General features: G+C 38.6%; 2 protein-coding genes across 2 annotated transcripts; both read right to left on the bottom strand.

Annotated features, from left to right (window-relative positions):
- Positions 1–23,242: 23,242 nt before the first annotated feature.
- On the bottom strand, positions 23,243–35,948 carry ADAMDEC1 (ADAM like decysin 1; the record flags this gene model as incomplete). Its single annotated transcript, XM_081269443.1, has 13 exons — positions 23,243–23,332; positions 24,915–25,092; positions 25,896–26,026; positions 26,755–26,836; positions 27,169–27,338; positions 27,631–27,702; positions 28,405–28,467; positions 28,653–28,839; positions 30,300–30,376; positions 31,773–31,851; positions 32,578–32,654; positions 33,550–33,668; positions 35,900–35,948. 13 exons carry the CDS (start codon positions 35,946–35,948, stop codon positions 23,243–23,245), a joined length of 1,374 nt encoding a protein of 457 aa, XP_081125569.1.
- Positions 35,949–57,053: 21,105 nt separating this feature from the next.
- ADAM28 (ADAM metallopeptidase domain 28) lies at positions 57,054–109,281 on the bottom strand (the record flags this gene model as incomplete). Its single annotated transcript, XM_081269673.1, has 24 exons — positions 57,054–57,083; positions 62,903–62,965; positions 63,514–63,577; positions 63,799–63,863; positions 64,429–64,507; positions 65,368–65,476; positions 68,040–68,118; positions 68,440–68,520; positions 71,373–71,532; positions 73,468–73,570; positions 78,056–78,251; positions 80,715–80,804; positions 82,292–82,469; positions 83,474–83,604; positions 86,630–86,714; positions 89,143–89,312; positions 92,286–92,357; positions 93,158–93,229; positions 95,939–96,131; positions 97,688–97,764; positions 98,989–99,067; positions 100,956–101,032; positions 103,890–103,993; positions 109,230–109,281. The coding sequence occupies 24 exons, from the start codon at positions 109,279–109,281 to the stop codon at positions 57,054–57,056; spliced, it is 2,409 nt and encodes an 802-aa protein (XP_081125799.1).
- Between the last annotated feature and the right edge of the window lie 34,898 nt (positions 109,282–144,179).

Here is a 144,179-nt window from a genome sequence, read left to right as displayed (position 1 = left end):
TGGGGACTGTAACACACAATAAGGAGGATGGGGTGGGGAAGAATAGAAGTTCATTGGATTAGACAAGGAGGAACGAAGGGAAGGAGGGTTGGGAATAGAAAAGACAGTAGAGTGAATTGGACATCACTTTCCTATGTTCATATAGGAATACATGACCAGAGTAACTCCACATCATGTACAGCCCCAAGAACGGGAAGTTACACTCCATGTATGTATAATATGTGAAAATACATTCTACTGTCATGTATAACTAAAAAGAACAAATAAAAGAGATTTCAAACTTATGTTGAAAAAATTAATGCTAGGCAGGTTAAACTCCAAGGAAATAAGCATCAGACTGAAACGGACAGCCGTGAAGTGCTTTGCTTCAGGATCTTCTTCTAGAGCAGACCTTCTATAATTACACACCCGCATCTGGAACTGGCTATTTTATTACATGGAAGCCATGGCAGAGAAAAGCAGGAATCATTTTCCCAAGAGTATATTTCTGTCTTGAATTATTTTTTTTTTTGTCCCTTGAAGGTTACATTTTAGTTAAGAAGAACTGAAAGGAGAATTTGGAGAGCAGAAAGGAGTAGAGACCTCTCAAAGAGCTATGTAATAGCACTGCACACACACCCATGGGGAGGGGTGTGCGAGCGCGCACGCACACACACACACACACACACACACAGGCCAATGAAAAGAGCAAGGAAAAGAAAAATGGCGCTTTGGAAAAATCAAGAAAATCTAGACATTACCTCTGAGATCCGACAAAATGAACACAACCTCTATTAGTGACCTTTACTAACATCGTCTTTCACTGATTGAGCGCTTACTGTAGCCCGCACACACAGCTAAATGTTAAATCCTCCAAAGCTTCCAAAACATGACTGTGCTTCCTCCCATGCTCATGAACCTGGGTCCTCCTCTGTGCAGTGGGTTTGGTGTTGCTGGGGGTTTCACAGACCAGCAAACCAATGTAGCTTTGCAGTCCCACCCAGGTCCTAAGTGAGCATAAGGTTCCATCTCAATCTCTCCTGCAAGGTCCAGGTTTGGTCAGAAGACCACATTGACCTCTTTCAAAGGTACATAATCTTTTTGTTAAACCCAAACATATTTCTCCTGCAGAAACTTCTGATTCAGACCAATTAGAAATGTCATTTGAGTAACTGGAAAAACAGAAAGGTGACTGGAGCATATATATCTAAAGAAACACACACCTCATCAGCACCAGGATCGATGTGTGTCCATTTTTCTAAAATTAGCTCCAAATCCATTAAGGTTGTTAGGTAGTGAAAGTTTTTTCCTAGCTCTAAAATGTTCTGTTCCTAATAATAATAAGTCTGACTTCAACCACGCGCTCTGTAAAAAGCACTCTCAAAGAGTAAAATTACTGAAAGAGCGTTTTTCAGTAAACTCAATGAGGCTCTCTCTAATCTACAGACAGAATATTTGGGTCCTCTGTTTCTATGAAGCTTATTTTAACTTCCCAAGTGGACGCAAAACAAAAACAAAACCAACAAAAAATGTAAAAAGTCACTTTTTTTCTTTGGAGTAAGAATGGTGGATTTGCTTTACACCTTTTTTTCCTGTGTGTACATCCTCAGGTCTATGTGCACATACATTTGATCCTAGAGAGTCAGTTAACTCGGAAACTAGTGGATTTCTGGGATGTACTCCAAAAGAGAATTTCAAGGACTTCAACAGCAGTATTAAGATCTACTTTTCTCGTTAGTATTAATTTCATGGGTTTGCTGTTAGATTTCTGTGGGATGCATAAAAATTATTTTCAAATTTCTGAAGATTTAGAACTTTCTGAATAAAATTTAAACATATTACATACCCTGGACTGAGAGCAAGGCTTGGAGGTGATTTACAATAAGGTGGTGGTTGGGGGAATCCAGAGGAGTGTGCCTAACTGTAGGTAGGAGTCCCAGGACCTTGGAGACTTACCCAGCCTAGCAAAGCTGGAGACTTCGGTGAGTGTATTTTTACATCCCAAAAGATTAGAGTGAAAATCCAGGGTCTTTTTCATTCTGTCTGAGAGGATCAAAGGCTGTTCCTCCTTCTTCTGTTAAAAGTAAAAGAAGCACTGGGCCTTCTCCTAGATGCAAGCAAAGAAAACCCAGATCCCCCATCCTTGCCTAGGGAGTGTCTGGCCCTCACAAAGGGGATCTTCCCATCTGGCTGTCATTGTGTCATCCCAGGGTAAGAGCTGCCACAAGGGGGCAGTGTTGTCATTATGAAAATACTGGTAACTAACCTCACATCCAGGACATCTCTTATGCATATTAGGAGTAAAAGTAATAATATTGAATATTAAAAACCCAAGGTTCACTTTTCTTCTTTACTTCTTTCATATTTATGTTCCATTCTTGCACATCACGTGCCATTGTGAGTTATCTTTTTTTTTAATGTTTATTCTTAAGTTTTAGGTGGACACAATATCTTTATTTTACATTTATGTGGTGCTGAGGATCGAACCAGTGCCTCGTGCATGCTAGGGGAGCGCTCTACCACTAAGCCACGGCCCCAGCCCCTGTGAGTTATCTTAAACTTAAAAAAAACTATGTACAAATAACTAGGTTGGTGTAGATAAGATATTAAGTTGGAAGAAGAGATGAAATAGACATAAAAAGACAAAGACAGAAAGAGATCCATAAGTTAAGCAGCGAGCTCTGATATTTATTTGTACTAGTTCTACACTGAGGGATTTTGTTGAAGGTTATATATAGGATAAATGAAGCTAATTTAAATTTGCAAGTGATAAGTTAAATATTTGACTATACTAACTGCAGATCTCATTAATCTTTTCAAATTAAATGCATGAAAATTTTCCAAATATTCATAGAATTAAAATGTTTCCAAGAAGAATCATTGAGGCCATACATTAACAAACTTTTTAGTATAACCAAATATTCTCACATAAATGAGAATTATAATTTTAATTCATTACTCCAGTTTTTATTCATTTATGGGATTTAAAATAAAAAGCATAAAACAATTATTAGTCTCCGATAATGGGTTTATTCTGTATAATTATCTAATTACTTGTGTTATCAATTATATACCATGAGAGGAAGGAAGAAATATAAAGTTATAGCTTTAGAATATTATACATGTAATCTCCAGGGGAAAACAAAAGAAAATTACTGTGGATTATATACACAAGGAATCAAAACATTTTACTCAAAAGAAAAATCAATTTAACCCAAACACAGGCAGTAAGGGAGGCAATTAAGAATAAAATCTATTAGACAAAACAGATTCCAAAATGACAACAGTGAGTCCGTCATTATTTCGGTATAAATGGGATAAATTCCTCAATCATAGATAGATAAATAACAAAACAAAACCCAAAACAGGGTCCAACTGTATGCCTTCCACAAGAAACTTCCTTCACCTAAGAAACAGGTTGAGGAAGGATAGAAAAGATACACAAATAGAAAGAGAGTAAGTGGGGCCATACTAAGACCAAGGAAAAGAGATTCAGGTCAAAAACTTATAAAGACAAACACAAGCAACAACAATGGAAGGGTCCACCCAGCAGGATAATATCACGCCTGTAAACATCATGCGCCAGAGCCCATAAATACAGGAAGCATAATGGAAGTAGATAGCTTGACAGTAATAGCAGGAGACTTCTGTACCCCACTTTCCATGACGAGGGACCAACAGGAAACCAAGGGCCTGAACATCACCGCAGACCAACTGGATCTAACATGCATATACAGAAAACTCCACCCAATTACTCCATCCAACATTCTTTAAGGGTTTTTCTCAAGTGCGCACAGAACATTATTCAGGATAAACCACATGTTGGCCACCAAACAAATCTTACAAAAAAAAAAAAAAAAAAACCCAAACTGAAACCATACCAAGTATCTTCTCTTGTCACAATATAATGAAACTAGAAAAATGATAGCAAAAAGTAAACTGGAAACCCCACAATTGTATGGCTGTTAAGCCCCACCCTCTAAAACAACCAATGCAAAGGCAATCAGAAAATGTACTGAGACCAATGCAAAGGAAAACCCATACCCAAACTCATGGGAGACAGAGACAGACAAGAGGGAAATTTATCATCGTAAATACATAAAAAAAGGAAGAAAGATCCCAAACCTAACTAACCAGAAAGAGAAGAATAACTAATTTGCAAGCTAACAGACCCAAGAGTGTTGTGGGACCCTGGTGTCTTTGTCTTCTTTACGAGAAGTGGATAGTTTTCCTTTCCACGTGTTCCTGCCATAGTGTGCCACCACAGGTCCAAAGCCATCAGGCCAATCAGTCATGGACTGGAACCTCCAAAACCGTGAGCCAAAGCCAATGTTTTCTTCTTATAAGTATTCACCTCATTTATTTGTTATAGTAACAGAAACTGACTAATGCCACGAGTTTGAAGAAACTACTTATTCAGCAATAGCAACTGCAGCAGTGTATGAATCTCTTCAACATTTTGTGAGTGAAAGATGCTGGACACAAAGCACATATTGTATGGTTTCCTTTGTTTTTCTAGAAAAGATAAATTTAATTTATGGTAATGGAAAAAGGGTCAGTGATGCATGGGTCCTGGGTGAGACCGAGGCTGAATGGGTAGAGACACGGAGCAATGGGGAATGGAGATGTTCCGTGGGTTGGTTGGGAGAGTGGTTACGTTTTGTCAAAGTTTATTGAACTACACTTTCAAGTAATAGCATAAATTATAACTCAGTCAAGTTGCTTAAAACTATGCGTGTGTGTGTGTGTGTGTGTGTATGTGTGTGTGTGTGCCTGTTACAGAGGGAGCCAGAAACTAGGGGAGAATGCTATGGTCCAGTCCAAAGGTTGGGTGGATGAATGCAAGTGTTTGTCCATCTAGTGGTCACAAAATGGCTTATTACTGTATCCTCGGTAAAATCAGGGACAGGAGGTAGAGAGAGGCCTTGGGCTGTTTACAGTGTTCTACCACAAAACACTACCTGCGTAAAACCGGACTTTTAATAACCAGGACAAATTTTACTGTGATCTTCTCATCTTTCCCTAGAAGTTTCCATGGTCTGGCAATACTTCTGCCTTTTCCTCAAGAACCTGCTTCCTGACAGGAGGGAAAGTTCTTTACTTCTGACAGCAGGTGTCACAATTGCCTAATAAATGAGAAGCATGCTGCATGCTAATACAAAAGAGAAAGGCACTGGTCACCTCCTAATAGGGCTGTAAAACACACTTTGTTGGTGCCACTAACATGTTAGTGTCCCCAGGGTCCTGAGGACGTTGCTGCAGCTCACAGGTAACATGCTGGTGACTTCAGCCTTGATTTAGCCATCGTTGAAGGAAAAAAGGGACACTACCTGCCTCATAAAGTGTGTGTGTGTGTGTGTGCGCACACATGTGTGTGAAATACACTACAAGCTGTATCCCAAATTAAAATGGGAAGGAGTGTTTCATGGAAGAAATAGGACAACGGACCCTCTGCTGTTTGAAAGATTCTCTGGGAGTCCCACAGCCCCTGCCTCTGCTTCCTGGCTGGCCAACAGTCCTGTGCCCACTTCTGCCTTCCTCCAACAGAGGCTCCCCTGCCCAGTGCCGATGCCCCGGTTGGTGGATGCTGGGGACAGGGTGGAGCATTGGGAGGCAGCAGGGCCTGCAGTGGTGGATGGTGCTGGGCACTGAGCGACTCGCTGATTGGACAGGTGGAACTGTTCCCTTCAACTTGCATTTCGGGGTGGTTAGGAAGAAAAGAAGGATTTCTCTCTGCTCTCTATTCTCAGTGCTGATTGGCTTGCTACCTGGCCCATAGTGGGAACTCAATTAATGCAGGGAAAACAAGCCAGCTACCCACCTCTGGATGATGATCAACATCCAACAGGTCAGGAGGATCTTCCCTGACAGTAGTCCACAGAAGGCTCCATCTTCCTGTGCCTTTACGTAAATCCTGTCTACATGGATTTTTTTTTTCTTTTACGACAGAAAATTAGCACTCCAGTTTGCATAGGGTAGCTCTCATACTCAATCCCAAGCCCTCCATTTAGTTAAGGTTAGGAAGTCTTTCTATTTGTGAGTGTTCTTTTGCAGGACAGCAGCTGCATATCTTAAAAGATGTTTTAAGATGCATATCTTAAAAGGGGGCCCTGGTATATTCCAGTCACAAGTGCATTTTCTTCAAACCTATTATTTCTTTTATTCTTCTGTTTATCTCCTAAGGGGAAGAAATATTATCCTAAACAAATAAATATGTAATAAAAAATAAATCAGAAAAATATTGATCCTGCAAATTGTCAATTACCAATGAATTTGGGATCCATTGTTTTCTGCATGAAGGTCGCCCCCTCCCGGATAACAGCTGGAAGATCTCTGAACTTAAACACTGGGCTAAAATTGATGCCTAAGAAAAATATAGATGATGTTTCTGATCTGGAGGAAGGAGAAGAGAGGACGATACGCTTGGGAGGTGGTGTCTGTGGTCCAGAGGGTCATCTCATGGTGACATTAGGAAAGAGTGGGTTGCCAGGGTGTGCAACAAGAGCCCCAGGCCTGGCCCAGGCCCAGCAAGGGCTGGTGGTAACTGCGCTGGCTGCACAAGCTGCTTTAGGAGTGGTCACTGGTGTGGAAATACTGGGGGAAAGTCAGTGGAGAACAATAAGCTAATTTAACAAGGTTGCAGGATGGATTCATAAATCAATGGCACAGCACAGAGAGGCCAGAAATGGGGTCTCACACATTTGCTCATTGATTTTTTGTTTTGTTTTGTTTTGACAAATGTTTCAAGGTAATTCAATGGGAACAAGATACTATTTTTCAAAGAACGCTGATAGAACAACTGACTACATTTGTTAAAAAATGAACACTGAGCTTTACCAAACACCACACTGTGAACATTCATCTGAAATGTATCATGTACCTATATGTAGAAGCTAAAAGAATATAAGTCCTGAAAGAAAACATGAGAAAATCTGAGCAACCAAGGGGGAAGGGAGATGTGTTGGTTCAGAGCAAATAAGAAATGTAAAGGGGGTGAATGATAAATCCGATTTCATCAAAATTGAAAAATTTAAGCCTTGCAGAGACAACATAAAGAAAACAAAAAAGTAGACCCTAGCCTGGGAGAAATATTGATATAAAAAGAAGGGATGGGCTGGGGATATAGCTCAGTTGGTAGAGTGCTTGCCTCACATGCATAAGGCCTGGGTTTGAATCCCGGGCACCAAATATGTGTGTGTGCATAAATATATATTGATGTGACATATTTGCAATACACATATGAAATAGGGACTTGGGTCTAGAGTGTAAGTCCTATAGACCATAATAGATAGTTGCCGCAGTCCGGCTGCAGCAAAATAAAGGGGGGGGGGGTGGTGGCGAACAACTTGTGTACATTGATACAGCAGGAGTGGGAGCTGTTTATTGTAGGACAGGAGAGGTATATATACATTACACACAACTTATCTTAATTAACATAAACTAGATACAGCAGCCAACCAATAAGGAATCTCCACACTAATGGTTCACTGGCGCCACCTCACTAACCACTCCCTCTGGCAAAATGCCAGGTGCCATCTTGACTTGTTTACAGACCCTAACAGATAGTATCATGAGATTCTCATAATAGATAATATTATGGATAGTATCCATGAGATTCGACCTGGGGGACAAATCAGGCAGACTCCAGCTCCCCACAAAACCACCAAGGAAAAGTCAACCAAGAAGCCATTCTACATTTTTGGCTTGAGACTGAGATTGAGGAGAACGCATAGGATGTGATCTGTTAGCTTTTCCTTTACTATAGGAGAAAGGAAAATTCAATGAACCTTAAAATAGGAAACACCATGATTGGACTGATTTTAAAAAAATCATTAGCACATTATACTTACACATTACATTGGGGCTCATTTTGACATGATTATGTAAGCATGGGATACAAATTGCTCCAATTTAGCCCCCAGTATTAATTTTAATTCTCAGGAAGAACAAGATAATGTGCCCCCTTGCCAGTTATGTCCTTAATAACTAGACTCAGGAGGGTTGAGAATGCAAGTCTACTGGACAGAACTGGGCAGACTTCCCTGGGAGTGACTGAGCGGAAGGAAGCTCCAGGACCAGGCAGACCCTGGAGGAAGTCTCCATCCACATGCCATGGCCCTGCAGCAAGAAACCTCCCCCAAGGTCTTTAACACAGGCTTCTGACTCCTCTAATCCATCTCCCTTCTTTACACACACACACACACACACACACACACACACACACACAGTTCAGGGGATTCAAACCCAAGGCCTTATGCATGCGAGGCAAACACTCTACCAACTGAGCTATATCCCCAGCCCATCCCTTCTTTTTATATGTCCGGGCAATACATCGTCTTCTCTTTCTGAACCCCTGTCCAGGGACAAAATTCCAGTTCTCTATACAGGGATTATTGATCAACCACACTGATTTAGGGCATAGGTAGTGCTTGCCTCTTAATAGCACACCCTACATAATGAAATATAAAAGATCTTTACTTTGGTTTCCGTTATCAAATCTAATTACAAGGCTATTTCAGGAGGAAAAAATCTTTATATCCAATTATAAGAACAGTTGTATCATCATGGAGGAATGAACAGAGGATGTAGATGAGGGCTCTGCTGCAGTAAGCATCGTGGCCACAGGAGGGCGCACAAAGCCCTAGATTTTGTGAACAAAGGCCCGAGTTGACTTGGAGTCCACAAACCTTGGCTCGGCCTGAGCCCCGGCTAAGCTTCCAGAACTAAGGGTCACCCACCCGCCTTCATTCTGGAGTCCTCTGCACTGCGTTGGTCACTGCGTTGCCCCCCTGATGCAAGAAAAGGTACGGTAGAGAGCCTGTGAAGGCGGGGAAAGATGAGGAGTCCCTGCAGCTCAGCAGAACAAGGGGAAGCCCTCCCTGCGCGCCGAGGGCACAGCGGCCCCTGGCGGCGAACCTGGGGCATTCCCCTGTCCCTGGCTCAGTGGCTCGCATCCCAGTGGAAAGGGTCCATGGAACAGAGCTGCCTACAGGAAACATAGTCCATAAATTCTCTGACGACTTATGGGGATGGCTCATAAATAAGATTTTTAGAAACAAAGGGATCAACAATCGAGGAAGAAAGATTAGTCGTCAGTAGTAAGATGAATACGTTAGAATTCCCCGCTTGGAAATCAAGAGGAGGGGAAAGCTGGCCAGGCGCCCTACAGAAAGAGTCACCTGTCCTCTGGGCTGAAGTCTGTCCTAAGAGCAGACTGCTGTACTTTGGAAAGATGACTCCAGGTTTGTGTTTTATTATATTGTTGATTGTGCACCTTTATTAAGTATACAGTGAATTTATTTCTGAGAAGGCCCTTTGTTTAATTTTGCTTTCATATTTCATCCTCTAAGATGTGTGTGTAAAAAAAAAAAAAAAAAAAAAAAAAAAAAAAAAAAAAAGCAAAACCCATCTGGAGTTCCAACCTGGTGGGTCTGCAGGAGAAGGCGAGCAAGCCCCAGCCAGGGACTGCGCTCTCTCGGGAGGCGGTCAAGCTGGCTGAAGGATGGCGGTGCGTCCTGAGAAACGCGCTGTTAGGCACTTGTGTCAATGCACCAACTTCACAGTGTACTTAGAACTTAGGGGCCCAGGTCACGTGTGCAGCTCATCTTTGATGGAAATGTCATCGTGCAGCACCTGGCCAGATCTGAAGCGTGAAGCATGTTTCTTTTGACTGCCTAGTTCCAATGTAATTGATTAGTACTGAGTTTTCATGCTCATGTCTCCCTCTCAGCTTCTCTCCACCTGTCCTTGAACCTTATTACCTACCGTTTGCTCTGATTTCTCATTGCTTTTTGTCCTTGGTCCTTACTATACTTGGGACAAAGGTCTCCACCCCACTCCCTATCTTCACCCCTCCCTCTAAGAGCAGGGGGGACTCTTTCTTCCTGTGTGCTTATCTTTTCTTGCGCTTTATCCTGTGCATCTGAACATAACAAAATCGAGATCAATATGATTTCAAATTGCAAAATTCTGCCCATTTAGGTGATGGTGGGATTAAGGTAAAGCTAAAAAGCTGTAACTCTTCAGTATTTTGATATCTTTATATTCAATGTTCAAAATGAAGAATCATTTTTGAGTCTCTGGAATAGAGCAGTATTGGCCTATAAAGAAGTCTTTTCTGTTTAATCAGTAGAAAGGAAAAAATTTCTTTTCCTCCTTCCCTTTTCTTTCCAGTTGCTTGAATTTGCTTCTTCTTCTGGACCCTGTCTCAGCTCTCAGCATCCATCTTACAGTTTGTTGACTAAGCATGTGGTCCCAAATAAGAGAGGGGGGAAAAAAGAATTTCAAGGTTTCCCCAAAACATGAAAATAAGGCTCTTTGGGGGAGAAAATCATCAGACCTCATCTCCCTTATGAATTACAGATATAAACCAGGCAGCCAGAGGAGATGTAGAGTAGGTCGCTAGGAGTGCTGGTGGCCACAGCTCAGGAAGCAGGTGCACAGGACACATGCTGTGCTCAGCTGGGCCTAGTCTGTTGAGAGCCACAGCCAAAGGGGCCCCAGCAAACTTCCAGCTGCCAGCAAACTTCCAGCTGCTGGCTGATGATTGGCTCACAGCGGCCCCAGTAACTTCTAGCTGCCAACTGATTGGCTCCTCTGCGGTGATGCTCATTGGGCTGTTTCCCTGCCCTTTCAGACCACGGAGCTGCTCATTGGGGGACTTTTTTGGCTCCGCCCATGCAACCCAGCCAATTGGCCTCAAGAGCAGGAAGAGTGGGGGAGGTGGCAAGGCTTGTGGGAAGCCGGTGGTGGCAGTTGGGCTCTGAGGGTTTTTCCTGAGGAGCTGTTTTGTTTGGCGTGTGTGGTTCTAAAAATAAAGTTCGTTTCTTTTGACAAGTGGCTCCTGAATTGTGCCCAGCCAGACTGTGGCATTTGGTGGGCCGCACGGGGAGCGACTGAGGGTAAGTGAAAAGGTAAACTGCTCGCCCCTGAGGGCAGGGCGAGAGGATGGATAGCCATTTTAAGATTCTTCTTTTGTTTTGCTTCACTTTGTTTTAAGTTGCCTGTCCCTGGAGATGAGTGAGACGGAAGAAAAACCGCTCACATCTGAGGAACAGATAGAGAGAAAGGACGGATGGACATTTCAGGAGGATAGAAAGGCTATAATTTTCTGTTGTTCCAATTTTGTTTCACTCTGTTTCAGTTTTGTTTGGCGACATCTTCTTGGGTTGTATTATAGTTATAGTAGAAATATTCAAGTAAAAGAGAAGGTCTCTCGAACTAGTCAGAGGAAAAAATTCAAGTAAAAGAGAAGGCCTCTCAAGCTAGTCAGAAAGAGAAAGAAAGTGTAAAGCAGAAAAAGCCATCAGGGGGAAAGTTACAACAGGAGACTGCTACTAACACCTTTCTATCACCAGAGGGTGTAAGTGTCCAACCAAAAGCACCACCTCTACAGGAGACTGCTACTAACACCTTTCTATCACCAAAGGACATAAGTGTCCAACTAACAAGGCCACCTCCATATGCTGGGAGGACCCCAACCCCCGCAGTTGATAGTTCGGATCCTGAGACAGGATCTCAAATATTAACATGCCCTGTATTTGAGGCAGGAGGGCAGCGAGTTCACCATGCTTTAAATTTCAAAACAGTGAAGCAGCTAAAAGAGGCTATAACAACCTATGGTCCTCAAGCACCCTTCACTGTAAGCATGGTCGAATCCATTAACAACTTGAACATGACGCCAGCAGATTGGGCTAATATGTGTAAAGCTGTGCTAAATGGAGGACAATACCTGTTATGGAAGGTTGCCAATGAGGAATTTTGCAAGGAGACGGCTAGGCGAAATGCAGAAGCTGGTTATCCTGGAGAAAGGCATCGGGCTCCGTTGCCAAAAAATGGACAGGGGGGCCCAATGCTCCGGGGCCCAAAACCACAAATATACGTAGCACTGGAGGAACCCAGCAACCCCATCAGGGTAGTGCCCAGGACACATTGTCCATTAGATCCCTCATCAGACAAACCAGAGGGAGCGCAGGGTTGGACATCTGCGCCTCCACCAGAGCAGTACTAACTCCAGAGATGGGAGTTCAAATCATTCCCACAGGGGTAAAAGGATCTCTTCCCAAAGGAACAGTAGGCTTATTATTAGGACGCAGCTCTTCTACTCTAAAAGGACTTATGATATGTCCTGGGGTAATTGATCCCAATTATGAAGGTGAAATAAAAATTATAGCCAGTTCTCCAAAGGGTATATCAGTAATTTCACCAGGAGATAGAATAGTACAGTTACTAATAATACCCAGCCTACATGATAAATTTTTAAGTCATACTGTAGAAAGAGGTTCCAAGGGATTAGGCTCCACAGGTGTAGATTGGGCTATGCTTTCTTTAAATGTAGATTCTTGCCCCATGCTAAAACTAAATATTCAAGGACATGAATGTAATGGGCTACTGGATACAGGTGCAGACCTTAGCATAATCTCTCGTCAAGAATGGCCAAAAAATTGGCCATTACAACAAGCCACTCAAACGCTTCGAGGCCTAGGAGTGGCGACTAATCCCCATAGAAGTGCAATGGTATTAGATTGGAAGGATCCTGAAGGATGTGAGGGAACTATACAACCATATGTATTGGATCATCTTCCCATAAATTTATGGGGACTAGATGTCCTAGATCAATTAGGTTTGACATTAACAAATAACATCAATCAAAATGCACCCACTATTATGGTTAGACAAGGTTTTAGGAAAGGAAAAAGATTAGAAAAACAAGAACAAGGTATAGCAGCACCAATACAAATAGATCAAGGAACAGACAGACATGGGTTGGATTTTCACAAAGGGCCACTGAGACAATAAAAATTACATGGAAATCAGAAAGACCAGTATGGGTTCCTCAGTGGCCCTTGACTAAAGAAAAGATACAAGTAGCCCATGATCTGGTCAAACAACAATTAGCGGAAGGACATATACAACCTTCTGTATCTCCCCATAATACTCCCATTTTTGTCATCAAAAAGAAATCTGGTAAATGGAGATTACTGCAAGATTTAAGAGCCATTAATAATGAAATAGTTATTATGGGACCTGCTCAATCGGGGATTCCTCAATTGTCTGCTTTGCCAAAAACCTGGTATGTTTTAGTTATAGATACTAAAGATTGTTTTTTTTTTTTCAATTCCAATTCATCCTGAGGATAGTCCACATTTTGCATTTACTATCCCTGCACTGAATCATGAAGGTCCTGATCAGAGATATGAATGGAAAGTACTCCCTCAAGGGATGGCTAACAGCCCAACTATGTGTCAAATTTATGTTAACAAAGTAATCCAGCCACTTAGAAATCAAACTCCTGAACTACAAATATTTCACTATATGGATGATGTATTATTAGCACACAAAGATAAAAACACATTGCTAGAATGTTATGCCACACTTACAAACTTATTAAAAAATTATAATCTAGAGATAGCAATAAAGTACAATTAAATTTTCCAATTAATTATTTAGGAGTTCTATTATCCTCAACCATGGTCCATCCACCAAAAATTCAAATACGAGTAGATCAACTCAAATCACTTAATGACTTTCAAAAGTTATTAGGAGACATAAATTGGATAAGGCCTCATCTAGGTATACCAACAGGAGAGTTGGGACCTTTATTTGATATCCTAAAAGGTCCATCAGATCCAAATTCACCCTGAATGTTAATGCCTGAAGCAAGAAAGGCATTAAAAATCATTGAAACATATATGGAAAATATGCATTTGGATAGAATTGATATAAGTTTGCCTTTATTATTTATTGTACTACCAACAAAAATTATTCCTACAGGAGTATTTTGGCAAGAAGGTCCATTATTATGAATACATTTATCTTATTCTCCTAACACTATTCTTACTAGGTATCCTGAGGCTGTAGGACAATCAATACTCAAAGGAATAAAAGCAGCAAAGGGAGTGTTTGGAATTTCTCCCAATAAAATTATTACTCCATATACTATGAATCAAATTGATGAGTTAGCTAATGAGTTAAATACTTGGGCAATAATCATGTGCAAATCTAATGTTTCATTTGATAACCACTTACCATCTAATCCTTTATTGTCTTTTTGGTCATTGCATCCTGTAATTTTTCCAAAAATGACAAGAAAAACACCTATTATGAATGTTCCAAATATATTCACTGACGGGTCAAATAATGATACAGCAGCAATAGTTACACCTGATCAAACTTTTACATTTTTAGTACCCAAACAATCAGCTCAAAAGGTAGAGCTTAATGCAGTTTTACAAGCTTTTGTGATGTTTAAATATTCTGTATTTAATTTATTTTCTGATAGTCAGTATATAGTTAATGCTATAGTATCCCTTGAAGATGCTGGTAGGATTTCCCCTTCCTCTACTGTTTTCTCCTTGCTTTCCACTATACAAAGTCTAATCTGGGACAGAAAAGATCCATTCTTTATAGGACATATCAGGGCACATACAGGATTGCCTGGAGCCCTTAGTTTGGGCAATGATTTAGCAGATAAAACTACACATGACATACATATTTTCTCTACACTAGAAGAAGCTACAAATTTTCATAAAAAGTTCCATGTCAATGCTAATACTTTACAAAAGCGTTTTAAAATAACTAAGGAAAAAGCTAGACAAATAATAAAACAATGTCAAAATTGTGTGACCTTTTTACCACAAGTTAATCTTAGAGTCAATCCTAGAGGATTGATACCTAACCATATTTGGCAGATGGACGTCACACACTTGCCAGAATTTGGAAAATTAAAATATTTGCATGTTACAGTTGATACTTCTTCTGGATTTTTGATGGGCTCCCTTCATGCCGGAGAAAAATCTAAAGATGTTATAGCTCATTGCTTACAAAATTTTGCCACTGTGGGCGTTCCAAAACAGTTAAAAACAGATAATGCCCCTGGTTATACTTCTACCTCTTTTAAACAATTTTGCTCAACATTTGGCATTACTCATATAACAGGAATCCCATACAATCCACAGGGACAAGGCATAGTTGAAAGAGCTCATCAAACTATTAAAATGTACTTATTAAAGCAAAAAGAAGGAATTGGGAGGGGGTATATATATTCCTCAAAGATAAACTTAAAATAACCCCTTTTACTCTAAACTTTTAAAATTTGGATTCATCAGGGCTTAGTGCTGCAGAAAGGCATATGTGTCCAAAAAAATGTACATAAGCCCAAGGTACTTTGGAAGGATATTCTAACAGGACAATGGAAAGGTCCTGACCCAGTAATTGTCTGGAGTCGGGGGTCTGTTTGTGTGTTTCCACAGGGAGAACAGCAGCTGATTTGGATTCCAGAGAGATTAACTAAGGTCCTGACCCAGTGATTGTCTGGAGTCGGGGGTCTGTTTATGTGTTTCCACAGGGAGAACAGCAGCCGATTTGGATTCCAGAGAGATTAACTAAATTGATTTCTACAGACCAAAAAGAAGATGATTTGGCTCAAATCCATAACAACTGATATCCAAAACTCCAATTTGGCTATCCTTACATCTGCGACAGAACCAGGATGCTTTTTTCAATATCTATTTTATTATTGCACTTTCTCATATCATGAAGTTCTATTTTGTTTTTTGAGCTCATACAGACCTAGGTTAATGTTTTGCTGATCAGTTCTATTTTTTTTTGACTATAGAGTTTTTAAACATTGCAATGGAGATTTCACCTGTAAAAAGTTATAAGGCCTTTACTATTATGTTATGTGTTATATGTATTATATTATGTGTGCACACTTGTGTTTTGTGTTATATGTTTGAATGTACATATGTCCATATATCATATATGATAAGCGCTCATGAAAAATGGATCCAAATATTTTTTTTTATTCACGTGATTTAAATGGTTTAATTTAAATTGGGTAAACAACTGTTGAGGATTGTTTTAGTATGTGAACAAAAAAGGAGGTTAACAGATCTGTTTGTTTACTTTTACCTTTCCTTTTCATTATATTTAATAATTCTCTTCAAGATAATGTAAATTGTTAAGAAAATTGTTTTCTTTTAGTGCCTTCTGGAATGTTACACAATTTTTTCTTTAGCCATTATTGCCAGAATTCCTATCTTCATCCCAGTGCCGGTGAAGACAAAGATAAAACTAATCTACAGCTTCTGCAATAGCCATCACTGAACTGCTTGCAGAACTTGCCTGGACTATGAATCACTTGTATGCATTGTGAACTCACCTGTATGCATTGTGAACTATCTGTTGGTGCAGCGACTTGTGGTAGTGTTGGGGTATTTTTACTGATGTCATCGATGGTACAATTTTTCCAAAAGGAGCCGTCAATTGGCTTCCTCCCTTCTGCTTGTCATGGTTGTTCAGCTAAAATTTGGGGGCCAACAGAGGTGAGGCAAAGAATCTCACCCCCCTGCTGATACAAAGACCTATCCACAGGTGTGGCTGTATACTGGACCGGTAGTCAGTGACGGGTAAGATCCAATTGCAATGGTACCAACATAAGACAGGAGGGTGACGCCTTGAGGTCAGCTCATCCGATAACGGGTAAGAACCATATGTACTATTGGATAACCTAAGGCAGGCAAGGTCCCTAAGCCACATGCTTGTTGTTTAAACAGCCGAAGGGGCCCCAGCAAACTTCCAGCTGCCAGCAAACTTCCAGCTGCCAGCTGATGATTGGCTCACAGCAGCCCCAGCAACTTCTAGCTGCCAACTGATTGGCTCCTCTGCGGTGATGCTCATTGGGCTGTTTCCCTGCCCTTTCAGACCACGGAGCTGCTCATTGGGGGACTTTTTGGCTCCGCCCACACGACCCAGCCAATCGGCCTCAAGAGCAGGAGGAGTGGGGGAGGTGGAGAGGCTTGTGGGAAGTTGGTGGTGGCAGTTGGGCTCTGAAGGTTTTCCTGAGGAGCTGTTTTGTTTGGCATGTGTGGTTCTGAAAATAAAGTTTGTTTCTTTTAACAAGTGGCTCCTGAATTGTGCCCAGCCAGACTGCAGAACTAGTCAAGTTGATCATTACGATAGTTTAGAAGGTTCAGAATTTATTTCCCAGAGTGAAAACAGGAAAAGGAGAAGGAAAGTCACACAGCATCCTGGAATTTAAGGAGAAGAGGTTTCAAGTGGGAGGAGGGGATTGAAAGAGTCCACAGCCACAAAAAGTAAGACAGAGGACAGAAAAAGCAAGCAACCTGGCAGAGAGAAGGCTGTGGAGGAGACTCAATACTGCGGCAAGGTCAGAGTCACTTTCTCAAGGAGCTAAGAAAGGAGATATGGTAGGGAATGTAGGGGAGTGAAAATAGCTGTCTCCTCCACCCTCCAGGAGTTCCTGACTAGGGCTCCTTGTAACAAGTGGCAGACTAACAGGAGAGAAACAAGCACAAGTTATATAACATGTGTGGCTCCTGTGCACACAGGCAGCAACTCAGAAACGAGCCGTCTTCAAAGGGGCCTGAACAGACATCCCTGCTGCCTGCCCAACTCCTCTCCTTCCCACTGGTTGTCTGTGCAGAGGGTTCTTCTCAGCAGGTTTCCAGGAGGGGAAGGGAGGAAGAGAGAGGCCAGGTGAACCAACCAGGGACAACTGAAAGCAGAAAAGCAGCTGAGGAAGATTTGTGGTGAGGGTTTTAGGAACAAGATGGGGAGGAGTGACTGAAGAGAATGCTGAGAATGGAGAGGGAAGATGCAGACAGGTGAAGTCAGTAAAGAGAGGGACCTCTCCAGCGGAGTCATCGTGAAGGCAGTCAGGCAGGAAATGAGCAGGAAAACACAGGTGAAGGAGTCTACACTAAAATAAAGAAAGACTCATCCTCTTAGAGGCAGCCCTAGGGAAAGAGCAGATGCTCAGCTGTCAGGGAGCCTTGGTCCTGGCAGAAATGAGGACTCAGAGATGGCCTGATGCCAGCAAAGGAAGACGGTGGACCTGGGAGACCTTTGGTGCATCTCTGTAAGAAGAGCAGTCAATATGTGAGAAGAGAGGCAGGGGATGAGTCAACCAGCCCAAGTGGGGATTATTTCAGAAGCCCAACAGGAAACTGGTTAAGGAAACTCTGAAGAGTACTGGCAACTCTTGCTGAATTCAGCTGATTGAGTGGCTGGGCAGCTAGACAGGGCTGTGTGCCCACCTGAGCAACAGAGGTGGTGCCGTTAAGGTCAGGGGAGGTTAATATGTCGGCAGGGATTCCAGGTGGGTGACACCACTAAGACAGGGCAAAGGTCCAGACAGTGAGACAAAGGTCAGTAAAAAGGAGCATGTCACATCTCAAGAATGGACAGAAGTGGGGGAGCATAGAAATTGAGGCAGAAGCCACCATAGAAAGAAAGCTCCAGTTTGATAATATTGGAACCCATTTCTAATTGACAGCACTCAGGCTTTCAAGGATTTCTGAAAAAGGATGAGGTCAAATCGATCTCACTGGTCTTCCAGAAGGTCTGAAATGTATGAGGCTTACAATGTCTTAGGGGTTGTTTGTGTTGATTTTCAGATATAACATCTTGGCGTGTAACAGAAGTAACATATTTGGTTTCTTCCCCCTTTGCTGGAAATATGGCTTCTAAAACCCTTGAAATCTCCAAAATGGTAAACACTGTTTTATATGCTAATGAGGTGACTGTGGTGGGAGCCTCAGGATAGCCACCAGAGGGCAGCTGGTTGCCATGGGAAACAACCCTGTGATTGGAGGGTGGCGCTTTCTGCACCACCCTCCAGGGTGTGAGAGGAGCTGAAGACTGATCACCAGTGGCCAAATGTGCAATCAGTCATGCCTACTGTCAAAGTCTCCATGAAAGCCAGAAAGGACAGTATTTGTAGGATTTCTGGTTCCTGAAAGACCCTGGGCCTGGAGAGGAAGTGGGAGTTCTGCACCCTTCCCCAAAGCTCATCCTAAGCATCGCTTCCATCTAGCTGCTCAGCTGTATCCCTTGTAATGACCTCTGAAATAAACCAGTAAATGTGTCTCCTTGTTTCCGTGAGCATCTCTAGCAATTAACTGAGCCCATGGAAGGGGTGGTGAGAACCTTGATATGTAGCTGATTGAGCCTAAGTCCGGTCACAGCCTGGGCCTCCCACCATATTCTTACCTCTGTAGATGAGGGCAACATGCTAATCTGAGCTCTCCCACAGTTCTCTCCTCTCACAGACAACTCTCTGTTTCTCCCAACCCCTTTCCTTATTATCTCCTATTATTTTTCTCTCATTTCTCAGGGATAACTGGGCATTCAACATGGAGTCTGTCCTGGGCCTGGCTTGGCTTATTCGTTAACTAAGCACGTGCCTTTCACAGTAGCCCTCTTATGGATTGCAAAGAATTCTTCCATAGGAGTGTCAATTATTTCATTTTCACGAATCTTAATATTTGTTTGCAAAATGTCAAAATTACAAGTGTTAACTTTGTTGGTGTGATCACGGTTGTTACTGTGCTTTATTCTCGCTGTTGGGTATCGACTCCAGATGATTTCCTTCCTAAAGCAAATATAGATTCCCCCCCCCCCCACAGGCAAATGCATCACACAATCTGTTCTCTCATCTTTATTTTTTTTATAATTTTCTGCACTCTAAGTAAACCTCAATAATCACGTTTCTGATTTATTTATTTTTTTGCATAGAGTACTTTAGAGTTTAAAAGAGTTATCAATGTGTACAGAAGTTAAAATTACCTGTCACCTTTGCTTCCTTCTATTATTATCCTGGAAATATTTCATGTGCAGATATTTCATGTTTTCTTCAAATAAAAATTCTGGTGGAGAAAAAAATACTCTTTGCCTTTTTTGTCTGTGATGTGCTCGGTATGCAGTATAGATCCAAAAGCTTCCATCAAGAACACATCTATTCTAGAGTGGAATGTCTAATTGAAAAATGTACTTTTCAGTTACCAAAGAAGGGTATATTGCTTTATCCTTGTGTGAATTCAGTTTTCTTCTAATAAATTATACTTTCAATGTCACGTGTATACTATGAGTACTGTTCATTTTAACAATAAACTTCTAGTGTCAGGCAATTTGAGCAAGGAGCAAGTTTAGGCAATTTCAACATTACCTTTAGAAATCAAATCACTGAGCACTATCCCTTGACACCCGTGCACTGAGCTCATGTGCACTTTCCAGCGTCACCCTGGGTTCCCTTGGGATTTAGTACACGTTGTAAGTCTGAAAAAATAAAGTTCTTTCTGGGTGTTTTAGTGTGTGGAGTCATCAATATCAAGGGATAATCCCATCTGAATGGAGGATAAAATGGTGGGCATCAAGCATTAGAACTTAGGACCTGAATTGGAGTTCTATGTTTGTCATAAGCTTTTTTATGGAACCTTAGGCAAATCACTTATTAACCTCTTTGGCCAAGATTCTCCCCCAATAAAATAAAATAATGCTTTGCCTTCACATCTTATCCATTTCCTTATCAAACTAGATGAAAGAAGTGAAATGCTTTGGAAATTTATGCAAGGAACAGTTGCAAGATGTGTTCTTTTTTTGCTGTGGTTGGAAAAAGAACTGTGCCCATGAAAAGTCATTGCTGGCTGTTCAAGTGCATGCAGTGTGAGAGTTGGGCTGGATGCACACTGCCGATCAGCAAAACAAACCATCCAGATGTTTGGTCTACCAACACGTCAGTCATATGGAAGTTTCCAAAAATAGTGTTTAATTCTTTATCTTAGTAATGAATCATTTTTTTCTGAAAATTTTTATGACCTCTGGTAAATTCAATGGAAAATTTTCATTTAAATTGGTTATTTGATGATGTATCAATCATGCACAAACTTTAAAAATTGTCCAAATCTCTAATTCAGCTTCCTGGAGAAAAAGGGAGAGGGGTGGATCTTTTCATGGAAAATATGGAATTATTTCAAAGTTGAAATTCATCTGAGAGGACATTTTAATAGGTAAGGCTTAGGACTTAAGACAATAAAAATCACTTCGAATTAAGACCTACTCTCCCTCCAAAATACCCACCAGCTTTCAGGGCAGGGATGCTAATAGGCAGAATTGTGAAGGCCTTCCCCACACCATGCCCTCTCCAGCCACCCAGATCTACGCCGTGTCAAGCAATTGAGGCAGAACATTTTTTAAGGAAGGCAATAACTAAGATCTTGACTCCTACAGAAATGCTCTTTTTTTTAAAAATGACCATACAGAAAAACCTCAAAAAGTTGCGTTTTTATTGATACTACCATTTATTAGATGAATAGATGAATGAAGCCTTCCTTCTACCCTCCATTGACATGTAAGCAAGGGTCTTCTCCAATTAAACTTTGAATTTGATGGTGAAAGAGATGCATGAAGTATTATACCTCACTAAAATAAGAAATGTTCATATTTAATTAATCTTCCCATGAAGTTTCAAAACATCACACTAATAAGAGTACAGCAGGGTGCACCCTGAGCAGTGACAAGACCCCTGAGCTCTCCTCCGTTCTCTGCTACGAGAGCCTGCACCCCCCCCCCCCCAGGTGGTGTGACTTTTTCATGAGTCAAGTACAAGTAAGGTTAAGGTCAAGTCACTTGTAATTTTACAATTTTGGATTGACTCTGAATAATTCAATAGTACATTTTGAAGTACTTTGGTCAAAGGATAATTTCTTTTTGTCCTCCAAAGAGCAAAACCAAGCCACAGCTTCATGGTCCTTGGAAATGCATTGAAGATTAGGTCTAAGCAGACAGGAAACTTCTCCAAGTACATCCGTTTATCTGATGACTGGATGGGTAAACATACAAAGTAGAATCACAAAAGAAGAACAAATCCCCTGGAGACTGATCCCAGGACCTCCAGGGACACCCAAATCCATGGGTGTTCAAAGTTCCTTATGTAAAATGGCACAGTATTTGCATATAGCCAGCACACATTCTCCCACAAACTTTCAATGACCTCTAGATGACTTTCATGCCTCATGCAATATAGATGCTATGTCAGTAGGTCTATTTGTTCTGTATAGCTTAGGGAATAACAACAAGAACAACAGTCTATATGCTCAGCATAGGTGCAACTATTTTTTCCAAATATTTTTCATCACTGGTTGATTGACTCTACAAATGCGGAACCCAGAATATGGAAGCTGCATGTACATCTAGGTACAAAGGTGAAAATATATAAGACTCCTGGTAAGAGTTCTTGATTCTTGTCTTGGCAAAGCAACCTCTCAATGAAGTAGACTCTTTGATTCAGGATCTGATTAAAAGAAAAAAAAGTTTTGAGGCCATAGTTATTGTAAATTATAAAATATTATGTAACAACTAAAATCAGAAAGTTGTAGTAAATAAAACTGAATACCCTACTGATATATAAATCCATTTGCTCTAATTGACAGGTGAGAAAACAAATTAAATAGCCTATAATCTCAAGTTAGTATTTGGTAGAATTAAAGCACGCCAACCTATCGTTCCAAACCACTGAAGAGTTGGGTGGATTTTCTTTTCTTTGTTTTTTCCTTCCTGTCCTCCTCTCCCTCCATCCTCTCCCTTCTCCTCCCCCTTCTTTCACTCCTCCTCCTCCTTCCTTTTTGATATGCTTTGCTACTGGTGCAGGCACAATTTTCAGAATTCCCTGTAGAGCAGACCCACTGGAGTTCACAGGGTGATATGCAAAGGTACTTGGTGAAGAAAGGAAGGACTGGTTCTTTCCTAAGGAAGTGGTAGTCAATGGCACTTGAGTCAATTGCTTCCTGTATGCAGTTGAAGTTTTAAAAGAAATTATGGAAAGGGGGTAAATAAATAATATAACTCTTGCCATGTGATATATTTTGAGTCTTTCCTCTTTAAGATTTTTATTATTCTTGCTTCCTTTTTTTTTGTATTCAGAGATATTTTGCACTGAAGCAAAAACCAAGTAACAAATTCCAAGCAATGGGATTCTATAAACACAAAAATGAATATCTGGATTTTGGCTCATTGAGACACTTTAAAAGGCATGAAATTGCCAAGTCTTGCATCATGTTCTCAAATGCTATTGCCTTTCTGCCTACCTTGCAAATTACAACTATGAACTCTGAACCAAGAATAAAATGTGCTCATCCATCAAGTCTTTAAAAAAAATACCCTTTTCTTCTCCTCATCTTAGCTTTTATCAAACTCATCATCATCTATCAGAAAATTCTAGTTTCAGCTGCAGACCTCAGCAGTCCTAATTTCACAGATGTTGAAGTGGTCCCTTTTGTGTTTTCGTTTGTGCCCACCCACTTTCATATTAATGTTTATAACACCTTTTCTTCTCTCCCAAACTGAGCCATTTAAAAACTATAAAATAAATTGTGTTTTAGTGTATTATAGCACTTAATGGAGCAAATTCCTCAAGCCCAAGATAAAAGTGAGAAAATATTTAGTAACAACCGAGGAGAAGGCCTCACGTGTTAGGGTTGGGAGCCTCTTCTCCACACTCAGGTCCAAGTTTCAGTTGGCACGTGCTGGCCTCGCAGCAGCGATCCTTGCATTCCTTCAAAGTACACATAAGACCAGGAGAGTCGGGTCAGTGTGTTGTTCCCACAGAACAAGTGCATAGGATTTAGGTACAAGATGGCAATGAAATCAAATTTCACCATTTAAACTAAACTGTTCTGTTACACCAACCCCAGTGGAAATGACCATGGGAAAATAACGATAGGGAAAAAAATATCATAAATAATGAAAACTATCTCTTCAATAACCAAAAAAAAATGATCTAAGCATTTCCTTAATGAGTTTGGTCCATGTGCTATTATAGGCACATTAATTAAAATATTCTACACTACTCAAATCATTTGAAATTAGAGAGAAAAACTGAAACCTGAATTCATTTTAACAAGCCCACAAAATTCTGGCAGTGAGACTGACTGATTGGGATCACAGATACTATTCTCATAGATGAATACAAATGCAAAACCTATAAAGTGATGTCAGTAAAATCCCAGCTTATTCAGGTAACAACTCTTCATTACAACTCTGAATTTTCTCCACCCAAAGTGCAAGGGCAGCTTGTCTGTACAGAAGGGGCAATGGAATCCATCCTGTTAAGAGACTGAGTGGAGGAAACCATATTGCTATAGTGGTCGACGGCAGTTAGTCGATGGCAGCCATTGCTGAATCTCCTAACAGTTACCTACAACATATGAAAACTACAGCTAGCACAATGCATGATCACCATAAGGAAAATCTAGGTGACAACTTGTAAAAGGTCAGCTGATAAAATGAAGAACAAGACAAGCGTGACTTACATTCTGTGTTTTTATGGAAATTCTAAAAAATAGCACAAGAAAGGTAAAAAAAATATGAAGGAATAAGAATTGACAAGATCAAATCATATTTCCATTGTTTATTTGGGTACAATTCTCTACCCAGAAGAAAACAAAGGATTGATTTAAAAATATTTGATGAGTCATTAAGATGGCATCAAAATTAGTAATGAAGGAGAACCTAAATAAAGAGAAAACATTGCATATCCAGCAAAAACGAAAAAATAGTTTAGAATAAACTTTCAAACTGTATAAGCACCACATGAAGAAGATGTTTCCCGAGAAACTTTGAAGGCAGCTCTTCTTTCAAAGACAATATTTAATATTATGGAAATATCAGTGACCTTGAGAGCAAAGCAAGGATTTTACATGAATATGTCTATAAAGGTCATAAACAACATATTAGAGTTAGCAATTTACTACCTAACACTTAACTTCACACAATAATGTCATTATGTTATCCTGGGATTTGAAATGCTTTTGGAAAGAAAACTAAAATTAATAGCAAAACAAAGCGCAAATCTACTTTTTACTCTGATATCAAGTTTATCTTTAGAATCTCTAAAAGAACATTAAAAAAGAAAAAATAAAATTGTGGATGTGTAACCGACGTGATTCTGCAATCTGCATTTGGGGAAAAATTGGGGGTTCATAACCCACTTCAATCTAATGTATGAAATATGATATGTCAAGAGCTTTGTAATGTTGTGAACAACCAATAAAAAAAAATAAAAAAATAAAAGCTGCGTAATTGAATTACCCTGCTAGGTCTCTAAAAGTTGTTTTGGATCTCGTAGAGTTTCGTACCTTAGGAGAGCCACAGTCACAGTCTTCTCCCACCTCCAGAAGTTGGTTCCCACACACAGGTTCTGTTATTATATTTGCAGGTAGAGGTGCTTGCATTATGCACTTTGGTTTTTGAGATGAAAGGTATTTTTGAAAATATGAGAGGCAGGTTGAACTGAAATCCTTTGGGAATTTTGAACTGCAACCAGAAAAATATTCAGAAGTAACACGATATAGAGTGCAGTGGCTTTTCATGTTAAGTGACTATGAAAATTTAACATATCTAACTCTATAATCTGGCTAGATGGAAATTGCAAGTTTAGTAACTGCTAAGAACTACATGATACTATATCTGGTGAGTAGTGGAGCTAACTGAATTTTTTTTCCTATAGACTCAGATGTAGAGATGAAACAATTTAATTTCTCATGTGGAATCAACACTTTTCTAAACGAAAACAGCAATGAAAATCTCCTTTGGTTACCATCCACTCATCTCACACTGAGGAATGTGTGTAAGAGACAATAACAATGGCCCAGTGAAGGGAAATGACTGCAGATTTTAAGATTCTGTGGACATATATCTCCTTATTTGTGAACATCTCAAGAACAAGGCATGATTTATTCATTTTTTTATCCCAAGTCCTTGCAAAGTGATTGACATTAATAAGTAATTCATAAATGTATAGAAGTGGATTGATTAATCAATGGGTCAGGCTATATGAAGATACAGTTATCATCTTAGGCTAATGTTTTCAGAAGTTATGCTGTCACTTTAAGTTAAAGTAATTTTAAGTTAAAACACAGTCACTTTAATTATAAACTCTTTGTGTATTTAAAAATCTTAAGGAATGGTATGTGATATTGTGCCTAAAGAGTCTGGGGTTTGAATTAACAGGATGTAGAGCCTTTGGGCAAAAAATACCCATCCAATAAATGCAGAATGCATCCTGAATAATTTAAGATTGAGGGGAAAAAATTAACTTTAAAGTGACACGGTCTTACCTCAGATATTGACCCATCACACAACTTCCCGAGGGGCACTTGACGGTGTATGAAAGATCAGGCATCCCAAGAACATGGCCCAACTCATGTGACATCACACCTACAAGAGCCACATTATTCTTTCTTTTAGCCTGAAAAAGAAAGAAAGAAAGAAAGAAAGAAAGAAAGAAAGAAAGAAAGAAAGAAAGAAAGATCTGTTACTTTCTATTTTAATTAGTTATTTCTCAGTTGTTGTCAATATTCATCACTTAAAAAGAATATCCTGAGAGCTGGAAAAGAATGAGTCATGAAGCTCCGCCCCCACCTTTGCTCAGTGCCCAAGGCTGAATGAACCTGGGAAATGGTTGGATCCTATGAATCTGGTCGGAGTCAGTACTCGATAAGTGCTTGTTGAACTAACAGACACTAAGTTCTTAGTAATCAATTATTAAAGTGATTACATTGTCCACAGAAAGTCCTAAGAGGTATCCTAATGAGGACTCAAAGTTCTGTAACAACTGTCACCTTGCTGATACCTTAGGAGCCCTGCATGCTCCTTTGCTCCCTGGATGAGCTCTTTTGGTCACAGATACCAAAAGACTAATTTAGAGTAGTCTCAGGCCACAGAGTGCACCTGGCTCCCATCTCCATCTCAACATTCCTGCTGTATTCCTTAATACCAACCCGAGTGTGACGCCCCCCAGCGGGGCTGATGTTTCACAGTGCAGAGAATCGGCAGCACAATGATCTGCCAGTGGTTTCCTTTCCACATTTATTGATTGGTTCAGCAAATGTTCACTATGTCCACACCGAGCAAAGCATTCTACACGTCTTCCCAGAGATGCAGAACCACAGGGAACCTTAGTGTAAGTTCACAAACCTCAATAACAGCGACCGAAGACGCGGAGCACAGGGAATTGGAGGCGGCCATTCCCACGCGGCGATTATTGAAGCCAATCCCACTGTGTGAAAGGCACAGAAACACTGTCACAGCCTGTCTTTGGAACCACTAGCTTTTCCCACTGCTGTTCTAGATTCCCTGGCTGCCTAGCCTTTTCATGGGCCTCAGCGCAGCCTGTACTATCCCACAGCAGTATCATGGCCCGTTGATTATCTCCCATCCTACAGCCCACCACATAGATTGCACCAGGGCCTCCGAAATCCCGCAGGTGAATTGCTAATGGCAGGACATCAGGGCTTCTCAGGACTGATCAGGGAAATCTGACTGAGCACACGTCTCTGCCAAGGCTCTCACTCTGCCCACGTGCACCTGCCCTGGCCAGAACGTGCCCACCTGAGGAGCTGCGCGTGGTCGTGGATCTTCTTCTTGCCCAGGTTAGAACGATGCCAACTCATGAAGTTCTTGAAGGTTTCGCCAATGTTGGGGACCACCTTTATCTTATCACTGTCTGACCAGATCTCCATATCCACCAAGGCCACACGAACATGTATAGTTTTATAAATCTGTGGACACAACGGTTCAGATTCCTTTAGGGTTTTAGAACTTTTGCTGACCACAAACGATGGGTAAATAGATGCACCATAATTGACGAGTTTCCATTTTAAAAAGAGAAACACCAGAGGTGGCCTTTGCTGTAGTGTGTGTGATTTTACCTTGAGGTTGGTGTTTGCCTTGCTAAAATGTCCCCAGAACTGCTGCCCGTAAAGCACTGTGACTCTCTTGACTGCTTATACGAAGTGGCAGGAGCCCCAGACCCACGTGTGGAAGCACAGGCTCACAGGCCAGATGTCTTACCACATTGAGGAGGTTCATCACATCAAACAAAAAGCTTCTCATCACAGTTAGATTCCCCTGGTACATCTTATACTGCAAAATGCAAAGCACAGAGTACAATTGAAAAGGAAATTAAAGTGAAGTGGCTGAATGGGTACAGGATCTCACATTTATAAGAAAAAATTACCTATTTTAACATAATTGACATTTATTCATATCATGGCTACTTATGACTGTTTTGTGAAAGGCTATTTCAACAAATTTTATCTTAAATGTAAGAGTGTGGGGGTCAAAAAATGTCATGGTTGTTCATTTCTAAGTAGATATGTCAAATTAATAATTTAGAATATTTTGAAACCAATTCACTATCAATTAAAATTTGAACATGAAGCCATATTTACTAGGTAAAAATGTAGATACCAGTATTTTTCTCTGTATATATAATTAAAACTTTAAGTTATGTATAGTTTTGCAACTAATTTATATTTGTAGGCTATATTAAACATATTTATATTTTACACTAAAAGGTTAAAGTCATTTAATCTTTAACCTATATTTTATGTTATTTTTATTTTTGTGGTTGATTGCCAATAGCTCCCTGGTATTAAGGATCCATGGTGTCTGGTGGGTATTAAAAGGGAAGGTGATTAAAACCTATTGCTTGCAAAGTAGGTAGAGAAGCCAAGAAAAACAGGCTCACAACAGGCACTGTTAGCAGAAATGCATGGCTTTTGCTTGATCGCTAAGCCTCCAGTGGAGCACGGTGTCCCAGAACCACAAGCATCTCTTACTTACAAAGGCGTTATCCAGCACCAAAAAGAGATTGATGACTTTCTGGGCCTGAAGAATGTCTTCTTGCTTTTCAGATAATAAAAGAACATTGTTAATCAGTATCTTTATCCTAAAGGATTCCAAAGCTTACATGACATTTTTTTTAATCATGAAAAGAAATGAAGGATAAGTAATCAATGACAACATGTCATACGTCACACATCACAGCTGAGATGATTGATATCGATGATGAAGCAGAAAACTACACTCACCTCTGGGTTTTTGAGGGATCTGAAAGTTCGAATATGGCCTTGTCTCCTGCCAACAGTTCTCGTGCCACAAGTGTGATTCGCTGTGTCTAGTTCTTCCTGGTCGTAGGTAAAAACAGCATGTTCTCCCCGGTCTGTGTTTTTCCCAGGTTTTATCAGGTATCGTTGGCCACGGTGTGTGAAGTGTCCTCTGTGAGGCACAGAGACTGTATTTCAGGATCTCCTCACACACAGCACACACACTGCTCAGAAAGGATGGATTCCTCTTCCCATCCAATTCCACACATACAGTTATCATCCACAGACCTTTTAACTAACATTTGTTAATTTACATTGTAAGCAGTATTTAAATAAAATGTTTAAATAAAGCCTATGTTAGTTCACCCAGAAAATTCTGAAGAATTATTAAAATGAAGCAATCCCCCCAAATTTGGATCTTACACCACGAGCTCAGTATGTATTTTTCCATAGTTTGTTTATTCACTTAACAATTATTTCTTGGTAGATCCTAGGGATATAATGGGGAATGGATTAAAGGAACATTTAGAAACCAAGAGCTCCAGAGGAGAGAAAGAAGGATTAGTAGACCAGCCAGAGTAACATATGGGATTAGCAGTAGCTTAAAGAATTTCTCTTTCTGGTAAGACCATTAGTTCAGAAACAGAAAGTGAGTCCGTATTATGGAATATTATAAATCCAACAAAAATGCCATTGAAACTGTTTATGAAGGTATTTTATGATATGTGAGAACATGTTATTAAAAATGAACCATATTGGAAAAGCAATTATGTGCCTTATTTCATTATTCAATCATGTGTGAAAAGAATACTTCTCTAAGTGCATAAAAGACTACAGACATGAAAAAATGTTAGTAATAGTGAGAGTTCAGAGGTAAAATTTTGTAGTGGCTACTGTTTTTTTTATTTGTGCTTTTTGTTACTCTAAAATTTCCTAGTTGGCAAGAATTACCAGTGTAAAAAAATATACACACAAATGTTTTAAAAAATTAAGTTCAGTGTTTGCTTCAGCAGCACATACACTAAAATTGGAACGATACAGAGAAGATTAGCATGACCCCTGCTCAAAGATGACATGCAAATTCATGAAGCATCCTATATTTTTAGGAAAGATGGTGGGATGAGATGGACATCATTACCCTAAGATCATGTATGAAGACACGAACAGTGTGAAACTACTTTGTGTACAACCACAATTGTGGTTGAACAATTGTGCTGTATATGTGTAATATGAATTAAAATGCATTCTGCCATCATATATAACAAATTAGAATAAATAAATAATTTTTAAAAACTAAGTTCAGCAGAGATAATTGCAGGTTAGAATCTTAAAGAGAAGAAGACATGATTGCTTCAGAATGAGGTAGATGAACTTGGAAGTGGACCCAGATGTCACCAAGGTCTAAGCATAGCTCTCTTGCTTAAACAGAGCTGGGCCTGACTTCTAGAACATCAGTTACAAAATGATTGTAAGGGTGATGCTTCATTCTCCACTTCAACCACATATATTCAGCAATTAGTGATGAAGGAAAAAAAAATCACCAAAATAGTAAGAAGACACAATGCCCAGTGAGACTCAATTCTGAATAACATAATGTTGCTGGATATTTAATATTTTTGGTGTGCTTCTCACCTCAACCCATCACAGGTACTAATGCTGGCAACAGAATCCTTTTCATTTAGGATGTGACCTTCATAGTAACAGTGTTTCTGGAGTGGAAAAAGACATATACATAAATATAGGCATACACTCTGAAAGTGCATGGTCTATAGTAGTGGGGAAAGCCACCATCTTGAATATGTGCAGCAGTTCAAATAGCAGTTCCTAGAAAAAAAAAAAACAGTGAAAACATCAGGGATTTTCTAAATTTCTCCAAAACTGACACTGGAAACTCTCTATATTTGATGTCTGAGATGTTTTCCTGACACTAATTTGCACTAAAGCAAATCTGAGGTGCTTGCTGTTACATGGGTTCATGGTGAAAGTGAATGTTGTCTCTAAGTGGCCAGTCCCCTCGGTGGGGGAATTATGTTACTGCTGGTAGAACCTCAGGTGTTGGACCCTTAGGAATTGGGTTCCCTGTGTTGAGTCCCCAAATACACTGTTCATCATATGTTAACAAAACCAGGCATCCAGCTTTCTAGACATTAGAATCTTCAAGAGGCTATGCTTGCATACCTGAGATCCTCAAACTGACTGGTTAAATTCAGCAACTTTAATTGATCTATTAGTGGAATCCCTTTCACAGACTTGAACTCCAGAATATTTGTCAACAATTACAAATTTACATGATTGATAGTTCACATCAGCAAAGTAGGGGGCCACTTACATACAACGATTTTAGAAAGCTAATTAACAATCTGTGGTTCAAAATAAATGGTCTTTTTGCACAATATGAAATTCCATATATATGTGTGTGTGTCCATCCTTTGGAAGAAACCCTTGTAATGTTTTCATGTAGAAGACTTAGACAACGTACTACATAAGGCATTAATATTTGAGCATGGGGGATTCTTTTTGCTTGTTTGGTTTTTTTTTTTTTGTTGTTTGTTTGTTTTTTAGAGAGAGAGAGAGACATATGTATTGTATTTAAGGTACCAAGGAGAACAGCTCTGAGAAACTCTCTCAGCTTATCAGTACCTCTGGAATGAACCTGTATGTTCTTCCTGCTCTTCTCTGATTCTCTGCACAGTTATTCTCTACGTCTGAAGGTTAGGCCCTAGAATTGGTATATAGGATGGTTCTCTAACCAGATGTAAACATATTAATTTTATAATTGATATACTCACCCTATGATAAATGAATATATCTTCAGGAAGTAGTTAAACAGTGACACAATTTTTCAGTTACCTAAAGCATAGACTATTTCTATCCTATAGTTAAAATGATCTAGGGACAAGTGGACTTATGGTGGCTCCTACAAATACAACACAGAAATCCCCTATTACTCCTACCTTCTAAAAACCGAAGGAGATTTTCCACCTGTTGTCTCACTAGTCACAGATTAGCATCTTGGTTTTAGGTCATTTGATTTTTTTTTAAGTTATCCATGGACCTATGCATTTTCCAAGCAAGGAGCAGATCCCAGGAAGCAGCAGACCTTACCACGCTCTGAGAGCGTCTGGTGATTTCCTCCCCGGCAGGTGAGTAATGTGTTTCGGTGTAGTCTGGCCCCAGGAGATGCCTGGAGGAAGCAGAAACCTGCATGACACACTCAACGTGGTAACCACGGTGATTCACCTGACATAACCGTCAACACTAAGGGAGTAACATGTCTATGATGAGGAATCATTGACGTTTGACCATTTGGTCCTTTCCCATCATTGGAACTCTGCCCCTGAAGCCAATCAGAGCATTAGTTATACGCATTCAATCTAAGGAGAAATGCCCTCAGCTGCTTTTCAGCAACAGATTCTTTACCGTAAATGGATTTTTATTTTTCACCAAGGACACAGTCGTTAGGAAGTTTCTATAGGGTTCTGGGTCACAAGTGTGGCTGAAGAACCATCGCCTCCCTGAAGAACTTCACTGACTGCTATAGAACTCAGGGGAGTTTCATCTCCTGGAATCTATCTCAAGATTGCGCACCCCGACTCAGCCTTGGACATACCGTTCTTACAAAAGCAATGGAAAGTCACATCCAAGCTCACCTGAGTAGCAAAGGTTTTCAGTACATTAAGGAAAATTCCAGGAAGAAAGTAGTTTATATGTGTAGCTCTTTTACATTGCGCATATAATTCCTAGAAAAGTATCGACCCTCCTCGAGAACATTAACCCAAATTAATATCATTGCAAGCTCAATGTGCTTCATGTCTTCTATTTCCAACCATGCTGAATAGAGTCCCAAGACTTGTTTCCCACATTCTCATAATATAACCCAGGGATTTGGCCTTCTGGAAGCACAACTTACCTGTTTTTTTGCAGGTGGAGGATGATTTCTTCACCGTTTAAGATAATCTGATACTGAACTTCAGGTGCATATATTTCCTGAAAATATTTAATGGTATAAAAGTATCATACAATCTGTATTTCTCAGTACACTTAAAAATAATAACATAAATGATGTATGCAGTCTATGTCAGGAGAACAATCATAAATTCATAGAGGTTAAATGCAGTTCTGTTATGCCTTTAAAATTCCTAAAATAAAGCTTAACTTGCACAATAAGGCAGACTTCCTAAAAGTTTAGTTAGGTGGCAATCAAACTTACCAATTAACCTAGCCCTAATATGTGAAATGGGGTCTTTTTGTTTGCACTAATAAGTTATCCATGGACCTATACACACAGTATCCTCTCCTGTGTGCCATAATAGAGCACCAATAAGATAATAAGAAGGCATGCATTTTTACCTTAAAATCAATCCAAACATACTAAAGGTAACCAATCAAAAAAAGCTAACCAAAATTAAATCAGATGAAAATTACAAACTGAGGGGAATATTTTCAACAATGTAATAGTCAAAGAGTCAATAACCTTAATCAACAAAACACTAACATTGCAAACTATAGACATAACATTGAATTCTTCAATCTAAACACAATGTCTGAGAAAAAGGTGACCACTGAGGAAAGGGGAGGTGGTGAGGGGCACACCCAGGTTGGAGAGACTGAGATGTGACATCTCTCTCTAGAAATGGCTGCCCTTCCAAGGATCTTTTCCTTTTCCCCCACAAATTTGAAGAACTGTCCAGGAATCTTTATCCTTTTAACTCCTGCTGCTTAACTGTAAAAGCATGCTTACAAGTCAGACACCCTGTCCTGGACAAGGGCAGCTAGCTGCATATGTGGACTTGAAGCCAGAAGTGTTAGAGTTAACTGGTAAAGGGGCTCTTTCTTGGTGTCCTTGGGTGGCTGGAATCTTCCAGTCCTTCCCAAGGCTTACCTCTTTGCCTTGCCTCTTAGTGTGGTTGTTTTCCATCCCTCCTTTGGGGGAAATTTGTAGTAGTTTAGGATAAACTACCTCAGAGAGCTTTATTCCAGGAGTTTGCTTTATGACCATGGCTGGAGAAAGAGAGAGAATATTGATATAAAAACTGAAAGCTTTTTATTTTGTTTCCTTTGGATTTGGTTGTTTGGTTTGTTGAAAGGACATGAAAGACCAGAGTGCCAACACGAGCAACAGGTTGATTCTCCTGCTTTATTTAGCTTTGATGATAAAGCCTCCTCTACTCCCCTCTAAGAAAACCTGAACAGGATGAGAATTTCTTGGATGATGTCTGTATGTGCGAGCTCTGGACCACACGACCAGGAACGTCAGGGCTGCTGTTCCTTTTATAATCCAGTCCCTTCTTCCTCTACACTCCCCTTCAAAACTGTGATATCTTTTCTCCCAAAGCTCTCAGGGACTACTGCTTTTCAGTTTCTATGTCCCTTTCTCTCACGGCAGTACAACATCCGAGTACTCACTGCAAAAATCACATGTTTCTTTGGCAGGTAAAACCTGATTCTTAGGAGGGACTCTAACAGCAGTGATTTCACTCCGTGTGTGACCAACTCTGATGCTCTTTGCCTCATTAGCGTTTCCTCTCAAGACTGCAGATTCTGCAGGAAATAAGGTTCTTGTAGACTCTACTAGAGGAATTTGAAAGCAGCAAATTCTATTTTTCAGAATGTTTCTTATGAAAATATCCATAAGTAGCAACATTGTTTATAAACAAAGTTTCCTTCTTGATGGACTTCAATTTACATCACATAGTTTCCCATTGTTTACAAATAGTAGGAAAAAAAATTCAAATGGAACCAAAAGAGACTGTCTTGTATTCCAATTAAATGACCTCATTTTGCCTTCTTACCACTTCTTATCTAAGAGATTTGTAGAAAACTTGAGATGAAATACATAAAATTGTTTAGTACCACGCTAGGGAAGTGGCAGTCTACCTTTTCTGCTCAATTATTCATATAAAATCAGTCTTATTTTCTAATGCTCTTAGTGTCTGGGTTCAAAGCCTGTTTTTCAACCCCTGTGACAACAGGTGTGACTTAGGGACACCAAGCAATTCTACACCTGGCTGATGTGGAGACCCTGTAGGAAACAGTAAAGGAAGAATTCCCTCCTAGACAGCTCCCAAATTTCTGCCGTGATGCTTTCCTGAGAATAATTCACTGTGTGCTAAAAGGAGAAAATAAAATAAGGGCTGAGTTAGAGCTCAGTGGTGGTAAAATGATGCTTTTAGGAGGCCCTGGGTTCAATCACCAGCAAAGCAATATTAAAAAAAAAAAAAAGGATGACAAAATAAGCAGAATTATTCAATGAGAGATACAATTTCAGAACATTCTTACTAAGCTATTATACAAACCATAAATTCAGAGTCAATGATGAACACTGAGTTTCTAGCACTTCAATGATCTGTATGCATGTATAGTATAATTATTAGTTTAATAATTATTCTACTTTATCTTTTCTTTGTGTTTAGGACTGAACAATGTGAGAAACACATCAGGAAGATTAGCTATGAGCCAGCCCTGAGCTGTCAACCTTGGCACAGAACTGTTAAGCAAGTGATAATTTTGTGGACAGCTTAGACAAGTCCTCAGTAGGTCCTTTACCTCTCCCAGGATGGGGTTTGTCTCAAATGTGTTTATATACGGAAACATGCAGGTTCACAGCACTTGACTTTTAACACGATGATTGCGTAACCTTTAGTGCGACCATGAGGACCATCAGGGAGTTCCATTTATATATGGCATAGTAAGGGTATCTATGGTGGCCATCAAGTTGACTTCTCAATAATTAACCTCAAAGAGAGAAGGAGTTTTATCTCTGAAACTGGTCCTTTTGACTCTGTTCATTCTATTTTTTCAGAATGTTTCTTATGAAAATCTCCCAAAATGCAGATTTTTTAAAAACAGTCTTGATTCATGAAGATATCAGTAAAATTTCTTTACTAGTAAAAACAATATAAACAGAGAAAGAAGTAAACTTGCTTCTTCCATTTTTAGGAAATATTGTGCAAACATGAATTTCATTTATCAAAATATATAATCATTTTTAAAAAGTTTGACAAGATTTAGAGTACATGTTTAACACAGTCATTTAAAATATCTCCACTCAAAAAGTTATTTTTAAATACATATATAGATGCACTTTTCCTTGTAAAGAAAGAGGTAGGCAATAAAATTACTAAAATGAATACAGAATTGATCTTTGGATCATAAGTCATTTTAACAAGGGTGCTTTAAATATTCATCAAATAATTCTGGTTTTATGTAAGATGCCAATATAATGTGCTTACCTTGTGTTTGAACCATGAGCCAGAGTACAGAAAGCAGGAGCCAAGACATGATGGCTACTACAGGTAGCTGAGGACAAGATGTGGTCTCCTCCGCTGTCTGTTTTATCTCCCTCTACTTCTCATCAGAATCTGTGAAAGAAAATAAGACCCAAAACTTTTCTTCTGAGAGTGGGGAATGTTTCCTCATGGTGTTGGGAAATTGCCAAGAAATTGCAGTAGTCAGATCTTGAGAATGTTCCTCATTTGTGAGAGGTATTTATGTCTGGGGACTGTTGCTCATGAAGCACACACATCTGAGTAGCAGCTAGCCTCGGGACCTCCTGGAGTGATGGAAACATGCCAACTGAGACAGGGGCACCCAAGAGAACACTTGCACAGTTATTTATACATCTACAAATATAGAATATGTATCAATATTCTGTACATATTTCAAGAGACTGGCACAAAGAACTGAGAAGCTAAAATATAATCACCTAGCAGTCTTGCAGCCAGGATAGTATAATCTCTCTGATTCTCATTCTTCTTAATACAAAAAAGAAAAACTGGTGGGGTTGGAGATGTGGCTCAAGCGGTAGCGCGCTCGCCTGGCATGAGTGCGGCCCGGGTTCGATCCTCAGCACCACATACAAACCAAGATGTTATGTCCGCCGAATACAAAAAAAATAAATATTAAAAAACTTCTCTCTCTCTCTCTCTCTCTCTCTCTCTCTCTCTCTCTCTCTCTCTCTTAAAAAAAAAAGAAAAAGAAAAACTGGTAATACCACTACTCTCAGTTTCTTACAAAAGTCCCCATGTGATTATATATACACACACACATGTGCAGCACATGGAACTATAAAGCAATGTGCAAAAATAAGTTATCTTGGAAAGGTCAGCATCAATCAAGCTCTATAGTGCATATGAAGTATGGCTCCAGTGTATTGTGAGTTCTCGCTCAGAAAAATGATATTTGCATAGTCATAAATATTCAAAATATATTGAGGGGGAAATGCTGATTGTCTGCTGTTCCAACAACAATAAATTACTTCTGTTGCCATTTTGACAATTTATTGTCATCTCTTTTTTTAATGCAATAATTAAAAGAAGAAATGAGGGAAAATTAATCTTGATTATACAAAGGGTTTTAGCAACCTGTTATTTTTGGCATAGTACTTTACCATAAGAATTTTCCTCATACTAAATATTGATATTTTAATACAATATTTATTGCATTGTATGCATCTGTTATGTGTGGTTGAGTGTATGTCTTTGATTTCTGGGATAAACTCCTATAGGTGATGTTATTTGACTTTGTTGGAACATATTGACCCAGTGTTTTTCAGAGAGTTAATCCCAAGTTAAATTTTCATTTAAAAGGTTGTCCCAGTCTGAAAACGTATACTCATTACCTGCTGAACTTACTCTTTACTGGTACATTTGGAAGTTTCTGAGAATCTGATTATAAGTTTTGATGTCACCTTTCTCTTTATTGTGCTTGAGTTCTACCTTCCTTTGAATTAATAGCTTTTTCCTGTCTATTTTTAAATATTTTCCTGATCTAAAAGATAAGCATTCTACTTTATTCATTACCAGTTATCATTGCAATTTTAATAAAGTATAATACTAATTAATATATTTAGCCTCAAATACTAAAAAAGAAAACCTACAATTGATCAGCACTTACAAGCAGCCCATCCTTTCCTTTTTATAGATTTACCATGACTTTAACCCCCAACACGAATCATCATTTTTTTTGTGTGTATGTATTTTATACAGATGATGGTTTTTGGAATTATTCACCTATTTACCAACTTCTTTGTTCAAAGGTCCTTGTAGGACCCCTTTTTAAAACAAATAATTTTCTTCTTTGTAAAACATATTCTTCAATATATCCCTTTTGTTAATGAATAAGTTTAGTAAATTAAAGTTTTCTTGCAATAGGTACTTTTATGGTTTTTAACAATTTTTCCGAGAGTGTATTCCTTCATCCTATTCTTTAATGATAGCATAGTTGGAAGTATAGTTTTAGGATAACAATTAATGTCTTTCTGAACTTTTGAGATATTATTTAACTCATGTTTGATAACTATCACTGTCGATAATACTGCTTTCAGTGTATTTAATTGGTATTAACTTTTGTTTATCAATGATACAACTAGGATTATTTGCTAGGTTAGTTACATATTTATTGGGATCATACTTTATTTAAGTTTACAATAAGTTACTACTACATTTCTGTGTATTACAAAATGTTAGAATCCCTGCAATTGAGATTTTCTTGCAATAAATTTAATAATGAAGACATCTACAAAGAGACATAGCCTACACAAATGGGAAGTCCTGTGTTTGAGGTCTGGGCATTGTGTTCAGGTAGACATCACTCGGTGGGTAGAAACGATATTAGTTAGAGAAGGAGAAGAAGAGTTGGGTATAAAAGACAAGACACGGGTGTGTAGAAAAGTATAAAGTCTATTAACTCCGTATGTTTCCCATGATTGGGACATAACAGAAAAGGTAATAGGTATATGGCATAACGCTTATGGTATATGCAGGGGCCAAGTTACAAGAGGAAAATGCCGTTGACCTTAAAAGAGAAGATGGATACTTGAGAAATACTCAGCTCATAAAACTGTCAGACTTGTTGGTTGATTGGATATAGTTAAATGAGAGAAACAGAGGAATTTGGAATGAGTTCTAGGATTCTGCTTGAATTTTACAGAAGACATCTTCCAATTTGGTGAGTCGATGGGAGTTGCAGTTTGTCAACTCTTTTAAAGACCAAAGAAAAACGTCCCTGTGTACTCTTGAGGAACACAGCAGTTTGAAGATAATAAATTTTTAAAATATTCAGTGAATATATACACCATGAGAGAAGTTTAAAGATACTCTCTGAGATTTAGATGTTGTTTATTAGATGTCTATATATCATTCAATAAATTAAAACAGTAGAAATAACAGTGAAGAAATTGTTTACTCAGTGTGTTTGAAGGAAATGAGAAATGGCACATATACAAACCCTTATTGATTACAATATTCAAGAATTGACTAAACAAAGGACTTAATTTGTGACCATAAAACTAAGAAATCATGACCAGCATCCTGATTACAGAGAATTTTGTCCCCATAAAGCTTAAAACTAAACATTTTGGAATGTTTTGTAATAAAGTATTTTTGAAATAAAGTATTTGTGGAAGATGTTTAAATATGGACTACATAGAAAGAAAATAAATAGAAGCATTCACAAAAGTTACAACTATCCCTTGTGCATTTAAAGACTCTTGCACACATTATTTGTAATTAAGCATCATAACAATAGGTATAAAAAGTTCTAATTATAATTCTTACATTGTAGATGACTCAGAGAAATTAAGTGATTGACTTTAAGTTACCTAGAAGGTCTTTAATGCACATTTCCTAAGTCCCTGGGTGGGAAAAGAGGTGCTTGGTATCAGAACAATGGAATTTCAAGTATTTTATTGTGAATGATCTTCATGATGGCTTCAATTGCCTTGAGGATGCCTAGTCCAAGAGCATGAGTGGGCAGGGGTCTGAGGGTTGGGTGAGTGGTTTGAGATGGGAAGTAGTGCTGTAGCCTTGCTCTAAATATTCTCCTTTGACCAGGAATCTCTTGCTTGTTTTTAACCCACTAGAGACAGAGGTCATACCCCCTGCTTTGGTTGGTATATCAACATATTGGAACTACCTAATCAATTTTCTAGCCTGGGCTTGTCCAGACCCTCTGGGAATCCCTGGCAGATTCCCTGTATCCGTCAGTTACACAGCCACACCTTGGTGATTGTGATAGTTCTGCAGGAAACATGGATCTGGAGGTAGATTTGAGCGTGTGTGTGTGTGTGTGTGTGTGTATGTGGTGGCCATTTGTATTTCTTCTTTTGTGAAGTGCCTATTCAAATCACTTGTCCATTTTTAAATTGGATTACTTTCTTTTTTCTATGGAAGTCTTTTCAGTTCCTGATACAGTCTAGATACTAATCCTTTCTCAAATGAATATTTAGTAAACATCTTCTCCCTCCTTCTGCAGGTTGTCAATTCACTCTGATGATTTTTCCTTTTGCGGTACAGAAGGCTTTAGTGTGACATGATCCTATTTGTCTATTTTTGCCTTCATTTCCTATTTTTACAGTCACGTCCAAAAAATCATTGTCTATACCAACATCTTAAAGTGTTTTTCCTATGTCTTCTTCTACTAGTGTGAAGATTTTAAATTTTTAATTTGTATCTTTGATTGTTGCACAGGGTGACTGGTAGGGGTCAAGATTCAATCTTCCACCTGTGGATACATCATTTTCCCAGCACCATTTATTGAAGAGGTGCTCCTTATCCAATGTATGCTTTGGGGCCTTTCTCCAGGATCAGTTGGCTGTAGATGTTTGGTGTATTTCCTGTTCCACTGGTTTAAGTACCGTTTTTGACACCAGTGTCTTGCTTTGATTATTGTAGCTCTGTAATATGCCTTGAAATTAGGTATTTTGATGCCTCCTACTTTGTCTTGTTCAAGATTGCTTTGGTCACTTGGGTCTTTGGTGTTTCCATATTTATTTTAGTACTTTTTTCTACTTCTGTAAAGAATGTCATTGATGTTAGGTGCAGGACAGGCTGAATTGAGTTGTCTGCAGGGAATGCCAAACAAGGTTAGCTGCAGGGTGACCTGGCCACTCAAGCCCTCTCTCTGGTCCTTTATCCCCTGTTTGCGTTAAGTCTGAACACTCAACCCCACTCAAGGCTGAACACTCGACCCCCACTGGTCTGGTGCAACAGGAACCCACATCTGACCCCTGCCCTATCTGCTTGAAGGCAGAAGATGACACCCTTAGCAACTACTGTGTGATCCAATCATTGTCTGCCAACAAGGAAGGCAGCTTGCAGACCCAGAGACCCCATTAGATTTGGGCTATAAAAACTCCCTCCTGCCGGGCCCTCTCTCTTGCTCTTGCTCTCTCTGTCTCCCTCCCTTGCTTTTGCTCTCCCTTGCTCTTTCTTCTCTCTCTCTCTCTCTCTCTCTCTCTCTCTCTCTCTCTCTCTCTCTCTCTCTTTCTCCTCTGTTGCACTGCTGCAATAAAGATCTCTTGGTTGCTCTGAGCGTTGTGGTCACTTTCCTTTCATTGGTGCCAAAACCCGGGAAGAGAGTTAAACCCACTTTTGGGTCCCTCCTCCATTGGAAGTGCCACTCACTGGACGGCCTGAACCCATTTTCTCGAGTTTCCCCTTCCTGGAGTCCTAAACCCAATGATGGTGTTGGGAGGATTTGACTGTTGATTGTCCGGCAAACCTCTTTGCCCACCTTTGGGGAGGAAAACACCCCACCACAGCCTTCAAGGCCTCGGTGGCCCTCAGCGACTCCTTCCTTGGGCAGAATGGACTCTTGGGTTCAAAATTATTCCCTTCCCTTCCCAGCTGGTAGTTTCCCAGCATAGGCTTTGTAGGTCTCCCTTGGAGGACTGTAACTTCCGGGGACACATAACAGAGAACTGAACATCACCCCACCCAGATCTTCACGGTCTCGGTGGCTCATAAAGTCCTAGTCCTCGCACCTTCAAGACTCGGCCGCTAGAGAGACGCTTCCCCTCCCCTTCCTCTCTCTTTCCTGCCTCTCTCTCTCCCCTCTTTCTGGCCCTGAGAGACTCCAGCCTCTCCAGAAGAGGCCTCGACCAAGTTCTCCCACGGCTCCGGCTCCATCCAGGATGGGAGCCTCGGCTGTCAGGATTTGGTGACGACCAATCTCTGCAGCTCAAACCTGCCACTAGGCACTCCTGACTTTTGGCTCTAGCAGGGATGCCCCTTTTGCCTATTAATCAGTTTCCTCCTTCTCTCTTATACTATCTTTGTGTCTCCTTCCCTCTCCCTTATCCTGCGTTTGCGACATGGGTATTGTAGGGGAGAGCCACTGACTCTGCTGGTCGGCTCTCCCCTACAGTGTCTCTTGGATAACCTCAAAATCCTCTCCTTGACACCAGACATCAAACCCCCAAAACTGATCAAATATAACACCCAGGATTGGCCCACTTATCCCTTAGACAACCAAAGCAAATGGCCCCCTTTTGGGTCTCTGAATCCCTCCATTCTAAGGGATCTTTACAATTACTGTGACCATTTGAAAAAATGAGTAAACATCCCTTATGTCCAAACTTTCTTCTTGCTCCCATCCAATTCTGCTCTCTGCACCTCTTACAAACCTCTACAATTTTTTCTAGCTTGCAAACAAACCCCCATAACCACTGATCCCTAACCTTCTCCTCCTCCGGACTCATCCACAACTTTTGACTCTGCTGATGAACCTCCACCCTATTTCCCAGCTCCAATAGGTTCTCACACTCAACCTTCTGCCATGCCCCTCCACCGTCTCCCCTGCCTCAATAACCTGCTTTCTCCCCTCCAATGACTAGCTTAAAAACCCAAACCACTGCCCTTCCTCAAACCATTGCCCCCTTGCTGAGGCAGCATGCACTGAGGTATCCCTCCACCCACTCACTCCTCTCTTCTCCTGTCAGTGCCCGCAACTGGTCCCACCAGGTCCTCTTACCAGCTAAGGCAAAGCTCAAAGTAGTTGAGGAGAGCCCTCCGACCCCTATCCAAGATCTGGTGAAAATGGCCTTTAAAGTTGCTTTGTCATCACTGAAAACAGGTTACTAAGAATTAACGTCCCTTACAGTTTAATGTAGATAAACTTCCTCTTTTCGTGTTGCCCTGTTTTACTTGGCCACTGGCTGGGAAAAAATCAGCACTTCAGGTGCTGGACATCCCCTTACTAATTTTTCACAAAAATATGTAAACAAGGCCTCTGGCCTTGATCAGGGGATTCACAGTGATGACTACATTTCTAAGATAAGAGAAGTTACCAACTGGGCTCCATGGTAACAGCTGGAGGGGGAGGAAAGAAAGGGAGAAGAAGCTCTCCCCTTCTCAGGTGTTGTCCTTGAAGGGTTAACTTGCCCAGAACAGAGAAAAAAACCCTGCTTTTTGTGAACTTATGTAGACTGTGAACTTCTGAGCCTCTCACCTTACATGCTGGGTACAAAATTCTGAAACTACTTAAACTTGGGGTTCAGTGGATTCATTGATTACAGCAGAAGCTGTGCCTTCTGAATCTGGCTGCAACCAAATAAAACTGTTTCCCTACCTTCGGTGCTATCTTAGGTGCCTTGCCTTGTCCGTCCCTACAACAGTATAATTCTATACACTTAAACGTTGTTTATGTTTTCATGAAATGGTAAACAGATGTGATTAATTGTGTTCTGCAAATAACAAAATATCTCTTATTAAAATGGAATATTTTGCCTAAATTCAGAAATTCACAAAGATTGTTTCAAAGTGTGAATAGAAGGAGTTAACAGATGGGAAAGAGAATTTAGAAGGTTCTAAGTTTGAATTTAATAGAAGGAAAATGTGTTTCTGGATAAGAGAGTCTATGTGATTAAGTAAATAAGAGGGTTTAAGCAAGTGATAAAGAAGGTCTGTGTACATTGGCTATATAGGTTTAACTAAGTGATAAAGAAGTTCTGTGTAAGTTGGTTATATATGTAAGTTTTTTGAGCAAGTAATCTTGAAGGAATTAAACATTATACAACTATCGTTAAACAACAATTGTTATTTTGCAATATTGTAATATATTATTTATGTAAGAGCTAAACTTGATTAATATAAAAACATCAATAGTAATTGTGGTACTATTACTCTTCTTTGTATACTAAATGTGTTCATATTTTTCAGGTATATAAGTCTTTAAGATAGAAGCTTTAAAAAAATTATATCAAGCTGGTGTTCTCCAAACTAAAGTTGCATGGTAATTTTAGGCTTATAAGAATAACTTATTGGAGATTTATTTATATCATTAAATTTTCTATAAATTGACCTGTTATCTATAAGATAAATATGAAGTTCTATACACTGGGTACAATTTAAATGTAACATCATATTATGTTAGCTAGTATTCATGTGACATGAAGCAACAATATATGTAAACTTTATAAATGATATTTAAGAAACAAAGTTCAACTTCAATACTAGAACATTTTACCTAAGATTTATAAAAGAGCCCTGTCTTACCTGAGATAAGGCTCTGCCTCCCATCTTACTACATGTCAGAATGACTCCCAAGTAGGCCAGACTTCAGCTAAAGCCCAGCACTCTTAATTTAAGGTGAAACTGACTTTGCTAGATGTTTAATATCAAGACTTAAAAGTTAAATTAAAATGGCCAAGAAAACCAATATTTGGCTCTGGCCCTCTGAGTCAGTCTGAATCCAGGGAACAGGGAACTTCTCTAAAGAGCTTTGCAACTCTGGGCCACATAACCTCCTGATCAGGGAGATTATTGAGACCACTGGAGAATGAAAAGCCAATCAGTGCACTTGCTGTGAGTAGGAGAGTCACTGGAGACAGAAGATGTCCCTGATGCTTCCAAGGAAAGCCACATGGTCAAGCAAGACCTGGACCCATCCTAGCGCAAATGGCACTAGCAGAACTAAGAAGCTGCTCTCAAGTTCCCCCACGAGCGACCCCTATGGGAACTCGGCTGACTCTTAACAATAGATAGAAACAAAGTCAATTTTGACCAGCTTTATCTTAAACACCTACCAAAAACAGTTAAGCCAAAACACAGTCATTCCTGGGAGTAATGAAGGACAAGAACAGCTAGAAAAGAGGAGACAGCAACTAGGCCAACAGTCTCCATGGGGAATGTTCAGTCAAGTATGGCCTTGGCTCCTCCCCCTCGCAGGACCCCTATTAGTCCTCTTTATGTTTCTCCTAATAGGACCATGACTAATAAATTGCCTACAGAAGTTCCTACAAGATCAGATACACAAATTCACCAACCAGACAGTCAATCAACTACTTCTTTAAGACTACCAGTCCTGATGCCCAAGACAGAGACCTACAACTCATGACCAACTCCTCTGGCTCCAGAGACTCTGCCCCCATCTAAAACCCTCTCTAGCCCCTTTTCCAGATTTTACAACCCCTCTTTCACTTCCTAGGAATGAGAACTACTCTCCAGCAGATCCACTCTGATTGCTCTGTCTGCTCTACAGTATCCCCACAAGGAAGCATCAAACCTAAACTCCCCACACATCAGATGCGGAGCTACCAGCCAGACGAAGACTGGTAGATCAACTTCACTCACATGCCTAGGCACAAAAAGCTTAGCTACCTACTTACTTGAGTTGATACTTTTTTAGGTTGGATAGATGCCTTCCCTACATCCAGGGAAATTGCTAACACCGTTGCCTCCATCCTCATTGAGGAGATAATTCCCAGTTTGGACTTCCCACCACCATCCAATCAGACAACGGTCCAGCCTTCACTTCTCAGGTTTTTTTCAACTAGTCTCCAAAGGCCTCAACATCACTTGAAGGCTCCACACCCCCACCAACCCCAATCCTCAGGTAAGGTTGAGAGGCCTAAGGGCATTCTTAAGGATCATCTCACTAAACTTGCTATTGAACTCAGGCTGTCCTGGCCCAATCTCCTGCCATTGACCCTCATCTGAATTCAGGCAGCCCCAAGGGCACCCTCAGGCCTTAACCCCTTTGAGCAACTCTATGGGTGCCCTTTCTTAATCAACCAAAGCTTTCCAATCATTCCTCATCCCTTTGTGTGCTACCTGCCTGATCTCACACTTCTATGCAAACTCCTAAGGGAACATGCAGACCGGAGCCTTCCTGCACCATCATTGCCTCAATCCCAGCATAACCACAAACTGAATTGGACTATCTTCAACTGGGTGACTCAGTCTTACTTCAGTAACTGCATCCTCAATTGTTGGAACCTCACTGGATGGGACCCCATACAGCATTTAGACACTCCCCATGGTACCATGTCTCCTGCCTTAAAAAGGCACCTGTTCCAAATGTCCAGTCCTGGACTTCCACCACGACCACCAAACTCAAGATTTTTTGCCAACTCTCTTCTTTTACTAATCATTAATCTCTCTCAAGTTTTTATCTCAAAACACAGATGCCACTTTTATATCCAAGCGACATGGCACCAGGATGATACCACCCACTCTCAGTTTATGGGTCAAGGCGATTGCCCTTCCACTGGCTGCAATCGGACCATCACCCTTAACATTTCTGGATTCAACCAAGTCAACTCCGATACTTTCTAGAGTCCCCACAACAGGATCAATGGCTGATACCAAAGATCTCCTCCACTTAGAAATGGTTTGATGCTGTCGACAACCTATGGCTTCAAGGAACTTTTATGTCCTCTGGCCCTTCCAAGAAAACTGTCTATAGCCACTGGGTGTTATTTCTGGCTGCCCTGGTGTTCCCAGACCTGTCCCCCGAACATTCCTCCACTTTCCCTCCTAGGTCCCATGTCTCCCATCATTAAGCAGGTAGTAGCCAGAGGATTTTACACTGTCCCCATTTCACTTAGAAAAACAAAAAGGGAGGAATGTTAGGTGCAGGACAGGCTGAATTAAGTTGTCTGCTGGGCATGCCAAACAAAGTTAGCTGCAGGGTGACCTGGCCACTCAAGCCCTCTCTCTGGTCCTTTGTCATATGTTTGCGTTAAGTCTGAACACTCAACCCCACTCACGGCTGAACACTCAACCCCCACTGGTCTGGTGCAACAGAAACCCACATCTGACCCCTGCCCCATCTGTATGAAGGCAGAAGATGACACCCTTAGCAACTACTGCGTGATCCAATCATTGTCTGCCAACAAGGAAGGCAGCTTGCAGACCCAGAGACCCCATTAGATTTGGACTATAAAAACTCCCTCCTGCCGGTCCCCGCCTCTCTTGCTTTTGCTCTATCTTCCTCTCTTGCTTTTGCTCTCCTTGCTCTCTCTTTCCTCTCTCTCTCTCTCTCTCTCTCTCTCTCTCTCTCTCTCTCTCTCTCTCTCTCTCTTTTTCTCCTGTTTTGCACTGCTGCAATAAAGATCTCTTGGTTGCTCTGAGTGTTGTGGTCACTTTTCTTTCAATTGGTATTTTAATGGAGACTACATTGAATCTGCAAATTGCTTTGTGTAGTATTGTCATTTTAACAGTATGAGCTTTCTGAATCCATGAACTTGGGGGAATCCTTCCAAATCAATTATGTGAGGCCAGCATGACCCTGATACCAAACCAGACCACAACACAAGGAAAAACAACAAAAGACTGAACAAGAGAGAAAACTATAGACCAACACCCTGATGATCAGAGACCTCAAAGTCTCCAGTGAAATGCCAGAAGACTGAATGCAAGACCATATTAAAAAGATTATTCACCATGACCAAGAGTGAGTTATCCCAGGAATGCAAAGGTGGTTCCACATTAGCAAATCAACAAATGTAATACATCACAAAAGGAGGGATAAAAAGCATATGATCCTCTGAATAGATGCAAATAAACACTTGATAAAATTCAACATTCCTTCATGATTAGACAACCTGAACAAATTATGAATCCAAGATTATACCCCAACATAATACAGACTAAATGACAAACCACTTGCCAAGCGTCTAATAAATGGGAAAAATCTGAAAGCATTTCCTTTAAGATCTAGAGCAAGACAAGGACAAAGACAGTCTCACACTCTTGTTCAATATATTTCTGCAAGGTTTGTTGTTGTTGTTGTTTGTTTGTTTTGTTTTGTTTTTGGTACCATGGATTAAACCCAGGGGCATTTAACCCATGAGCCTCATCTTCAGCCATTTTGTTTATATATATATATATATATATATATATATATATATATATATATATATCAACAAATGTAATACATCATATATATATATATATATATATATATTAGAGACAGTGTCTCACTGAGTTGCTTAGTGCCTCACTATTGCAAAATGGCTTTGAACTCATGATCCTCCTGCCTCAGCCTCCTGAGCCACTGGGATTATAGACGTAAGCCCCTGCACCCGGCCTATTTCTGCAAGTTTTAACCAGAGCAGTTAAGAAAGAGAAAAAATAAAAGGTAATAAATAGGAAGTGGGAAAGTTAAATTATCCCAGTTTGTAGATGATATGAATCTTTACATAGAAAAAAAAGCAAAGACTTCACTAAAAACCTATTAGAGCTCATAAATAAGTTGAGTAAAGTTGCAGGACACAAATCAACGTACAAAAGCATGTAGCATTTTGGACAGCATTTAAGGAGTTTTCTGAGAAAGAAATAATCAATGAAGTACCATTCATGATAGCAGCAAAAAAAACATAGTAAAATATCTTGGAATAAATTAAATCAAGAAGTGAAAGAATTCTACAATAAAAATTATAAAATACTGATGAAAGAAATTGGGTGGCAACGCAACCTCAGGAGTCTGTTGGGCTCCTTTCCCTGGCAGGGCTCTACCCTGACTTCACTCCCAAGTGCCATGGGACTGGTGCCTGGGACTGCAGGTAGACACGCAGCACTGTGAGTTCAGCATTTTCTATTTCTCCTTTACCCTCTCACAAAATTGTCAAGCTGCCTCACATTTCAAGTCAAACATGCACCTGTACCCACAGTATTAAGCCCATCCCCCCTTCCCAAATTCCCCAAAGAATACTTGCAATTCTCTTAAATTCTTCTGGGATCAAAACAAAGCAAAACCAATCAAACAAACAAAAATGTGTGCCACATCAGGAATTCTCTTGAAAGTACTGACTCTCTAAATGAAGATGAAGGTACCCATGGGTTTTTTTTCCCCCATTAAATCTACTTAAAACTAGACCATCCAGTTGAATGGGTCCTGAAAAGCCCCCTTGTAATATAAAACCTCAAGTTTTCAGCCTCGCTATCTTTCTTCCTCTTCATTCTCCATTCTCCATTCTCTGTGCATTGAGAAGAAATGGAAGTCTAAACCAAACAGTTCCTGTGGCTTTTGTGGTGAGATGTTTTTGCACGAAGCCCCACATTTGCTGTTGCAGAGGTGGAGGTCATCAAGTCAAACCACAGGGGACTCGCAACCCAAAGAGAAATTAGAGGATTCAAAGGTAATTCCTATTGGTGGCATTATCTCCAGTTGTCACAGGATAAAAGGCAAATAGCTCTGTCTAAAGGTGGTGTCTGACAAATGAGCATGTGAAAATGTTCCACTAACATGTCATTAGGGATTTCACATTAAACAACCATGAGATCCTCCTGCACATCTCTTAGAATGGCCCAAATCCAGAACCCAGACAGCACCAAATGCCGGTGGTGTTGAAGTTACACAGTCGATTCTGATGTTCTCATTTGGCCGAGAACCATTATTACATGGAGAATACCTTCAACATTGTATTCTGGCAAATGAAGAAAATCAGGCAATCCTTTACTATTATTTCTTTTACTCTAAACATAATGAATTACAAATCAAAATAAATACATGAGTAAGGAGAAAAATGTAACACTCTATATATGCTTCAATGACTAATAAAGGTCAATAAGTGTGGGAATAAGTCTATAGAAAAATAGATTCCATTCTCTCAAGTGTTGTTTTAGTTTCATGTTTTTGAATTCCTACCTTCTAGACTTTACCATTTCTACATCTATCCTCCATAATTTTGGGAGATAATAAAATAGTTGAGGTTTAGACATTTGTAACTAATAAATGTGTAATGATGTAGAATGTCACTAAAATCATTGTTTTCAAACATGAAGTCCCTCAATGGCAAATTTATAGACTATGACATATATTTTTAAAAAGCCTTTTCTCTATAAACAGGAGAAAGCACTGCTTGTTCAGTGATGGATGAATAATGGCTTCCCAATGCATAGTAGGCACTTCAGTTGGAAATACTGACTCCGTTCTCCCTGGAAGTGCTCAGAGTCACCTGTGAAGGGTTGGAAGGGTGCCGTAATTCAAGCCTATCCCTTGCTCTCTGTTGGGGTGACTTTCTGAATGGGTGTGACCAGCATGTGTGTTGAGAAAGCAGCTGATGATCTGCATATATGAAGGGCACAGGGTCTCCTGGGTGGGTGCAGGCACAAAGTACAGCCAGGTTCTCTCGATGAACCCAGTAAGGCATCCTGAAAACTTCCTTCAGGTCCCAGAAACAGGAAGAGCTGTGCTCCCTCTGATCCAGTGATTAAAATTTCTCTGGGTGGTTTTGCTTTGTTTATGTGATTTTATTGTCCTTGGTCATGCTGTGTTTATTCTAACTTTATGGACACTGGGAATCTTACGTCAGTCCTGTTTACTTCTCTTGTTGGTTTGCTTTTTTATTCATTTTTAAGTAGTTTGGAGCAAAAGTTGGAGCTCATGGTTAAACATGCAGGGTGAAGTAGTTTATATTTCATGTGTCTCATCTGACCCAGGGCTTTAGGATCCTGTAATTTCTTGTTTTCTAATTTTCTTAACGGTTTCTTTTCCTTTTGTGTTATGCTTTCTTAAGTTTCCTAAATTTGTGCATGCATAAATGTGTGTGTATATTTAATGGAGAGGGTATTAAAAATAAATTAAAATGTTGTACTCCCTGTACTCTTGATGCTCTGATTACAGTTCCCTAGACATTTTGTCCCTTTTCCAGAATTAAGAGCATTTAGCCATATTATCTCACTAGAATGCTGGTTTTCTCTTTTTCCTTTATAGGTCTAATAAACAGTCTGTAATTTAAGATTTAAGGGGCACATCCCAAACAAGCTTCTCCTGATGAACATTTCCTCTGTATGTCCTGATTTTACTCTGTATTTCTTAGAACTAGGCTGGACAACAGGGAGAGACATTAATCTCTTTATCCCCAATCTCGACTTAGTAAATGGAGACTTTGTAATGGTTTTTATTAAAGAACTAAAGAAAACAACCAGATAAGCATAAACTGCACAATGTACTAAATCCATAATCTTGATGGAACATATTTATTACCTGATTTATTGAGTATTTATCATTTTTTCTAGGCATTGTGCTGATCATAAGTAACAAAATGGGGGAGAGGGGTGATTTTCAAGAGTGGTCAATGGGTTATGAGATATGACTGCACCACTAGAAAAATTTCAATAGAAGCATTATATATAAAAGAGATTATTACTACAGACACAATAATAGAATTTTCCTGTGAATACTATACTATTACATGTGCTTTTTCATACAAGATAGTTTTATAGCAGGCAGTGTGGAGTATGGAAGGAACTAAGAATTTGGATTAAAGGTCCCTCTTCAACAGTTCGTAGCTGTGTGATCCAAAGAAAAACCACCTATTTTCAGTTTTATCTGAAACAAATAATTGTCATTATTTTGCAAAATATGTGCAAAATAATTACAGTTATTTGTTGCACAGGATTATCATAAGGATTAAGTGAGTTCACATAATCAAGTACAGATCATAATGTACACCTGAATATTTTTATTACCACTTTAGGCTATCCTGATTATTTTACACCATCAAATTTATAATCATGATCATTTCCTTCTTAGAAGCTGAACAAATTCAGCACTTATTGATTTTACCAAGATATAACTTTAGAGGCATCACATAGGGTAGCCTCAAATCTAGCACAGTATTTGTTCCAGAAGCTTTAGCTGAGATTAGACTTAATGTAAGAGGAGGAAACCAACTAGGGATATGGAGAAAAATGCTAAAAGCACATCAGAGGGGGAATAAAAGTCCAAGAAAATAAAGGGTCACAGAAGAAATAAACAAATAATGAGTAAGTCTTCCCCCAACTCTACCTTCTGCTCAAAGACAGGAGCCAGTAGAGAGAGGCTTTTGTCACTGGCAAACTCAATGACAGTCCTCCTCCAGTGGGTCATCCATAGATGCATACCATCTACCTCTCTAGTTCAAGGACATAGCCCTCTCATCTCTCTTTAGCTTTATATTTTCATACTGTCATTACATGTTTCTTAGAAATTCCTCAATGCTCCTCAGCTTTTCATTACAAGAACAAATACTTGAGATCATCAACTTCCAAAGAGAAAGGTTCATTTTGGCTCACTATTTTGGAGGTTTCACTCCATGGCCAGTTGCCCTGTTGCTCTGGGCCTGTGGTGGGAGGCAGCACATCAGGGGAAGGGGTGAGTGAAAAAGCAAAGAAACTCACCTTTTAACTGGGCTGCAAAAGAGAGCACAAGAAGAGAATGTCCCACAGTCCCCTTTGAGAACACATCCCTAGTGACCTGAAGACCTCCAACTAGGCCCCATTTTTTCAAAGTACCACCGCATACCAATAGCTCCATGATGAGGACAAACCTTTCAATGCATGGACCTTTGGGGATCATTCAGCTTCCAAACCACAGCATGCTCTGTGGAAACTGGCAAGTCATGAGTTGTTAATTCCATTTTACAGATGGAGAACTGAAAAGATAGTCAAATAAATTAAATTATTTGCATAAGGTTGAAAAGGTAGTTAAGATTGCTGACACTTTCATTTCTGTCCACATTGTACCCTCCCACACCAAAAGTTTATTTTCCTATGAATTCTTTTCTCCTTTTTGTATTTCCACTACATCTTTTTTCAGTTTTCCTTTGTTTCCTGCCTGAGACTTCAGCTTTTATTGGATCTACTCAGTCTTGCTATTAGCATGAAAGACTAAAACGTTTTGCCTGGAATTGGCTGCAGATTCCATGTCAATTGCAGTTACATGTCCCCAAAGACACACAAGTCTCTGTGAGCTGTGTCACAGCAGTTCCAGGGGTTAGAAGGCCAATTTGGTGAAAGGGGTTGTCTTTTAAGGAGAAACTTCTATCTGCTGAATTGTAATACTTGACCTGTGGACTGAGGCCTTGTGAGAAATACAACAACTTTTGCAATTAAGTGACTCATACCATCTTTCATCAAAGTCATTGGGACATCAGGAGGAGACTGTTAAGTGTAGTCACATTTGTGTCACTTTAGTTTGCACTTAGATAAGTTTCTGAACTTCCTTAAATTGCCATTCCCATCAGAGTTGCATGCAGCCTTTCAACATTGAACCCACCCAGACGACCCAGACGCTATGTTGATTGCAACAATAGCAACCTTGGATATAGCTCTTATTAGCAAGACGGAAATACCCTGAATGAAAAATGAAGTTCTAAAATACTAGCAATAGTGCAGATAAAATGATCGATTTAAAAATATGTTTGCTGTACAAGAAATGCAAATTAAAATAAGAAATTGATCAAATAATGTTATGTGCATGTATGAATAATAAACCACAGTGAAATCATTATTCTGTATAATTATTATGTGCCATTAAAAAAGAAATAGAAACATTATTTCAGCTAGAAAATGAACAAGGAAAAAAATGTTTATAAGTTAATGAGGTTGTGCAGCCAAAGAAATCGTCTCCAGTTGTATTAAGAAAGAAATAAACAGAAGAAAATGTAAATATATGAAAAGGAATTAGCTCAATCTTAAAAAAAAGAATGAAATCTGGATACATACTGCAAACATAGATGAACCTTGAAGTATTATAGCAAGGGAAATATGCCTGGTGCATAAAAAGAAAAATATTGTTTAATTCCACTTATACAAAGAACCTAGAATAAGCAAATTCACAGAGTCAGAAAGTATAGGGAGGCTACCAGGGACTGGGAGAAGACAAATAAAAAGTTATTATTAATGGATAAAGATAAAAGCTGGAGAGGATTTGGGGTAAAAAGTTCAATTTTATATAGTTGGTGAAAATGCACTTTGGAAAACAGTATGGAGACTCCTAAAAAGACAAAGAAGGAAACCGACATATGACCCAGCTATTCCACTCCTTGGTGTTTATCCAAGAGAAGTAAAATCAACATACTATAGTGTTATAGGTACATTTATTTATGGCAGTGCAATTAACAAGAGCCACGTTATGGAACCATTTCATGTGCCTGTCAATAGATGAATGGAATAATAAATAGAAATATATATATATATATATTTTTCAGCATAAAGATGAATGAAATCATGTATGTCACTTGCTGATAAATGGATGGAACTGGGGAACATCATGTTAAATAAAATAAGCCAGACTCAGAAATTCAAGGACCCAATGTTTCCCCACCTATGTGGAAGCTAGAGCAAAATAAGGTAAGACAAAAAGGCAGTGGGGGTGGGAGGACAGGATCCTGTGAAAATAGAAGGTAGATCAGTGGAGTAGAGCAGGGAGATAGAAGGGGAGGGAGGAGGGACAGGAAAAGGAAGGAACAGTTGAATGACATTGACCAAATTATGCTCTGTGTATACAGTGAATTTCACCTTTGTGGGTATTTATAAAGCACCAATAAGAAAAATAAAAAAAAAATGAATAGATCAATAGAGCAGAGGAAGGGGAACAGAGTGAGAGAGGAGGGGAGGGAAAGAGGAAGTGCAGAAGACTGGAATTGAGCAACATATTCCATGCATGTATGGTTATGTCAGAATGAAGCCCACTGCTGTATTACAACAAGGCACTAATAAACACATTTTTTTAAAAATGGATGTCATAGAATAATTGTGATTTCCCCCCTTGACTACGATTACTTTGCAAGGTTTCAGGTTGCACGGTCATTTTTATAGTGTTGTGCTACTCTCTAAAGTGCCTGCGTTAAATAAAACTTAGTCACACACAAAAAAAGTATTCTTTCCCAGAAATTGATAGTTGTAGTGGTTGCACAACATAGTGAATGTACAGAATGCTACTGAATGATAACTGAAAACTGGCTAAAATGCTAAATTTCATGTGTGTTTTACCACAGTAAGAACTATTTAGGGGGGAAAACAGAATTTAGGTGACTGAAACAAGAGGGCAGGAGATCCAGGGTTGGTGGTATGCAGTCGGGAATTCCAGCTCATATAATTTAGAATAACTAACACAAAACTTGTGTCTCACCTCTGTGCTGTCATTCATCTCATACTGACAATACCATTTTCAACCAAACCAAACTTGAGCCAGCAACTGGCCCAACTGCTGTGGCTTCCTAACCAGCTCACCCTTACTGCAGTATCCACCAATTCTCCGAGTTTCTTGACTTATGATTCAAAGCTCTGGGAACGTATGTCTGAAAATCAGATTCTCCATCACAACTAGGTTGTTCCAACAAGGAAATATGTTTTTGGTGGCTGCAATGGTAAGGGAGCCCTATAGCCACCGAGACTTTCATTGTGGGAATCTTGCAGGCATGGGAATGTTAAGACAGGTGGATCTTACGAATGAGAATATTTATTGTTGTGCTTTGTGTTTCACAGTTATGATTCTTGTTCAATAACCATTGGTTTTTAATTCTGCACTTTGCACGAAATCCATTTTGAGCTTTCTCTTGAAACACAAGCTGTAACTGAACCAAGTGGATGGCTGATAGTCACCCTTGACTAATTGTGCACCAGTATGTAAATGCAATAGTTGGTGTCCGGGAGTTCTCCTAGAACTGACCATTTGAACCTGAAATAATACACCTTCTGGGACTATAGATACCAGAGATTTCATGTTGCCATTTACACACATCTCCCTGTGACACTACTCCTTCTATTCACTACGAAAAAGCACTGGCTACTGCACATCCTGCCAAGTGGATAGTCCTTTGACTTTACCTTGGGCAACTTGATGACATTGCAAACTGGATGAGTGCCACCTTTATGATCATGGTCTCCCTAGACTAGGGGGACAATTTCTTTTGCAGATGCAAAGTGTTTGGTTTGTTACTAGCATTCTATGCTCAACTTTCTTTTACCTATCATTCTCTGTATTTTTGTATATATTCCTTTGTCCTTATAGGCTGCTTCTGTGTGCATCACAATAAACTGATCCATTTAGAAACTCTCTTTACTTTGCTCTGTTTGAATTAAAGGATAAAAAGACCTACCCCTTCTAGAGGAAGCACAATTCTTGAGGTTACATTTGTCATCAGCTACTGGAGAACTGGAGCACACTGGCTGGTGTGTCATTCATGTAGGAACACTTTGTAAATTACTAATTAAAAACTTTCAGATATTATTTTTAGTTGTAGATGAGCACAGTATATTTATTTATTTATTTGTTTATTCATTTATTTATTTATGTCATGCTGAGGTTTGAACTAATGCCTTACAAGTGCTAGGCAAGCACTTGAGCTACAACCCCAGGCCCTAATTAAAATTTAAACTCAAATTAACTTTCTAGATAAAAATATACAATGTGCAGCAAAAACCTGGAAAACTTTCAAGACAACTATGCAACATATAAAATAGCATCCAAAGGAAATAAATAGAAGCAGCAGACCTTGTATTGGGCTGCCCAGATCCTCAATTAACATGGAAGAAGTCATTTCCCAGTTGTCGTCAGTGATTCCAACAGGCAGCCTTAAGTCTTCCTTGGAAATACTTTTACTAAATAAATCTTTCCCAAAACTACATCCCTTTTGAGTATATCTTGAACCTGAGAGGGGCTGACGTGAGGAAATAAACTCTTTTTCTCTTTTCTCCCAGCCTAGCTCCATTCTGAAGTACCAGTCCAGGTTCAGGGATGAGATGGGCATTGTGGCTTAGATATGAGGTACCCTCCAAAAGCTCATGTGTAAGAAAATGCAAGATCATTCAGAGGCAAAAGGACTAGGTTATGAGGGTTGTAACCTAATCAAAGGCTTAATCTACTGACACGGATTGACTGGTGATTACTAGCCAGGCAGGATGTGGCTGGAGGAGGTAGGTCACCGGGGACATGCCTTTGGAGTAGATATCTTATCCCTAGTGAGCGGAGCTCTTTCTCTGCCACCTCATCTCTGTGTCATGGGCTGCTCTTCCCCTTTATACCCTTCTGCCAGGATATTCTGCCTCAAGTTGGGCCCCGAGCTGTGGAGTCAGCCCTCTATGAACTGAGACCTCTGAAACCACGAGCCAAGTAAACCTTTTCTCCTCTAATTGTTCCTGCCAGGTCTTTTTGTCATAGCCACGAAAAACCCTGACTAAAACAGTGGCATTCACTAAGGCCCTGACTAGGAAACATTAAGCCCAAGTTCTTCTTTTGCCTGTTCCTGCTTCTTTAATTCCATTACACCAAATGGTGTGCCTGAAACTGTTTCCTAATAAATTTTTTGCATGCTAAAATTCATCTCAAAATCTGCATCCCCAGAAACCCAAACTAATACAGAGTACTGCTGGAAAATGACATGGACATGACGGGCCACCACTGTATCATTTTAGCAGTCGATGTTTTGGAGATGGCTTCATGGTTGAATATGCAAATAGCACAGTTATAGAATACCTTAAAATTAGCAAAGGGGAAGACTGAGAGTATAAAATGTAAACTCTGAAATGTGGAAGATAAACTTAAAGAATTCTCCACAAATACCAAGGAAACACCAACTAAAGTGAGAGGAAATGTGAGAAATGAGAATAGCTATCAGAGATGTCCAGCAGCTAATTGGTGCTCCTAAAGAACAGAAAACACATGAAACAACAGAGAAAGAAAATTAAAAATTTTTGCAATATTGAGAGCCTTGTAAATAAGATATTTTTTCCTAAATCATCTATCTGGAGTATTTGAATTATTTGATCCTACTGCTTTGTATCAGTGGTTTGTTGATACATAGCAAATTACCCCCAAACCATAGCAGTTTGAAAGAACACATATTTATTATTCCACAGTTTCTGTAGGTGGAATAGGGGAAAAGTTTATCCCAGTCTTCTACCCCAAGTTCCTAACAAGGCTGCACTTAAGACACATCTAGGAAGGGATCAGCTTTGAGTTCAGTCAGTGGTTGTGGCTGAATTCAGCTCCTTAAAGCTGCTGAACCGAGACGCTCAGTTTCTCACTATTGGTCCATGGTCAGCCTCAGACCTGTCATATGGGAGTCATTGTTAACAATGTGAATTCATATAAATAATAATAAAAACATTTTCCATATCTCTGATTGCAACAAACTAAAATTTGCTTGTTTTTTTTTTCATGTATACTTCATTATTTTGTTCAAAGGTAAATGCATTCCCAAAACTCACCCAAAAAAGCAATGATTTGGTAAGGTGATAAGCAGTGTAGAGAAACTTCAGGTGCCTCAATGTACCTGAATAAAAACATCATTTAACCTGTTCAGAAAAACAAATACAGATGGTAAAAATAGTCAGTGAGAATAGGTTTGGTGTAATACCTGAGCTGGTTCAATGTGAATTGAGTGGAATTTTCACAAAGTTAGTCAACTGCGGATACCTGTCTGAATCAGCATCTGCTCTGAACTGTTTGAATGGCTGTCAGCTGTCATCAGCTCCCAGGGTAGCTTTGCCAAGCAAGCTTATGGTAAGGAAGTACTGGGGTTGCCTATCTCCAAAAGGGACCTAGCAGGCCTCTGCACCAAAGACACGGTGGCATCACTTAGGAACATCCGGGAAAGTTCAGACATCCCTCCCTGTGATTTATTTCTAGCTTTGGCTGGAGTAGGTGGCGACTTGAAAATTCATAGATTTCCATTTCATCAATTTTAAAAAAGATAAAGTTAATCTGTGGCTGGGAACAGGTATTAAAACAAAGAACAAACAGAAAAGTGTCAAAGTTCAGAGGCTGCTCACAAGTAGATTGTGGCCTTATAGGAAATGGGGATTTAGTTTGGGATCAGGACAGGATATTCTGAAGCTTCAAACTGCAGATTCAGCTAGTTTTTTTGTTTGTTTGTTTGTTTGTTTGCTTTAAAGTTTTCTTGTGTAAACGCCCAGATAAAAATGAAGTTTACACCAACCAGGGTTATTTGGCGGGCTGTGCACTTGCAGGGGATCAAACTTCAATCCTCCTCCTCCTCCTCCTCCTCCTCCTCCTCCTCCTCCTCCTCCTCCTCCTCCTCCTCCTCCTCCTCCTCCTCCTCCTCCTCTTCTCCTTAGCTATACAGGACAGTAGAGTGTATTTTGACCTGTTATACATACATGGAGTACACCTTATTCTTATTAGGATCTCACTCTTCAGGTTGTACATGATGTGGAGTTTCATTGGTTCTGAATGTCTGGGCTTCACTCTTGAGGCCAGAGTGAATTTATCCAGATCCCCATACAAGAAGAGCATATGGACTCCTCATTCGCAAAATTCCTCATGAAAAGAAAAGCCTGTATCGGGCAGGGAGGTGATAGGAACGGATGAAGCAGGCCAAGGGCAAGAGAAACAGAGGGGAGCAGGCACCCTGGTGAAGCAGACGGCCACTGTATTGGTCAGGATGACTTGTCTTGCAGGTGAGAGAAAAACCCAACTGGAGATGCCTCGAACAATAAAGAAAATTTATTGGAAATATAACCTGAAGCCCCAATAAAGTGTGAGGTGACTCCAGAAGTTATTAATCTGTGGCATCATTAATAAAACCAGGTTTTCTTCTTTGAATCTTTCATTCTGTCTTCTTCAGAATATCATCCTTGCCTTCACAATCACAGGTCAGCTGCAGCAGTAGCAGATGCCACCATCCCAAAGAGAAAATGAGAACACAGTATCCAGAAATCCCCAACATTCCTCCTCTATCAAAAAAGGAGAGTTGTATGCTCCTCTCCAGACTGACCACTCATATGCAAAGTAAGATCATTATAATTGAGTTCAAGTGAAAAGAACTTATCTGGGTGATAGTTAGGATCACCTTATCTAAAAATGAACAGTGCATAAAACTGGGGTTCCGAAAGCAAAGAAGAAGGGGGGGATATTAGGCATTCAACCAGCAATATTTGCCCCACCATCTGTCAACTAAGTCGTGGCTGTTAAGGGCCATGTGATTCTAGTGTTCACAAACTGATTACTTTAGAAGCTTGGAATTTTGATGTTTATATAAGATCTCCCACTTTTTAAAAATGTAGGCAATAAATTCAAAACATTTAAAAACACTATGTGGTCAACATCTTTCAGTCCAAATAAAAGACATCTATAGTCCAAACATGTCCTGCAGGTCACCAGTTTGCAACTGCTGGTGTATGCTACTGGTTTATTTAAGTAAAACTTTCTCTATTTAGAAAGTAAAGTTCAATTTTACCATGTTAGTAACTGAATTATCCAAATATCAATCGCATTTTTTTTGATTGGGTAGGTTTTGCTCAACTTTAGAAAACCTCAAATGACACAGTTAATAAACATTTCAGAAAACAATGTAGGCAGGAGACACACCACATGAAAGAGACAACATTTACAGAATTTTCTTCTTAACTGAGGGTTTTAATTTGACAAGTTAAGTATTAAAACAATGAAGAAGTCACAATGCATTTAATAATAAATGTGCATTTCCCCCCTTCCCTTCCAGTCCCCTGTGATTTTTATTTGTTTTCATTAGAAGGTACATTAATTACCATCACATGAGCAAATCAAAGTGTTCAAGGACACTCAAGCAATTAGTTAGCATGATAATAAAAAGAAGGGGTGCATAAGAAAAAATCAACTAACTAGAGAGACTTAAAGTTTATACATATCTCTTTTTAATCTTCTTCCTTTCCAAACTATGGATAATTTTTTTTAATTGATACACATATTCTCAAGAGTCAGGCTTTCTTGAAAAATGTTACTGAATCTCTTCAAAGGAATAGCAGGAATCAGGAAACGTTAACCTCCTTAGTGTAAGGAGCACATAGTGAGAAAGTAAGTGTATTTCTCTGTTCTCGGGGTTTTCAAGACTTCCCATTTCATCCCAGGTTCATTAATTCTTGCTTAGTTGCTGCTTCAGACTTTTGGATTGGAGTCCTAAAAAAGTAAAACTGTTAATTAACTTGTCCTACAAATGTAGATATTTTATGCATATATGTAACTTGGAACTACTAAGAAGCTAAAACCAATGCTCTGATATCCTACTTCCTATTGGATAGGTGATTGGAAACACCAACAGTGAAGAAGTGGAAACCAGAGAGGGAAGGAACACAAGGAGAGAAAAATACCATCCTGAGGTCCAAAGAATCATCTGGACACTTATCATAATATGGAAAGGAGAGGTGACCCGGTGACGTTATGGGATGTGGGTCATTATTCTCTGGGAGATGGAGACCATTCCCACTGTCCGTAGGGACTATTCCTGAGAAAGTGGGGAAATTGGAGGTCACCATAGCTTTCTAGCTCAGATACTTTCATCTTCTTCGTCTTGGTTAGTGGCCACTCTCAGAAGCAAGATTTTCATGTTAGCACCCACCAGACAATCAACAGGTACTATTCTTGGTGAACTTCTTCTAAGAACACATGGTTGGAACTTTTCCCTTGTTAGTAAGGAATGATACACTATTATAATAATTAGACCATGGATCTCTTATGTTAGATGAAGACATTGCTTATCTTAAAAAACAGTAGCAGTCTTTGTGCTAAATTAGATGCAAAAATAATGGTAGGTCATTAGACATGCAATGTTTTATCCATCTTCACAGAATTATTTCCTTCATAAAAATATTCTTTACCTCCTCTTCACTGGTTAATTCTACCCAACGTTGGGGCCAGTTCAGATTCCAACTACTCAGTCAATGGATCCTCCTCTTCCTTAAGCACTTTAAACCCATTCATTTTCTCCTGTGTTCTCACATTCCTATCTGTTATGGTTTCCACCTGGCATGTCCCTAAAAAGAGCATGTGTTGGAAACATGGTCCCCAAGGCAGCAAGATTCAGAGGTTGGGCTTTTAGGCAATAATTTGCTTAACAATTTGAGTGGACTACTGGGTGGTAATTGTAGGCGGATGGGTCTTGGTAGGAGGAGATGGGTCATTAGGGGTGTGCCCTTGAGGAAGATATCTAGTTCCTGGCTCCTTTTTCCTCCTCTGTGCTTTCCTATTGCCAAGAGCTGAGCTGCCTTGTCCACCACGCCCTTTTGCCATGATGTTCTGTCTCATCTCAGGCGCAGAGCAATGGGGCCGGCTGAGCATGAGTCTTCTGAAACTATGAGCCCAAATTAAAGTTTTCTTCCTCTAAGTCATTCTCATTAAGTATTTGAGTCACAGTGATAAAAAGGTAACTAACACAGTATCTTTCACTTTGGCACAAGTAATATGTGAAGAATTAAGTGATTCATGTATATGTGATTTGTCTCTCAGCTAAAAATATGAAATTTCGGGGGGGGGGAAGGAACTTAAATTCATACCTTTTTCAAGTATCCCCAAAAGAGTACCAGGCATGACAGAATATGCTCAGAAACTGTTTTATGATTGAATGAATTCCATTTTTCAGTTCACAAACACTGACTTTTATTCCAATTTGTGGTCTAATTTCATACTCTACTGTTATGGTTTAGATATGCTGTCCCCCAAAAGCTCATGCATGAGACAATGCAAGATTTGGAGGAGAAATGATTGGGTTATAGCCTTATCCTAATCAGTGGATTAATCCCTGATGGGATTGATTGAGAAGTAACTGGAGGCAGGTGGAGTGTGGCTGGAGGAGGTAGTTAATTGGGGGTGTGGCTATGGGGTATATATTTGTGTGTGGAGAGTGGAGTCTCTCTCTCTCTGCTTCTGATCACCATGTGAGCCGCTTCCCTCTGCCACACATTCTGCCATGATGTTCAGCCTCACCCCAAGCCCTGAGGAATGGAGCCTGCTGTCCATGGATGGAGACCTCCGAAAAAGTGAGCCCTCAAATAAACTTTTCCTCCTACAATTGTGTGGTTGGGACTTTTAGTCATAGTGGAGAAAAAGCTGACTAAAACATCTACCTTCTACTAAAAAAAAAAAAAAAAAAAAAAAAAAAAAAAAAAAAAAAACTCTTATAAGAATTATTCCAGGGCTGGGGATGTGGCTCAAGCGGTAGCGCGCTCGCCTGGCATGCGTGCGGCCCGGGTTCGATCCTCAGCACCACATACCAACAAAGATGTTGTGTCCGCCGAGAACTAAAAAATAAATATTAAAAATTCTCTCTCTCTCTCTCTCTCTCTCTCTCTCTCTCTCTCTCTCTCTTCTCTCTTTCTCTCTCTTTAAAAAAAAAAAGAATTATTCCACCTACAAATGATAGTAAGTACCATAAATGATAAAACTTTATGTTCTCTAGTATGAAAATATAGAAATGATTCTTTAAATTTTACCTCCTACAACAGAAGTATATCACTTTTTCAATAACTACAATCAATATTAAAATCCAATGATATATGAACTTATAGATAATATCTAGGCCTTGCTGTTTGAGATACCCCAGGACAAAGGTGGTAGGATGTGTTAGGTTACCCTGCAAAAATCCAGTAAAAAATCCCAAAGATTTAGACACCATATTCCAGGTAAGCTCAAGAGACATTAAAAAAAAAAAAAAAAAACAAACCCACTAGTGAACACCTGATACTTACAAGGAATGAAGAAGTTATAGAGGTAGGAATCGGTGGTGGTGGAAAATCAGGCTTTGTAATTAGCTAGAAAGAAGACAAAAACAAAGTAATTGGAAGATAAGGTCTTGAAAACAGTTGTGCTTAATGAAAAGGTTTAAATTATTTTCAGAAATGGAGAATTTATAACCCTACCCATGAGAATATTCTAAACCCAGGAGTTGCTTTCATGTTGGGGCACAAATATAATTCATGCATAGTCCAGTGACACTGGAAGATGGTTACTATGGACTGAGTGTTTGTGTCTCTCCATAATTTCTTATGTCGAAGCCCTAATCCCCATGTGACGGTGCATGGAGGTGGGGCCTTTGGAAGGAACATAGATTTTGAAAGAAGAGCTCTCAGGATAGGATTAATGCTCTTACAAGAAAAAACACAAAGAAATTATCTCTCTTTCCCCACCAAGTGAGGAGACAGCGAGAAGGCAGCTGTCTACAAGCCAGGGAGTAAACTCTCCAGACACCAAATCTGCCAGCATCTCCATCTTGGACTTTCCATCCTTTACAAAAATGACAAATAGATGCTATTTAAGCCACTCAGTTTATGCCATTTTTGTTATATCAGCCCAAACTAACTAATAATGGTGCTTCATGAAGCAGATTGGTACTCTTCTTATAAGGCATTATCAATTTCTCAGCCCTGGGGTTCAGGTTTAATGGTTAAATTTAGGAATATAATAGAGAGGTGCACATTCTCGTACTTCACATTTTCAAAACATTTTGCAGAAGAATTTATGTTTTATATTATATTCCACAAGTTTCAACATTCTTCTGGATAATTACTTGGGCATAGTGGGTTGTGTCTTTCACTGGTATCTCCTCAAGGGTGGGCAGGGTAGTACAGAGAGGCTGCTAACTCACAAGAGAAGCAGAGGCCCACTGCCTTCCACAGGCAGAGAAGATACATGCAGCTTCATCCAACTCATCCAAAACAATCATATTTTTAAATAAAACCAATGGTTTCCTAAGTAAGCTTCCAATAAGTCACCCACTCAAGGCCTGGTAGCTCAGAGCCAAACACTAAGGGACCAGACAGGAAATCCCAGTGGCTCAGTTGGGGCATTTATAGGAGTATATCCCCAGAAACATGATTACCAATGTGATTACCATTAACCAGCATCAACTAAAATCTCTAGATATGTAGAACATGACCAGAGTATTACATATTACATATATTGTCATACAAAAATATGAATCACCTTATCTATGGGGACATTTGCCCAAAGAATAAGGAATCAACCCAGAGTACAGAAGAAAAAGAAGCAGAAGGAGACATCAATTCTCATTGTTACTTACTCTCTGCCTTCCATGAGTCCTAACCAAGTAACCCCTGCATTTTAGGGATTCTCTTTCACATTAATAAAAAGGAAAATTTGGGTAGATTTGAGAAAACACTGCAGGGCAAAAGTGTTAAGTATGTAGTCGGGATAGGAGAGTGAGAAAAAGTCACACACTGGGGCCGAGGCAAGCAGAGTGTAAACTGGAGTTCACCTCTTGGGGTTGAATGGCCTTCACCATCTGGGGCTTACTCTTCTGCATGTGTGGCCCGGTGTCAGTGGGAGATAGTGGCCTGAAAGCAAAGACACTTTGTATAAATTGATAGCACTTCCTTCGGCATGCCGGGGAAAGAATGGAAGACAACCCACTGTGTCAGGCCTGCTTCTTAGCTGGGTTTTTCCTAGGTCCCCAGAATATTCTTGTGTAATCATATATATATGATTGAGAAACATCATTAATAGTTTTGTTTTTCATTTCCCACAGAGCGTATTAGTAATGGTGTTAAAACCAATTTTTTAAAATCTGAATCATGTCATTTTATTATCTTTATTCATTTAATATTTATTATTATGGATGAATAAATTAGCTTTTAAAAATGCTAAAAAGATTCTGTTGGATAAGAACCTTTGTAAAAATGTTTGTAAGTCAGACAGATCTAGATGGATATCAAGGCTCCGTTATTTACTCTGTAAGACTGCAAATTCCTTATCCTCTCTGAGCTGGTTTCCACCTCAGTCACAACAACTCTTTCAGGATTGATAGGTATCATCTTCTCATCTATACGATGGAAATAAAAGTAACAACTTCATGAATCTCCTGTCAGGATTAAATGAGATAGTGGGTATAATAGGGCTTGGCACAATATTTATCATATAGTTACTGATGAATAATTGCTAGATGCAGTGCTCTTATAATAATAAATGCATCAGCCTTTAATAATGAGAGTTAATACCATGTGATTATTAATTATAAATACAGTGATTAATAGAAGAATAAAATACGTAGTGCTATGAAGGATTTCCCAGTAAAAGGGATACCCAAACTCTGGCCCAAGATGTATGTGTATTTCTGAATACGTGAAGAAAACCAAAACTAAATTTGGGAGCTTGGATCAGACTCCTACATTTAAGGCCCAGCTGAAAAAAGGCTTACCTCTGAACTCTCTTCCCCTTTCTTCTGGCATTTTGGTGCCGGATTGCTATAGCAACCACCACAAATATGACGGCCACTGGGAACAGCACTCCAACCACAATGGAGAAATCTGCAACAGAGAGGACAGGCGGAATCGGCATCTACACACTGCTTGCTTTACTGTGTGCACAAATTCGTCTCCCCCTCCCCAAATAAACCTGTTTTCCCTGGAAAAGATCTCACAGCCAACACAAGGAAAGTGTACTTTGATCATGACTATTGCATTAATATGTATAAAAAGGAAATCAGTAAGAAACATTTAATATGAGATAAAAAAAAAAGCATCATACCACTGAGAATTCTTTGAAGGGAGATTCTGAGATAACAGATAAATGAAGGGCTGGCAATTAGAAGAAAATGCAGAGTAGAGAGGATGTCAGAGTGGGACTGAAATGCTTTTGAAACTTCACCTTGGAATGAAACCAGCAAATGAAAATGAAACCTGGAAATCTTATTCTTGTCAGTAGCAAATAAGGATCTGAGATATTAGTAAGAAAGCTTTTGCAGATGACTGTTTTTCTGATATTTGTTGCATATTGGAGATAAAATAAATTACATGGCCCGATGAGGGAATGCTTTTAACCAATATTCCTGGGTCCTTGTGGTGTTTTCTCTTTTACAATGTCTGCTACCTCAAGAATTCATTTCTCTTATAATAATCAGAAACTACAAGAGATCAGGAGGTACAAATCTGAAGAGGAATGCAAAGGAATACTGCTGTCATTATAGAGATCAGCAGACCTGTCACAAGGTAACTCATTATAACTGGGTGCAGTGGTGCACACCTGTCATCCCAGCTACTCTTGAGGCTGAGGCTGGAGAATGGCAAGTTCCAGGCCAGCCTCATCAACTTAGCAAGATTCTGTTTCAAATATAAGTAATAAAAAGAACCAGGGATGTAGCACAGTGGTAGAGCACCCCTACATTCGTCCCCAATATGAAAAAGAAAAAAAAAAAAGGTTAGTTGTTATATAAATGCAAGAAAAGTTCACAAGTATGAGCACACAGGTAGGTGGAAGTAGATACCTCAGAAATAAAATTCTAGGTAAGACGATGATGTCAGTTCAAATCTCCCCATCTTCCCTTCCATAAAAATTACTTTTTAGTAAAGTACAAAGAAAATAAAGTTTGTAGGCATTTGTGTTAGATACAATGAAAATGAAAAGAAAGTATTTAAACTAAAAATGAAATTGTAATTCTATTTTCAAGATAGCAACATATCGGAGGAACTAAAGAGGAAGTTGGCTTTCACAAAAATCCCTAATTTGAAGGCACATGGTCTGGAGGTAAAGTCAGGGCACAGACAGAGAGGAGTATAATAACAGGAACTGGGTGTTCAGTTTAAAATGGAAATAATTGAAGAGTATATCTAATCTCTTTAATTCTCGTAATGGCAGTCTAGAAAATTTGGATCAACCTTCCCACTAAAAAGAATTTTTAAAAGCCAAATAAAATACTCCCTATGATGAAGGAAATATTGAAAAAAAAATTGAAAAAAAAAAACCCTGGAAAAATGTAGAGATTAATGAGCGGGCAGGAATCCAGAGACAGACATGAAAATTATCCTGGAGAGAGTTAGGAAATTCAGAAAGGAATGAAGATCAAATGAGACCCCTTGTGTACATTGTAAATTGTGAATGTCAGTTCATTGATTATAACAAAGGTACCACCCTGGTTCTGGATGTCTCTAGTGGGAGTGGCTCTGTATACCAGGAGGCAGGGGGTATAAGGGAACTCTGTTCTTTCTGTTCAATTTTGATGGGAACCTAAAGCTGCCCTAAAAATAAAATCTACTTTAAAAAGCAGACGAAGTAGAATTTTTTAGGATAAATACACTAAAAGAGTCTAAAAGAAAAGCATAACCTTCAAGTTAATAAAAAGAAAAAATGGAATGATTGCAATACTCAATAAGTCTAGAAGACAGAAAAAAAGAATAAAACAAGACAAATAGAAACTCTATAATTACAGATTTATATCTAAATATATCAGTAATTACACTGAATTTAAACTAAATCAGTTTTCCAGATGCATTGAAAAAAGAAAAATTAAGACTAAAAAGAAAAAACACAAAGCATGAGACTAAAACCTAAAGAAAGAGAAATATTTGCATGCATTTTTCTTTTTAATAAAAGACAGATATAAAGAGAATCCAGAAAGGATGAAAGTAAAAGTATGGAAAACTGATGTCCTATATACAAACACACAAAGAAACATAGTTTAGCTGTATTAGTCTCTGAGAAGTGTTACTTTAAAATGCAAGAAGTGTAGCCAGAGATGCACTGAATTTATAAAAATAGCAGAAACTGTATTCTCTGAAAGTCTAATGAGGTCATTTTACCTATCCAACAAGTCACGGCCCCTAGGTCAGAGGAGTCATCATAAAGCAAGAAAATTTGGCGTGTTAAAACAATACAAATATAAAATTTGAGATTTCTTTGTCTGAAGAGTAAAAACATAGGTTATGGAAAATATGATTTAATAGTCATTAAAAAGGCTTTGAGGATTAATATTATGGATTCTATGACTATAGAAGAGGAACTCCAAGAGGAGAGAAAAGAGGCAACAAAGTCCTACATGATACAAAACCAAAGCTTGGAGGAGCAGAGCAGTTTCCCAGGCTGCAGGTCACCTACGGAAGACGGTGGAAGAGTCGTCGCAGTCGGGAGGGGCCCATCCTTCTTCACACTGACACTGCAGCTCGTGGTCACACACCTGGAAGGGCAAGGGTGCTGTGAGTCTCCCACTAGACTGAGCACACACTCCAAAGCCCTGTTCCTCCACCACAAGCCCACTCTGCAACACAGTCATTCCTCCCCTCTGCCGTCCTTCACCTGCCCAGGTAAGGTCTGAGTGCATCGCAGGCATTTCAGTAAATGTCCTCAGAAAAGAAGTCTCAGAGTCAGAGCTGCCGAGGGTTTGGCCACACTCAACTGTGACCCTTGAACCCCGAAAGCATTCCTTCTGCTTCACAGCAACTGGCTTAAAATTACCTATGACTCAGCAGGCTCGGGGACACTCATTTTTACACCTTACCGCATGTCCTTTGCATTTGGAGGAGCAATTGGTCGACTTGTAGGTCCTCTCCATGTCCACACACTCTGCATTCATGCACACCTGAAAGGGACGTGAAAATGTGATCCTGGTGGCTTCAGCTTTGCCAGTGGCTGACTGTGTGGAATCTGGTCTTCTGTTAGTCACTATTATTGTTATCCAACTTGCCTTCCTACTAAGGAAATCACAGTATTTTTCTGAAAGATGAAGATGGCACCTGAAAATTTTTTATGATAAAACATGTGGGAAGCCCCCTTCATCGATAAATTCCTTCCTTTGCTTAATTCCTATGGATCTTTCCCTCAATCTACAGCTTCAGTCCCATATTTAAGATGAATGGCACTAAACTAGGCTCTTCACATAATACAGGTACCCATTTCAAATAAAATTATTATGGAAAATACATGCTGATATCCCAATACATGCCATATTATAACAACTATCATTTATATAGAAAAAATATTTTTCTTATTTCTCTCTGAATTATCATCAGAGTTGCTATCATTCATTGAGCACCTACCAGAGTTGGAACACTAAAATTCATGAAGTTTGAAAACCTAGTCCCAAGTACCTAATAGGCACTTGTGAAATGCTTTTGGAGGACGTAATGCAGGATTAGGCAAGTGAATGCCTGAGCCTTCTTCTGAACACTGTGTGCCTTGGAACACTAGGAGATACTGCAGGAACAGACTTTGGAACCCGTATTCCCTAGAGCAGCTCTGCTCTCATTTATTTTGCACCTCTGGGCTTCCTCATGTGATTCCATTCGACTAAATCATTCTACTGTGAAAACCAAGTGGGAAGATTTCAACATAAAACATCTAAATGTGTTGAAGTTGCTGTTCCTAATTTGATTGTTTAACATGCACATAGCAGATGCGGGTGTTTGCTACAGACATCCAACTTTATTAATATGTAGGGTCCACGTGTGCTTCCTGGGGGGGACTGAGGCCTTCCCTACTTCAAAGGATGAATTTAGGTGAACACAAGTCAACCACAGTCATTCCTTGTCCCTTGTCAAGTATTAGTTTAAGTAATAAAATGATGGGCAAGAAACGGTGATGTCAAGTCTGCCAGAAATGTGCTTCCAAGAAAAATTTCTTCACTTCTAAGAAAAGCTTCCCAAGGAAAACCTTGTGTTTTCTGCCTCCGCACTCCAGCCTGGAGAGTGGTCAGTGCCCTGGGCCATGCAGGCCAGCATTCTGGAGACAGCAGGGGGCAAGGAGAAAAGGAGCTAGCTCCTTGATGGTGCCAGGGTACCACCAAATCAACCATGTGGTGTTCTGGACTTAGGGTTGCTTGAATTAATCAACATCCTGACTGTTGAAGTCCATTTTAACCCGAAGCAGCCTGATACAGTGGGGGAACTGATGTTAAGGTGCGACAGGAGCCACAAGACAAGCAATGTTGTAAAGTCAGAACCCAATCATCTGTCTCGATCATGACTGAGGGGAGAGATTTTGTAACTGAGAAGAAAAAAGGGAAGTGGTTGATGGGTAGAAGTCATGTTATACAGCCAAGTGCAGAGAGAGAAGCACAGGCCTTTGAAGTGACATTTGCTCTGTAAGAAGGTGAGAAAGTTGAGGGTGTGTGATGAGGTTGACAGGCACTGTCTAAAGTGGCCCTGGCATGCCTTTGTCAAGGGAGAAGGTAAAGATACACAATCCTCCTCTTTCCTCTGCAGATGCCGGTTTGAAAAGGGAAATGGAGATGACCTCGGTTGCCTGTGCCCTTCCCTTAGTTAAGCCAACTCCATGGGATTGATAAAGTTTACCTAAACAGTGATCTACTTTTAAAAACTACCAATCACTCTATGTCTCAGGAACAGTGACTGTACTAGAAGTTAAGGGTCTAACACTAATGGTAAGATGAACTTAATGGCAGAGAACCCAGGGATACCTAACTTCTGCCTTGGTCTATGTCCCTCCTCCCTTAAGGCCAAGCATTGCAACTCATCCAGGCTACTGTGAGATGTCTTAGAGCCTTTAAAAGCTTCTAGAAAACCTAAAGGAACCAGCATCTGAAATCTGGAAGCTCCAGTTGATGATGGCGCGTATTTTAAGAAACATACTGGGAAGGAAAATCAGATGCTGAGGACCTCTTAAGAATCTAGAACTAACATTTCATTTCAAATCTGCAGAATTTAAGTCTTTCTAAATTTATGTGTTTGGCTCCAAGACTCATGGGCCATGCCAATTCCATATGCTTTTTTTCTATTTTTGTATTTGTTTTCTGATTTTTAAAAACTAAATAATACCAACACTGAACCACAAAGATAATTTTAGACTCATTTGTCAATAAATCCACATTTTAATAGCTCAAACAGGTTAGGAAATAAGATAATATTTTCAGGATCAGCTTTACAACAATAAAAAATCGGGGCAATTCTTAGGTCCTGTAGCTATATGAATGCAATAAATAGGTTTATTCTAATCTTCTATGGGAGATGAACCTCATTATCAAAGTTCTGTGTTGGCCTCAGTCAAGTAGTCCCTCTACCTGAGATTGTGAGATTATTATACTTTTAATGAATGTATAGATTGTTAACTGAAAATAGTATCGCACACATAAATCAGTGGTTTCCAGATTTAACCTAGGAGAGTAAAACATGGGCTACCCATGTATGGCCGGCATGCATATTGCACCTTTCCTGAAATCATACCTGTAAATCATTATTTCAAATTTCACCACAATATTTGGGAATATTAACAACAGTTCCTGTTCTTGCTCTCTGCTAGGTTCTCTACCATTCTCATATCTTAAATTGCTTATCAGTAAAATAAATTCAAATTCATAGCTATTGTATCAAAACACAATGAATTCAAACTGAGAAGCAAAACAGCACAGGCCAAACCAAGCATCCCCAAAACAAACAACAAAAAACATTCTGAGTGACATCCACAATTTCAACTTGCCTTGTTCTTCCCACACTTGGTTCCATTGGCCACCATGTCTATTCCTTGACTTGTGTCTTCAGGATCAAATAGTTTACATGTCTGGAAAGATATTATAAATCCTTTCCAGGGCAAATTACCTGACCCACCTTGACAGAACAACTTGCCACACATGATGTCTCTGAGGAAAAAGCCACAATTATTGCAGGGTTCAGATTGTAGTTTTATACAAACACAGGTCAGCTCAGTGGCTATCAATATTTAATACCTAATGCTTCTCTCTGTAGCAGAGACTACTAGTTTGTACTTTATATGCCTTTTCTCCTCATTCCTCAGTAATAGAAATTCTAGAGATTAGCAAAATACATTGTTGCTCAAATAAGAACCTTTTCTAGATCCCAGGAGACCTCATTTTTACCAGTTGCCTAAGTTCAAGTCAATGGGAAAGAAGCAGAATCTTAAACCTAGATTCTAGGAGATTGTCTAAAATAAGAGGATATGTCCAAGCTCTCAGTATTTTCTCCTTTCTGCTAACTGGGATGTGATAGCTAGAGAAGCCCTCACAGATCAAGGGAAGTAATTGAGAACAGAGGATGTAAGTGTGGTGCTGCTAGAAGATACACAGAGGATGGATTCCTAACATCATGGAGGGCACCTAAGAGAGTAATATACTTGTTTTATGACTTTGAGCAGAAAAATTCTAACAGATAAAACCCTTAATTCTCAACTAGAGTTAGGTTCATACAAAACTGAGCCTCCCTGATTTTTAAGGCTTTAGTGGGATTACGAATAGAACAGTCTCCAGCATTTGCAGATTAAACTACTTAACGTTCAAGGAAGTCATTAATTTGCCACCAATAAAAGTAAGCAAAGGCAAAGGCAATAAAATTGGAGTTAATTTCCTTGTACAAAATTCAGAGGGCTGTGAAAAAGTATTCTGAAAGCAATTCTACTAGATTTTTCCAATGTCTCCTGTAGCTGCAGAAAGTATAATAAAGAATAGATGAAGTCATGCATTCCCTCTAAACGTGAGAGGGTGTTTTTCATGAATCAATGGGGTAGAACCATATGAGGACAGCCAGCCATGAGCAATTGGAACTCCAGGCTGCCTCTCCACTGTTAAGAAGTGACTAGAAGAGCAAGCTGTGGGGTGATGAGACACTTGAGCCTCATGCTGCAGAAACTACCCAGTGTCCATCCACACAGTTATGCAGGATAACATGGGTGCACAGGTGCAGAGGAAACATGGAACTACCCAACTTCCTTCTCACTCACCGCCTATCACCCTCTGATTCCCACACATTGCTTTTTACATAATTTTTCCTCTTCTGAATCTGCCCTGGGTTCCTGTCAAGGAGAGACCCCCACCATGATTTGTTATTTAGGCCAAGATTCCCCTAAGAGAAGACCCTGTATTCAAACTCAATTTTGTTTGGTAATATTTATCATCCAGAAACATTGGTGTTCAGTAGGAAAACTCTGGGAAACACTGATCTTGTTCAAGCCCCTTGTTATAAATTACTTCGTGTATATAAAATTTGAAGCTGGAACAGAGTTTAGTATAATTTGAATTCTAAGCCATTTTAAATTGCAGAATCAAAAAAAAAGGAAAAAAAAATCTCAATCGCATCCGCTGAGATATTCTAAATTTTTTTTGCAGGATATAATACTAAAAATAAAACAAATTGTCAATCTTGACTCTTACCAATTCTTTATGTAATCCCATGGTTAAATTAAATAAAACTGCTGGTGCCCTGTATTGGTTATTCCTCAAGGTAGGTGAATATTTCTATCTGCCAGACTCTTAATGAAAAGCAGTAGATTAAAAAGAAGCTAAAGAATACTGGAAAGTTCATTGGCAAATTTCCAACCAGCACCGTTCACTCCTGCATATTTGATCTCCAATCTCCATTCTACTGTAACAACCTTGCTTGGTGCCATCTGCAGAAAGAGACTCAGTACCTAGCCCAAACATGGCACATAGTAGTCAATGAAAGTATGTCAAAATGCTTGTTTCCGGATTCTCTTTTCCTTTAACTGGAATAAATCAGAATGTGGGCTGAAGTGGGCCATTACCCTAGTCTGTGGAGCAGAAGGTTCAAACAAGGTCACCTACTTTGCTTTACAGGGAATGCGAGTGTCATTTTCTATGTGACAGTATCCATACTTGGACCCATCTTCATTCTTGTGGTAACAGGACTCATCTGCAGCCTTGGTTCCTGGATGCAAGTGGGGAGACATAGGAAAAGAAAAGAGGCAAGAAATTTAGTTCTGCAAAAGACTAATGAAATATAAAACTAGAATGAAAAGTACATATTGAGTAACCTTTATCTAAAATTCTTGGGACCAGACTGTTTAGGATTTAAATCTGGGATGTGGGTGGAATTTTTCATATACATAATGAGAAAGCTTGGGGACGGGACCCACGGCTAAATAGAAAATTCACTTATGTTTCATATATTCCTTATACACATATCCTGAAGGTAAGTTTATATAATATTTTTAGTGTACCTATGTTTTGACTGTGACTTTTCACATGAGGTAGATGTGGCATCGTGTTGGTAGTCAAAATAATTTAGGGTCTGGGAGCATTTTGGACTTTAGATTTTCAGATTAGAGACACTCAGCCTGTACTATTTTTGCATAATTCTATTGACCATTCTCAGAAGTACAAATTTCAATGTTTGGTATCAGAGGATCTGGTTAGAATTTAAAATAATCTTTTAAATCTTCTGTTATTGAATATGGCTAATAAATTTTAGAAGTATTTGAATGATTTGCTGAAGGTTAAAAACCCATCTAAGTATAGAGTCTTGGCCAGAAGAGATGCTTTCTGTCACCAGCCTTCAAGCATCCATATTCAAATGCTACCTTATTTTTTTAGATCAATGATGAAATTTATTTTGAAGTATGATATTATATGAGTTTCATGAGGAAAATATTATGGTTATTCATAGTTTTGAGAAAACATGAAATAGTGCATAAACATTCTAATGAAGATTTTTAAAAGTCATAATTAGCTTAATAAGGAAATCAACTTAAAACTCAGTTAACAAAGTATTTGATTTCAGTTATTCATCTATTAAATATAGATCTACCAAAATATAAATACTCAAATATAATAGAAAGTAGTAGGACTAAAATTGTTTAGTTGGATAAAATATTTTTGAAAATATTCCTGTGCACAGCTTCCACATAAAAGAGAAAAACTTTCACCAGCCACGGTGGCACAAGCCTATAATCCCAGGAGCTCGGGAGGCTGAGACAGGAGGATCATGGGTTCAAAGCCAGCCTCAGCAATGGTGGGGCGCCAAGCAACTCAGTGAAACCCTGACTCTAATAAAATACAAAATAGGGCTGGGGATGTGGCTCAGTGTTGAGTGCCCCTGAGTTCAACCTCTGGTACCCAAAACAAAATAAAGAGAAAAACTTTCATAAAATACCTTGTTAATATATGGTGCTATGGTGACTCTATTTATGTTCAAACTCCTACTATGTGCCAAGCAAGTAGCAAATGTGTTTAAATTCTCATTCAGTCTCCCCCAGACAGATCAGACAAGCGCAAACCTGCGGTTAAGAGGTCAGGCTCCAAGCAAAACTGAGGCAACTGAGTGAACCCGGGCAAGTGTCTGATCTCCCTGGGTTTGCTTATCCCTAAAATGAGGACATCTGCTAAAGGGGTGGGTAAATGACAGCCACGGAGAAAGGTGCCTGGTGAGCAGCTTGTGGCCAAGAACACTAGCCTTTCTTATTGTCATTCTCATTTGATCAATGAAGAAACTAAGAACCATATTAAGTCACAGAGAAATGAAAAAACCAACTCACGCCCACTGCTGAGTGGAAGACCTATGTTCTTCCTTGGGCTAGGCTGTCCTTATGAAAGATCACTAAACGATTCTTTCTTAGGCATTGGGGAATTTTGAATAAATCTTTGACAACTGACAAACAAGGTTAAAATAAGCAAAAGTCTCTGAGGATATTGTGTCATTTTCAAGAAAAATCTATTAAACATATTGTATTGCTTTGTAAACTCTTCATGTTTCAATATTCAAGACAATGAGTTTTGTCACTATATTTTCATGATTATTTGAATGTTAGTAAAATTACTTGCTTATTATACTAATAAAATACACTGGAAAAAAAGAATAATTAGGTATGAGTAATCGTATTCCTAATCCCAAACCTCTGAGTTCCTCTTGCTAAGATTACAAAAAGTATCATTCATAGGCTGCATTTTAACTTGCTTTATCCCAATTAATATGTCAGTACCTTTCCAGACATTAAATATGCTATGGCATTACAGCTGCAAAAATGTCATTGGATTAAAAACTATAGTTTATTTCACCAATCCTTTTGAATTTGGAAATATTTTAATATTATTCACTATCATTACAAAAAGGGTGGCAGAAAAATTATCATAAGTACATATTTCTTGGTATGATTGCTAGGGAGTACAAAACAATACTTTTAAGGTCGTGTAAGTGTTTTTCCACATTCTCTCTAAAGACTGTGCTAATCCTTATTTTTACTAGTGACATAGGGAAGTTAGGTGTGTTGTCACATCTTTGCCAACCCTGAGCATTAACACCTGTGACACATCTTTGCCAGGACATAAATATAAAAGTTTAATTTGTTTTCATTCATAGTTCTCTACTGGTGGTGAGTTAAAATAATTTTAATTTTTATTGTATTTTTTCTTCATTATGAACTGCCTGCTTGCATTTTGACCACATTTCTAGTACTTTGAATTTCTATTGATTTGTAGAAATGATTTGATGCTCAAAAGTGATTTTTTATTATGTGTCTATGTTATGCTATTTTTCAGATTAAGTTAAATTTGTTATTATTATAAATTGTAAAATTGAGAATTGGGGGCCAAGTCTACTTCTGTAGTATTTGATAATAGCTTTTAATGTGAGATGTAAAAGGTCTTCCCCATTCTTATCAAATAAGAATAAGCAACATTAATTCAATAGATACTTTTGAATATTTACTAAAGTCAGGCACTGTGGTAGGAGGTACTGGGAATACAACTACACAGAAGACGGACAGTATCCCTATAATAGGAAGTTTACAGGATTTAGTGGAGACAGATAAGAGAGTCAGTCAAACTAGGCAGTAGGTAACATCTATCACATTTTTTTTTAAACCAGGTAATAAAGGAGATGCTTAGAGATTTGCTTCTGTGCTAAAGATTTTCTTTCCCAAGGTTTTTGTCATATAACCAAGTTAGCCAGGGCAGCATGAAGTCTTAGCCAGCAAAACCAGTTTCATTTCCACCTTTACTGTAGCATACGCAGCCGCAGGAAATACAGACAGGATGGCTGAAGTCAGATTCCAGCGCATCCCTCACTTCCTGATGCAATAATGGCACCAAGATTTGATCTTCAAGTTGAGTCTCTTGCTGGACACAGAAGGTTTTATTTCCAGGTTTTTTAAAATTTTATTTTTATTTAGGGATTTTTAAAGGATCTTGATGTTTCTTGTTTCTCTGGGTATTTTGTTCATCAGGAATGATTTTTTCTTTCCTCAGTCTTGACTTATTTTCAGTAATTAGGAAAAGTTCCTGGCATGCAGTGACCCTTTTCAGATATTTTTAGGAAAATGTAGATTTTTCCTTTTTGAATAAGAATTTCCTCAGTCATTTAAGTAGAAATTTGAAAGTGTGGCAGGAAGGGCTATGAAAATTAAATCCATGAACACAATGCAGATCAAATTTGGGAAATCCAAATAATTGCTTTAAAAGAAAATCAACCTTTTTTTTTAACAGAATTTTGTAACCATAGACAGCATCTTATGACCCCTCTCTGAGCCTTGAAAGTCATCTTTCTACTCTCTATTTCTATAAGTTCCACTGTTTTTTAGAATTTTACACGTGAGATCACTTATGTAGTCTAAAATTGTCTTTCCAACCAAGCTAATTAATGCAATTTAAATTTTAAAGTTTTTGGAGAGCTTTAAATTACACTTTTATTTTGAAAGTTTTTATTATGGTTTAATCAGAGTCTGATCTCTAAAATTCCAGTGACCAAAGTGTCCACTGAAGAGTTTTCCCATTCCCTCACTGCGCTTCAAAAAAAAAAAAAAAATAGTTATAGAAGAACATGATTTATTTATTTATTTATTTATATTTTTTTTGTGGTGCTGAGGATCAAATCCAGTGCCTCACCAGAGTTAGGCAAGCGCTCTACCACAAAGCCACAACCCTAGCCTTTTCTTTTGTCCCCATTTCTTTGCTTTTGATAACATTCTCCAGTATTCCTGCCACTCAAGCATGCGTGCACCCTTGTGCGCCTGCGTGCGCACACAAACTTCTAAAGTTTGCTTGTCTGCTAAGCATCTTAAGGTTGACAGACAAAACCCTGGATATCCAGTTTAATTAGAATTTTAGTTGGTTTTTCTTTTCTTTTCTTTCTTTTTATTATTATTATTATTATTATTATTATTATTATTATTATTATATCTCAAATACTGCATGGGACATAGTGATACTAAAACACAGATGTAATTAATCTGAAATTAAAATTTAACTGGGTAATCAATATCTTTATTTGGCAAATCTGGCAATCCTAAACTCGTTAAATCTTAAAATGCACTCATCCATGGTTTTGAGTGTGACACAGTTTAAAGAAGATGCTGATGATTACATTGTCATCCAAAAGATCTTTCTCTGCTTCGCATAGAGAGCGAGGTTGGTCGCCTACCTGGGCCCCACATCTCTGTGCACTGCTGCTGCAGCGTAGGGCACCGCCCATTCAAGCAGTAGCCCCGCCCATTTTGGCAAGGGAAGCCGTTGACGCGGAATCTATCACTGGAGCAGCGACTGGATTTACCATCACACATCTCAGGCAGGTCGCACTCATTGTTTGCAGGTCTGCACACAGTCCCAGCCTTTCTAAGCTGCAGGGGGGAAAAAGTAGAGAAAGGCTTTTTTTCCCCATCTTCTTTGCCCCAATACCTCAAATTAACACAAATAATCTTTACCATTTGACCTTTTGAGGCATGGAAATGAGAGGCATAATTTTCTTCAGTTTATTTTTGCTCTGAATACTTTAAAGCCATCTCTTGTTCTGTTGATGTCCATCAATGCCCTAAGTTTTTAAGCAATCAATGTTTTGAATTTGTAGTGTAACCCCAAAGAATCATAGAGGAGAAAAGTCCACAAGAAAAATCAAGCAACATCTCAGATGCAGAGAAGGAAGTTATTTCTTTCTTTGTTTGATGCATGTACGTGGAGATTTTCAAAACTTAAATCTGCAGCTTCAGAGGTTTATTGAATCATTTGTATTGAGGAAGATAGTTTTACAAGCAGCAGATCAGCATGACCTGAGACTTTCCCAGGCATCAGGTTTCCTTAGTCTTAATTCCTTTTATTATAAGGTTTAGATATTTCTTTTCAATTCCTTTCTTTCTCAGAAACAATTCATCATGAAGAAAAAAATAACCAAAAGTTTACTTGATGTCTTAACTCTGTTGCAATCTAATACTGCAAATTTTGCTCTTACTTCCTCAGAGAAAGCTAAGCAAAACTACTTCTGCCCTTCATGTGCATCTGGGGGAACAGGCTTTCTCCCTGGTATGTGCGTGGGCATATTCTCTTTGCACTCAACAACCTCGGCTATCCTTACACCAGTTACCAGATCAAACCCACTTCTCAGAGCATGTGAGATCCTTCCTTAGCTGCAGTACAAGGATGCTTGTGCCCTGTTTGCTCTTAATTTGCCCCCGTATGTAGATTCTTTCCCTTCTTGTATACATCTAAATCTAAAATCAATACTTTATTTTTCTTTCCAGACAAGTTGAAAGCCCTCTTCCTCATGATGGACCACCTGACCTCTTCAGTACAAATTGCTATTCTTGTTTTCTACACAGGGTGGGCAAGACCACTGAATTTGAATTTAGAGGATGATAAGGTTTTGAATCTTTTCTCTGCCTATTTCCAGGTGCTTAACATAAGAAAATGGATTTAATCTCACTGAAGATCCATTTCTTCAACATCTACTTTACAAGGTAACTGAAAATATGCATAAAAAGTGTCATAGTATCAATATGGGCATCTATCTAATCATGCATTATTTTTTCATCTGATTCATGTGTGTATGTGATTTCCCAAAGGGAAGAAATAACAAGTTCCTTGAGAAGAAAACTGATTTTTTAAAAATCTTATCTCTAACAAATAGCAATCAGTAAACATTTGTTGAATACTAAGTTCTCAAATTCACTTCTTTTTGATCTTTCAATTGTACTCTCCCTCTAACAATAACAAAGAAATATAGCAAACACTTTCTATAACCTGGTATGTCATCTAAAAATTAATTCTGTGAAAAAGTTCTTGTGCCTTTAAAATGTATGAAAATCTACACTAGGTGGAAGTGAATCAGTTTTCTTGCCCTTAGGAACCAATCTAACCAAGAAGAAAAATATACAGAGAAATGAGCACAATATGGAGTTAAATGCAGCATGTAAACTACTAAACTCCACCTTAAAAGAAAAGTCAAAAAGCCCCACAGATAAAAATAACATGTCTTATTTCTAAGACTTTCATCCTGAAGTGGCTTCAAACATTGAAGATAGGAGCACTGCTACACTATTCAAATTTTAAAAAACTCTTTAACCAAACATCGTGAGATAAAGCAAGGATGGGAATAACTAGTGTAGCATTGTAGCAAGTCATGTTTGGGATTTGCCCACTAGCTAGTGACCATATTACTTATTTTTGAATTTATTTTTAATTGTAAAATAATGTTTAGGGTACACAGCATGTTTTGAAGTATGTACACAGGGTGAAATAATTACTACATAGTTAACATGCACACGGTGAGAACACATAGAATCTCTTAGCAAATTTCCAGCATTCTGTAGTGTTATTACCTAAAGTGATCGTGATACTCATTAGATCTTTAGCTTCATTCATTCTACATAACTGAAACTATGTACCTTTTACCTAGTCTCTCCCCAGATCTCCCCTCTCCCTTCTCCTGGTAACCACTGCTCTACTCTCTGTGTCTATATTTGACCTCCTTCATATTCCACGTGTGGATGAGATCAGGTGATATTTTTCTTTCTGTGCCTAGCTTTTTCTCTTGATAATAATTGCTCCAAGATTTTTTCAGTTGTCACAGTACCTAGTGACCATTTTATATTTCATGTTTTCTGTTCTGAGCCTCCATTCCTTCCAAAACAAAATTAGATAATATCACTTTCCTTACATTGTTGGAAAATTATTTCCTTGTGTGTAAATCATTGAGGGAGGACTTGGAAATGTGGTATTTGGTAAATTTTACAGAAAGAAACCAGTGTTTTGCTTGTTTCACTTAACAAAATCACTGAGATGTTCATATAGAAAGAGCCAGTTTATCTTACTTGGCACTTTTCACAGCATTCTCCTGTCGCACATTGAAACCCTGCTTTGGTTTTACATGTTTCAGCATCACAGCAAATGTTCGTGCATTCCTAAGACAGAACAGAAACAAATGAAAATGATGGATTACTTTTCGGTCCCATTTCAACACAAATCATATAATTATATAATTTATTTATCAGAGAGACAGTACTTTAAAAATACTTTTTTTTTGAAAAGCAAAGTAACACATTTTTTTTTTTTTTGGTGTTGGTCTCAAACTTGGGGCCTTACACAGCTAGAAGAGTATTCTACCACCTCTGAGCTATACTGCCAGCCCTAACCAAAATCAAACATTAGAAAAATAGATTCTGGAGTAAATGGTGGTTTGTATTTATCTGAATTCTACTTACATCTCTTTTTTATAACTTAAATGTCTTTTCTATTATTTTTTTAAATTTAAACTTAAATAACTTTCCCCTAATCTTCCATATCAATACCACTTCCCCCCTGCTCCCACAAAAAAAAAAAAAAAAAAAAAAAAGAAGAAGAAGAAGAAGAGGTAGTCTTCTTGGTAAAATATGAAGAAAAACAAAGAAATAAAGGTATAGTTAGGATAGGTTTTTTTAAAAAAATAAAATTTATCTAAATAGTTGTAGAAATAATTACTTCAACTTGTCAGTTGTGTACCTATCCAGCAGTCAATGTAGTGTCTAGAATATGAACTAAAAAGCTATCTCTAAAGTCCTTTATCCAACTCTGATTTTCAACTCTACTCCATAAGACACATGCTTTGTCTCACTCTCCCTGCCTTGTTCCAAGAAATTAGAAGCCTGCCTGCCCCAGGCCCTGGAGAAACTCCTGCCTTGGGCAATGTTCCTTGCAGCTGTCCGGATTCCTAGACAACAGGGATACTTGTATAGTTATAATATTTTAAAATTAAAACTGTAGCCCTTATAGCCCTTACTTGAAATACGAACATCTTTTAGGAAAAAAAAAAATATTGTTGCTCATGGAAGGAACAAATGTGGAACTTTATTAGTGAGCTAGTGCACAGCCAAACCCTCAGGGTTGAGGCACTACTTCCATCAGGGTTAATAAGATGGGGGGAAAGACCCCCTTCAGAAACATGGCTGCCATGTGAATAGGGTGAGATCAGGAGGTCTCCTGAAGGCCGCATCTCAGTCCTGAAGCAGGACAGGATGTAACTGGTGCTTTGGCTCCAGAAACAATACCCCCAAATTCAGACCCTAGTTTCTCCAGTGACCAGCTCTTGACCTGGAGCAAGCCAGCTACTCACACTTTCTCAGCATTGTCACAGTGCTACGCCGTAAGTGAGTCACAATGAGTCACATGAGAAACTTGAAGGGATGGGGACACAGAGCCCAAGATGGTGAGGAACGGGAGGAGCAGTGAGAGGGAAATTAGCAAAGTCTACTAAGCTATGCCAGCTCCTTGTCAGGAAGACCGGCCTGACAGATCCCCACCAGTGACCTTACCCCAAACGGACAGATTTACAGCATGCCACATGTTCTACGATACTTTTTCTTCTTAGCAATGATAAACAAACTAGAACCTTTTAGAAAGGGCTTGGTAGTACCTCAGGGGTCCCACAATCGCAGTCCTCTCCCACTTCTATCAAATGGTTCCCACAGATGGGGGTAGATATAATATCTGCAGGAAATGGGGTATTAAAGAGGCAATTTGGTGATTTCTCTTCAAGGAACTTGTAGTAGTTGACACGGCTGCAGGAACTGAAGTCCGTGGGTATATAGAAGCTGTGAAGTTAGAAAAAGAGAAAATGGAATACAATCATGCTTAGCATATGGGGTGCCATGTCTGATATTGGGTACGATTATATCTACAACCCTCCCCTAAAGATCAAATTCAATCCTCTGATCAATTGCTAAATCATGAGGTCATTTGCATGCCTGAATTAATCCACCATGGTGGACATAAACACCCCAGCTTAGTGAGAACATATGGCCACATCTCAAAGCATATCGCTGGCGATTTTCAATAAAAACATGTCTGCCTTACCCAGATAGTCTCATTTAGCCTTAGATCATTTGGGGGTTGCAAAATCCTAAAGGTAGCAAAATCTTATTTATGTACATGTCTAAGGATTCACTTTATTTCTAATAAATTTCAACTGACAATCTCTTCATCCCCCAAATAAAGATGAGGCTTAAAAATACATTATTGTCTATGACACCTATCAAACTACATAACTGGCATGCAGACACGCCCTATTTTGTGAAGGGGCATGGGGAAATAACACTGGCTTGAGTGAGCTGGGGATGAAAAAAGAGGAAATGAATGCCTAAAAGAGTCTGAGACAGCTTAAAAGATAAGACTGGCTGAAGTGTTGCCCAGGGCCAAACAGGAATATGTCATCTCGTCACAGACTATCTTCATTGTCCAGAGTGAGAAACTTCATGTTTAACTAGACTTTTCTTTAGGAACCTTTTCCATACCACCAACCATTCTGAATTCACGGGAATTTTGATAAATACTAATAACTTTCTGCAGCCACATTTGTGCACATCAGGATAAAATGATGAGATGCCCCAAGAGCAGAAAGATAATTTACTGAAACTACATTTTAGTTGACAAAAACATCATTTATAGATGAAGGGTAAGGTAGTGTGGCACAGATATACCCATGAGTACTGCAGTTATTAAATTCAAAAAACTGAATACAGTGTTGAAGACCTAAAGGGTAGGGCAGCTCAGCCGGGGGTCAAACTCAAGAACAAATGGCTCGCCCCCAGAGGCTCACCTTACTCTTTGCTCCATCACGCACACTGTGGAGGGGCACTTGCAATCATAGGAGTCATGAATCATCCCAAGGTTGTGGCCCATTTCATGGGCCATTGTCCCCGCAACTCTATGAAGATTGCTACTGTGGTCCTAAGGATAAGAATGGGGGAATGGAATCTCATTTCCAAAAGGAATTATAACTTGAAGGATGTGTTTCTCATTAAAACTCTTCCTGTTGTCTAGTGGAACAAAGAGATTCATTCCAGCTTCTCTCTCTCTTACACCCCCCCCCCACACACACACACAAAAATCTCTTTGGTACTAAGTGCCCACCACTACATATAACTGGGCCAATCTCTCTCCTAATTTTATGGCAAAAAATTTCAGGGCAGACAATGTGTATTTTACTTCTTTTCATCCCATGAAACCTATCACAAACCCAGATTCATAGATAGTCACTCAAAGTATTTTGTCCCATTTCCACCTGGGATGTAGAGAGCTGGGGATATTGTTATTCTTTCACTAACCAGAGCAAAGCACATAAACAACTAGACCTCCCCTTAAACCCACCAGTAAGTTGGGGTTACAGGAATCCAATGAGTCTGAAAATATATTTAAAATGAAAGCAAGATAAAGTCTTTCTCAGACAAACAAGACTGAAAGAACTCACTGGATTAAAGAAACTTTTATTTTAAAGTTCCCCTGGAAGGAAAAATATATATAATATTGGATAAAAAGTTGATTGTTTACAAGAAAACTAAAGACTGCTGGTAATGTAATGGGATGGCGGTAAACATAAAGCCAACTCTTCTTACTTCAAGTTGCAATGACAAACGACTCTTTATAGCAATGCTAGCAGCAACGCATGTGAATCATGGCTGACTTAAATATGGTAGCAATAGTGCAGTGGATGGGAGGGAGAATTAAAGGTATTCTCTTAAAAGTTCGTAAACCATACGAAGCAGTGTAACATTATCAGCCTTCTCTCTCTTACACACACACACACACACACACACACACACACACACACACACACACAAATCCCTTTGGTACTAAATGCCCATCACTACATATAACCATCTTTCTTCCAATTATATTCTGAATGCCAGAGAATCTAGGCATTGAAAACATATTACAAATCATTCTATGTGACTAACTTTACTATGATAACACAGAACAAGAAAAAAAGAAGAAAGAAGAAATATATACACAAATTATAAAATGATAAACTGAAAAACAGAGATGTATGATAAGTCTCAGGCAAACATTAAAACAAATAAAGTTGTCAACAAAAAGCTTAAGATGGAGATAAATAAAATTATTATTGAAAATACTCAATCTTAAAGATGGCAATAAAAATTGAAATAAACCAAAGACTAGGTGGAATAGAAAACAGCTAGAAAGACAAAAGATTCTAACCTAAGGATATATATACATAATCTCAATATGCTAAACAAAGCATTTTCATGTTAGTTAAAAGATAAAATTCAATTACATACTGTCCACTAGAAACCTTTCCTAAGTATAAAGAAAAATGTAGGATAAATATACAAGTAAAGAAAAGGATTTGTCATGCAAACTTGAGCTTCTCAATAGTAGTTACACTGATATCAGGCAAAATCAATGCCAGAACAAGTAATATTTTAGGGATGTATATTTCAGGATGATGACATGATGATGTGAGGTCAATTCTTTAAGAAAACATGACAACTATACTTATGTATATACCTAATAAAGCTCTACAATTCATGAAACAAAAAACTTAAAAAGTTAAAAGAAGACATAGAAAAATCTGTAATTATTATTAGGTACTTTAATACCCCTCTCTTCATTAGGATTTGAAAGACCTGAACAATACTAAGAATTAACTTGACATCATTGACAGATACAGAGCATTCTTTTCAACAACAGCAGAATAACAAGTTTATGAAGAGCATTGGCTAAGAACAAACCTCAAAAAATTGAAAACATTGAAATTCTGCAAAGTGTGTTTTAGTTCATTAAAAAATCAACTGTGGGTCAGGCATGGTGGTGCACCCCTATAATCCCAGCAGCTTGGGAGTCTGAGGCAGGAGGATCACAAGTTCAAAGTCAGCCTCAGCAACTTAATAAGGTCCTAAGCAACACAGTGAGATACAGTTTCAAAATAAAAAGGGGCTGGGGATGTGGCTCAGTGGCTAAGCACCCCTGAATTCAATCCTTGGAACCAAAAAAAAACAATCATTAGTGGAAATTATTACAGCTCTTTTGTAATATGAGTCAAAGAAGAGCCTCCCCCAAAAATTAAAAAAAAAATATTTTGGAGGCAATTAAAGCAGTAGAGAGTAAGGGACTTATTGCATTAAAGAGTAAACTAAATGCAGGGAAATCAGAAAGAAGGGAGTGTCCAAGGCAACAGAAATCAACGAAGTCAATGGCAGCAAAATCATAGCATCAATGAAACCAAAAGTTGCTCATTTGAGAAGATAAATAAAATGATAAAATCCTACCCAGACTGGCCACAAAAAACAGACAACACGATGTTAATATCATAAATAAGAGAGGGACATTACATTTAAATTCTATGTTGAAAAGACAATAAGGGATATTATGAGTAATTCTTTGCCAACTGAAAAAAAAAATGAACAGCTTTCCTTAAAGACAAAACTACCAAGGCTTGCTCAAGTAAAGAGAGACTGAAAAGTCCTAATAGTCTTTTGAAGACAGTCAATGTCTAGTCAAAACTGTCTCAGCCACATAATCTTACTGCTGAATAGTATCAAACATTTTGAAAGGAATGATAGCAGCTCTAATTTGAAATCCCAGAGAATCTAGGCATTGAGAACATATTCCAAATCATTCTATGTGATTAACGTTACCATGATAACAGAACAAGAAAAAAAAGAAGAAATATATACACAAATTATAAGAAGAAAACTGCACATCACCATCCCTCATGAATATGGCTGCAACAACCCTGAGGATAGACCAGCATTTTGAATCAAAGTTAAAGATTATGACAAGTTGGTTTATCCTGGAATTCAAGGTTGGCTCACCATTTCTGATTCAACCGAAGTTATTTACCATGAGAGTCGACTAAGGGAGACTAATGATAGTGATTTCCCTCATAGTTTCAGAGGGAAGAGGCATTTGGCAAATGCAAATCGTAGGACCATGAGCTCATCTTGAAACAGACCTGAATGATGCCAACAGAATGATATGGAGAGCAGGTTGAGGACATGAAGGCAAGGCCCACCATGGCTCCAGACAACTCTGTTGAACTACAAGGAAGGAATTTATGGACATGAAAATTACAATCCTAAGTGATATTTACTATAGACAGGTCATCCAGAACTTTAAATGGCTAGCAGAGAAATTCATAATGTGAACTATTTTTCCTTCAGCTTTTAAAATTGCATGAGGTGTTTTCTCTCTAGTGTCTTTCATATCACCTGAAATCTAAGCACTAGAATGTAATCACCTTTAATATCTTATATGCAAGTTCTTATTCTTATACTTTTCATTTTGAAATTTAGCCTTTGTCCATCTTTCTTTTGATCCCCCAAAAACATTTTTCTCTGTATATCTGATTTTGATATTGCATTGCCACAATACTTTGTCTTAGTTTACATTTTTCTCATATATTTTTAGAACCAGTTACTTTAGTTTTCCTTTGGCACTGCTTTAGCTACTTATGCTATTGAAATATCAGTCCCACTGAAAAGAGGTTTGGACCAATTACACTTATTTACAAGTATGAGCCATTTGATCTTTAGTAATTTTAATTTGGGGGCAGTTCTTTTAATTTTTCCAATTCATTAGTAAAGATAATATGCTTATTCTTTGATTTATATTCTTTTGTAATCTGTACAGGCTCTGGTCTTTGTCTATCCCTAGAAAATTTTCAAATATCAATCCCCCTAGAATATGCATTTACATGAAAAATGGAACCTCTAATTTTCCACAAAACATAAAGAATGGAGAGTACTGATTCTGTCACGCAAAATAACTTTAACTCTTCCTTCACTGTTCCTTCCCTGAAGGTTTTATCCCATATTCAATCTGATTTCAGATAGTTGTCATTTTGAAAATATATCTTGTGATATATGTATTTTAAAGACTTTTAACATTTATATTCTCTTTTAAATTTATATTGTAGTTAATTATGACTAATTCTACATTTTTCTGGCTTCAGTTCCACCACAACTACACTTTTAAAAATAACTCCTTCCCTAGTTCTGGAGTTATTTCTTTTTTGGTTTCTTTCCTCTGTGTGGAATATATTTGGCCTCTCATATCCTTACCTGGTTACACTTAGTTACAGGTGTCTTTTATTAATGTGTCTGGCAAATTATAAAGCTTTCCATTTATAAATGGAAGGGTAGATAGATTCTTCATTGTGTCTTTAATCAATGCTTGTATCTTATTTATTCTCCAAGAAATCTCTCTCAACTTGGATTGCCATTTCTTTACCAACATTGATTATTTTGCCAATGATTTTCTATCATTCTACACTATAACTCTACATGAGAATATACTCTATATGGGAATTTTGCTTTGGAATGGGTCTGGTAAGAGTCCAGGTCCCTTTTATTTACTATCCTCAAGAACTTGGAGATCACTAATCCTTTCTACAAAGAGTAGACTCTATCCCTAGGTTTGTCCTTGAGTCTAGAGCTCACCTATCAAGATTAAAGATGTGTCAGCTCTTCTCCAAATATGACTGTCCACTGAGCCAGCCGCGCAGGGCTCACAGTCTACGCACTGCCTTCCCCTGAATCTGGGTTGGTTCTACCATATATTCTTGATCAAGAGAACACACCAGGAGTGATACTTGTGTGATTTTTGAGGCTGGGCCATAAGAAGCCTTGATTTTCCTCCTGGGCTTCTTGGAGTGCACATTGTGGGGGAAGCTAGTCACCTTGGTAGAGGTGAGCTATCCTGAGATGGTCATACTGGAGGAAGTCTAAGTTAGTCACATGAACCAACCCAGGCATCCAACACATAAGTTAAGAAGGCTTATTTTAAGCTCAGGAGTTTTGATTTGTTATGTAGTAACCATTAACCAGCACAGAAACCTTAACTGATTCTGACAGGATGTAGTCCACGAATTTCACATGACATTCGGTTTTCTTAGGGAGTGGACTCTCCAGTAATGTCAAGTCAATCATTGCTGCTTCCTTTTGTCTGATTCCACTAAAAACTCTTTAGTTATCCAGCAACATTTTCTTGATTTCTTTAAAAGGATATGCTCAGGTCTTATGCAATTTATAGCCATTAGATTTATATCCTCTATTGTTTTTAGTTGATCATTTCAGCAGGATACTGGAAGTGTGGAGGTAGAATATAATACTCAATTTTCCTTTGATTCTATAAGTTCTTTGAAGTAATGACTAAAGCTAATCAGTTCTTTTAAAACATTGAGGCTAAATCCTTTTTGTTATCTAAACTGGTTCTTTGCTTTTATAAACCCAACAAAAACAAACTTATGAATTATTGACAAATTTTTGACCTCTTTTAAATAAAATGCTTGGGTCAAAAATAAAATATATTCAATACTGAATCCAATGGTTGATTTTTAAATTTTTAGTTACCATTGTGTCAACCCCTCCTCTTATCTCTACCCTGAGATGCCCCTTGCTTTGTGAGGCTGTGAAAAGCTTTGACCTTAAATACCACATGGAGTGCAAAGAGGAAATCCATACATACGTGATCAACTGCGCAACATCATGGTGCTTTCTGCTGAGCAGGCTTCTCCCCCTCCATTTAGAAAAGTTTTCCAAGGTGGAGGAAGCATTTGGGGTTATCACTATCTTATCCTTGTCCGTCCAGATTTCTATCCCAACTAATGCCACATAAGCATTGAGTTTTTTATAAAGCTGGGCAAAGAGAATAAATGGCAAAGCAATGAGTTATCATCAGATATTATCTTATTTTGATACCGCCAAAGAACTTTATTTTGTAAAACATTCATAACAGCACTATACAAACCTTTTTCCAAACATATTTGTGAAACACAAATTACCATGTCTTTTTGCAAATGCGAAAATTCCCATTCGAAAAGAAAGACAGGTGACCTTATCTATTTGGAGTTTACAGACTCCTTTTTGTAGAGCAAAGGCTCCGTGGACACAAACTTTTTTGCTGTGATCAAAGAAATGTGACAATGTTGTGTTAACAGCTTATCACTATGGCTTTGCTTTAAGTATATTTATTCCTATGTTTTTCAATATTCTTATAGTGATAATATTTAACAATTGGCCACATTGGCTCAATCCTGATTTGAGCATTAGTGAAGGAACATATTACAAAAAAAAATGAACTACATCCATGATAAGTGATTGCTGTGGTCTGAATGTTTGTGCCCCTCTCTGCCACCCCCAGATTCACACATGGAAGTCTTGTCTTCCAAAGTGACTGCAGGGCCTGTGGGATGTAAGTAGGCTGTGAAAGTGGCTGCCTCTAGATTGGGCTTAGGGTCCTTGCAAAATGAGCCTCAGGGAGCTGTCTTGTTTCTCCTACCAGCTGTGGACACAGCAAGAAAGCACCATCTATGAGCCTGAAAGCAGGCCTAGCCAGTTACCAACGCTGTAGGCACCTCAATTTTGAACTTCCTAGACTGCAGAAGTGTGAGAAATTAGCTTCTGTTACTTATGAGCTACCCAGTCTGAGGCGTTTTGTGATAGTAGCTTGAACAGACTATGACAGTGATCCTTGACTTCTTAGACCTTGACTGAATCAAATCATCCACAATGTAGATGAGATAAATTTTAGAAGTCATGAGTTAAGTTTCCCAGACAATATGCTTACTCTAAATATAAAGCCTAAGTTGTTACTATAGTTTCTAAACATTCTCAGTGACAGAACTTCTCATGGCAACATCTGCTGGGAGATTTGAACAAAGTTTTGTTTGTTTTCTTCAGAAAGTTATTTGGAAAGTCAAAAAACCATCAAAGAATTCAGTTATTTAAAAAGAAGCCAAAAAAGAATTTCAACCAAAGTATAATCCTTCCGGAATCTGTATATTTGAAGATATAACTCCACCCAGACTTTGTCTCTGAACTTGGATCTTATAAAGTCAACCTATCAGCATTTCCACTTAGACGTATTAAAGACATCCCTTGTTTCCGAATCAGGATACCTATCTTTCCCCTATTCAAGAATTCAGCTCTCTCATCAAATTCACTGTCTTTTCCCCAAGCCACCGTCACCTCTTGCCCAGAATTGTGTCATGATCCCCTGGCTGGCCTTCTTGCTTCTGCCTTGACATCCCTTCAGTTTATTTTCAGTCATTCAATCTTTCATCATGTACATCTGAGACACCACACCTCAGCCCTGGCTCTCAGAGCTGGCCTCGCTCATGAAGAGTCATGCAAAGTCCCTGCTGAGGCCACAGGGTGCTCAGGGCCTAGTCACCGGACCTGGGAGATGCGTCCTCTCACCTGCCCCACAGTACCGCATCCCAGCCGCAATGGCCTTCCTGCCCTCCCTCAAACCTGACAGGCCAGCTTCTCCCCCAGGGCCTCTCCTCTGCCTGGCACACGCTCCCTGGGGCAACGCTGCTCTCCCTTTCTCCAGGTCCCTGCTTCAATGCCACCTTATCAGAGAGGGCTCCTTTACCCCCTGTACCCCCCATGATGGACCCTCCCTCTCTCCGTTTGCACTCCGTTGCACTTTTCTTTTTGGCACCTGTCTCCATCCAACATCCGAGTTCCTTATTTATATTTGTCTCCCTGATAAGAAGGTGAGCTCCTTGAATGAAGAAACTTTTGTCCATTCTGTTCTCCACTCTATTTCTGCAACAGAGAAGAGTACCCGGCACAAGTTAGGTGTGCATAACGTGGCTAGCTCTTGGGGCTCATTCAAAAGAGTCGGGGTGATTCTTGCCATGAGAAGATAAGGCCTGACCTCGGTTACTGAATCCATGCTCACCTCTGTCCGTCTTTAGAGAATTTGCAGGACACCATCCTCATTTCAGACTGAGGATGCCAACCAACTACTTATTCAACTAACAAGAAACAACAGCCTTTAACTGCCAGGGAGGTACAATCATTTTTAAGATTTGGAAACTGGATGATAGGATTATGTCTAAAGAATAGAATTCAGTTGTTTAACTGAAGTGGGTTCTAAAATGACAGACCTTTAATTGTCTACTTAAATCCTATCTATTGTTTTCTCTGTGACCTTGCAGGAGTTACTGTGCTTCTGAGGATATAATCCCTCGACTATATGTTAAGCTTTCGTAATGTCTTATTTAGGTTGTTTTCAGGAGTAAATGAGATGATGTGTAGAAAAGGTGCTATTGTGCCAGAGATGAGTTTATTTTTGGTTTTGATTTTCTTGTTTTCCCTGTACCACCTTTGCATTGGGATTTGATTTTCTTAGTGGATTTCAGGCTAACAAAAAGTACCCTTTTACCCCCCTTAAAAAAAAAAAAAAAAGCAGGCTTCATATCTTCATGAACCTAACAGTGTGGTACATGGATGAGAAACATCTCTAATGTGATACTGACGTTCCACCAAGTTGCAAAAGTCACGGTCATGACTCAGGAGCCAGTCAGCAACCACGGTCTTGGGGTCTTGACCTTCCTTCTCAAATCCTTGTGCATCCATAGAAAACCCCAATGATACCTTCTAGGACAGACAATGTTTAAAAATCCATTTAATACGGGCTGGGGATGTGGCTCAAGCGGTAGTGCACTCGCCTGGCATGCGTGCGGCCCAGGTTCGATCCTCAGCACGACATAGAAACAAAGATGGTGTGTCCGCCAAAAAACTAAAAAATAAATATTAAAAAACTATCTCTCTCTCTCTCTCTAAAAAAAAAAATCCATTTAATAAAATATATCCTACCATGTTGATGTGATTGGCCATCTCAAATACCCTCTTCCTTATTTCATCCAGATCTTCATTGTACTTCTTAAACTAAAAACAATCAAGACAGAAATAGGCATTACTAAAAGTTAATACAATTGGAAGGTAAGAAAGGTAGCCGTACACATTCTTTGTCAGTAATCATAAGGATCCATTATTAGTGTTAACACTTAATGTTAGGAATGAATTGATTCCTTATTTCTCTAAGCTCTTGGGAATTTTCAAAATGTATTTCCAGTTAAATTTCATGGCGTCCTTAGGGGTACAGAGTCAGCTGTGCAGAGGGATAGCTCATTTATTTAAAAAAATGTGAGCAGTAAATTAATTCAATAAGTAACTTGCTCATATTTTGTTAACTCTTGATATTAAACACATCGACCCTTGTTTAGAAAACCTACTACATGAAAATGCATTCTTCTAAAAGAAGATAAGTAGTGACTATCACCAATAATTTGCCTTTTACTGAAGACCCCATTCACTGGAGTGTTATACTTACTGCTCCCTGAGGCTCAGGCATTCTAATTTACAAATGTTAACTACTTCACAGAAGATGTGACAGAGAATTTAATTGGAAACTAAGTCTGAAGCTTGTCAGACGGCAGGAAAGGGCCATTATAAGGCCAACAACTTAATTTATGCATATAGCATCAGTCTCCTATTTCTGAAAGGAGAAACCATATATATCACCATGATTACCTTACCGATACCAAATTTTGGAGGCTCAGAGTAATTTGTAGCTATAACTAATATTTATGATTCCTCACAACTGATCCTGACATTTACTCTGTCACATAACAAATAAATTAATGTAAAGGAAGATTTTAAAAGATATGTTCATCTGATATGATTACCTCGCCATTATCCAGGATCACATAATATTCTATGTATTTCTTACGTTCCTGAAGCTTCTGGTCATTCAACTTCTGAAATATAAGGACAATTACTAAGATACCATCTTTTTTTCTGAAAATTTTTCTTTTACTTGACAAATGTTATTTTTACAAGAAGTTGGGTGATCACTGGGAACAAAGAGAGACAATATTACTATTTTATCTCTACCTCAACCACCAGGATTATGCAGAGAGAAGGTTCAGAATGTTCAAGACAGAATGGACATCAGTAATATTCTGGTATGATCCCTTCATTTTACCAAAACTTTACCATTTACTTTAAATGATTGCATAACTAATTTTAAGTGGGCTGGAACAAGTCTTTGGGTATCTTGAACAGTAAATTTTCCCTACTATCTTGTCATGAAATAGACAAACTTTGACTCCGACATCTTTGCTGGGTTTTTGTTGTTGTTGTTGCTGTTGTTGTTTTCCTAAACCTTTACTCCTATCTTGGTTAATACCAATTGCCAAATGCCATTGCCAATGGTTCAATGCCCAGAGCCACCATAGCATATACCCTGCTCTCTTTTCTTCTCTTCATGTAGAGATGAATCTCTTTCCTTTCCAAGGAAAACACAAAACTTTTTATAGTGGATTGTGACATTGAAAAGTGGCTGATGCAGTATTCCTACTAAATAATAAAACATAAAGTTATTAGCTTGTTTTTCTGAAAGGCCTTATCTTTTAATAGGTGATTAAGTTTCCATTACCAAGAACAAATTACTCAAGGTAGACTTTTTGGTATTATGTAATGAGATTTGTACTTATCTCCCACTCTCCACAGGAACAAAATATTTAGTAGCACTTAGTAGCACTGACAGGGTTCTGGGAACTAGGAATACAACAGGGAAATAGACTTGTTCATCTGCTTAGGGAACTCACAAGAGACACACACACATGGATCAGATGATCATTAGCGTCATGGGCTAGACTAAATGGCTGATATGATGTTGAGTGATTAGATACTTATTTCAAAATAGATGGTTAGAAAAAGCTCCTTTAAAGAGCTGGCCTATAAGAAAACATATTAATAAAAATGAGAAGCCAGGGAAATAAAGATAAAAAGGAAGATCATTCCAGCAATGAAAAAATATTAGTGAAAAGACTCTAAGGTAAATTTGATTGGTAGGTTTAAAACACAGAAAAATAAGTTCATGCTTTTCAGAACACAATGGAGAAAGATCATCAATAGGTGGGGAGTGCAGAGTAGGAGTTGGGAGAGGGAAACAGGGCCCTATTCATACAAGGATCCGGAACCCATGGTCAGTGGTTTGATTTTTATATTAAATCAATGGGAAGTCAATGAGCTTTACTAGATAAGGAATGCAATGTGATTTACAATAAGAAATTCATCTGGCCTAGTGTTTGGAGAGTGGATTCTGTTAAGGCAGAAATGGGAACAGAAGGTCAGCCTCTGTTGCCATGGTGATTGTGCGATGGTGGGGGGGCGGGCCAGGGGAAAAGGCAGGAGAGTAAAGATCTGGAATGTGTTGGGAAGCACTTGCTGACAGATACAGGCTGAGGAAAGAGAAATCATCTCCAGATATGGCCTTGATTGGTGATGAGTGGCGGCAGGAAGAGTTGAGACAGGAAGAGGGCGAGAGACTTAGGTTTTGTTTGGGGCTTAAAAATCAGTAGTTCTGCTTTACCATATTAAGTTTGTGATACTCATTATTTAAAAGGCTATATCAGGTAGGTGGTTAATTATAACAATCTGCTGGTTAAGGGAGAGGCCAAAACTGGAACCGAAGCTACTACCAATGAGCACAAAGCTCTTATTTTAAGAAGGCTTAGGACAGAAGGAGGTGACCCAGGAAGAACATGAGATGAAGCAAAGAAGGCAGCTGGAACTGAGGTCCTCTAATATTTAGAGGTAAATCAAAGAGGGGGTAACAGGGAGGAACTCAGAAGGAGGAGCACTGGCGAGGTGGGAGGAGAGACGGAGAGAGATTCGGGTCAAGAAGCAAGACCAGCACTGCATGGTGGCCAAGCTGATGAGATGTCAAGAACCACGAGGGTGACATTTACAGTGACATGCAGCCAGGACTGGTTCTTCTGTCTTCTTAGATAGTGCAGGTATGACATAAACCCACAGCAGAGTGAGCTCACTGGAAATTTTAACTCATAACCAATGTGCCCAGTGCTGACTCTGAGAACATTTAGGAGAGATAATTAGATGTAAAGGAGATCCCGAAGGAAATGTAAGCAATAAACGACAAAGATTTTAACACCCACTTCACAGCTTAAAACACAGAGCTGTGTTGATTTCTTCTCTGTGACTACAAGCTCAACTCCAGAGAGAAAAGAAGATGCTGCGTTCCTGCAGGCAGAGCCTGCTTCTATTTTGTTCCATTCTCTATTCCTAGCACCCGTGGAAGTAATTCAGGGATGAAGAAGAGTTGCATGCATTCGTGAAGGGAGCAGGCTGTCATCTCAAAACGTTAAACATTGCTCTTGACACTTTTCTGCAGCTCTAGAAAATATTGTGACTGGCCTGCTCCTAGAGGCAGGTATTACATTTTACTATTTTCTAACCCTTGAATATTGTTGATAATGAGAATAGATCCATAAGTACTTGTTAAATGAACCATGATTGCACAGCAATGTTTTATGATTAGTGTTTCTATAATCTACTAATTTCAACAAAGACTGAAATTTTAAGTCATTTGCGCTGCTAAGACTGGAACCTAGGACACAATGCATTATAGAGTCACAATAAAAATGCAGAACTGTGCGTACAACCAGTCTGGTGCCGTGCAGGCTCACATTCTGCTGTAATCCAGGTGGCCATGACACATCATCCGCGCCACAGGTACCGTTAACCTTGTCTTCCTCGGCGTTGTACTTGAAGAGTGCGTGCTCCTGTTCATCCTGATTTGTGTGGCCTAAAGGTTCAATGAAGTACCTTTGGTCCCCCTGGCTGAAGTAGCCCCTGCACAGCATGAGAATTCAAGATGGTTAATAAGATATTCTTGCACTGGGAAGTATGGCTGTAGAGATCCAGAAAGGGACCTCACAAAATTCTTAGTCAATTCCAAAGCAGTTTAATTTCATGTCTATAAAATACAATGAAAGTTACAGTTGAAGAAGTTTCTAAATATTGCCTAAACTTACTTTCTCCATATGGAAATAAGACCTATTAGAGAGAAGGGATTACTATGATGTCATATAGTGAACCATGTCAGTTCTGGCATTAAGAGGGATATTTCCTGACTTATCCAGTGTTCTTCTGAAGATGTCAATGTCTTATAGATAAAGCATTAAAATCCTAGGTCTGTCACTTATTATCTATGATACCATGAAAAGATTATGTAAATTCATTCAGCTTCAATTTCTTCATCTACAATATGCAAATATAATACTGATCCAATAGGATAATACTAAAGATCAAAACAGAAGAACATGAACAACACATGGTCAATATTATCAATTTCTTCTCAATTCCTGTAGTGAAGGGGCCTGAGCTAAGATCCCTTCAAATAATATTTAATGAGTGCCCATTATTTATTAGGCATTGGTCACTGTATTTTCCTTCTAGGAATTTGTATTCAACTGAGAAAAGTGGATGTGTATCAAATGACCACTGAGTGTGTATATGTGTGTGTGTGTGTGAGTGAGAGAGAGAGAGAGAGAGAGAGGGAGGGAGATAAATGAGTAAAATATATAATTATAACTGATACTAGTATGACGAAAAGGTACAAGAGCACATAATAAGGAGACTGGATTAAGTGTACCTAGAACTGGAAGATATCAAGAGTGGATGTGGGCAGATGACATCTCATGTCTTTTGCAATGGTTTGGATAAAGGAGCACAGTAGCTGGGTGGTCTAGAATGTTGCAGCTGAGATATAGTGAATATCAGGAAATATTTAAAAGATGTAATCAATCAGGGTTGACAAGTAAGAAGTCTAAAGGAATTTGGGATTCTGGATTGGGCAATTGGTAATTTGATTATACCATTGACTGAGATAAAGAACTCAGGGAAAATATCAGATTTGTGAGATAATCATTAGTTCTGTTTAAGGCACATTGAGATTGAGATTCTTTAAGATTTCCAACTGGAGATATGGAAGAGGAAATTAGATAATCAAGTCTAAGCATCAGAAGAGATGTCTTACTGTAGACAGAGGTATGGGGAGCTATTATCAGACAGAAAGAAAGGAATGGATGTTGGAGTCCTGTGTGCAACCAGCTGGAGGGAATTCAGAGTGGGTAGAGAGGGTGGAGAGATTCTGACTCTAAAACTGAGTCTCAAAACCCACATGTTAAAAACAAACAAGCAAGCAAACTCTGAAAGCAATTCAGATGTGAAATTTACAAAGCACTATAAAAAAAAAACGGTATTTCCTTCATGTTTCAAAATTTTAGAGCCCTCAAGATTCACACCCAACTCTGGCATAATCAATTGTACTTGAGCACCTTCAGATTTGTTACACACACACACACACTATAACCACAGGTTCACCCAAAACATTCACAGAGTCTTACTTTAGACCCCTACATGTGCTGATGCTCGCATCAGAATCTGGCTCATTAAGGATGTGTCCTTGATAGTAACAGTCATCCTAGAGGAAAGGAAAAGGGGTTTTGTGAAGGAAAGTAGTCACAGGTTTTGCATTCCCTGATAAATCTGAATTTGAAATCTTGAAATATGATATATTAAGAACTATGTAATGTTTTGAATGACCAACAATAAAAATAAATAAATAAAATGAAAAAAAAAGAAATCTTGGAATAGGACCTATAATGCTTTCAAACTACTACTTCTGAACAACAGCTAATTTAATGATATTAAAAAGTAATGAAATAAAACCTTTTTATGTATTAAAATCCTTAAAGAATACATAAATACTGATAAAGTATTGATTTCATATTGGTGACAAATTGGAGATATTTAAGGTAAGAAATGTGATGGTTTGATTGATGTTGCTGAATTAGGAATTCTCTTAAGAAGAAAAATAATATATATATCTCATAAATTTATATATATATGTATATATATACAATAAATTTTAAATCTGAGACCCCCAAATAGTAAACATTTATTCTTCCCTTTAATGGCAAATGTGCCATTAAATTATTAATGTATTATATTATATTTTTATTAAATGTTTTCTAACATGCCCCTGTTCCCCCAAATGATGCATTTTTCAGGTTGTATTTTTATTTCTTAATTTATTCAGAGTTTCACCACATTTAAATGAATTCTCACAATATTCTACCATCTTTCCTTGTGGGTGTCCCATGAAGGACCTCTTGGTCTGGGGACAGATGAGAGACTGGCGCATATGTTACTGCTGTAATCGGGAATATTTGAAGGCTTTCAATGGAAAAGGGAACTCCAAAAGGGAAGCACCATCCCAGGCTGTCAGCTGCTCCGTCTGAACAAAGTGGGGCTCTGGAAGGGCGTCAAGAGCGGAATTCTGCAGCTGCCCTCGAGGAAGCTGCAGCCATGAGCTCCCCTAACACAGGGAGCGACAGGAAGGCTGGGGAACACACCAGGACACGAGAGGTGTTTAACTCCACACTGTTGAAATAACCCCGAAGAAAACTCTAGAGAAAATAGCATACTCCTGCCACCTCCCTCCAAAGCTGGAGAAGATGATCCGAGTTGCCATGGCTTTGTGCTTGGTAAATGGAAAAACATTGGAAAATCATTTAAGTAGCTACTACTACAGAAAAGAAGGTACCACGGCTGTGGGCTCAGTCCCACTTCCTGGCAGGGACACTGTATTCAGGTGTGTGGGTTACATTCCTACTAAGAACGAATTGAGGAAACTCTGACTTACCATGATTTGAGGGCTAGAAGTGATCTCTTTCCCTGTGGAATTATAATGTGTTTCTGTGTAGCCTGGTGCAATGAGATTCCTGGAGAAAAAGAAAATAAAAAATAGAGGGGTTACTCCTTCTGATTGTGCAGTCAAGCACTCAAAGTTTTCTCTTGTTGCACAGGAAAGTGTTAAATTCTTGGGTCCTTCCCCCAATAAGAAAAGCCCAAGCATGGGAAGAGCTGTTTAAATTGGAATGAATGGGAGGGACATGGACATTCTTGAGTGATATGGAATAGTACCTGCTTCTTTATGGGACTTCACCTTCTTTGAGGAGAGACTTTAGGAAGAGGCAGAACTGAGGTCAAAGTTGATAAAAATGAATGACATGACCAATGAATTGCTTCTATATATACAGTACTATTTTTATATATGATATATATAGAGAGAGGAAGTATAATTGACAAATAAAAATTGAAGCTATTTAAGGTATGCTATATGATGGTTTGATATACATTGTGAAATGATTAGCACAATCAAGCTTATCAGCATCTGTTACCTCACATAGTTACCATTTAAGTGTACACATGCACATATGGGTGGTGAGAATATTTAAGATCTACTCTCTTAGGAAATTCCAAGTATAAAACACATCATCATCAACTATAGTCACTATTCGTGCACATTAGATATCTAGAATTTATTCATATTACAATTAAAACCTTTGACCCACATCTTCCTGCACCCCCAACCCTCCTAACCATCATTGTACTCCTAGTTTCTAGGAGTTGAGCTCATTTAGATTTCAAAGTTAGTGAGTTATGTTGTACATATCTATCTTTCTGTGCTTGGCTTATTTCACTATGCACAATATCACCCATGCTATTGCAAAAACCTTTCCTTGAGGTTAAATAATACACCACTGCATATGTATGTGTACATATACCACAACTTGTTTATCCATTCATTTATCAACGGAGACTTAGGTTGATCCCATATCATATCTTTTGTGAATAATGAATCTATTTTTAAAGAGAGGAATCTCTCTAGCAGGCACTGTGTTAGAATGTAATGTGCATAATTTAATTTAGTTCTTTGAATAATCCTGTGAGATACATATCACTCTTCTTATTTTTAGATGAGAATAAAGAGTTTAAAATGTAAAGTACTGTAGCTAGGGAACCTGAATCCAAAGTTGGTGCAATTCCATGATACCACACAGTTGCCAGACTTGAGTTGATTGCGATTTTTTTTTTTTTTTTGCAAAAGTAATAGTCTATTGTCTTAGGGGGAAAAGAAATTCTGCTGTCTTATACAGAGTGATCTGGGGATTGAAAGCACAGATTTAGGAGAAATTACTCTTGAAATAGTCTAGCTACAGGATGAGCAAGATCTGGGGAACAGCAGAGGCAGCAAAATTTTAGAAGAAAAGTTGAATTCAAATGGACCAAATGAAGAGAATGGGGACAAAAGGACAACATGATGCACAAGAATCATGGGCAGGGAGTGGACAGTCGGTGGGAAGAACACCAGTTCTGGAGTGAGGACAGTCCAGTTCTGGTCTTGACTCTGACTTTTTATTTGGCCCTGGAGTTGAATTTCTATGTCTTCTCTTCTGAGTTTCAAAAGATTTTGAAATATAGTCCTAGGATGGTAGATTGTACTAACATAGAGGGATTTTTTTTTCGTTAGAGCTTAGTACATTGGAACATTTTCCTCTGCTGTTTCATAAAATAGATAAAATATGTTTCTTCACACCTCATTCATTATTTTTTATTTATAAAAATATCTAAATACTAGAAAACTTTTACCCAATGAATTTCTATTATTTTAGCAGAAAGTAATATTCCCTGAACTTCTTGAGACAGTTAGGAGGAAAAAATGATTAGTCAAGGTTTGTGAGAGCCACAAGAAGGAACAGACTCAATCAGTAATTTTTCCATACCCTAATTGCTATTGGTGAGGACATCAGATATAAAAGTACTTACTTGTTCTTTTTCAAATAAAGCACTGCAATTTTTCCATTAACTGTCATTTCATACTTTACTTCAGTTTCGAATGTTTCCTACAAAAAATACAAAACATTTACCAGTAATTAATAAGTGTATATGAACATTTATTTGGCTATTTCTATCTGTTTAAATATTAGCATGCAATATTTTTCTTTTATTTAGCAGTAGACTGCATAATACCAAATATCTACCTCTTTTACTTTAATAGCTCAAGCCATTATGGCTACTACATGGATAAATTATCTGACATCTTTGTATCCAAGCTTTGAAAGATTAAATTGATGTGCTTTGCAAAGATATATTTTAATCAACAAATATTTATATGACAAATATTTATCTTAGGACAGGGGTTAGAAGATGAAGGTAAGGGGAGTCAGGAACATGTCAAAAAAAAAAAAAAAGAAATGCCTTTATTTATCAACTGGGACAGCTTCAAACAAAAAATAATATTGCACTGTGTTCACACAGACATGCATGCACAAAACACATGTTGAGCACACACAAAAGGGCACACACACTAATGTTACACATATAAAATCAATATGTGTTTAAAAATGAAGAGCTAAATTGTGTAACCCTGCCCATGACTATAGCATAAATTCAGGAAAGGGATCAGCTTCATAAAGAATGCAAGGTGGGCCTCTCTTCAAACATAAACATTTCAAGTAGCAAGAAATCCATAAGAAAAGGCACAGAGGTAGAAATAAGTACATTGTTAAGGAAAGAAAAAACAATTTTAGGGTGACTAATTGTTAGAGTCTGTAAACAAGTCTGGATGGCGCCTGGCATTTTGCAGAGGGAGTGGTTTGTGAAGTAACAATAATGCCGGCGAGCCATTAAGTGTGGAGATTCCTTATTGGTTGACTGCTGTATCTAGTTTATGTTAATTAGATAAGCTGTGTGTAATGTATAAATACCCCTCCTGTCCTACAATAAACGGCTCCCACTCCTGCTGTATCAATGTACACAAGTTCCTCGTCACCCCCCAGCTATTTTGCCCAGCCAGCCGGGCTGTGGCAACTAATAAGCATGTCATGTTAAGGAGCAGAAGGGGAAAAAAAAGATGTCTTATTACTGAGACGTGAAGCCACAAAAAGCCTTGAAAATTAGTCATAAAAAGTGTGATATAATGGGTTCCATAGGCAGTGTCAGCCTAATCTTGAACATGGAGTTAATGTTTCATTCATTAAATCTCAAAACATCCATGCAATACACATGCCATCATTATCATCTTTAAGACAAAGATTTCAGGTTTCTGGGTATCTGAGCTTACAAGGGGAGAATTCACAAAGCTAAGATGTGAACACAAGCTAGTCCTCTGAATTTAGATCCTGTACACTACCATGATGGATTAGAAAAGCATAAGGCCTGTGTAGCAACTCACCCTAACAGTGAACTTCACAAGTCATATAAATCTACACTAAACATCTGCCGCATTCATTAATCATCTCCATCTATTCAATAGCTCCTAAAATTAATATTGATCATCTAGCATGTACCTGTAATGAAACTGTGATTTTGTATCAAAATAAAAATTTCCAAATAAAAACATTTATTCTTACAGTGATGAAGAAATTGCTTGATAGCTGAGAGAAAACTATTTATATCCAAAATTTTTTCTCAAAATATTGAGGGAGAAATGGTATCTGATAATTTTAAGAGACTACACAAAAGCATTTGAAGAAAGCCATATTGAAGAAGAATCCAACACACACAGATTCCACCAAACTTAGTGGAAATAATTTTTATAGACACCTATTATTGGAAGTAGGGTCTGTTTTGGGGTCTGCTCTCCTAAATTGCTTTGAAAGAACTACTGTGAGGATTCCTGACTAGTAGGGGCACATGTTCTCCCAGGGACTTGCATTTTAGAATACTTGTGTAAGTGAAGAACACTTCAGAGTGCAGGTAATTATTGAGTGTATCAAGGCTTTCCTTAGCTTTCTTCGTACAACAAATAAAAGTTTGTTGAGTGAATGTTGACTGAAAACGTGTTGTTTCATTTGTAAGCATTATCCAAATTTCAGTGCTGCCTGTTTAGAAAAGGTATAATTTTCAAATTAAAATACAAATACTCATTCACTTGCAGTATTCTCCTGTTTTAACAGCCGTGGTTATATGTGTGTAGATGGGTAGAGAGAAGGAACCATAATAGATAAAATAAGTTGCATCTAATTTTTTGGAAGTGCACAGAATAAATTATAAAATTAGTTAAATTGTATTTCTTAGAACTGGACTTGCAAAATAAGGTTAAAAGTAAAATTTTGGATCATAGTGTAAAGGATTTTAAAAAAAAGACCACAAACATAAATACTAATGTTATTTACCCCGAAGGCCTAAAGCTAAAAACTTCATAAAGTCCAGTTATACATTAAATATAAATATAAGATGTATTTGCATGAGAAGTATATATGATACACATACACATATTTTAATTTAAATTAAAATTCGGAGATGTTTCAGAAGCTGTACCTTCTTTTTTTTTTTTTTCCACATTTTTTTTTTTATTGGTTGTTCACAACGTTACAAAGCTCTTGACATATCATACTTCATACATTAGACTGAAGTGGGTTATGAACTCCCAATTTTACCCCAAATGCAGATTGCAGAGTCACATCGGTTACACATCCACAATTTTACATAATGCCGTATTGGTAATTGTTGTACTCTGCTCCCTTTCCTATCCCCCACTATCCCCCCTCCCCTCCCCTCCCTATTACTCTCTCTACCCCATCTCCTGTAATCCATCTCCCTCCTTATTTATTTTCCCATTCCCCTCACAACCTCTTATATGTAATTTTGTATAACAATGAGGGTCTCCCTTCATTTCCATGCAATTTTCCTCATCTCTCCCTTTCCCTGCCATCTCATGTCACTGATTAATGTTACTCTTTTCTTCCTACTCTGTACCTTCTTCTCTGGTGTTTTGATCTCTCTTTTCCGTAGTGGATGGAGTCTTACGGGATAAACCACTTCATAATCTTTTACCTCCGGGAATTCCTTGGTAGCACTTACTGAGGAAAAATAAAAGGGGAAAACAGAAGGTTAGCTAGGCGGAACCAAAGTGGGCCGGTCAGTACTGGCCTTCCTTCTATGTCACCTGTGAATGATGTCACACAGACTGTGTGAGATCCAGGTCAGCTGCGCCAAGAGACAGACAAAGCCTGAAACACACTTTTTTTCTCTCAACTCTTTACTAGAATCTATAACTCCAGATGTCTCCCACTAAAAGTGTGCCTGCGTCTCTGTTGAGTGACAGTCTTTCTTTCGCACGTTCCCCCTCCTCTGCTCTCCTGGAGGCCTTCAGTGGCTCCCTGAGCAGAGACACAGCAATAGTGCAAGGCAAAGGAAAGAGGCAGATGCCACCCAGATCTCAGAAGCTAACTGGTCCCACAGTAATTGAGTAGAAGCACTTCGAGAAACATGTGTTATGAAAATGAGATAACCCATGTGCGCCGTGGCTGATTCTAAGGTTTTCTCTCTTGGGTGTGCCAATAGAAATATTCGAAACTAAGTCCCAGAAAGAAAAGTCTCTTCTACAAGGTTGGTTCATGGAATGGGCTGAGCTGGCATTAAAAATACAAAGAAAAAAATTTTTTTTAATATTCAAAAACCATGAAAATTAGAGAAACACAATTTGAATAGAGAGGGAACTGGGACGTGATAGGTTACAACCTATTTGCATCCTGCGTGCTCATCTCCATGTTGCCTCTAGAAGTCATTGTAGAGAGAAGTTCAGAGCTTGCCCAAAGCTAAGGCTGGTTTTCTACTTTCTTTTCCATTTGTGCCCAGGGCCTAACTCCTGAGGAAATGTCAAGAGATGCTCTATTTGACAGCTGTAGGTGGCTTTTAGGTCCAATCCAGGATTCAGAGAGCAGAAGCCCTCAGAGCAGGCGGCAGCCCAGTCCCACACCTAACTAAGGCTGGAAGAGAAAGGCTTTCTTTTCTTCTCAGGAGACCCTCTTAAGGCAATCCATGCTCATCTCATTAAAAGACTCAAACTAAACTTCTATGGCAATAGAAATTCATGCTGCTATGGTTGGCCTTTTAATAAAGGTAACTGAGTCTCTAAGTGTTATTTGTCTGTCAGTCACCCAGGAGGTCTGTACTTCTATACCTTATCCAAAATGATTTCCCACAGAACAAATCATTCATTTCTTAACATTTTCTTCTAAAATGAGAGCAGAAATTCAAAAATTCCTAGTGATGTAAAATTTTAATCATTTTAGCATGGGTTTAATTCATCTGATCACTCAAGAACCGTTTTCATTTAACTTGGAAGATTAGAAAAAAATATTAAGTTCACTAAGAACTCTTATAGTCAAAAATGGGGTCTTGAAATAACGTAAGAGCTTTTCTTTTAAGTGGCTGGAGATTTGCTCTTAATAAGCATTTCAAAAACACTTAAATCCATGGTGCTGACATGAGAATAACTTAATTTGGGCTTCGGTTAAAGTGTTTTTTAATTGTTTGAAGAAAAGGGTACAGATTAAATAGTACTTAAAGCTTATTCAAGTAGTCTACAATTTTATGCAAATAAATGCAGAATCCCCTATAATGTGTTTGAAGGGGCCATGTTCATTTGGATGGATAAATTCTAGTCAGTTGTGACAAATTAAGCCTTTTCATGTTGTCACACTTCAAGAACAACATCACCAGGTTCCCCCATTACTCATTTCTTGGAAGCAGTCACTAGGTACAATTTATTTTTAATTGATTTTTGGACAAGAAATAATACCATTAGTTACAAAAACTTTTTTCAAAACAAACATACAAAAATCTAAAGAAATTTTAAATGACCATTTTCTCTCCATCCAGTTCAATTTTCTCAATTATTTCAGAACAATAAGAAACCAACAGGTAAGAAGATTACTCTTATCCACTGATGATATTGACACACTACCTTGCTGCCTCCTTTTAATTCAGTGACACAAAATGAGTGTGCCATATGGGGCCAGCATGCATGCTGCAGTGCATCCTGCTGCAGTTCATCCCTTTGACACTGAATTGCTGAAGCTGTACTTCACCAATGTTGCAACCTCAATGACTTCTTAAAATCTCTATTAGTGGTTTTTATCTGCAACACGTATGGTTCTAACAAGAATTATTAGAGCAGGCTCCCTTTGGGTCATAAAGTGATAACTGCCCAAATGACTCTTTGGGTAAAAGCAGAAGGTGGTAATACACACACTCTGTTCAGAAGGAGCAAGAGGGAGAGGAGTCAGTCCACTCCATACCAGTTTTCTCTGCTGTGCATGCTGAGCCCCAGGCTTCTGCTAAGGCTTGGCATCCTCATGTCCCAAGCAATCATGAGACTACAAACAGGTTCTTAAACACAGACTCAAAATGTGCAAGTTCATTAAACAATTTCTTTGAGCACTTCCAAATGGAAACCAAAAACAAAGCAAAACAAACAAAAAAGATTTTTTTAAACAACTTCTCACTCTGTTTTTTTTTTTTTTTTTGGTATGAAACAAGTGAATTTCCAAGTAATTCTAGACTCTTGCAACACAGTAAATTCTCTAACAAAAACAGACAAAATTTCCCTGAAAGGCTTTTGTTTCCTGAAAGTTGGAAGGGCCCTGAAATAATGAAGATCTGAGACACAATAATTTGCACAGCAGATATAGGGAAATAATTGACCTAAATATTCATCCTCAAGCTAGAAGGAGATCGCTCAGCCTCCTCCCAGCAGAATAACATCAAGTTAATTATTTGGAAGCCTGTGGAACAAACACAGCTAACTGCCATCCAGGGATTACACAAATTCAAGGTGTAACACAATATGTTTCCACTAATTTATTTTAATACTTGCTTTCTCCCTCCCACAGAACTCATATGTTGGATTAGTTTGGCCAGCAAAACTGGATCAAGAAAAAGAAAATTATTATTTTGGTTTGAGTTGGTGAGATATATCTATGTTCATTTGTTTCAGAAAAAGCAAAACTTATTTACAAGATTAATATGACAACAACAACAAAAAGATTGCAATATGAGACCTTAGTCTGGATTGTTACTTTATTTTTTAAAGCATTTCAGGCCATTTTGGAGATTAGAAAATTAAGACATAATATTGATATTTTTATTTCTGTTCAAATCTGTTTGAAACATTTTAACTGAACAATGACATCAGCACTGAATTTGGACTTAGGTAATGGCATTGACTTTAGTTCTGAGCTTTTGTATTTCTCCTCAAAACACCTTGACATTTGAAACTTCAAGCAGTAAAAATGAGTACACACCTTGAGAAAAACATCCTAATGAGGCATATTATTTTGGTTGTTGAGATTACATTGTATACACTATTTTCTGTCTTCCAGTCACCTTATAATGGCAAGAAAGAACTGACAGTTTGAGAAAAAATAATTTTGAAAATCAGTGTATCCCCGGGATATTCTGCTGGAATACCATCAACCCTTCCTCCTTTGTCAGTTATAACTTATTTACTTCCTCACCCCTCAACTGCCTGTCACATCCTTTTAAATATTTGTGTTTTTTTTTTCTTTTCCTATGATGAAATCCCATATAATTTTTCTCGGGGGATTGTGAAGCTCATTACAAGCATCTGGTCTTATTTTACATCTCATTCTTTTATTTCAAGTGTCTATGAACTGGGCATAATCATCATCGAGGGGCACATATGCATCCTATTGATGATAGGGACAGAGAAACAAAGAGATGAGGGGAAAAATTGCTTAAATTCTTACATTCAGGCTAAAAAATAAACCACCATGAGAAAATTAGCATGAATATTTCAGTGACCCAGGAAAGACCTTTGAAAATACACCAGGTGGTAAAAGAAGTGGGACAACTTTCTGTTCGGGATGGAAAATGAGAGGGAGCAGGTCCTCATTCTCACCCCACCACCATGTCCTACGGGTGATGTCCCATTCTGGGGCATGACTTCCAGGGACACTGCATCTCTAAGTGCTGTTTTGTGAAAGTGCATTCAGGAGGAGCAGAAACAGTGGGGGTCCTTAATTTCACTGTAAATGTTGTAATATTCGTGGGCACCCAGTGTCAGCCATGAGACTTGGTCAGTAGGTCAGCCCGATCTCTACCCTCTTGGACACAGCTAGAACTCACGCAGTATTTATGTTTGACTGAGTGGGCTCCTCAAGAGTTGTGGCTGATAGCATTTCTGGAAAAGATAAAGAATGAAGATTCCTATGGATTTTGACTCAAAAAGTAGGAATTTTAAGTCAAGTACATGAATGCCTACCATCATCCCTTTATTTAAGGATATGAAATAAAATTTTTACAAGTCTGGAAATCAAATTGGAAAACCACTTTAGTTTTAGTGGTTTCGTTTTAGTGGTTTTAGTGCAGAATAGATCATAGGAGAGAAGCATCTTTCCCTCCTAACTCCAGACCTTTTGTTGATAATTGATTCCGTCCCCAGTTCCCAGCAGGCATTCTAAGACCCCAGAAAAGGTTAACTAGGGAGACTCTAGACACTTAGAGTCCAATATGCTGACTGAAGCTGTGGAAATAGAAATAAGCTGGAGGAAGGTGTTTCAAAATCTCATTTATCCATACTTTAATGGAGAATTTACCAGAATGGCAAGACTGGCTCCATGTAACATATCATTAAGTACTAGTATTTCTTCACGTTTAAATTCTTAACCATTTGATACAACAAGCAAAATGGAAGTGAATCATCAACTAATACTTAACCTCAACACCTTTTTGTGAAGTAAAATCAGAATGCTTTCTACACATAAAATTGGTGAACAGTTTATTTCTAGTAGTTATATTTATAATTGCTAGTAATAAAAGTACTAAATATTAATATATGCAGTCCAAAGGAACATAAAGAGCCTACCAAGCCCCAATCATAGTAGCAGATATTTTCCAAAATCTTTACACAGCCATAACCTGGCAAATCTGTTTCATCTTTAATACACTTAAAACGTCAATATGAGTTTTGATCAATCCCACTCTTTGACTCAGAGACCATATTGCTTATTTAAGTTATGCTGTAAGAAATGTAGCTTTCACTTCTAAATATTCTCACATCAGACCTGCGAATGTTGGTTGGAGACCTCTCATTTGTCTTCTTGGCATTCAGTCTTCACAGCCCCCAACTGATAGGTTACAATTAGACCAGTCGGTTAGCAAAATTGGTTGAGGAATAAAAATACAACTGTTCAAAATATTTTATAAGACAAAGGTATTGGGAACAGATAAAAAGCAAGCAGTTCTTTGATGCACTTCACAGAACCTGAAAAAAAAAGAGTTACTGCCTACCTGGGGCTGGAGAAAGGAGGAAAGTGAGGACCAGAAGGCTCCCTGGCAGCATGCTGGGTGATTCCAGGAGAAGCTCTCTGCTCACACCTGCACACCTGTGCTGCTGGCTCCCTCCCTGCCTCCTGAGTGAGACAGAATGAAACTCCCTGGCTCACTGTCTCCATGCAGGAAGTATTTACTGAAGGTGTTGCACAACCTCCACTGTGGTCCTGCAACAAAGGCACAGGCGAAGTGCTGGCTGCTTCCCTCCTGGCTGGTTCCAAGATTCCTTCATCATACGCTGTTTTTTCTCTCCCCCTTTTCTCCCTGTTCCCTGTGCAAAAGAAGCCCATTTCCAGTATGTTGCTATAGCCCCATGGTTACATGCAGGTAACTGCTTTCACGTATGATGATAAATGTGCCAGTAGTTTATCGTAGGCATACTATATGTGTGTGGTGTATAGAACATACGTATGCATATGTGTGCCATGTATATAGCACATGTAGTATATATTATATATATAATTAAACATATATTCTGATATATAATTTTTAGCTATGTTGCAAACCGTCATTCAGAGTATTATTCTTCCCTCACGTACATATGTGGTTCTGAAGATTAATCTCCAAGTCAATCTAATTATTATGTCAATTTCTCCTTTCCCATCAGCCTGGGTTCTATTTTCACATTATCCCAGGGAGCTGGAACCATCCTGAAATAAGAATGCATGACAGCAGGAGCATGGAGTTTTCCAGATTCTGGGGTGTCTCCGGGAAGCAACAGGAAACTTTGAAGCACAGAGGATGATATTTCGGGGCCTGTGATAGTGAGACTAAGAATGGAAATCATACTTCATAACTGATAAAGTAATTGATTAATTGGGCTTCTTATTAAGTTCCAGGGACTCTCCAAAATCCATTATACTTGTTATATGTTTTAGACACTCGCTGCTAGGACTGACTGAAAGACCCGATCAGCATAATTATAGAGGAGGAAAAGTTTATTTGGAGGCTCACGGTTGGTTTCAGAGGTCCCAGTCCACAGACAGCCAACTTCATTCCTCAGGGATCAAGGTGAGGCAGGACATCATGGCAGAAGAGTTTGGCAGAGGGAAGCGGCTCACATGATGATCAGAAAGCAGAGACTCCACTCTCCAGATACAAACTATGTGCACCCCAAAGCCACACCCCCAATTGCCACTGTCAGCCACACCCTACCACCTCACTTACCGCTCAGTTAAGCCCTATCAGGGGATTAATTCACTGATTGGATTAAGACTCTTACAACCCAATGGTTTCTCCTCTGAACCTTCCTGCCTTGTCTCACACGTGAGCTTTTGGGGGACACCTCACATCCAAGCCATAACATTATATAATGCTAATGACACTCATGTATTATAAATACTATTTACCTCCATTTCATATGTGAAAAAAATTGGAGTTTAAAAACATGAACTATTTCAAAAGATTAAGACTCAAGTCATCTTTACTACATAGATTAAGAAGATTAAGCAGTCTGCTCAAGTTACTTATATAGAAAGTGGCAGAGGTACTTTCTGAGCTCTTAGCTATATATGTCAGTGTTTCTCAATTAGCTGACTTATGTACACAGTATTATTTCTATTGATAAGATTCCTATGAAAGAGAAATCCCTGAGAACAATTTATTACTACAAACCCCAAATCCAGGCCACTAAAATTACATATTACTTTATGGATTCAGAAGCATATTATCATCATCTTAGAATGATTTCAATGAAAATGAATTCCTTCACATCATCATAAAAGCATCAAACAACAATCATAGGGATTTTTAAGTTATTATAATATTTATCATTATTTTATAGCATATCATAGTTATTGAACATTTGAACCACCAGGATTAAGAATCTCATGGGCTACATGAAAAATACTTCTCATAAATAGTTCCTTGCCTCTACAACCCAAGTTCTATAACTCTGTGCTTTGCAGGGAAGAGACAGGATATATCCACTTTTGAATTATTACACACATTTTTCTCCATTAATTCAGTACATATTTCATTAGTACCTAGCGTATGTCAGACATTGAGATCACAACTGGAAAAATCAGTCACTCGTCTGGTGAAGGAGACAGGAAGATCATTACCATGGATCTTCAGGCAATGTCACCAGTTCATCACGGCATCTTCTTCTAGTGAATGACGGGTGTGGACAGAGGTCAGAGGCCTTTCCCAGCAGGGCAGGGAAGGCTCCCTGAAGGAGCACTGTGGTCAACGAAGAATGCAGTGGACAAGAGTGAAGAGGATCCACTGTAGCACCTTAGTTTATGATTGGGGATACTGGGTATTGGTGCAGTAAGGAAATCCTGGGAATGGGAAGGGTCCCACCAACCTGAGAAGGCTCTTGCTGAACTTGACCCAGGCACAGCACTGTCTCCAGTAAATGGCTATGGAAGAATAAATTCACAGGGTACCTTGAGTTGTTATTCCATACATAAAAAAACGATTCTCTTCTTCAATTAGATTTCAAAATCCCTGGGCCTGGTACCCATGTCATATTCTCTATTCTGATTTCAGAACCCACCATGGGCTGTTTCCTAAGATTCATAATTTTGGCTGTGATTATATATATATAATTGTTGTGCTGTGTTCTCTATATATTTATGTTATTCAAGGGCTTCAAAATACTTTCAAAAATAATTTCTTAGATCCCAGCACGGTATCACTTGCTTATAATCTCAGCTACTTGAGTAGGAGGATCAAAACTTTGAGGCCAGCCTCAGCAACTTAGAGAAACCCTGTCTGAAATAAAAAAATTAAAAGGGCTTGGGATGCAGCTCAGTGGTAAAGTGCCCCTGGGTCCAATCCTAATAACAACAATAACAACTTAGAACCACCAGTTATAGAAAGGGAGACCTTATCTTGACCTCTGAGACACCAGGAGGACCTCACTGTAACTCTGTTTTGCCCCCAGGACCAGAATAACTATTCTCCCAGGCATTCTGTTCACTGAGTTAGAAGAGGAATTGCACATGTGAAAGACATATCTTACTGTTTTATTTGTTTCTATCTACTCTTTGATAAGAGAGGAATTCCCATCCCAGTGTTATGGGGAAGGCTGAACACATGATCATCTTCTGCACAGGTGTTTTAGATCTAAAAATATCGCCCAAGAGCTCAAGTGTTAGGCAATGTCCCAAAGTTCAGAGGTGAAAAGATTCGGTTATGAGAGATATAACCTAATGAATGGACCACTGGGTGGTAACTGTGGGGAAATGGGGTATGGCGGAAGAAAGTAGGTTAATGAGACTGTATCCTTGGGGATAGTATCTTGTCCCTGGCTTCTCTCTCTGTTTCTCTCTCTCCCCCCCCCTCCCTTCCTTCCTCCTTCCTGGCTACCATGAACTGAGAAACTCTACTCTGCCACACCCTTCTGCCATGTAGTTCTGCCTCACTTCATGCCCAGAGCAATGGAGTTGGCCCACCATGGACTGAGACCTCTGAAACTGTGAGCCCAAATGATCTTTGCCTCCCCTAAGTTGTTCTTGTCTGGTATTTTGCTCACAGCAACCAGAAGCTGACCGACACAACGGACAGAAGAGGTTGACAACAGTTCATGTCATGTACTTGCAGCACGGGGAGAAGGGCCACATGCCAAATTGGGTGAAACTGAGGTTGCTCAGTCAATCACCAGGGCTGTGAGAAGCAGGATTTGTGGTGTCAACCAAGGAGATGGCTCCTGTTCCCATAGGAATATGTGAGTGGTTCCCATCAGTGATTCTGCATATGGCAGGGAACTGAAGCTCACCACTCAGGAATAAGTAGGAACTAGGCCTGGTCCCCTGATGAGGAGAGTTGTTTGGCTAGGGAACATGATCTGTGGGAGCAGAGTACAAAGCAGATAAAAGACTTACAACCCCTTTCTCCTTTTTCTTCTAATACCCATAACTTCCATGCTCTGTTTGTTTTTTGAGACTGATCCTCCTTCAATCATGAATTCCACATGCAAATATTTATTCAGTTGCTACTGTGTTCTGTCCTTGTCTGCTTCCGTGACATGTGCTTCTGGGGTGGATGAGGCAATCAGTAAAGTTGAGAGAATAACGATGTAAGAATAGGCAATCCTTTCTGATTTTTTTCTCAACTTTTAACTGCTTGAAGTTGTTAGCCTGTATTCTGGTCAACCTGTGACCATTTGTGACAACCATTCATATATTCAGAGTCTATTAATTTTGTTTAGCAAATGGATCTGCTTAGCAGGTCAAGAATAAATTCATTTCTAAAAATGACTTAGAAAGAGAGGAAATAAATGCAAATGGACATAAAAGAACTGAGAGAAGAGTCTGAAGAAAGTAAGGTTTGGAATTTCATATAAATATCTTGTGGTCAATTTTATACATAAACTTGACCAAGTCTAGATATTTGGTCAAATCGTATTCTGGGTATTTCTTCGAAAGTAATTTTAGATAAGGTTAGCATTTCAGTTAGTGGACAGTGATTACAGCAGATTACTCTAGATAATGTGAGTGGGCCTCATCCGACTAGTCAAAGGCCTTAACACAGTAAAATGGACCTCCCCTGAGAAAGATACACTTCTGCAAACCAGATGATTTTGAACTTGAAGTGCAGCTTCACTCTGGGTCTGCAGCCTGCCTGCTTACCCTGCAGATTCTACATTTACTGAATACATGTGCATATGCACACACACACACACACACACACACGCGCGCGCGTGTGCATACACAAGTGCACACACACAGTTGATTTTATTTCTCTGGAGAACCCTGATTAATAGAGAATATATCTTAGATGCATTCCTTGTATAGAGTTACAAATTCTTTTTTCTATCACTTAAGATATAACAGAGGAAGACATGATTGAAACAGGTATGGAAATACATTCTCCAAGTTGGGAGTGGTGGCACACCTCTGTATCCCCAGAATCTCAGTGGCTCAGGCAGGATGACTGCAAATTCAAGGCCAGTATCAGCAACTTAGAAAGACCCTGTCTCAAAATAAAAAATACAAAGGGCTGGAGATGAAGCTCAGTGGTTAAGCACACCTGGGTTCAATCCCTGGTACCAAAAAAATAAAAAATAAAAAATAAAAAACCCAAATTTCTCCAAGAACAGGAAAACCAGCTTTCTTCTCCTGTTGGCCTTGTTTAGTAGTCTACTATGGCATGGAGGAGAGAAGAGCAGCCTAGTGTAACTCATCAGATGCTAGGGGCACTCATAAAGTGAGTACAAGAAGGGGAAAGAGAACTTGAACAGGTAACTGAGAATAATTCAGAGTGATAGATACTTGGGGAGCTTGTGTTACAGAAGGGAATTTCTAAATAAATCAAGTGGCCAGCAGCACCAAATCTCCACTTTTTATTTGCTAAATAAATACCTCCACTTTTTTATTTAGCAAGTAAAAAGTGGGCTTTGGATGTGGTCATGAGGTCACAGATGTCTTTGCCAAGGGCAGTCTGAGTGGAACAGTCAAAACAGAGTTGACTGGAGAGCCCACACGAGGACATTGTTTATAAAACTATTCTTTGAGGAAAAAAGAAGTATCAGGCTAATTTCCCACCCACCCCTGACCCCCTGGATGAAACCGGCTGTTTATAGTTGAAAGAAATGGGTTCAGGAAGAAAAAAGGAAAAGAAAAGAAAATTCCAGAGTGAAAATTTAGAGCTAATCTCGCTGAGTTTGAGATGAGCTGGGATTAAGATTATTTCATAGATCATCTTTCCTTCTCTATCCCTCTAAAGATGTCAAAAATCCTTCTTTTATTGAACAGTTTTTGAATACATGATACATGGTATGAATATTTCATTTTAAAAGTAAGTCTCCTTCTAACTCTTGCCTAAATTTTTCAGTTGCTCTTTGAAACTCACTGGTTCCAACTTTTTAAAAAATCAGAGACACTTCATGTGGAAATGAACAAATTAAAATACATTTCAGTTGAACTCTTTTTAAAATTACTCTTTTAGATTGAGCATAGTTAATATAGTTTTATATAGTTGATTCTAAGAACTTAATATTACTTAATCCATATTGAATTTTGTTATGCTGTTCTTAACTCTATGCTTTAAGTCTACCAAGATTATTTCTTCAGCATTTCATCATGAAGATTTGCAAACACACAAATTACTAGAAGGAATTTCCATGATGCCCACTTCCCAGATGCTACTAACATATCTCTAAAAGTGCCTGGCCGTCTACTACTGATCACTCCATCATCATGATTACAAGACAAGTTGAGTTATCCAATATGTTATCCGTCCATCATCAATTTCATACTACACATATTTTAAATCTATTTTTTCTATCATTGCTTAAGTCATTGATAAAGCTTTTGCTCAGGGTAGACTTTCCTGAGAGATTAGAAGAGACAGACCTCCTCAAGAAAAGGGCAAGAAGGTGGATGCTGATTTCAGGGAGGAGTTAGGAGCTGGAGCAGCAGAGTTTGGCCCAGCCCCACTTTGGTATTGCCACACATCCCTGATTCTTCTCTTGGCTGGCTCGCCTTTCTCCCCCCCAGCTGTTGCTGAACAACCTCAGCTTGTTCTAGACCCTTTTCTGTATCACAGTGGCTACTTTCCAACAGGAAAGCTTCTCCGGGGCTGGGCTTTATCTCTCTTCATTTTACCCCTACCCTCAGCTTCTACTGTGAGGCCCTTGGCAGGCAGCATCTCTCTGTCTGGATTCTTGCCATGACTCCTCTCCTTTTCCCCTTCAGGTCATACATAGTGATAAACTTCCTCTATTTTTACTAAACACAGAGGCATGTATGAACCTTCACTGGTTTCCTTAAACGCTGCCCACACCTTTGTGAACAGTCCCCTTGTTAAACTCTTCCCGACTGACCACTTTCAGCCTGCCATCTTTCTTTCTGTGAACTTAACTGATGAATCTTTTTCTCCAGCATCTTTTTATTTGCTTGGATGTTTCCTCACGGGGAGAGGAAACCTTTGTCACATTCGAGCATACCTGATCTCCTACAATAACTATCAACCAATCCACATGGAGCTGCCCCTCCCGCTCCAGCATGGCATGGCAAATAAACTTTCTCTACACCTCTCACTCCCTCAGTCAAAGCTCTGTGTTGTGTAGAAGTTTAAATGGACAAATGAAGGACAAGAACTACATTCCAGCCAAAATCATTAAAAGTTGGTTTAGCAGAGAGATAGCAAGAGCCAAGGCACTTTGAGGAGTCCTCTTATTACCAAATCAGAAAGTGCTTGGTCTGCCTCAAACCCCCAGCTGGACTCAGCAGGAAGAGCAGGTGTACAATTGCCTCTTCAGCCATATACAGCTCAGTTGGGTGTACAGTTTCCAGAATTTTCCTTCTTGAAGATGTGCTTTGGAGAAAGAGAAAAAGATGATAACACTGACTATCTGAATGAGAGGGGATTATGGGAATGGGAAATTACTAATGAAGGCAAAATATTACAGAGAGACCAGAAACACCAAAGATACAAGTACCAACTTCAGTTTTATAACAGGATTCACTTCCTCCTGAAGCTCTTCTTTGGTTCATAAAATCCTTTAAAAAATCTGAGGAAAGCTATTATGGACTTTACTCCAGATAAGAACAAAAACAAGAAAATAAAAATAAAATAAACAAAATGCTGCATAAACTTTCAAGTGGGAAGTACTATTCCCTTGAAGTCCACTTGTTGATCCAGTTGCAAAATCAGTGTTCTGGAACAGGTACTGGTTCCTAATATTAAAGGCAAGCTATACAGTGGCGACCAGGAGGCACCTACCCTATTGTAACTCCAAGTCACCCCCTCCATCTAACCAGCCAGGAAAGAATGTAGTCTTGCCTCCAACAAGCCGCCTACCTCTGTTTTCTTTGTCAGGAAGGTCTGCCAGGCTAGGGACCTGGTATTGGAACATTTCACCCATTTCCTAGAACACCATCTTCTTAAACTGTGGTTACTTAGTAATTTTCAAAGCTTGAGAAGTTCACTACAGACAGTGAGGAAGTTAGGAAATTGGGGCAGATTTTGACTTGAAGATTTGGGGTTTGGCCTCAGAGCAATATGACTGTGTGACCACTTAGTCATACAACCACTCTATTTTTCTCCTCTGTAAATTAATAGAGCCAGAAAAGATCATTTAAAATTCTCCTTTCTGCACTGTTGATGATCTCCAGCAAAAGGTGAGATTAGAGAGCCTGGTAAAATCATCAAACAGGGGAGTTCCAGTTCTATGTTTTTTTTTTAATTTTTTTTTTTAGTTGTAGATGGACATAATATCTTTATTTATTTATTTTTATGTGATGCTGAGGATCAAACCCAGGGCCTCACACATGCGAGGCAAGTACTCTACCACTGAGCCACAAACCCAGCCCCCAGTTCTACGTTTTTAGTGAACATTTATTCAATCTTAAAAGCCCATTAGGAAATGGTTTCAATTTTGTCCATAGAGAAACAGACTGATGGATTTAGCTTTTTTCAGAGACTTGTGGGCATGATATTTTGAAGTATAAATTCCTTCCATTTGTTGTACATTGTAGAATATACAATATCTACTAAAAATATATCATCAGCAGCATATTTTCTTCATCATAATGCTTTTGTAGGGCCGTATACTTGGGTAACACATATCAACCATAGACATTTCTGTTCTGCAGGAGTACTATTCTGAATTTACCATTTATATTTCCACAGAACAAGAGACACATTCATTTTTGACAAGTAGCTTACAAAGTAAGCTTGCAAAGGTAGTACTGATTCTCAGTAAATTATAAATACACACACACACACACACACACACACACACACACAAAGATGTATCAACCTTCTGCAAAGGTACAAAGATGAAGGAAAGACATCTCTCCTGGCACTAAGGAGTTTTCTCTGTCACAGCACTCATTTATTATTTCCCAAACTGTTCTGATTCATTTTATCCAACATTACTGTACTTTGTACTGCAATATAATATTATTTAACACACACACACAATTTTATGGTTTTGATGCTAACAGTCTTTCATCTAATTTGACTTAACTTTATGTAATACATATTTTACAGTGAATTCTAAACTTTGTATTGCCTGTGTAGACTAAAAGAGACAATGAAAATCATGGAAAACTTTTTCTCACATCTTCACTTTGTCCCTGTTTCTCCCCAGGTAAGTGTTCCTTATCATGTGTGAATCTAAAAAATTCAATTTCAAAATATCAATTTAAAGAATTTCAAGATTTTAATTTAAATTAAGACTAAATTAAATTAGTCTCACTCATATTCATATTGTAGAATATACAATATCTACTAAAAATATACCATCACCAGCATAAAGTATTTTCCTATAAAGTATTTCTAATTTCATAGCCTGCTCGTATAAGTAGTGACCAGTAGCAGCACATTGATTCAGCAAATGGCTGTATTGAAAACCAGGTGAGTCCTCTTTCCACAATGAATGGAGGGCATCTGTTTACCTGGGGCATTTCATTAGGGTAGACTGTGTCAGCACTCAAAACAAGAGGTTGGGGTTTCTTCACAGACCCACATTTTTAGGCATGTCCCTAGAGTCAACACTGGTTAAATAAATAACAAGGTAGTATGAAACCAACCATAAAAAACAAGAGCTGAGTGGGCAGTTGAGTGAGATTGGAGCTTCAGTATTAGTTAGCTGATTAATAGAAATAAAAAATACTGGAAAATGTGCTTTAGGGAAACAGTACGTTCAGTTCTAAAGATGCATTTGTTGTGAGTGACCATCAAAAAATTAAAAATGCAAAAAAAGAGACCTAGAGACTGGTATTGAACATACACATTGGGGACTTGCATACCTATCAGAGGTTGTGGGAAAGGAAGATATCCTTGAAGGAGAAATTATAAACAGGGAGGATGGCCATGGAATGGATTTAGTGTAGAACTTCTTGGAGGCCACTGGAGAAAAATGTATCAATGAAAGAGTGTGAGATAGAACACAAGAATGAGGACAGCTGTTATCACAGAGGATGGAGACAGAGATAGTGCCATGAAGAGAAAAATGGTGGGTAGCAAACTTAGACAAGAGGTCACAGAAAATGAGGTTTAAGAGAAGGAGGTAGAGGGAGATGAGAAGAGGTTACAGATCAAAAGGGTGTGAGAACTACCAACCACTTAAATGACTCAGGACACATGAATGAGAGAGTATGTCAATATAAAATAGAAACAGGGTGGGGGGGGGTTGTATTAAGATGGTGAAACCTAAATACACCGCCAAGCAACTGGTCAACAAACAGGGTGAGCATGAGGCTCCTGGGCAGAGAGCATACAGTGGCATAATATGTCTCATAGATGAAGGGGATAGGATTCAGTCAAGGGTGTCATCAGGAGAGATTCTTGACAGGAGGAAAGAGAATAGAGAAGATCAAAATCTAGGTGCCGTGGTTCTTCCCCTGAATGGACTCGTGGGCAGAGGAGATCGCCTGCTCACAGAAGCTGGGATGGGGAAGGAGTAGAGATTTGAGTGGACTGGAGAAGGAAGGGGACAGATACTTTGAATAATGCAACAGGGAGGCCACAAAAGTTAAATAAAAGGATTGTGGGATACCAATGGGTTACAACCTGCCATTAAAATTCTGGTAGAATTAGCATATATGCAGTAGTTACTGTAGTGATATTTGACGACAACAACAACAAAAAGTGAACAATGTGAATTTTCCTAAGTTGGGCTTTGGAAAATTTCAGTAGGAAAAGTTGACAGCACAGTTTTTCCCATAAATTATGCTCAATTTCATTATAAAATAATAAATAAAGAAAATGAGATTGGCAAAGGTTATGTAAATATCAATCAGTTGAGGAGAATTTCAAGAGAAATTTTCGTAGGTACCCTGACAACTGCCAAAAGGGATTCAGATAAAATGGAAGGAGAGGCTGAAGAAGAGATCACAACCTCAGGTGACAATGAGATCCACAGCGTAGAAAACTGTGGAGTCCATTTGTGTTAATAATTGGGGAGAAGAAAACTATGTAGAAAGGATTAGGTGCAGGTCACCACTGTGGTTTCCAATATGTCTGTGGAAGCAGGATTTTGCCCTCTGCTACCTTTTCAATGTTCTATACTTTTCAGAGATGACTTCTGACTAATCCCTGAAGGTTTGTTCAATTAATAGTACATTCTAATAAACATAAGAAATAAAAAATGTAAAAATATACATTTTCATTTTTTAAAGAGTAAGACCCTACTTCCTCATCATGTTGAATCATATAAACATTCTCCATATCAATTTTCAACTGTAGTGCTGACAGATTTATACCCCCGTGGTCTTCAACCACCCTGGCCCAACCGCTTTGAACTATAGTACTTTTTCAGTGTGGTGGGCTCATGGGGCTTCACCCCCTCCTGCTATCCTAAGTTCACTCTTCACAGGTTACCACTCTCACCTTTCAACAGGAATGAATAAAAGAATACTGGGCAACTTTTTCCATAGAATTTGCTAATTCCTATCCAGAGTCTCTGGTTAAGAACTTGGGCTAATATTTGCTGTTTTAGTTAGCTTTTCCCTCCTGTGACCAAAATACCTGACAAGAACAACTTTGAGGTAGAAAAGTTTATTTTGGCTCATGGTTTCAGAGGTTCAGCCCACAGTTGGCCTACTCCATAGTTCTGAGTCCAGGATGAGGCAGAACCTGGTAGAGGGGTATGGCCCAGGAAAGCAGCTCAGGACATGACAGCCAGGGAGCGGAGAGAAAGCTCTTCTCATGGGGACAAAGTGTAAACCCCAGATGCATTCCCCTAGTGACCCACCTCCTCCAGCCACACCCCACATTCCTACAGTTATCACCAAGTTAATCCCTATCAGTGGATTAATCCACTGATTAGGTTACAGCCCTCATAATCCAACCATTCCACTCCACCTCTTAACATTCCTGCATTGTCTCACATATGAGCTTTTGGGGACAACACACATCCAAACTATAACATTTACTATTAGGAGTACATACTGTACTGTCTTATTTTTATTAAAGACCAGTGGTCTTTACTGCAACAGTTATTCCCACAGGGAGAATTGAGCAAAAGATCCTGTTAAAGACCGAATCCTTTCAATCACTGTGAAGATCTGACTAACGCTGGATTTAAGTGTTCTAACCAAAGCTCTAACACTAGTTTTGGTGTTTTAAAAGTGTTTAGTTTCTAACTACATTTATTGTAACTGAAAGAAATTTAAAGATCAATTAATGAATCTGCACTTTCAGTGAAAACACAAATAAAATACAGGTTTGATTACACTGTGTATTTCATATGGTCAGTTGAAATACACATAGTTTTTGAGGTCAGTAGTTTTCACACCCCTTGCACTTCAGAATCACCTGAAGAGTTATTCAAAAAACATCAATGATCAGACATCCTCCAGCTTAATTAAGTATGGACCTCCAGGGCTGAGACCCAGACTTACATATTTGGTAAAAGCTGCCCAAGTGGTTCAAATACTCAGCCAGCCTTGAGAGGCACTGACCTCAGTCTTTGAGTCTACAAATTCACTTGGTTAAAATAAGCAGGTTCCTAAAACCTATCTTTTTGGATGGCTGTATTATTCCACTTGTAACTTCTCCTGTATCTTGAATAAACAGCCCTCATGTCTCGTTTCACCATTATAACTCTTCCTGAGTGTTGCTGAAGAGTTTTATACTGGGAGCTGACTCATAAATGCTGAAATAAAGCAAAAGTCTACTCTTAAAGCTCATCTGAGAAAGCCACTCACTAAAAATTGAAAACCAAAATGTAAGGACTTCTGGTTTAAAGTGGATGAAGACCAAGCTGTCATATAGGAAGAGTTCAGCAATGGTTTGAGAAGGATTTGGGAAGTTTCAAGCGTTGCCTTTTCTGACGCTGTTCGAGTCGACAGCATCAAGAACTAGGATTACAACGGAGCCAACTTGGCAGTGTTCACTTGGCACCTGAACTGCACAATCTATAGTGGACTTAGTTGAAGGAGAAACCTCAGCTCCTCAAAAAGGACAGGGAGAAGCTAGCTCAGATTTATGTAGACTCTTAGAGAAAATGAAAGGAAAGAAAACAAGTGACTCTTCTAGACCATTTTCCCATAGTCAACTTGAATCTGTTTCACCTTGACTCCTGTTTGAAGTGTGTGCTTTCCTCGAAATCATCAACAAAACAGACAATAGTCTTTAAAAACACAACAACAACAAGAAAAAAAGGGTAGATAGGAAGTACATGCAGTGACCACGGGCTGCTGTTATCCCCCATCAGCCCTCTGCCACCCAGCTGACTTTGAACTCATGCCACACATCAGTGGTTGGGATAAAGGGCAGAGCTTCACATCGTCTCATTCAGCTATGCTTCAATAAGTTCCTTTTATGCTGAAAAGACAGTTTATACCTGTCAAGATCCTACTTATCAGGCACATTCCCTGACTGTACAAAACTGACTTTGATTCTTTCTTCTCATGAATACCTGTAGGGCTTAATGCCTCCAATAATCTTAAGGCATTTAATGTAAACTGTTTTAACATCACCTTTCTGCTTATGTATTTATTGGCTCATATACTAGTTAAGTATAACTTCCCTTTGCCAGAATTTTCTCATGGGGGTCATGATGGTAGTTGTCTCATTAAATTATTGTGAAAATTCAATGAGTTCATACACCCACAAAGTTCCTAGAACAGTGCTTGGTCCAACAGGTTATAGAAGTGGTTGTGACATTCTCAATCTGACAAGACTCGATTACTCCATTGAGCTTATCACATGTGGATAATTGGTATAGATTTATTGATTTGCATTGTATGTGAAGGCTTACATCCATATCCTTAGTTTTTAGGAACCTAAAAAGAATTAATGCATATGCATCACCTTAAACCTTGCTATATATAAAGTACTCTTTGACAGAGGTAACTACATGGGGAATGATTTTATCTCATAAAATTAAGTAATAAATGCAGTTATAACCACTACAGCTGACAAATTTAAAAATTGCACACATTAGTCTTTGGTTGGAATATCTGGACCAGGGCAAAAGGGTGATAACCAGATGACACAGCAAAATACTAGTTAACACAGGTAACTAAGTAATCACTTTTTTTTTTTTTATTGGTTGTTTGAGAGCAACTATGAACAGAGCAGGGAGGAAGAGTAGGAAGAAAAGATTAACATTAAACAGAGACATGAGATGGGAGGGAAAGGGTGAGAAAAGGGAAATTGCATGGAAATGAAGGGAGACCCTCATTGCTATCACTTTTTGATCTATGGTATGACATTGCTCTGTCACTTGGTACCAAGTTAAAAACAAAAATAAAACTCAACCAAACTTTCAGCAAGTAAGTACATATGTATTTGGAAAACCTCATAACAAAAATCAAACTATCAAACTTTCATTTCATTACAGCTTATTCCAGTTATATGATTGATGCATAATATAAATACCAACTCTCCTCGTCCTATGCTGGCCTCTTTTTCTTTAGCTTTTCAGGATACACTTAACCATATAAAAAAAGAGAAAAGTAAAATAAAAGACTAAGGAAGAATATGTGTTAAAAAAATCTTCATGAGGTACAATCACATATGAGGACATTCTGGAGCGTGTCCTAGAAACAGTACTTATATATTAAACAAGCATTCATCAGGAGATTCCAAGACACTCTTTAAATTGAGCTGTGAGAAATAAGAGCGTGGTTGAACTCTGTGAAACCCTCAGGAGCAGAGGTGGAACCCAGCACCAGAAGAGATCCTGTGTTACGATGCTCCTGTGTGTCGGGGTGGACAGACAAGACAAATGCCAGCTAAGAAGACTAGTGTTAATACCTGGGAGTCCTCGTCATCCGGGAACTGCCACCAACTCACTGGGTGGTTTAGACAAGCCCCTCCCTGTCTCTGCTCCATTTACTAAATGTGGATGACATTATTTACTTGTGCACCACAGACAGAGGAAAAGAAAGATTTTTAAAGTTTAATGGGCAGATAAAGATGGTCTGTAAACTAAGAACTTGTAAGTTTTTATCAAAATAGGAACAAAATACCTCATTTTGTGTATGTGTTTATTGCCATACAGCTGCTTTTAAGACTGAAGCGTTATAGGAGGCAGATGCATTAGACTGTAGATCCCAGAGGGAGTTGGAAAACAAGCTTGAGAAATACTCCTGGAATTTAGAAGAAAAATATACATTCAGTATAAAAATGAAGGGGAACAAAATATGTCTCTATCTTATGTAGTATGAATATTATATAGGAAATTATGATGTAGCAAGAAAAATATTGTAGTAAGAACGGAAGCATATATATTCATTATTAAAAGTTAGCTAAAATGATAGTAAGATCATGGAATATTAAAAAAATATTTAAATGGTAAATATTTAAATATTAAAAAATATTTAAAAATATTTACATAGAAAATCATGTAATAAATTACATGGTATAACAAAGAAGATGCATCACCAAATTTTAAAGCAAAGTAAAAAATATTGTGTGATCTCAATTCTATATAAAAAGAATATTTTGTATATTCCAGAAAAACTGGAAATACAATAAAATATTTATTAATAGCAGTTTATTATAGATGAATGGAATATGAAACAGCCTGGCTTTCTCTGGCATGGGACCCAGGGCCTCTCACACAGACCAGCAAAACATTCTACCACTGAGCTGCATTCCTAACTCCAAGTTCTTTCTTTTTTATTTACTTTTTTCTTTTGTTTCCAACTGGGTAATGGAATATTAGAGAACAGACGTGTATTAGCAATGGGAGAAAATAACACAATTATGGTAAGCATGAAGAAATGTGGAGAAATGACCACAATTACATGCTCTGCTCATTGCCTTGATTGTCTGATTGTAGTGAGATTTGTCTGGGAATCTCCATACCCTGGAAAACTCAATGCAGATTTATCCTGTGGTCATTTAAACTAATCATCTGACATCCTGCTTACCTAACAGATGTTTTTTTGATTTTTTTGGCTCCTGTGCAAACAAATTTGACTGTGATGTACTTTACAGCTCTGGAAGTGTTTATTATACTTTTAACAAGAAACACTGGAAAAAATATTGATTTTTTTTCCCTTCCAAAATTCAGTCCAAGGACTGGCACAATCAACGAGAGCTATTTTTAACCAGAATTGGCATTTTATACCTTCAAAATTATGGTTAAACATTAAAAATGAGTAGCTGATGAAATTTACTGAAGAAATCAATCATGTTATTAAAAAATAATATAAAAATGAAAAAATACTTGCCTGGGATAAATACCAATATGTTTTTCTTCATATGTAAAAATGCTGTTATCAATAAGCAGTTAGAAATTCTGTGCATACACTATATCTACTGGTGTTGGATGCATTCATCAATTTAATACATACTTGAATATGGTGTGAGAGGCTAGGTGTCTGTTTGGGAGAATGTGGAGGGAAACGTGCTGATCTCCAAGCTTAGTTTTCAGCATGGCTGAGAGAAGACAGTGCAAGCATGGAAATGCAGGTGTCTGACAGCACAGACTGCATACGTGAGGACTGGAAAGAAAGGAAGGGTTCTAATGCTGAAGAAATTTGGGGAAAGAACATTTTGTTCTTGAGGGTTGAAAAAAACAATGTAGGTTTAGGTCTCATGTTAACAGGTATTAATGATAACTAGGACTCAGCAATTTAAAAAAAGGAATTTGGTTCCTCTTTCTTTCTTTCTTTCTTTTTGTTTGTTCTAATTAGTTATTCATGACAGTAGAATATATCAGACACATTTTACATAAATGGACGATAACTTCTCATTCGTCTGGTTGAACATGATATAGAGTTACATAGGTCATGCACATAGGATAATTGTGTCTGATTCATCCTACTATCATTCCTACCCTAATGCCCCCTCCCCTCCTTTCACTCCCCTCTGTTCAGTCCCAAATACCACTATCCCCTGCCCCTCTTATTGTGAATTAGCATCCACATATCATAGAAAACATTCAGCCTTTGGTTCTTTGGGATTGACTTATTTTGCTTCGCATAATATTCTCCAGTTCCATCCATTTACCAGCAAATGCCATGATTTCAGTTTTCTTTAAGTCATATTCCATTGTGTTTATATACCACATTTTCTTGATCCATTAATCAGTTGAAGGGAACCTAGGTTGGTTCCATAGCTTAGCTATAGTGAATTGAGCTGCTACAAACATTGATGTGGATTCACCTCTGTAGTATGCTGATTTTAAGTCCTTTGGGTATATGCTAAGGAGTGGGATAACTGGGTCAAATGATGGTTCCAGTCCAAGTTTTCTGAAGAACCTTCATACTGCTTTCCATAGTGGTTGAACCAATTGCAGTCCCACCACCAATGAGTGTATATTTTCCCCTACATCCTCATCAACATTTATTATTACTTGTATTCTTGATGATTGCCATTCTGACTGAAGTGAGATGAAGTCTCAGTGTAGTTTTGATTTGCATTCTCTAGTTTCTAGAGATGTTGAACACTTTTTTCATATATTTGTTGATTGTATTTCTTCTTCTGAGCAATTTCTGTTCAGTTCCTTTGCCCATTTATTGATTAGATTATTTGTTTTTTTGTTGTTGTTAGTTTTTTTTTTTTTTTTAGTTCTTTATATATCCTGGAAATTAGTGCTCTATCTGAGGTGCATGTAGCAAAGATTTGTTTTCCCATTCTGTAGGCTCTCTCTCTTCACATACTTGATTATTTCCTTTGCTATGAAGAAGCTTTTTAGTTTGATTCCATCCCATTTATTGGTTCTTGATTTTACTTCTTGCACTTTAGGAGTCTTGTTAAGGAAGTTGGGGCCTAATCTGACATGATGAAGATTTGGGCCTACTTTTTCTTCTATTAGGCACAAGGTCTCTGGTCTAATTCCTAGGTTTGTTTTGGTGACGATACCATACTGTTTTTGTTACTATAAATCTGTAGTATGATTTAAGGTCTAGGATTATGATGCCTCTTACTTTTCATTTCTTACTAAAGAGAAAAGTAGCTATTCTGGGCCTCTTATTTTTCAAAATGAATTTCATGATTGCTTTTTCTATTTCTATGAGGAATATTGTTGGGGTTTTAATTGGAATTGCATTAAATCTGTAGAATGATTTTGGTAGTATGGCCATTTTTTATGATATTATTTTTTCCTTTCCAAGAACATGGTATAACTTTCCATCCTCTAAGGTCTTTTTCAGTTTCTTTCTTTAGTATTCTGTGATTTTCATTGAAGAGGTCTTTCTGAAGAGTGGAAGATCTTGAGCAAAGATAATTTCCTTGGCAATGAGGAGATTGTGTGAATCTGAGAGAGACTGAGAATCATGGCAGGCTGGTGCAAAATAAGTCTTCGAAGATAGTGAGAGTGAGAATTTTAAGCTCAGCAACCTCAGCTGTTGTCATATAGACGAAGAGCACATGAAATGGAATTGGAGCAAGGTCATGATGGAAGAAATCCATGAGATATCAAGTATCAAATACTACACAAGATATAGAATACTGCTGAAGATCCTGGATTTATATTCTATGATGTAGATTTCTACTTTTCATACCAAAGTCCAGGGAGGTGACCCTGAGATGCTATGGGTAAACTTGTCTTGCTTGCCGACTCATAATTAGCAATATCCATGTCATCTCAGAATTCACTTCGTGAAATGCCCTTCAAGCCCCTTTTTCACCAGGTTGAGATTAGCTTTCACTTTTACTTTTCAAATTCCAAACTTCTGTATTTGTTTACTGAAACGTGTGCACACTACACTTACTATAGCATAAATAATAGTAAAGAATAATATTAGATTTCCCTAATAGAAGGAACTGTGGGAAGACTGTACTTAAAAGTCTCATTACTGCAACAATTAATGGTTTTTTTAATAATATAAGAGTAGTATTTTACAGAGCCAGGGAAGTATGATAAACAGAGAAATACAGATCTTTAAATTTTTTAAAAATGCTATGAATAAGAGATTAGATATGCATGTACTAATTGGAGACAAGATCCTTTTTAAATACTGAAGCCTCACTGTGTATAGTTAGGCCAATTTCCTGCAAACCATGCTACAAATGTCTTGTAGCTCAAAAATCCCCAGCTGCAAATGATGAGATGAGCCAAACCACTTAGAGGGGCCATTCAAAAAGCACACATGCCAATAGTGAGAAGATTTTCAGGCCTGGAAACCACTCCTTCCTTGTGGAATAGATTTTATGGAAAAAAATGAATGTATATATTTTATCATGTCAAATTAAAGAGATTAATCTCTTCTTTTTTTGTGCCACTAGAATAAGCCAAAGGAAATATGGTAAGATTCAGTCCAAATGGGTGGATCGATGCACTAGGTCAGCACAATATCTAAATCCAGGAGCTGAGGCAGTGAGGACCTGACTCCAGGCTGGAGTGCAGGAGGACAAATGGATACAAATTAGGCTGGGCCCAGGCAGAGTTCAAGTGCCAGGAATGACTCTGGAACCTCTGGGGCTCTGGAAGCTTATTCCTACATATGGCAGAAACCATATGTGTGACCTCCCCAGAAATCACCAGAGCCCAGCACCTTAAACCTGAACAATCATCAGGATCACCTGAAACACTTCAAAAACACATAATTTTGGAACCACTCTGGATAATTTTCATTGAGTAGGTCTGTGATGAAATCTGGCATCCATATTTTAGAAACTTCTATAGATGATCTGGTGGCCAGACAGAAGAGAGAATACCCCACTTAGGCCGCTCTTTGTTCTTTGGACTTTATGCTCTCCTCTCTGCTAATGCCGCATAAACCTCCACAAACATGCTTTCCTGGCATTCTCCTTCCTCCACACTACTTCTCAGATCTTGGTCTAGTCCACAAATTTCATTATTCCTTTCTCTCTTACACCAATCTCATAAGGCCAGGCAGGGCATTGCTGTTATTTTTTCCCATGTGCCAAGGATGAACATGAGTAGGGACTCAATGAATAACCTGGAAAGGGAGGCCACAAACAAAATGGCAGCCAAGAACCAGGTGAGGAGCAGAAGAAGTGCCAGCTAGACAAGCGAGAACCAAGAATGCCGCTGTTGGAAGAGTCACTGCACCTAACACTGGGGCAGGCACAGGGAGGAACTGTGCTGGGAATGAAGACAATAGATAATTAAATGATATACAAACAGAACCAAGCCTCATGCAGAAAATGAGCTTACGATGCAAGAAAAATCTAACGGCTAGACAACTAAATTAGCTTTACAAGTCCTTCATCAAAAGCATTTAAATTAAAAGAACTCATCCTTTTTGTTTGCCTAGTCTTCTATTCTCTGTTTTCCTGTGGGCACCACTCTTGTCCCTAAACTCTGCAGTCAGCTGCCATGTGTCAGAGAGGGTGAGATAGGCAAGCCTATTGCTTTCTTTTCTGATTGCAGATCTGTGACTATGTCAGATTTTATGGAAGGGTTAGGGAAAATTTTAAAAATTACAACATAGCAGGACAAACATTTGTACTTGTATTTGAAACAGCTGTTTCTCCTAAGTTCTGTTGAGTGACTCTCCCCTACACTCTGGGAATCACCATCTCACCCACAATACAATCCTCCTCCCAAGAAGCATAATTTCACAGTCTGAACTATATCTAGAAATTCCCAAGTGGCAGAGCAAGGGTAAGGTGTTGGTCTATATCTCAAACTCCTTCTATGAAAGGGCTTAAAGCAGCCACTAACATTCCAAGTCCAGTCCTTTCAAAATTTTCTCACCCCAATGAATGATTATTTTCCTTATTATTCGACAGGACACACACACACAGGCATGCACGTGCACACACACACACACACACACACACACACACACACTGAAGGACAAACATCAAATCTCATAGATTCTAGAATATAAAAATTCCCCAAAGGGAAAAGTGTTTTCTTTTTTCTCCCCCATAATCTGCAGTGATGCTCTTGAGTAGAGAGAACTTTTTGTCAGGGGATGCTCAGGGCACTATAGAATGGTTAGTTGTATTCCTGGCCTCCATCCTCTAGATGCCAGTACTAACATCCCTCTTCATCTGCAAACTCAAAAATTGACTCCATCATATATTCCCAAGAGACCCATAAGGGGACAAAGTCCCCCCTCTTGAGAACTAATGGTCTGAATTTAGGACTTTATCCTACTTCTATCTCAGTTTCTCAAGAATTTAGGACTGCAGGATCCATTGTTTTTGCTGTTGAAACTTTGAATCAAAGAATTTCTAATGTGACTAAGTTCCATGGCTGGTAAATGTTGCACCAAGAACCATACCAGATAAGATTCCCGATACAGGGCCTTGACACTACAGAAGGACTCAATTCTTATAAATTCCACTGAAAGTATCTGAATTCAAAGAGAGAAGATGAACTCGGAGTAAATATGAGGAGATAACAATTGACAAGGTACTAAGCTGAGGAAGCCCTAAAAACATAGGAAAGAGGGTATAATTTGCTGAGTGCCACCCAAATTCCCTTCCCAGAGAATCCACATTGCCATCATTTGCGCACATGACTTGGGCGGGACGGATTCCTTTCTGACTGTAGGAATGGCCCCTGATTAGTTTCAAGCTATTCAGCAAATCCTGTCTCCTGTTCTGTGTGGTTCATTTGATGAAATGTCATAATATCCAATTCAGGCCAAAAAGAAAGAGCGAATCCTAAGATTTTCTTGGGATCTACCAGAAGAGCATCTCTCCCCACTCTCTAATGATAGAGGGTGAAGTTTTGGCATCTGGAACCAATTTTCACCTTAATTGTCTATAAAATCTGTGCAATCCCTAGACAAATGCCTGCTTCATCCAAGACTGTGGAAAAATTGCAGTAAATGGTAAATGTGTGAAAATCCTTTGAGAATCGGGATAAAAGGTCATCTAGTTTATGGTATTTGTTACAGCAACCCAAGTGACTGAGAGACCATCCTACAAAATCCATTATGGATCAAATATTTTCTGGAGTCATTATTTTTCACTTAGCTGCATGAGGAATAGAGACAGCCTCCAGGGTTAGCTACAGAGACAAGTCAAACACACTTACCAGGAAAAAATAGGTGGAATTTTGTGTACTATCCTTTTAACCTTTCTAAAAATCTGAATTTATTCCAAAATACTTTTTGAAAATATTCCAACTAGTTCTAAACTCTATTGTTCTGACTGGTCTCTCATAGACAATTATAACTAAATTTCGAGAATGGTGGTAAGACATAAGCAAACAAACAAACAAAAATGCTAAGATGTCAGATACCCTCACCAGGGGCTCATGATGTAACCACAGAAACAGATCAATAGAGGACAAGCTCATGGGAGCCAAACAAGAGGTAGTCCAAGTGCGGTGGGATCAACTTTTAAAGTACATTGTTCATACATCTCACCAAAAACGTTTGAAATTCCCAAGGGCATGCTAACAATCCTGTTGAGGTGTTTGAAAAGGAAACTGGGGCATTGCTCATTAGCATCCGCTATGAAATGTGTACCTAGTGACTGGAAGGAACTGGGGCTGACAGCACCAACAGGGAAGCCCAAAGCCGCCTCTGCTTCTGCAGAACCTTCACTTTCACAAGCACATGACAGAGCTTCGGCATCCTTCCCTACATCCTGCTGCCATCTAGTGATCAAATCATTTAGGTACAGCCAAGGTAGGAGAAAGCTAGGCCCTTCCAAACTGACCATTCAAATGTGGTCGATTTTGAACAAGACTGTGTTGACCAAATAAGGATTTTCAAAAACAATACAGAGTTTACAACTCTATGTGAGTGTTATTGACTTTGAAGTGTCCGGCATGAAAAGCTTTCTCCTTCTTTAATTATGCTAAAGACCTTCTGCAATTGCCCTAGATAATGTCATGGAATTTCTTAGGAAGTGACTTTAGAACCAGTTGAGGAGGAAACACTATCTTACTATATTTAGTAATCCCTACTCTATTTTATGGTTTAGAAAATACTAAGTTTCACACATTTTATTTTTCTGAAAAATTCAAATGAATGGGGTTCTGGAATTAATTCCAAAATATTACCGGAAATGCCACGGCATGGACATTCTCGGTAGGTAGAGAATATTCTCAGAAACAAGCTGTTTTAGTTCTTTCTAAAGGTAAGATAGCAAAACCTTTTGACAAAGAGTCTTTCAAGAAACTAGAAACTACCAAGAAAGCCAGAAGACCAAAATCTCCGATTTCTTTAAAAAAAAAATTAAAGAATTCTATTTTAAGTAGCCTGAAGTCAACCCAAAATTTCACAGTATCCAAAAAATAGCGATATGATGACATTATATTTGAGAACCTCTGGGCTTCAGTCAAAGTATAGCATATAGAAAAATTTGTAGCTTTACTAAAGAAAAATAAGTAAATGAGTGGAGCATACAACCCAGAAATACTAAAGGAAAAACAAAATCTGTTGAAGAGAAATGAAAAGTTAACTTGATAGATAAAAGTAAAGATATTCTGGGAAACAGAAGGTAACACTAATAAAACAATTTAAAAATGTGATTCTATAACCAATTAAATAACCATCTATATCTAGTCAAGAAAAAGGGCAGAATGCACAATTACTTAAAATAAGAATTAAAAAGATTAAATGACCACAGAAAGAGAGAGAAATGAAGATATGTGGAAGATAATTTTGTTCTCTGTGAAAATCAATTGGAAAATATTAATGAAATAGAAAATATTTTAAAAATATATCCTACACTTAAACTTGGACTCCAGAAGACACAGAAAATAAAAACACTAATTTTCAAAGAATAATTAGAAAAAGTTATTAAAATGATACAGAGCTGGGGCTTTCCAGGAAATGGAGGCTCCCTTCAAACCCGATTGTTGTGATCAAGTCAAAAAGATTACAGACATGTCACTCAGAGTAAGAGGCATAAGTTTATTGAAGGGATAGGAAAAGGGAAAGGGCACACTCTCAAGGGAGAACGTGGGGTCTCTCAGAGAGGAGAGGGACAGCATGCACCCCAGTTTTATTGAGAATCCCAGAGACATTTCCAGAGAGTTCTGCCCAGGTCCACCTCTTGACTTTTGACTGACATCAGGGTGACATCTGACTTTCAAGTCCCCACTGCCATGACAACTCTGGTCACTATGGCCCATACTGATCAGTTCCAACTGGATTCTTAACTGTAAATTCTTACAGATTTTATGGTTAGAAGGAATTATCCTTCTCTCCCTGAGTATGGGGATCTGGTGTGTGAAAAAGTCTTCCCCTGAAGGGTAACTTGAGTTCCTCGTATTGACAATATTTGGGGCCTGCATTTCTCCTGTAGATAACAAGTAGTTTGCTGAGAAATATGACATATCCTGTCCACTTAGGCCAGGCTGCTGCAGATATATTGCTTCTTGAAAAAGAAAGCACGTGGGGTTCAGCACAATAGTACCAGTTTATAGAATTATTCCTTTAACCTCAAATTCCCACCATTCATGTCTGTCTGTTCCCTATCAAAACTACTACCTTCCCCAGAATGACTAAGCTTAGATGTTCCTTTAGAGAACAAATCATAATTGTTCATTCTGTAAATGAAGACTATGAGATATAATATACATATAATAAAATGCAATTATTTTAGTTACACAGCTTGATGAGTTTGGAAAAACATGTACACCCAATTAACCATCACGACCACAGTGGAATTGTACATTGGGTTTGTTACACCAAGAAGCCTCATGTCCCTGTCTAGGCAATTCCTCTGTTTCCACCACATCACCAGTGCTATGCTTTGTGTAGTAGATGAACTTTACTTGATATAGAATATAGCAGTGGATTCATACAGTGGTTATTCTTACACATCTGGTTTCTTTCAGTTAGTAAAATGTTTATGATATTCATCAATGTCAGTATCTGTGTGGGGAAGCTTGTTTTTTATCTTTAAGTAGGATCCCAACGTGTAAATGCACTATGATTTATTCATTCATACGTTAATATTTGAATTTCTAGTTTAAGGTATTATTAATAAAGCTGCTAAGAACATGTGTGTACAAGATAATATATGAACATATTTTTTATTTAGGTGGAGTAAGTAACGATAAATTGCTAAATTTCATGGTTGTTCTCAAAAGTGTAACTTAGATATTGCCAAAGTATTCTCAAGTGTTGCTGCTACTTTATATTTTCACTAGTATTTGTGAATGTTGTGTTTTCCCACAGTATCTCCTGTACTTGATATCATCAAATTTAGCCATACTTTCTGATTATGTCCACACTGGAGGATATGTAGATTCTAATAGTTTTGGCTTGATATTTTGTTGGTGACTCAGGATGTCAAGTATCTATTTATGTTCATTTCAGGCTTGCAAGACCTTCCTTAGTTAAATGTGCATTCAAATCTTATCCCCATTTTGTTACTCTTTATCTTACTACCAAATTATAAGTTATTAGAGTTTTATATATCCAGTGTTCTTCTTTATTCATATGTCTGTATAATTCCTTTTTGAAATTATAATATTTTCTATCTATTTCCAATAAATTCATTCGGTCTGTGCCTGGCATTTTCATTCTCTAGTGGTATCTTAACAAAAGAATGAGTAGCATCAGAAACGGGAAAATATAAATAAGATTTTCTCAATTATTAAATTCCTTAACATGGTTTATTCACTAAAAATCAATTGAATACTAAAGCAATAGGAATGTAATGAAATATATTTACAAAATTGTGACCAAAGAAATATAAGAAGAGTTTTCAGCTATCCCTAATAGAAATACTGATTTTGTCAACTACCCATAGGTCACAGTACCTTTGTGGAAGTCCAGGTGTCCAGTGGACAGGTACAAGCACCTCACTGAAGCAAAGATATGAACATGGAAGCATTGAGGAAGGTTAAAAGAACAGTTTCTTTTTACCTCTATCACCCCTCCCCTAAGGCAGAACAACTCAGTACCAAGGGACATCTTCTTAGCCTGGGATTTTACCTATGAAAGAAAAGAAAATGAACATGAGGAGTCTCATATATTTTGTGGGTGCCTCATGATATCACCATATGTTGTGTATTTCCTATGTACATTCATGTTGTTGTTTGTTTGGTACCAGGGATTAAACCCAGGGATGTTTAACCACTGAGCCACATCCTCAGCCCTTTATTATATTTTAGAGACCGGGCCTCACTAAGTTGCTGGCTGGTTTGAACTTGCAATCTTCCGGCTTCCACCTCCCTAGCCTCTGGGGTTACAGACCTGCGCCACCAGGACGGGCTACACCTTTATTGTTGTTGATAGACATTAAACTGCTTCCATACTGACCATTGAAAATAATGCTGCAGTGGACACAAGGACTCAGATATCTTTGAGATATTGATTTCACTTCCTTTGGCTATATACTCAGAAGTTCATTGGTCAAATCATACAGTATTTCTGTTTTTTATCTTATAAGAAATCTCCTTACTGCTTCCCAGAGCAGTGACGTGGTACCCGCCCAAAAGCCTTGCAGCAAGCCCACAGGTGCCCACAGAGAAGCAGCAGGGGAGCGGTGCCAGAGCAGTTTTGACCCGGGTGCGCTGAAGCATCGCAGGCTGCCTTGGCGCCTGTGGTGGTGGTGTGGGCCTGAGGAGAGGCAGGCCAGGGCAGAGGTGACCTATTACCCTGCAGCAGACCCCTGCGCTTTGTGGGGATACCCTCTGCAGCAGCTCACGCCACAGATCTACTGAGCATGCGCAATTCAATGATTTCAACCTCCTGCTTCCCAAAATCTGGGAAATAAGGCAAACCTGAATAGGATTCAGGGGTAACCAATAGCTATATTACTTTTCCAAGTCTTGATTGGTTTAAGTTTGGACCGATAGAATTAGTACTTTTCCAAACCCTAATTAACATAAATTTGGACCAATAGCAGTGACCCAAGTGCTATATAAACCTTAGACCAGGGTTTTTGGGTGGAAGAAGGTCAGTGTGTGGTCTTGTCTTCTGCTGTGAGTTTTCTGTTCCTGTTTTGTCAGGTAAGTCCTACTCTTAACACTTACACATCCTGGTCTGTAGGTTTCATTCTCCGAATTAACAAGAACAAGGCAAGAAGAAGAAACTGACGCTGAGCTGCTGGGGTCTGCTGCAGCACTGGAGGACGCAGCCCCCCAGTAAGAGCTGCAACGCCTCTCAGCTACCAAGGCCTGCACCTTGCACAGACCCCACTGCCTTTAGAAGGGGAAACTTCCCGTCTTTGGACCACGCAGATGGGACTCCTTGGAAGGGTGAGTAAAATGGACCAAGAAACTACCGCTTTATCCCCTGGAGTTCTACACTCCTTTTAGAAATATCTCTGAAAAAGACCAGGCAGCAGCAGATAGCGCAGGCTGGTCTAGAGGCCTGTGTGGGGCCACCTGGAGGAGCTTGCTCCGTCTCCCTGGTCCCTATGAGGAGTGTCGGTGGAGCTGTGCTCTGGCTTCTCTTTGGAACCCGAACCAGGCCGACAGATGGGCTCAAGGGTTCCCTTCTTCTTTGGTTTTCAGACTGACTCGCCCAATGGTGGAGGGAGGATGCTGGCATTTTGGGTTTGAAAGGTGACCCTGCTCAGGGATTAGGGCGGCTCCAGGTTTAGGGTGGATCCTGCTGGAATAGGGCTGCTCCAGGTTTAGGGTGGATCCTGCTGGAATAGGGCAGTTCCAGGTTTAGGGTGGATCCTGCTGGGAATAGGGCGGCTCCAGGATTAGGGCGTATCCTGCTGCCTCAGGCGCCCGCTCCTTTAGAGTTCCTGTGGAGTTCTCCCCGGGTTCTGAGAGAATTGGTACGCAGAGCCTGGTGGAGGGAGTGTACTTTTCCCAGAACGTGCGTGCGTGTAGAGTGCGGGTGAGAGTTCCGGAATAAAGAGTTGCTGTTGGAATCTACAAGTTTTTGTGGTGGCTCCGTTATTTTGTGCCCAGCCAGACTGCGGCAGGAGGTTTCCCGCTTTGCATTTGGATCCTTCCTTTCCTGGGAGGCTGAAGTCACTGAGTTCAGCATGCTCAGTGGGGTGTCCCAAGCTGCAGCCTGTATGGGACGAGCTTCTGCAGTGGGAGTCCCCGTGTGTGCAGGCTGACTGCTGCAGGGTGACAGATCGCTGGCTGGGGTTCACCTCAGCATTGGCCTGTCAGGCCTCAGGCCAGGGGCGCCAGGGAGGCTCTGCCCTGCAGCCCTTGCTTGGTGCTATCCTTTAGCCCAGGTGTCATCACTCTGGCTTCACACTCCCCTGCTGCTTCTCTCCAGGGAGCCAGTGGGCTGGCTGCACAGACAGCTTGGTGATCGGGACCCATGTCACTTGCCCCTCTGAAGAAGTGTCTCTAAAAACCTGAGTTTCAGCAGTTGTCTGAGCATGGGTCTGCATATCCATATGTAGGGAGTCCCTTTCCTCTGCACCCCTGCCAATATTTGTTAATCTTTTCATTTTGATAATAGCTCTACTAAAGAGGTGGGTTAATATCTTTTTATGGTTTTGACTTGTATTTCCCTGGGTTTTTTTTTGTTGTTGTTGTTGTTATGTTGAGAACCATTTCATATACCTATTGGTCATTCCTATGTCTTTTTAGAAAAAATGCCTATTCGTATTCTTTCTCCATTTTATTTGTACTTACATTTTGCTATTGAGTTTTAGAAGTGTCTAATGTATTTTGGATTTTAGCCTCTTACGAGATATAAGGAGTGTAAGAATTTTCTCTCATTCCACAGATTTCCTTTATTTTTGTTATTATTATTTTTGCTTTTGCCATTAAGAAGCTTTTAGTTTGAAATGGGTCTAGTATATTTTACTTTGTTTCCCTATACTTTGTGTACATAGGTTTGTTCTGGTTTAGACATGTGTCCCCCAAAAGCACATGTGTGAGAGACAACACAAGAAGGTTTAGAAGCGAAATGATTGAGTTAGGAGAACCTTAACCCAAACAGTGCCTTAATCATCTGATAGGAATTAACTGAGTAGTAATTGTAGGTAGGTTGTGGCTGGAGGAGGTGGGTCCTTGGAGGCATGCCTTTGGGGCATATATTTTGTCTTTGTTGAGCAGAGCTATCTGTCTGCTCCCTGATCCTCAAGCTTTGAGCCACTTTCCCCCACCACACCCTTCTGCTATGATATCCTGCTTCACCTCCAGCCCTGAGGAATGGAACCAGATGTCTATGAACTGAGACCTCTGAAACTTGGCTCCCCAAATAAGCTTTTCCTTCTAAAATTGTTCTTCTTGTCAGGTCTTTTAGTCACAGCATCAAAAAGCTGACTAAAATAAAGTTTATTTCTGGACCGTGTTCTATCAGTGTTTGTGTTTCTAGAACTGGACCACACTATTTTGATTAATGTAGCTTTGTAAAATAGTTTGAAATCAGAAAGTGTAATGCCATTGACATTGTTCTTCCTAATGAAGATTGCTTGGATTATTCAGGTTTGTCTGCGGGTGTGTGTGTGTGGGGGGGTGGATTTTAGGATCTTAACGTTTGTTTCTACAAAAACTTATGTTGGAATCTTGGTAGGGATTACATTCAATCTGTAAAAGATAGTATGGATATTTGAACAATAGCAGTTGCTTCAATCCATGAACACATGGTATCTTTCCATTTGTTTGTGTTTTTAAAACATTTCTATCACCAAGTGTTTTTAAGTTTCCAGTGTGCATATCTTTCACCTGCTTGATAAAAGTTTCTTCTTAAGTATTTTTATGCCATTGTACATGTTATTGCTTTCTTAATTTCTTTTTTGGATAATTCATTTTTAATATGTACAAACAACTGATTTTTGCATGTTGATTTTCTGTTTTGCTACTTTACTGCATTTCTTTGTTCTAACATTTTTTTTTGTGGAGTCATTTATGTGAAATCTTTGTATTATTTATTTATTTATTCTAGTATTTATTTTTTAGTTGCAGTTAGACACAATACCTTCATTTTATTTATTTATTTATTTATTTATTTTTTATGTGGTGCTGAGGATAAAACCCAGGGTCTCCCACATGCTAGGTGAACGCTCTACCGCCAAGCCACAACCCCAGTCCAATCTATATATCTTTTAACATAAGCATCTATTGCTACAAACTTCCCTTCTAGAACCTCTTTTGCTGCATCCCATAGGTTTTGGTGTGCTATGTTTTCTTTTTCACTCATTTCAAGGTATTTTAAAATCCTTCCCTTTGATCTCTTTTGACATTGGTTGCAGAAATATATTGCTTAATTTCCACTTACTAGTGAATTTTCCAGTCTTCCTTCTTTTACCAATTTCTAGTTTAACAGAATTGTGGTCAGAAAATACAAGGCTTTTCAATCTTCTTACATGTGTAAAATTCTCTTTCTGTGGTCCACTATTATATGTTCCAGAGATTGCTCAAAAGATCGTATTGGACAGTATGTTCCAATATGTCCCTTATGTCCATTTGGTCTAGAGGGATGTTCAAATCTACAATTTCCTCATTGGTTCCTTTAGTCTGGGTGATTGTCCATTGTTGAGAGTGAAGTGTTGAATTCTGCTACTACAATTGTATTGCTCTCCATTTCTCTGTTGGTTTTATGATATCTCACTTTACATATTTAGGTGATCCAATATTGTATACATATATGTACACAAGGTTTACATCCTCTTGATGAATTGAACCCTTAATTATTATACGGTGACTTTGTCTCTTGTGATGGATTTGAACTAAAAGTCTTCCTTGTTTGATATAAAATAATAGTCATACTTTCTCTCTTTTGGTTACTATTTTCATGGAATATATTCTCATCCCTTTAATTTAAACTTATTTGTGTTCTTAAAGAGAAAGTCAGTTTGTTGTAGGTAGTATATTGTTAGGTCTTAAAACACACACACACATTTCAACCACTCTATTTTTTGATTAGAAAATGTGATTAACCCATTTATTTACATTTAAAGTAATTGTTGACAGTTAGGGACTCTCTCCTCCTCCTCCTCCTCCTCCTCCTCTTCCTCTTCTTCTTTTTACTATTTCATAGTTTATTTCTTCTAAACTTGATGTATTTTTGTGATATAGTTTAGTAGTATGTGCCAATTCATTTCTCTCTTTGGTGACCGTGCTAAAGGTGTTTTCTTTGTGGCTACTAGGAGGCAGTGTACAACAAGAAATGAGGGTGACTATGTCCAGTCTTACTCTGGGCTTTAAGAAGTTGTATAGGACTAAGAACCACACAAACTCATTACAAACTGATGTGCTCATTTTTAAATGAAATGAAAATACCATTATTTCTTTGAAATTTTACTTTTTATGTTTTTCAAATGCATACAAGTTGTTAAAACATACACATTTATTATGTTTTTGTACCTCACTATTTATTTATTTTTAGTTGTATAAAGACACAATACCTTTATTTTATTTATTTGTGTTTATGTGGTGCTGAGGTTTGGACCCAGTGCCTCACACATGCAAGGCAAATGCTCTCCCAAATGACCTACAACCCCAGTCCCTGTGTCACTATTTAAAAAGCTTTATTTTAGTTATTTCTTTGGGTCTACAGTACCACAAGGAATGATTGTTGTTGGGAGTCGCCTGGCTCTAAAGACTAATTTCCCCATCCCCAAAGAAGAGCTGTCCAATGGTGAGCCCTGCTGGCTCACATGATCTTTACCCACCAATCAGACTAGCCCTGCTGGCTCACATGATCCTTACCCACCAATCAAAAAGCACCCCATGCCGACTGTCAAACCCTTCAACCATTAAACTGTCCTAACTGTCAAACCACCCCCGGCTCTATAAATATGTAGAGCTGTTCCTCAATAAACGGGCATTTTCTCCGACAGCAAGCCTTGATTGTTCTTTCAGTTGTGTGTCAGAAGATTCAGTGAATCAAGAAACCTTTAAGCTAATCACAAATCAGGTAATTATTGGTAATAAACACAATCAAATATGTACCACCTTAACAAAGAGGCCACCAAACCTTTTCCATAAGGGGTGAGATATTCAGTACTCTACTCAGTGCGTCCCATATTTATTCTCTGTTTCATACTGTTTTTTGTTTGCTTCTTGGTTTTTGTATCCTTACAGAAGTAAAAATAATTCTTAGTTCACAGGCATTCTAAAACAGGCTACAGACCAAGTGCTGTAGTCTGAATTCTTGCAAAAGCTGCTGGCTAAGTTGGAGTCATGGGAAAGTTGTCATTGTCCCCACACAAGAATCTGATCAAAAACATTTGTGTTGTTTTCACCTCAGCAAAGTTTTCCAATGTTTGAATCCCAAACACTAAGCTCACACTTAAAAATATCTACAAAAGTTCACACTATGATTCAGGATTAAAACAAAATCTTACTCTATTTTGATTATGATAATTAAATTTACCTATGTAAAGATAAGTGGTCTATTTCAATATATATAAAATAAAAACTAAATGAAAAGAAGCCTTTTGATCATAGCTTAGTTGAAAGTGGCTTCTTCCTCACAAATATGTTAAAAATCATACATTATAAAATTACTGGAGTGTTAGACAATGAGCTATTATAGTAACTGGTATCAGCTTCATGTGGTGAGACAGCTTAAGGGGGAATGTGTTGTCTTATTTAAATTTAATCTCTTAGAATTGGAACAAAAGTATACTCACAGACAGCATAAACTAAACTAGAAGTTATATCATAAGTTACACTGAAGTACAGACAATAGAGTAATGGTGTCAAAAATTTTGGAATACACTAATAGGAGTGCTCATTGAAGCACTGACATCCAAATAAATATTGGCAAAAGTTATGGCTGTCCCGAAAACCACAGAGGACATGTTGATGTTATTGACGTATAGCCAACACTTTAAGGTATTTTGTTCATAGAGTGGGACTAAGCAAACACACTGCTCTGTATTTTATCAATGACTGCTGACTAATAAAATGTAAAAATGTAGGCTCTAGATTATCTTCTGACAATAAGAGGAACTAACCCTAAGTTTGAAATTCAGACAAAATTGCAATGAATTCTTTGATTACTAAACAAAAACAAATTAGGAGAAATGAATTAAGGATTCTTTTTAAAGGGCAGAGAATCAACAAAAAAGACATAAGGCAAGAAATTAATATTAAAATAAATATGTCAGTGTTGGAGAAAATAAATATTAAAACATCTGGAAGAACTTTTATGAACAGACAGCTATTTAAGGCTAAGAGAAGTCATAAAAAGTAAAATTCAAAATTACATATGTTATATATATAGATAGATAGATATTTATAATCAACCATAATTTCAGATACACATGGAATTATTAAGAAGTAATATCCCTTGATTGCTTTTCACTCAAAACATACATTTTAAATAATGCCTTTTATACTAAACATGTTAGAAAAAACATGTTTAGACATGTGCTTAAAATGTTTACTTTGTTAGAAAATTAATAAGCTGCTGACTTTCATACAAAGGTGAGGAAGAAATAAAATACATAGAGAAACTTAACAGAAAAAAAGTTAACAGTAAAAATATATAAAAGGATAAATGGATAAGACCAAAAAAGTCATCTGTATAAATAAGAGTAAATACATCAAATTCTTTAATCACATAAAAAGGAAAGAAATTCAGAAGTGAAAACAAAATTTGCCACAGTCTGGCTGGGCACAAAATCACGAGCCACTCACAGCCTTGTAGATTTAGATTCAAACAGCAATTCTTTATTCCTGAACTCACACCGGCACTCTACAAACAAGTTCTGGGGAAATTCACGTTCTCCACCAGGCTCTAATCAGCAGGATACGCCCTATTCCCTGCAGGGTACACCTTAAACCTGGAACCGCCCTAAACCCAAGGAGCAGGATACTCCCTAAAACCTGATCCTCTGTAAACCCGGATCCGCCCTGGTCCTTGAGCAAGGTCACCTTACTCAAGCATACATGCAATGTCACTGCAAATGACCTGGGTCCAAAGGCAAGCCCATTTCCACAATGGAGAGTCCTTCCTCTAAGCAACATGGGGTAGGCTGACAAGAAAATTTCGATGCGTCATTCCTACTTGGCAATGGCTCTCAGCAAAAATTGAATTGGCTTTTTTTAAAACCCTCCCAAAAAATCACAGGATGATATTAATAATAAGTCATTAACCAAACTCACTAATTAAAAAAATGATTTAAAATGTCAATGTTATTAGCATATATTTTAGTACAACATAAAATAAATATAATTGAATAGGATATCACCCACCTCAGGAATAAAAATATGGTTAATTTTCATTGATAATGTAAGTTTATTAGGTTTTCAGATCCAAGGAGAAAACTATTTCATAATGTAATTAATCATTATCATTGAATCACCTTAATATGTCATATTTCTTTTTTAAAAATCAGAACACCGGGTATAGAGTTCCTTTTTTTTTTCCTTTCAGAATAAAAGCTAAGGTAAAGACATTAAACTCACTAATAAAATAGAACTGCCACCTCTGATTGCAGTCATTCAACATTTTCTGGACTTTCTAGGAGTCCAGGAAAAATAAAGAAAAAGAAATAAATGATGTAAGCATTGGAGAGGAAATGAAATTAACATTGTTTGCAGATGATAGAGTCAGCAACTTGGAAAACTGGATTAATGTTTATAAAAATAAAATTGCCACTTACAGCCCATGCCAGGAACTTGACTTCTGGAACAGCCGCGTAAGCCCTTCCGTAACAGCCAGCAAGGAGAACGCTGGCAAAAAACGTCAAGTTCATCTTCTTCAAAACTTAAGGCTTGCAGCAGTCCAAATAGGTTGTACTCATGAATGTGGCTGACTCTCAGTAAGAGCACGAACGTGTCTAGATTCAGTTTCCATTTCCCAGCCACAGCCTCACAAATACACAGTAGCTGTGAAAACCAGCAGCCTCGTATCCACCACATGGGGCAAAGTGGGAAAAGGTCAAACATTAACAGAAGTTTGGACCCCAACTTTCATCAACCACCACCCTCATCACTCAGCAGCAGCTATGGACACTGAGGCAAGACCCTCCACTAGCGAAAATATTTCAACTTGATAAAGGTTCCAAATATCATTAGTCATTTTTAGCAATAAAACATTTTAAATTGAGGTGTGTACATTTTTGGACATGATGTTATTGTATGCTCTAGGATAGCATAAACATAATTGTATATGCACTGAGAAACAAAAAAAATTGAGCATAATTTGCTTTATTGTTAATATTCACTGTATTGTTGTAGTCTGGAACTAAGACCATATCCTGAAGCATGCCTGAACTATTGAAATAAGACAATATTAATCTGAAATAGAGTGTATAATTTATCAGGTG

The sequence above is a fragment of the Spermophilus citellus genome (genome assembly GCF_964194105.1).
Source record: "Spermophilus citellus genome assembly, chromosome: 16".
NCBI classification, from domain to species: Eukaryota; Metazoa; Chordata; class Mammalia; order Rodentia; family Sciuridae; genus Spermophilus; species Spermophilus citellus.
This window is presented reverse-complemented; position numbering and strand designations above follow the sequence as displayed.